We start from the raw sequence: 144,179 nt of genomic DNA, 5'->3' as shown, positions 1-144,179 counted from the left end.
CCCCAGAAGTGGATTTCTGCACCATCTATCTTAGTTTACTCATTTTCTGTAAACCTAGGTTACTAGTTTAGTATTTAAACAACTTTTAGAGATTTATTTTGCAACTCATGACATTTTAGATCTGAACTTTGTACTCTTTGACGGCATGAGTCTCTGAACTCCAATGTTGGGGGTGAGGAGCTCTGCTGTGTTTCGATGAATTAATGCAACTATTTCTATTTTTTATTCAAACACGCTTGTTTCTATCTAAGATGTTTATTCGCACTTCAATATGATGGATGTGATGATCCGTGACACTCATCGTCATCCTCAACCTATGAACACGTGCCTGACAACCACCTCCATTCTACCTTCAATTGAATGAATATCTCTTGGATTCCTTAATCAAAATCTTCGTGGTATAAGCTAGAATCCATTGGCAGCATTCTTGAGAATCCAGAAAGTCTAAACCTTGTCTGTGGTATTCCGAGTAGGATTCAGGGATTAAATGACTGTGACGAGCTTCAAACTCACAAGGGTTGGACGTAGTGACAGACGCAAAAGGATCAATGGATCCTATTCCAGCATGAGTGGAAACCGACAGATGATTAGTCGTGCGGTGACAGCGCACCTGGACCTTTTTCACTGAGAGGACGAATGGTAGCCATTGACAATGGTGATCCACCAACACACAGCTTGCCATAGGAGGAACCTTGCGTGCGTGAAGAAGAAGACAAGGAGAAAGCAGAGATTCAGAAGACAAAGCATCTCCAAAACTCCAACATATTCTCCATTACTGCAGAGCAAGTATTTAATCCATGCTCTTTTATTCTTCGCAATTCATACTGATAATTATAATTGATTTCCTGACTAATATTTACAAGATGACAATAGATTGCTTCAAACCAACAATTTCCGTGGGATCGACCCTTACTCACGTAAGGTATTACTTGGACGACCCAGTGCACTTGCTGGTTAGTAGTACGAGTTGTGAAAAGTGTGATTCACAATTCGTGCACCAGTTAACCTTTACTAAACAAAGAAAGGTCAAGTGGACTAATCAATTTGATCTTTAGGTCCTAGTCAATTCCTAAGGAAAGACTAGAGTTATTGGAATTCGATTCAATTAGCAAAAATAACAATTATCAATCACGATGAGTTTGATAACTCAAGAGTCTCCAATAAATCAATTAAAGCAGAGAATATGAAGAGCTAAATCATAAATTTGAAATACCTCAATTGCATTAATAAAAGAAAATCAATCTAAACATAAAGAGTTCATAAGCCAATTTGGCAACATAATTAATTAAATGAGAGCATTAAAGTATCTGAAAGTAAAAGAGAAATATAAAGTAAAAGAAATATTGAACCTGATAAAGAGTTGAAATCCTAAATCCTTTAAGATGAATCCTAATCCTAAAACCTAAGAGAGAGGAGAGAACCTCTCTCTAAAACTACATCTAAGTCATGAAAAGTGAATAATCGAAGGCCCTCTCTGAATGGATGTATTCTCCCACTTTATAACCTCTAATCTGTGCTTTCTGTACTTGGATCTGGGCCAAAAAGGGTTTCAGAAATCGCTGGGAGCGTTTTTTGCAGTTTCTGGTGCGTGGCGTCTGTCACGCATTCGCGTGGGTCACGCGGTCGCGTCATCTGGGAGTTTTCCTTGTCACGCGTTCACTTCGGTCACGCGTACGCGTCATCTACGTTCTGCTCAAGGCGCGCGTCTGCGTCAGTCACGCATTCGCGTCGCTGCCCTTTCGCGCTGGGCATGCGGCCGCGTCGTCCATGCGTTCGCGTCGCTGCCAGTTCCTTCAAAAACTCTATTTGTGCTTTGCTCCCATTTTTGTATGTTTCCTTTCCATCCTTTAAATCATTCCTGCCTTAAGGGATCTGAAAATATTCAACACACAAATCATGGCATCGAATGGTAATAAAGATAATTAAAATAATTATTTTTAAAGCATAGAAAACATGTTTTTCACATACATCACATAATAAGGAAGGGAAAGTAAAACCATGCAATTTTACATGAATAAATGAGTGAAGGGTTGGATAAATCACTTAAATTGAGCACAAAATATATCATAAAATATAGGTTTATTAACCTCCCCACACTTAAACAATAGCATGTCCTCATGCTAAATCCAAGATAAAGAGTAAGGTAAGGTTAAAGTGGTGGAATCTCATGCAATGCAATCTATTCTAAATGTAACTACCTAAATGAATCATGCAATTTTAATTATTATTCACTTGTATATAAAGCTTACATGTAGTTAAATTAATTCATATCCTCAAGGAATCATATATGCATAGTCAAACCTTAGATAATGTTAAAGCACTTTTACAATTGAGATGGGTAAAAATATTTCACAAACTTGCAAGACATTTAATAATTTAGGCAGAGATATATGGTGATGAGCTATTGAACCCTCACTGGATTTTGTGTTTACTCTCTAGTCACTCAGTGTTTATTGGGTTAATCACTCTATTCTTTTTCTATCCTTACTTTTTATAACTTTGTTCTTCATCTAACCAATCAACAATTATAGAATACAGACATACAAAAATCATGAGGTCTTATTCAAGGTTGTAATGGGGCCAGAATAAAGGTAAGGGTATACGTATAAGGCTAAGTGAGCTAATAAGTGAATCCTTAATTAGTCTAAGATCTCACCTAACATACATACTTTATATAATTTTAAAGTTCCTTAACCTAATTGCTCAAATTTTTCCACTTTGTATTGCAAACTCATGCATTAAATTTAATTTTGTCCCATGTGCATTGATTCTCTTTATTTTGTAATCGGGAAATTTTTGTATATTCCCTTATTTAAATAATGAAAATGTAAATAAATAACTATATATATATATATATATATATATATATATATATATATATATATATATATTTTAATGCACATGGTAGTTCAATTGTTTTGATTTCACATGAGCATGCTTCCCAAACTTTTGTTTTTGGAATAACTTATTCTTTTTAAATTCCTACTTTGTTTTTATCATCCTATGTTCCCATAAAATTCCCCACACTTAAACTATACACAATTTCTATCTTAAGCTAACCAAGGATTCAACTTGGGATAATTATTTTGTTTTTCTGCTTAAGGCTAGTAATGTGGTTTATAGAGCAAGAGGGAATTAAAAAGCTCAAGGGGGCGAACAAGGGTGATGTAAAAGGTAGGCTTAATTTGGGATAAGTGAGGAAAAATTCAAATGATGGCCTCAATCATCTCTTGGTATGTATCTATATTCTATAGTTGGACATATAGATTAAAACAAAGTAAAGAAAATCAAAATGAAAAAGAAGGGTAAAACACACAGGAATGAAATTTATGGTTTGAATGTAACCATACAATTAAGCTCAAAACTCAGGCTGTGTGTTCTCCAGCTCAAAAATCATATATCAGTTATACATGTCATCCAAGTAGAAATTAAGAGTTCCCATTATTCTCAATGTAAATTTTAGGGTGGCCCTTAAAATCTTAGTGTTGTTCCTTGATGAAATGTTGTTAACTAACTAACATGTAATGCTATATATACAAGGTGTGTGGATTGTTTTAATTTACTAAAGTTTCTGGTTTACTCCTTTTATTTCCAATTAAACCAAACTATCATATTCTAAAAGGGTAAACTATACTAATTAATCCACATATTCTATAACTAATAAGTTTATAATTGCAAACTAAACTAAATGGCTAAAGATATCAACTAAAGTGCAAAATGCGGAAAATAGGGTAGAAATACAGCAAAAGAACAATGTATAAGTACTGAAAATAAAGATAAAAATACAGAAAAATAAACAAAATAAGATAAAAGAGTCTGTAGTGGTTCACCCAAAAGATACGCCATAGATGGCGACCTCCCCACACTTAAAATATAGCATTGTCCTCGATGCTCACTCAAGCTGGGTGTGAAGGAGTGTCATCACTAGAAGGATGGGCTGCTGGTGTCTCTGTGGTGGCCTGAAGATCTATAGACTGGATGAGGATAGGAGGATCTGTCTACTGCAGTGGAGGTGCTGACTGGAGAGGGATCTCTGGGTCTACGGCCTGAATCTGATGTGGCTCCTCCTGATGTGGTGTAGCCTGCTCCGGTCCTGCCTGCTCAGCCTCTCTCTATGCATGTGTCTCATCCTCATGCTCGTCCGCCTCCTCCTCAGATGGCTCTGATGGTGTATCAGGCTCGAAGGGGATGTCACCGCCAGATCGGATCATCAACTTGAGGTGATCATAGCGTCGCTTGTTGCGACGCTCGGATCTCTCATATCGCTGCCAGTTGCGGCGCTCCATCTGGTCCAGCTCCTAAATAAGCGGTACACGAGGTGGTAAATGGGCTCTAAGGCAGGTGGAGGTGCAGTGGGTGGGGCTGGTGCAGTAGTGGAAGAAGAACGGGCAGCTGAAGTTGTGGCTGCCTTACCAGAAGCGGTAAGGAATGGAGGTATGTGGCCTAAAGCCTGAAACTTCCTGCTGTGAGGAATGATCTTCTTGCAGTCCACAGTAGGTAGCTTCTCATTGGCAAGCTCCCAAGGCACGTCAGCTCGACGGCCGAGCTGCGTAATCAGATATGGGAAAGGGAGAGTGCCTCTGACATGGACCCTGGCCATGTAATACTAGATGAATCATGGAAGATACAGGTATTTACCCTCCATCACACACCAGAGGAGGGTGATCATAGCAGCAGGCAGCTCTGTATCATGAGTGCTCGGCATAACAAAGTTGCTCAGGATCTGGTGCCAGAGCCGAGCCTCATCATTTAGATACATCAGCTTGATTCCCTTAGGCATTGTTGTGTTCTTTCCCATGACCCATGGGACAGTAGGATCAAGGGCTATCCTCTGCTTGACAGCATCCCAGTCAAATCGCATAAAGCGCATGTCCTCTTCAGCCTTTTGGTAACCGTCAGGCTGATCTGACTTAGGCTGAAGCTGCAGAATATCCTCAATGGCTTCCTCAGTGACCAGTATCTGTTTCCCTCTGAGGTGCACTATATCCAGGGAAGTCTTGAAATAGTTGCAGTAAAACTCTCTTACCCAGGAAGCATTGACCTCTGTCAGGTTTCTCTCCAAGAAGAACCAGCCTCTATGTTTTATCTGATCGGAGGTGTACTGCTGTAGTTCTTCTGGAATTTTCAGAGTTCTCTCCAGGTACAGGTTTCTGGAGGTGGCAAACACTGGATACTTCAGCTCACAATATCTGTTTGCAAATTTTACCAAATCTGTGGCAGTGAGGAGCTGGTCAGCCTTCTCCTACGGGGTAAAGTGCTTTTCCTGCCAGGAGTCATCATGCATAATGTCCAGGATAAACATAGAGGATTCACCTCTTTTCCTTTTACCAGTGGTGGCTTTGCCTTTTCCTTTGCGCTGAGGGTCAGACATCCTGAAAAGCAAAAATTCCAGGATATAAATGAAGAACAAAGTAGGAAAACAAGTAGGCAAATAGAATAATAGCAATATAAGCACATAGTGGCAAAAGAGCAGTAAAATGAGTTAAATAAATGTACATTTTGGATTGTTTCGGAGTTAAAAATCTAAGATGAGAAATCACATTCCAAAATATATTATAAGCAGAATACCTGTTAATTAGGAGAAACAATAATCATGCCATGAGTTAAAAAGTTGAAGGAGTTAGTTAAAAAGCAAAGGGAGAAGTTAGAAAGTTAAAAGTGGTTAAAAGCAAAAAAGAGGTTAGAAAGTGGAAAGCAGTGAGTTAGGAGAAAGAAAGTTAAAGTAAGTGGCATGATAAATGTTTCCTAGGTAACAAGAAATTCACAAATTTAAAGACTAAGCAACTCATAATCAAGCAAGGATATCAAGTTGATGATGATTCACATAGATATAGAAATAGCAAAAATTGAAATTGAATAATTAAAAGTGCAATTTATGAACCAGGAAATTGAAAGAAAAAAGAATTTTGGCCCGTGCATTCATGAATTGGTTTGGTTGTAGTTAAGTAGTGCAGAATTGAAAATGCCAAAACCAATTCCTGAATGTAAAAATGAAATAATTTGCAAAGAATTGGGCAGCATTCCGGCTAAAATTGGATGTTCTCGAGTAATAAACAGCAAGGAAACAGTTCATATAAGGTAAAATAATGCTGCAAATACACATAAGTAATTTGAACATGAAAGAGTGGTGTGTGCTTGGGCTGAGCATTGAGCTTTACACGTGTAGAGGCTTCTCTTGGAGTTGAACGCCAGTTTGTAACCTGTTTCTGGTGTTTAACTCCACTTTGCAACCTGTTTCTGGCGTTTAACTCCAGAATGCAACATGGAACTGGCGTTGAATGCCAGTTTGTGTCATCTAAACTCGAGCAAAGTATGGACTATTATATATTGCTGGAAAGCACTGGATGTCTACTTTCTAACACAATTGAGAGCGCACCATTTGGAGTTTTGTAGCTCTAAAAAATCCAATTTGAGTGCAGGGAGGTCAGAATCCAACAGCATCTACAATCCTTCTTCAACCTCTGAATCTGATTTTTACTCGAGTCCCTCAATTTCAGCCAGAAATTACCTGAAATCATAGAAAAATACACAAACTCATAGTAAAGTCCAGAAATATGAATTTTATTTAAAAACTAATAAAAATATACTAAAAACTAACTAAATCATACTAAAAACTATGTAAAAACAATGCCAAAAAGCGTATAAATTATCCGCTCATCACAACACCAAACTTAAATTGTTGCTTGTCCCCAAGCAACTGAAAATCAAATAGGATAAAAAGAAGAGAATATACTATAAATTTCAAAATATCAATGAAACTTAGCTCCAATCAGATGAGCGGGAATTGTAGCTTTTTGCCTCTTGAATAGTTTTGGCATCTCACTTTATCCCTTGAAGTTCAGAATGATTGGCATCTATAAGAACTTAGAGTTCGGATAGTGTTATTGATTCTCCTAGTTCAGTATGTTGATTCTTGAACACAGCTACTCTATGAGTCTTGGCCGTGGCCCTAAGCACTTTGTTTTCCAGTATTACCACCGGATACATAAATGCCACAGACATATAACTGGGTGAACCTTTTCAGATTGTGACTCAGCTTTGCTAAAGTCCCCAATTAGAGGTGTCCAGGGTTCTTAAGCACACTCTTTTTTTTGCTTTGGACCTTGACTTTAACCGCTCAGTCTTAAGTTCTCACTTGACACCTTCACGCCACAAGCACATGGTTAGGGACAGCTTGGTTTAGCCACTTAGGCCATGATTTTATTCCTTTAGGCCCTCCTATCCACTGATGCTCAAAGCCTTGGATCCTTTTTATTTACCCTTGCCTTTTGGTTTTAAGGGCTATTGGCTTTTTTCTCTTGCCTTTTGGTTTAAAGAGCTTTTGGCTTTTTCTGCTTGCTTTTTCTTTTTCTTTCTTTTTTTTTGCCATTTTTCTTTTCTCTTTTTTTCTGCAAGCTTTTGTATTCACTGCTTTTTCTTGCTTCAAGAATCATTTTTATGATTTTTCAGATTATCAAATAACATGTCTCCTTTTTCATCATTCTTTCAAGAGCCAACATATTTAACATTCATAAACAACAATTTCAAAAGACATATGCACTGTTCAAGCATTCATTCAAAAAATAAAAAGTATTGTCACCACATTAAAATAATTAAACTAGTTTCAAGGATGAATTCGAAACCATGTACTTCTTATTCTTTTCTTTTTAGAACATTTTTTTATTTAAGAGAGGTGATGGATTCATATTCATAACTTTAAGGCATAGACACTTAAACACTAATGATCATGTAATGAAGACATAAACATAAAGCATAGTAAACAAAAAACAGAAAAATAAATAGACAAGGAGATTAAGGAATGAGTCCACCTTAGTGAGGGTGGCGTCTTCCTCTTCTTGAAGAACCAATGGTGCTTTTGAGCTCCTCTATGTCTCTTCCTTACCTTTGTTGCTCCTCCTTCATAGCTCTTTGATCTTCTCTAATCTCATGAAGGATGATGGAGTGCTCTTGGTGTTCCACCCTTAGTTGTCCCATGTTGGAACTTAATTCTCCTAGGGAGGTGTTGATTTGCTCCCAATAGTTTTGTGGAGGAAGGTGCATCCCTTGAGGCATCTCAGGGATTTCATGGTGGGGAATTTCCTCATGCTCTTGTTGAGGTCCATGATCTCTTATTTGCTCCATCCTTTTCTTAGTGATGGGTTTGTCCTCTTCAATGAGGATGTCTCCCTCTATGTCAATTCCTGCCAAATTGCAGAGGTGGCATATGAGGTGAGGAAAGGCTAACCTTGCCCAAGTGGAGGACTTGTCAGCCACCTTGTAAAGTTCTTGAGGTATAATCTCATGAACTTCCACCTCCTCTCTAATCAAGATACTATGGATCATGATGGCCCGGTCTATAGTAACTTCAGACCAGTTACTAGTAGGAATGATTGAGCGTTGAATGAACTCTAGCCATCCCCTAGCCACTGGTTTGAGGTCATGCCTTCTTAATTGAACCGGCTTGCCTCTTGAGTCAATTTTCCATTGAGCTCCTTCCTCACATATGTCTATGAGAACTTGGTCCAACCTTTGATCAAAGTTGACCCTTCTTGTGTAGGGGCGTGCGTTCTCTTCCATCATTGGCAAGTTGAACGCCAGGCTTACATTTTCCGGACTGAAGTCTAAGTATTTCCCCCGAACCATGGTAAGCCAATGCTTTGGATTCGGGTTCACACTTTGATCATGGTTCCTAGTGATCCATGCGTTTGCATAGAACTCTTGAACCATTAAGATCCCGACTTGTTGAATGGGGTTGGTGAGAACTTCCCATCCTCTTCTTCGGATCTCATGTCGGATCTCCGGATACTCATTCTTTTTGAGCTTGAAAGGAACCTCAGGGATCACTTTCTTCTTGGCCATAACTTCATAGAAGTGGTCTTGATGGACCTTTGAGATGAATCTCTCCATCTTCCATGACTCAGAAGTGGAAGCAATTGCCTTCCCTTTCCTCTTTCTAGAGGTTTCTCTGGCCTTAGGTGCCATAAATAGTTATGAAAAAACAAAAAGCTATGCTTGTACCACACCAAACTTAAAATGTTTGCTCGTCCCCAAGTAAAAGAAGAAAGAAAGTAGTAAAAGAAGAAAAAAAATGGAGGAGAGGGAGAGATATATTTGGCCAAGGAGAAGAAGAGAGGTTGTGTTGTGTGAAAATGAAGAAGGAATGAGGGGTTTATATAGGAGTGAGGGTGGGTGTAGGGTTCGGCCATTAGGGTTGGGTTTGGGAGGGAAATTAGTTTGAATTTTGAAGGTAGGTAGGGTTTATGGGGAAGAGAGGATGGATGTGAGTGGTGAAGAGGTAATGGAAAAGAGTGATTGAGGTGATTGGTGAAGGGTATTTGGGGAAGAGAGTTATGAAAAGGTGTGAAGAGGAGAGAAGAAAATGTGGGGATCATGTGGGGTCCACAGATCCTGTGGGGTCCTGTGGGGTCCACAGATCAAGTGGGATCAAGGACTTAGTATCCCTGCTCCAATTAGGCGTGTAAAATGCCCTTGCTGTGCAATCCTGGCGTTTAACGCCAGATTGCTACTTGTTTCTGGCGTTAAACGCCCAAATGTAGCCTGTTTCTGGCGTTTAACGCCAGGCAGATGCTTGTTTCAGGCGTTTAAACGCCAGACTGCTCTCCTCTAGGGTGTGCTATTTTTAATGCTATTTTTCATTCTGTTTTTGATTTTTCAGTAGTTTTTGTGACTCCACATGATCATCAACCTAATAAAACATGAAATAACAAAAAGAAAATAAAATAGATATGATTAAATAACATTGGGTTGCCTCCCAACAAGCGCTTCTTTAACGTCAATAGCTTGACAATGAGCTCTCATGGAGTCTCACATATGTTCAGAGCATTGTTGGAACCTCCCAACACCAAACTTAGAGTTTGAATGTGGGGGTTCAACACCAAACTTAGAGTTTGACTGTGGGGGCTTTGGTTGACTCTGCAGTGAGAGAAGCTTTTCATGCTTCCTCTCCATGGTTACAGAAGGAGATCCTTGAGTTTCAAACACAAGGTTGTCCTCATTTAGTTGGAGGACCAACTCTCCTCTGTCCACATCAATCACAGCTCTTGCTGTGGCTAGGAAGGGTCTTCCAAGGATGATGGATTCATCCTCATCCTTCCCAGTGTCTAGGATTATGAAATCAACAGGGATGTAAAGATCTTCAACCTTTACTAACACGTCCTCTACTTATCCATAAGCCTGTTTTCTTGAGTTGTCTTCCATCTCTAATGAGATTTTGGCAGCTTGCACCTCAAAGATCCCAAGTTTCTCCATTACAGAGAGTGGCATTAAGTTTATTCCTGACCCCAGGTCACACAGAGCCTTCTCAAAGGTCATGGTGCCTATGGTACAGGGTATTAAGAATTTGCCTGGATCCTGTTTCTTTTGAGGTAATTTCTGCCTATCCAATGCATTTAGTTCATTAGTGAGCAAGGGAGGTTCATCTTCCCAAGACTCATTACCAAATAATTTGGCATTCAGCTTCATGATTGCACCAAGGTATTTAGCAACTTGCTCTTCAGTAATGTCTTCATCCTCTTCAGAGGAAGAATACTCATCAGAGCTCATGAAGGGCAGAAGGAGGTGCAATGGAATCTTTATGGTCTCTAGATGAGCCTCAGATTCCTTTGGTTCCTCAAAGGGAAACTCCTTATTTGTCACTGGACGTCCCAGGAGGTCTTCTTTACTAGGATTCACGTCCTCCTCTTCCCTTGTAGGTTCGGCCATGATGGTTAAATCAATGGCTTTGCACTCTTTCTTTGGATTTTCTTCTGTATATTGCTTGGGAGAGTACTAGGAGGAGTTTCAGTGATTCTTTTACTCAGCTGGCCCACTTGTGCCTCCAAATTTCTAATGGAGGACCTTGTTTCATTCATGAAACTTACAGTGGCCTTAGATAGATCAGAGAATATATTTGCTAAGCTAGATGGATTCTACTCAGAAGTCTCTGTCTGTTGCTGAGTGGATGATGGAAAAGGCTTGCTATTGCTAAACCTGTTTCTTCCACCATTATTAAAGCCTTGTTGAGGCTTTTGTTGATCCTTCCATGAGAAATTTGGGTGATTTTTCCATGAGGGGTTATAGGTGTTCCCATAAGGTTCACCCATATAATTTACCTCTGCTATTGCAGGGTTCTCAGGATCATAAGCTTCTTATTCAGAAGATGCCTCTTGAGTACTGTTGGATGCAGCTTGCATTCCATTCAGACTCTGAGAAATCATATTGACTTGCTGAGTCAATATTTTATTCTGGGCCAATATGGCATTCAGAGTATCAATTTCAAGAACTCCCTTCTTCTGAGGCGTCCCATTACTCACAGGATTCCTCTCAGAAGTGTACATGAACTGGTTATTAGCAACCATGTCAATGAGTTCTTGAGCTTCTGCAGGCGTTTTCTTTAGGTGAATGGATCCACCTGTAGAAGTATCCAATGACATCTTAGCTAATTCAGATAGACCATCATAGAATATATCCAGGATGGTCCATTCTGAAAGCATGTCAGAAGGACACTTTTTGGTCAGTTCCTTGTATCTCTCCCAAGCTTCATAGAGGGATTCATCTTCCTTTTGTCTGAAGGTTTGAACATCCACTCTAAGCTTGCTAAGCTTTTGAGGAGGAAAGAACTTGGCTAAGAAAGCCGTGACCAGCTTATCCCAAGAGTTCAGGCTATCCTTAGGTTGAGAGTCCAACCATATTCTAGCTCTGTCTCTTACAGCAAACGGGAAAAGCATAAGCCTGTAGACCTCGGGATCAACCCCATTAGTCTTAACAGTATCATAGATCTGCAAGAATTCAGTTAAGAACTGAAAAGGATCTTCGGATGGAAGTCCATAAAACTTGCAGTTCTGTTGCATCAGAGAAACTAATTGAGGTTTCAGCTCAAAATTGTTTGCTCCAATGGCAGGGATTGAGATGCTTCTTCCATGTAAATTGGAATTTGGTGCAGTAAAGTCACCAAGCATCTTCTTTTCACCTCCACCATTGTTATTGGTTTCGGCCATGTCTCCTTCTTTTTCGAATATTTCAGTAAAGTCCTTTTCAGAGTGTTGTGTTTTAGTTTTCCTTAGCTTCCTCTTCAGAGTCCTTTCAGGTTCTGGATCAGCTTCAACAAGAATGTTCTTATCCTTATTCCTGCTCATATGAAAAAGAAGAAAACAGAAAAGAAGAGGAATCCTCTATGTCACAGTATAGAGATTCCTTTATGTGAGTAGAAGAAGAGGAGAATAGAAGAAGGAGAAGAGAAAAATTTGAAAATTAATTAAAATAAAATAAAAATATTTTTGTTTTTATTTTAAATATTAATTAGAATTCGAAAATTAAAAAGAGAAATAAAATTAAATTAAAATTTAAAACAATTAGTTAATTAAAAAGAATTTTGAAAAAGGGGGAAGGAGTTTTCGAAAATTGGAGAGAGAAAAGTGGTTAGGGGGTTTTGAAAAAGATATGATTGAAATAGAAAACTTTTAAAATCAAACAAAAATTCAAGTAGTTAATTGAAAAAGATTTGAAAATCAATTTTGAAAAGATAAGAAGTTAGAAAAAGATTTTGAAATTAAAATTGAAAAAGATATGATTGAAAGATATTTTGAAAAAGATTTGATTTTTGAAAAAGATTTTGAAATTAGCAATAAAAAAGATATGATTGAAAATTATTTTGAAAAGGATATGATTGAGAAGATATGATTGCAATTTGTTAAAAAAAGATATGATTGAAAAGATATGATTGAAGAAGAAATTAAAAAGATTTGATTTTGAAAATTAAAGTTGATCACTTGACTAACAAGAAACTAAAATATATGATTTTAAAATTCAAAGATTGAACCTTTCTTAATAGGCAAGTAACAACTTGAAAAATTTTTGAATTAAAACATTAAATGTGAGCAAGATTTTCGAAAATATGAAGTAAGAATGAGAAAAAGATTTTGAAAATTAATTTTAAAAAATTTTCGAAAATATATATAAAAAATTGAAAAAGATTTGATTTTTGAAAAAGATTTGAAAAGGGTAGAATTTTTAAATTGAAATTTTGACTTGATTAGCAAGAAACAACCAAATTTTAAAACTTTTGACTAAATCAAACCAAAATTTCGAAATTTATGAGAAGAAAGAGGGAAAGATATTTTTTTATTTTTAAATTTTTAATGATGAAAGAGAAAAACACAAAATTGACACAAAACATAGAAATTATGAATCAAAACAACTAATGCATGCAAGAACACTTTGAATGTCAAGATGAACACCAAGAACACTTTAAAGATCAAGATGAACATCAAGACTTATTTTGAAAATTTTTAAGAAAAGAAAAATATGCAAGACACCAAACTTAGAAATTTTCAAACTTTAGACACTAACAAATTGAAAATGCATATGAAAAACAAGAAAAGACATAGAACATAAAATTGCAAAGATCAAACAAAGAAGATCATTAAGAACAACTTGAAGATCATGAGGAATACATGCATGAGTTTTTGAAATTTTTAAGAAAAATTAAAAAGATGCAATTGACACCAAACTTAAAAATTGACACTAGACTCGAACAAGAAACATCAAATTTTTTTTTTTATGATTTTATTAAAATTTTTTTATTATTATTATTATTTTTTTGAAAATTATTTTGGGAAGAACGAAAAAGAAGAAAGATTTTTTGTATTTTTCGAAAATAAGAAATAAAAAGCTTAAAAATAACATAAAATTACCTAATCTGAGCAACAAGATGAATCGTCAGTTGTCCAAACTCGAACAATCCCCGGCAACGGCGCCAAAAACTTGGTGCGCAGAAATCGTGACGGTTCCATTCCTTGGTAACGGTGCTAAAAACTCAATACGCACGTTCATGATCTTAGTTCTTTGTCACAACTTCGCACAACTAACCAGCAAGTGCACTGGGTCGTCCAAGTAATAAACCTTACGTGAGTAAGGGTCGATCCCACGGAGATTGTCGGCTTGAAGCAAGCTATGGTCACCTTGTAAATCTCAGTCAGGCAGATTCAATTGATTATGGAGATTTAGTAATTAAAAGATAAATAAAATATAAAATAAAGATAGTGATACTTATGTAATTCATTGGTGAGAATTTCAGATAAGCATATAGAGATACGTTCGTTCCTCCTGAACCTCTGCTTTCCTATTGTCTTCATCCAATCATTCATACTCCTTTCTAAGGCAAGCTGTATGTTAGGCATCACCGTTGTTAATGGCTACATCCTATCCTCTCAGTGAAAATGGTCCAATGCGCTGTCACTGCATGGCTAATCATCTGTAGGTTCTCGATCATACTGGAATAGGATCCATTGATCCTTTTGCGTCTGTCATTGCGCCCAGCACTCGCGAGTTTGAAGCTTGTCGCAGCCATCCCTTCTCAAATCCTACTCGGAATACCACAGACAAGGTTTAGACTTTCCGGATCTTAAGAATGGCCGTCCATGGATTCTAACTTATACCACGAAGATTCTGATTAAGGAATCCCAGAGATACTCATTCAATCTAAGGTAGAACAGAAGTGGTTATCAGGCACGTGTTCATAGGTTGGGAATGATGATGACTGTCACTATCATCACATTCATATTGAAGTGCGAAAGAATATCTTAGAATCAGAATAAGCTTGAATTGAATAGAAAAATGATAGTACTTTGTATTAATTCATGAAGAACAACAGAGCTCCACACATTAATCTATGGTGTGTAGAAACTCTACCGTTGAAAATACATAAGTGATAATGGAGTTCATTGGTCTCGGCCCCAGAGGAGAACCAGAGTCACCAAGACTAAAATGATCCGAAGATGCAAATACAATAGTAAAAAGTCCTATTTATGCTAAACTAGTTACTAGGGTTTACAGAAATGAGTAAATGATGCAGAAATCCACTTCTGGGGCCCACTTGGTGTGTGCTTGGGTTGAGCATTGAGCTTTACACGTGTAGAGGCTTCTCTTGGAGTTGAACGCCAGTTTGTAACCTGTTTCTGGCGTTTAACTCCACTTTGCAACCTATTTCTGGCATTTAACTCCAGAATGCAACATGGAACTGGTGTTGAACGCCAGTTTTCGTCGTCTAAACTTGGGAAAAGTATGGACTATTATATATTTCTGGAAAGACCTGGATGTCTACTTTCCAACGCAATTGAGAGCGCGCCATGTGGAGTTTTGTAGCTCCAGAAAATCCACTTTGAGTGCAGGGAGGTCAGAATCCAGCAGCATCTGCAGTCCTTCTTCAACCTCTGAATCTGATTTTTACTCAAGTCCCTCAATTTCAGCCAGAAATGACCTGAAATCATAGAAAAACACACAAAATCATAGTAAAGTCCAGAAATGTGAATTTTATTTAAAAACTAATAAAAATATACTAAAAACTAACTAAATCATACTAAAAACTATGTAAAAACAATGCCAAAAAGCGTATAAATTATCCGCTCATCAAAGAGCAGTGTAACAGCAGCATGAAACAGTAAGGAACAGTATATGAACAGTATTAACATCACAGCAACATTAGAATTGCAAAATTTATAAAACAAGTAGCAAGAACAGCGCAATTATCAGGCCTAAATCCACTAACCACATCCTAGCTACCTAACCACCTAGAATCCACTACAAACATGCATCTCTAACTAGCCTAATTTTAAACATAAACTGAAAAATATGCAACTAACTACGAATGAAAGAAAAGTGGCATACGGTGGAACCTGATATGCGTATGAACTAAGGTAGGGATTAGAGAGATGGCGGTGGTGAAATGGCGGTGTTGGGAGGGGGCACGGCGGCGCGGTGGTGGAACAGGGAGGCTGGCGCGGTGATGGGCGGCTGTTCGCGGTGGCATGGGGGTTTCGGGTAGGGTTAACTGTGGAGGGGGTGGTTTAAGAAGAATGGGGGTGAGGGTGGTGGTGGTGGGAGGCGACGCTGGTGGCAGGGCGGTCGTGGCTGGCCGCGATGGGGAGGGGCAGTGGCGGAGTGGGGGAAAGAAGAGAGAGAAGAAGGGGGAGGGGAGAAGGAAGAAGGAGAGAGGGTGGTCGTCGCGGTGGGTCTGGGTGGTTGTGGGTGGTGTGGCGGTCGGAGGTGGTTAGAGCAGAGAGGGAGCAGAGGGGGGGTTGGGGGGAAGAGAATGGGGGCACGATGGGGTAGGGTTTCACGTGACTGGGGGTTAGTGGATTTGAGTCCACGCGATCGCGTGGCTAGGGTGAAATGGGGTTGACGCGGTCGCGTGGCTGACGCGATCGCATGGAATGGGTAAAAGATGAAGGACGCGGTCGCGTGAGGTACGCGACGGCGTCGCTAAAAATTGTGCTAAACGCACAATTCCAGCGTCGCTTCAGTGCAACTCTCTGTCTCCATTTAGGGTGCCATGCTATCCACGCGACGCGGATGCGTCGCTTACGCTTTCGCGTGGGATGGGTGTTTTGCAAGTGACGCGTTCCCGTGATGGACGCGAACGCGTGAGTCATTTTGTGCTAAACGCACACCAGCCACACGATTCCAGCCCAGATTTCTGGGCGTTGGATTTTTACGCCAATTTCTAGATCACACGTTCGTGTGATTGACGCGGACGCATGGGAGGTGTTTTTTGCAACTGACGCGAACGCTTTAGCGACGCGATCGCGTCGCGCGCTTTTTTTTTTTAATGCAATTATGCAATTATGTAGTATGCAATGCTAATGCAAATGCTACGAATATTATCCAGGTGCAATAAAAATAAAACAATATAAAAATAAACAAAACGAAATGAAACTGAAACAGGAACGATCATACCATAGTGGGTTGTCTCCCACCTAGCACTTTTAGTTAAAGTCCTTAAGTTGGACATTTGATGAGCTTCCTGTTATGGTGGCTTATGCTTAAATTCATCCAGAAATCTCCACTAATGTTTGGAATGACAACAGCCTCCGGGGTCCCAAACTAGGCATGTAAAGCTTTTGAGCAGCTTCAAACAGATTCTCAGGCTCCTGGGGTGACGAATATCAGAATAGATTCCAGGATCCCAAACTTCGCTTTTAAATCCGCCTTTGTCTCGACCTATATTTTTCCATCCAGGCGGTTTAGAAATTGTGTTCTCACCAAGATGACCAAACGTCTTCCGAGACCCATTCAATTGAACTTGGTACCAATCCGTGCACTTTGAATTGAAGCGTGGAATCTTATTGAATCTTGCACACCAGCTCTGAGTACGAGCCATTTCCCTCTTACTCTTAAAGCCGCAGAGAGCTCTAAGCTGGCCATCTGTTTCAAGCAAACCATATTCAAGTGGAAAAGTAAAGATAAAGGTTAAGGATTGGACCCACTTAAAGCTTGTGTTAGGTGGTAATGGCCTTGGGATAGGTGTTTCCAGTGGTTCTGTACGTTCTACTCCCTTGTATTCTTCTGTGAATTCCTCTACTTCTTTGCAAAATTTTTCAACTGCAACTGCGTCCTGATCAAAGTCTTCTATGTCTTCCTCGTCACTTAAGTCATACGTTGGAGGTTGAGAGAAATCTACCTCGACATCATCTTCGTATTCACTTGGATAAGGTTCTTCAGGCTCTAGGAATTCAGTTGCGGATGTGAGTTTGTGATTAGGAGAGCTTGATGCATGATCATCACTGCCTATGGAATCAACTTCTTGGTCTGTTCCGTCCAATTTCTCACAAGGTATATGCTTTGGAGGTTGTGCACTGTCCTCTTTGGCATCAATTTCTAACTTCTCAGCAGAATCCTTTATAGCTCTCGATTCCTATGGAGGTTCAGCATCTCCTAAATCTTCAACCACTTCTTCCTCTACAACTATCATGGCTTCCTCTACTTGTTCCAATACAAAGCCATGCTCTTCATTGTCCACCGGAGTTTCTAGTATTTTCTTCATGCTACGCTCTTCTTTTGATTCTCCACATGCAGCCATGGGAGTATTTTGAGTGCTCAGATGTCGAGAAGCTATTATATTTACTACCTCAGTTAAGGCAGTAGTGAGTTCCCGTACGCCCTTTTGCATCCTCGCTTGCCCTTGAAGAAGAACACGAAGTTTGTCATTCATTGGAGGTTGGGGTGGGTGATGCATGGAAAATTTGTCTCGTAACAAATTTCCTTCGGTAAGTGTACCGAATTTTGTCGTCAAGTAAAAACTCACAATAGAGTGAGGTCGAATCCCACAGAGATTGATTGATCAAGCAACTTTAATTAGAGGAATGTTCTAGTTGAGCGAATCAGAATTTGAGTTAAGAATTGCAGAAAATAAAATGGCGGGAAAGTAAATAACAGAAAAAGTAAATGCTACAAATAAAGAGCTGAAAGTAAATGACGGAAAGTAAATTGCAGAATTGTAAATGGGAATGGGGTAACTGCTCATAAAAGTAAATGACAGAAACTAAAGAGAATGGGTAAGATCAGAAATGGGGAGTTCATTGGGCTCAGGAGATGTTGCATTCTCCGGATCAATTTCATTTTCATCTCTTCCTCAATCAATGCATTCATTGATCTCCTTGGCAATCTTAAGTGATCGAGTTACAATTCCTTGTAATTCAATCTCTCAAATCCTGATCAATAGCCAATTCCTTGGTCAATTGCTCATGAGAAGAGATGAAGTATGGTCACTGATTATACCACATGCATTTCCCAAATCAAGTATTGAGAGAATTATAGTCACATATCCATCCAAACCCAATTTGGTCCAGCATGAGAAAGCATTTCTAGCATGATCTCTTCCTTCCTCTTTCAAGGTTCAGAAGAGATCCAAGTTTGAATAGCTTCTTTTCCAAGATAACTATCCAATTGGATGAAGATCGAAAGCTTTCAAGTAAAATCAAGAAAACAGATAGAAGAAGAATAATGAAAACTAGTATTGATCCATCAAATTACAACAGAGCTCCCTAACCCAATGAAAGGGGTTTAGTTGTTCATAGCTCTGGAAAATAAAAGCAAAGATGGAGAATAGATTATGAAAACAAAACTAGAAGTGCAGAGAATGGCAAAATACAGAGAGTAGTTTTCCCCCAATTTCCAATCTCCTTCAATCAATTCAAAGCTACTCCTATATATACTACTCTTCTGATCTTCTAGTTGGCTCCTCAAGTCTTGGGTATGGGCCTTTGGATCTTGAGTTTGAAGCAGTTATCTTCTTCATTGGGCTTAGCTTTACTTGCAGAGAGAAAGTGTGAAGTGGGCAGGGACTTTAGCTCAGGACGTTAGTGGTGTTAACGTTAAGTGAAATTGTGGGTTCGAGAACGTTAGTGACAATCACCTTTTTCACTAACATTCCTGACCCAAGTTAGAGCCATGTTAACCTCAATGTTAGTGGCATAAACATTGCCACTAACGTTGCCTCTTGGTCCTTCGCACACGTTATTGGGACTTACCTTTCCCAATAACGTTGAGAAGCCTCCCCCTTTCTTACGTTAGAGTCCATATTAACTTAGTTAACGTGGCTCTTAATGTTAACTTGCCAACCTTCAAGAACGTTAGTGACACTTACCTTTGTCACTAACGTTCCAATGTGCCCCTATCTCCCACGTTAGAGTCCACGTTAACTAGGTTAACGTGGCCTCTAACGTAGCAATGCTAGCCATCTCCAACGTTAGTGACAAAGGTGAATGTTACTAACGTTGGCTCATCATCTCTCTTCTTCACGTTAGCTTCCATATTAACTAAGTTAACGTGGGAGTTAATGTGGCTCATTGTGGCTTGTGTGGTTCATTCCGACGTTAGTGACAAAGTTAGGTGTTTGTCACTAATGTTGGCGATCATATACTTTCTCCACGTTGGCTTCCACGTTAACGTGGCTTGTGGAGGCTTGGCCAACGTTAGTGACAAAGTTAAATGTCACTAACGTTGGCTTCTCTTTTGCTTCTTAACGTTAGAAGCCACCTTAACTAAGTTAACGTGGCCACTTATGAGCTTGGCCCAACGTTAGTGACAAAGGTAAGTGTCACTAACGTTGGCTCCATTTTCTTTCCTCCACGTTAGAGTTCACGTTAACTTAGTTAACGTGACTCTTAACGTGGGCTATGATGGCTTTGAGGACGTTATTGGCGATTACTTTTCTCATTAACTTTGCAATCTAGCTCCCATTCCTACGTTAGAAGTCACGTTAGTGAGACTAACGTGGCTGCTAACGTGGTTCTTCCTTGCTTCCTTTGTCCTGAAATCAAGCAATAAAGTGCATCAAAGTTCTAGTCCAAGTCATGGGAAATGCAACATCCAATTTGTCATTAATTTCATGCAAAATCCTCATGAAATCATGTAAAGTGCACAATGTATGCTTGAATCAAGATGTAAGTGAATATCTACCCAAAACTAGCTTATTTTCTAAGAAAATGCATGAAACTTCCTTAAAAATAGTAAAGAAAAGGTCAGTAAAACTGGCCAAAATGCCCTAGCATCAGTGGGTATGAGGGTTCATTGGTTGGGGAAGAGGGTTCAAAATGAGAATGTGGAAGTTCTTGGGAGTAATTGGATTGGAATTATGGTGGGTAACGGTCATACGATGGTGAATGGTGAAAAGGAGCTTGTGAGTGTGGTGGTTCAAAGCTACGCTGAGAGGATGGTCTATAAGCACAAGGTGGGGCTTGTTGGTAATTACAAGGGGTCCACCATATCTATCAGCTTGGTATGCATTGTAGAGTGGTCCTTGCCCATGATATCTTGGAGGGTGTTGTTGCCTAAAGGGTTGATCAGGGCCTCTTGGCTCCATCCATCTTTGATTGCTTAGACCTTGATGCATATTCCTGTTGTAGCTTCCACTCCTTTCAACAATTTTAGAACCAAACTCAAAGCGAGAGGGGTGAGAATTCATAGTAGCTAATAGGAATAAAATAAAAACAAAAACAAATAAACAAATAAAAGAAAAATATTTACAATAACCAATAATAAGGCACACGTTTGCAGTTCCCCGGCAATGGTGCCATTTTTGAAGAACGAATGATTGACGGTTTAGAATTCAGAATAAATTCTCGTTGCAAGTATAGTTTCTAAACCAAGCAATCATCCTTTCTTACAAACGTTTTGGTTGTCACAAGTAACAAACCCCTTTAAAATTGATAACCGAAGTATTTAAACCTCGGGTCGTCTTCTCAAGGAACTGCAGGGATGTGTTCTTATTATTGGTTATGAGTTTTGTAAATTGGGGGTTTTGAAAGTAAGAAACAAGTAATTTAAATGACAAGTAAAATAAATAAATAACTGTAAAATAAACTCTTGTCAAGGTATGAGAACTGGAATTCCTATCCTAGTTATCCTTATCAATGGTGATGATAATTGGGTTTTAATCCCACTTAGTTAACCTTTACTAAACAAAGGAAGGTCAAGTGGACTAATCAATTTGATCCTCAGGTCCTAGTCAATTCCTAAGGAAAGACTAGAGTTATTGGAATTCGATTCAATTAGCAAAAATAAGAATTATCAATCACGATGAGTTTGATAACTCAAGAGTCTCCAATTAATCAATTAAAGCCGAGAATATGAAGAGCTAAATCATAAATCTGAAATACCTCAATTGCATTAATAAAAGAAAATCAATCTAAACATAAAGAGTTCATAAGCCAATTTGGCAACATAAGTAATTAAATGAGAGCATTAAAGTATCTGAAAGTAAAAGAGAAATATAAAGTAAAAGAAATATTGAACCTGATAAAGAGTTGAAATCCTAAATCCTTTAAGAGGAATCCTAATCCTAAAATCTAAGAGAGAGGAGAGAACCTCTCTCTAAAACTACATCTAAATCATGAAAAGTGAATAATCGAAGGCCCTCTCTAAATGGATGCATTCCCCCACTTTATAACCTCTAATCTGTGCTTTCTGTACTTGGATCTGGGCCAAAAAGGGTTTCAGAAATTGCTGGGAGCGTTTTCTGCAGTTTTTGGTGCGTGGCGTCTGTCACGCGTCCACGTGGGTCACGCGGTCGCGTCATCTGGGAGTTTTCCTTGTCACGCGTTCGCTTCGGTCACGCGTACGCATTATCTGCGTTCTGCTCAAGGCGTGCGTCCGCGTCAGTCACGCGTTTGCGTCGCTGCCTTTTTGGCAGTAGTGAGTTCCCGTACGCCCTTTTGCATCCTCGCTTGCCCTTGAAGAAAAACACAAAGTTTGTCATTCATTGGAGGTTGGGGTGGGTATGAGGGTTCATTGGTTGGGGAAGAGGGTTCAAAATGAGAATGTGGTGGTTCTTGGGAGTAATTGGATTGGAATTATGGTGGGTAAGGGTCATACGGTGGTGAATGGTGAAAAGGAGCTTGTGAGTGTGGTGGTTCAAAGCTACGCTGAGAGGATGGTCTATAAGCACAGGGTGGGGCTTGTTGGTAATTACAAGGGGTCCACCATATCTATCAGCTTGGTATGCATTGTAGAGTAGTCCTTGCCCAATATATCTTGGAGGGTGTTGTTGCCTAAAGGGTTGATCAAGGCCTCTTGGCTCCATCCATCTTTGATTGCTTAGACCTTGATGCATATTCCTGTTGTAGCTTCCACTCCTTTCAACAATTTTAGAACCAAACTCAAAGCGAGAGGGGTGAGAATTCATAGTAGCTAATAGGAATAAAAGAAAAACAAAAAAAAAATAAACAAATAAAAGAAAAATATTTACAATAACCAATAATAAGGCACACGTTTGTAGTTTTCCAGCAACGGTGCCATTTTTGAAGAACGAATGATTGACGTTTAGAATTCAGAATAAATTCTCATTGCAAGTATAGTTTCTAAACCAAGCAATCATCCTTTCTTACAAACGTTTTGGTTGTCACAAGTAACAAACCCCTTTAAAATTGATAACCGAAGTATTTAAACCTCGGGTCGTCTTCTCAAGGAACTGCAGGGAGGTGTTCTTATTATTGGTTATGAGTTTTGTAAATTGGGGGTTTTGAAAGTAAGAAACAAGTAATTTAAATGACAAGTAAAATAAATAAATAACTGTAAAATAAACTCTTGTCAAGGTATGAGAACTGGAATTCCTATCCTAGTTATCCTTATCAATGGTGATGATAATTGGGTTTTAATCCCACTTAGTTAACCTTTACTAAACAAAGGAAGGTCAAGTGGACTAATCAATTTGATCCTCTGGTCCTAGTCAATTCCTAAGGAAAGACTAGAGTTATTGGAATTCGATTTAATTAGCAAAAATAAGAATTATCAATCACGATGAGTTTGATAACTCAAGAGTCTCCAATTAATCAATTAAAGCCGAGAATATGAAGAGCTAAATCATAAATCTGAAATACCTCAATTGCATTAATAAAAGAAAATCAATCTAAACATAAAGAGTTCATAAGCCAATTTGGCAACATAAGTAATTAAATGAGAGCATTAAAGTATCTGAAAGTAAAAGAGAAATATAAAGTAAAAGAAATATTGAACCTGATAAAGAGTTGAAATCCTAAATCCTTTAAGAGGAATCCTAATCCTAAAACCTAAGAGAGAGGAGAGAACCTCTCTCTAAAACTACATCTAAATCATGAAAAGTGAATAATCGAAGGCCCTCTCTGAATGGATGCATTCCCCCACTTTATAACCTCTAATCTGTGCTTTCTGTACTTGGATCTAGGCCAAAATGGGTTTCAAAAATCGCTGGGAGCGTTTTCTGCAGTTTCTGGTGGTGGCGTCTATCACGCGTCCGCGTGGGTCACGCGGTCGCGTCATCTGGGAGTTTTCCTTGTCACGCGTTCGCTTCGGTCACGCGTACGCATCATCTGCGTTCTGCTCAAGGCGTGCGTCCGCGTCAGTCACGCGTTTGCGTCGCTGCCCTTTCGCGCTGGGCATGCGGCCGTGTCGTCCATGCGTTCGCGTCGCTGCCAGTTCTTTCAAAAACTCTATTTGTGCTTTGCTCCCATTTTTGTATGTTTCCTTTCCATCCTTTAAATCATTCCTTCCTTAAGGGATCTGAAAATACTCAACACACAAATCACGGCATCGAATGGTAATAAAGATAATTAAAATAATTATTTTTAAAGCATAGGAAACATGTTTTTCACATACATCACATAATAAGGAAGGAAAAGTAAAACCATGCAATTTCACATGAATAAATGGGTGAAGGTTGAATAAATCACTTAAATTGAGCACAAAATATATCATAAAATATGGGTTTATCACCCAGCATCCAAAATGGGCGCCCAACTCCTGCACTCCAAGCCTGGCGCCCAACTCCAAGAAGTGGCGTCCAGCGCCACCAACTCCAAATGTGTTGGGCGCTCAACACCCAATCCCAGAGCTCGGCTCTGAGTAAAATTTCAACTCCTAGTGACACAGAATTTCTCAAAGCCCAGTGCCAATCTATGGAGCTCGGCGCCAAGATCATAATTCACTCTCAAGAAGCTCTAAAATCAACCCAAGATTCAAGATTTAATTGATTAATTAGCATTAACTTCTAGAAAGATAAGAAGATTTAGTTGTTAGAATTTAGTTTAGATTAGATTTAAATTATTATTTTGAATTTGAAAAAGTTGTTATCTTACTCTTCAGTGATAGGAAGATAAAATTAGTTTTTGAATTCCAATTAATTAGGGAGTTAGAATATAAATAAGAGAACAAGGTTCACATAAATTATCTTGGAATCTACAGATCAAGGAACTCTTTAGTTTTAGGTTGTTTTAGTTTCTACTATTAGTAACTAAACCTTCTCTGTTAGATGTTAGGAGTTCTGTTTGATTTTATGGATTAGTAATGCAAGTGTTTTCTTTATTTTGATTCATGATTTTCTATTTTTTCAAGATTGAGTCTCGTTCTTCATCTTTAATGGTTAAAAATATTGGAAAATATTCCAATTCTGTCTTGAATTCTATTATTTCTTTGGAAAATTAATATCAGAATTAGCTTGAAACTCTTTCTCATAATTTTCAACTTGACTAGGAATAGTATTGTAAAAGTTGTGTAGCTTTAAATCGAAATTGTGCTTAACCTCTTCTATTAATTAGTTGACTAAGGAATTGGCGACTAATTAAGTTAAGAGAAATTTGATTGCCAAGGAATTGGAATTCAATTATAAATGATTTGCTGTAAAAAGATTTTTTCATGCGTCAAAGTAGGAAAATACAAGTATTATTTTTTCTAAGAATTAAACACCTCCGAAACCTTTAACATTCCATTTCCTAATTACTTCTCCAAAGTTTCTAAGCTTTTTCTCACTCACAATCAACAATCTTTTTCACTGTTCTTTGCTTCTACTACTACTTCAAGATCTACAACCCTCTTGCCAAGATTTGATTGATCTAATTAGATATTCAATTAGACGTTACTTGATTCAATCTGTTAATCTTCGTGGGAACGATCACTACAAAATTAAAATTTAATTTTGGGAGTATTTTAGTGGAGGTTTCTAAAACCCTCTACCATACATTTTATTTATGAAAATTTAAAAAACCTCCACTAATAATTAATATAGAATTAAAATACAAAATTCTCCCCCCCAAAACACTTCTTATTTTCACAAAGATAAGAGTGGTTAGCGGACGAGAGAACGTCCATAAAATCCTAAATTCTCTACCGCCATTTTCGCCGCGTTCCCTCTGCCGTTTTCGCCACCGGCGCGCCATTACAATTGCCATGGCCGTTGCAGTAGAGAGCTTCTGGATTGAGCCACCTATTTTATCAATGCGTTTTCATATCTGTCTCTCTATATTGTCGTTCCTGTCACTGTTGCCACTGTAGTTTCCGCAGCCGTTGCCGCCACAGTTTCAGCCGTCGATGCCACTGTAGTTGTCGTGGTACAACACGTTTTCAGATCTGTTCACTCCTGAGCTTCTTCTTCAATGCCGCTTCCTCTCACTCCAATTTCTCCTTTGAACTGTCGATGGTACTTCTTTTTCTTCTTTTTCCATATTAATTTGCTGATATTTCTTCTTTGTTAACAATAAATTTCTTCTTTGTCTCTCCTCCTCAGTTTTGTTGCAACTTTTTCACTGGTAACCCCTCTTGTTCTATATTTTTTATTGTTTTTTATTTGTGTTGATAAGGAGTATTGGAAATGAGGCAGGGAAGACATGATAATTGATCATTGAAGCTATTTTGTTTCACGCCAGTAGATTTTAAGTTTTGGCAAAATAATTCTGTCTATCTCTCTCTCTCTCTCTCTAATTTGATGGAAGCAGCTAGGGTTTCTCTTACTTGCATCTCAATTTAGTAGCATCGGCATCCAATAATCTTGCTTGAAATTCGTTACGGAGGTAACACCATATTAGATTTTCCCGATTTTCCTGATTATTCGGTTGCAAACAAAAAGGAGAACATTTGTTACTTGTCTTAATAACTCTACTGTTTAGAATTCAGCTCCGATCCTCAATTTGATTCGATTACTTCTAAGGATTATTTGATTCGTTTGAATTTGAGATTGCTATGTGTGTGCTAGTGCGGTTGCTTATTCGTAGTTCTTATCTGATGTTTAATCGGTTTTGAGGGAGGGGGGCTTTATGTGTTTCATACATTTTTTTATTAGTTGTGTTCTGATTTTGGGGATTTTTTGGATGTCGTTGTTTTTGTAGGGATCTCCTGGGATTGAAGATAGTGGCAAGTCTGAGGCACATTTGACTTCGGCTGCTGCTTTTGTGGGGGGTGGAATTTAGGATGCTTGTGATGATGCTTGCAGCATTTGTCTTGAAGCCTTCTGTGATAGTGATCCTTCCACCATATGACCCTAATTTTTTTTATCACGTGTTCATTTCTTGGATGACTAAAGTGAGATAGAATCAAAACTATACAATAATAAATTGATAGATTTGAAACCACTGCAGATTTGCTAGCAGAGGTGTGTAGAAGAGAGATAGAAGCAAACATTAAACCTGATCCAGACATCGATGTTTATATGAAAGTAAGAATAGTATTAAAACTATACTAACTAATACACCTATTATTTTAAAGCTTCAAATAATTCACAATTATTACTGTAAATGTTTGAACTTGTATGTGTCTTTCTGTATCTTATGATTCTCAGGCCAGAGCAGCTGGAGGCCACAAAGCGAATATTATAACAAGTATGTCATGCTTAAAACTACCTGACACTAATACTAAAAGGCAAAAAAATTTAAATAATCCCTTCACTTGAAAAGATGAAAATCCTTTAAACCTATGTTATGGGCCTAAGTGTTTACTTGTTTGAACTTTGAAGCAGACTTATAAATCGGCATTGATGAAAGCAATAGGTGAAACCACTAAAAAATTAGGTTTTTAAGACATGGTTTAGGAAATGACACTATAGCATCATCTGATCTATAATTCTATATAACCGACTCCGCTTTAGTATTCTCGATTATTATTTTGGAAACATTTAATTGTATTCGCTTTTCAGAGTTCATGTGTAGCTGCTCTAAATTTTCAAAAGGGAATACACGGTACTGGCAGTTGGCACCATCAGTTTTTGGGTTAATTTGAGCTGCATTGTTATATAGAATATAACAGATTAAGAATATTCATACACTCAACACATAATTATGTCATTACAATTAAGAATATAACAAATTCGATCTTCTTGATTCTTCAAGTTATCATCATTTCATTGGCATTGTATTTTTAGGTTTTGGGACTTGAGATCTGTGCAGATACTTTTGTGGGAAATGCAATGTTAAGAGGTATCTCTGGTGGACAAAGAAAACGTGTTACAATAGGTAACAATTTTACTGTCTAATAATATTTAATTTAATTTCTATATTGTTATGTAATGTGACAAGCATTTGTTATCTAATTAAAATAACTCACACGGTTGAAAAATATATAGCGGAGATGTTGGTTGATTCAGCCGAGCTCTTTTCTACTAATAATAAAATAAAGAAGGATGTGGGAGAATAGGGTGAGATTAGAGGCAAGGATGCAATGATTGAGGAGGAATGGGGGAGGTTGAGGGCTAAAGGAGTGATTTTATTTGTGGGAGGAGTTTGGTAGGAAGAAACTTCTACTTTACAGGCAGAATTTTTGTAGCGGTTGACTTAGATGTGAGATACTCATCCAAAGTATTAACCGATTCCTCTAATATTTTTCATGCATTATCACCACAACCAACGGTAATAGCCAAAAGACCTACAAAAGAATTAGATTAAATATTAATCAAATGAAACGTAATATATCAAGCATATGTGAGTTAATCAAGTCCTTTGTAGATGCATTTTTGGATCTTTTTTTATTGAAGCAAGACAAGAATGTAATAAGGTAGTAAATCTAAAAAAAGGAAAGCACTTCAAGATTATGGTAACTCATAACTATCATAGTTTGATAGATCAATAAATATGAGTAATGTATATCATCTCATTATTTGACAAGAATCATCTCTGACATTAATACCTCAAATAGCAATCATCATTGTTAGAGAAATAACAAATACAAAAGAAGATAAATCACATAAATAGGAATAATAGACATGCTTTTAGAAAAAGTCAACAAGATAGCATAGTAGTGCAAGCATAAGTGCTAGGAGTGATTTAATTTTATTTTCAAGTTTTAGATAATGAATGTTAAAATTAATTATTAGTAGAAAATTAAAATCGTTCAGATGAAAATAATAATTAAAAAACTTTTTTTATTTATGGAATCCTAGTTACAATCACTCTACTCCCTGGCCCGAAGTGAATTAGTTCAAGAAAATCTCTTAGAAGCTTTGGAGTATTCATATTATCTAGCACAAGGAGAACCTTCTTCTTACTTAGCCTTCTCATGGTGGAGGAATTTGTCCTGTTTGCACCAGTTATATGATGATTTTCTTCCCCTAATAAATATTTTGTTTTATGGTTTTGCTTTTGTATAGGGGATCTCTTATCCCCCATTTTATTTTATCATGTTCCTCATCGTAATGAAATTGTTTTTTATCAAAAAATAAAAATAAAAATAAATGTAACTTGCAAGTGAATCTGAGCCTGTAAAGATGTTTGAGAGAACTGCCAATTTGGCCAACAACCAGATAATTAATTACTGATGCAATCCTATAGAAATATGGTTGGTCTTGATTGTCATTGCTCCTGGTTCACCAGTATATTTCTGATGCCTACTGTATTAGATTATTAGGTCAGGTGGAATACAGTTCAACTATGACATAGTTTTCTTTAGCTCATATTTTCTTGTCTTTATATGTATTGTTGTTGGGATTATTTGTGTATAGTTGTACCTCAATTATTTGTGCTTGCTATTGTTTTATCATAGAGGCCACAATTGGTGAAGGGAAACATGCAACTTTACTCCGTGGATCAGCAACGTAGTCAGGCTCTTGAAGCTCATGCTGCATCCTTTGCTCAATTTAAGGTGAGATTTGATATGATTATGCGCTTCTACACTTATTTATTGATCACCTGAATAATTGCATACTTTGACTACTATGTGTTGGATGAAATTTAATTTTTCTTTTGGACAGGTTTTTGGAAATGATAATCCTTCTGTTTTGATATCTTTTGCCTCAAAGACACTTAATGCTAGTCAAATTATATTGAAGCTACATGTTATTGAGCTGGATGCACAGTCAGGTCTACATATTTTGGCCTCTCACACCTGTCTCCTATGTTTTTATTCTATGGCAGCATGGGTGTTACACAAACGTGTCTTGTAGTACCAAGTTACTTGTCCTCTCCTGATTTTTCATGTAATTACATGATATTGGAATATTTTTATTTTGAGACTTTTATGTAATTAGATGATATTGAAATATTATAGTTGTTATTTTATTTTACTTTTTAAAGAAAAACAATAATAGTTATGTAGAACAATACCATATGTAATTATGTTTGGAACTATTGACATTGAGAATTTTTTTATACAGAGTTATGTCTTATTTTGAGGAATTATTTTGTAAAATATTTAGTTTTTAATGAAAGGAGAATATGTAAATGAGATGAGATTAATAAGTGATTTGAAATTAAAAATAAATAAATAATTATAAGGTTTGTGGAGGTTTGAAAATGTCACAAAATAGTTAATTTTTGTTAAATTAAAAAATCAATTTGTGGGGGTTTTAAACTGTCACAAAAGTGATTTAAAACCGTCACAAAAGTCTAATATAAAACTCCCACTAAACACACATAAAATCTCCACTGAATAGATTGTGGAGGTTTTTAAAAACCTCCACAAAAGACCTCGTGGCACCTCAAATTTTGGGGGTTTTAGAAACCCCACAAACTATTTGGTAGGGGTTATAAACCTCCACAAATAAGAGAAAAAATTGCCACAAATAAACAAAAATCTTGTAATGGATATCTACTCACCGTGGTATTATTTGAAACAATTTGGTGCACTTGCCAATATATAAGCGTATCAATTTTTGACTCATCAATAATATTTCATCCAATGACTATATACTATATAATTTTTGTAAGAAATAATGGCTTTCTAAAAAAAATAAAATTGTAGGATTACTTAACTTAATATAATTTTTTTCATGTGAAAATGTCACTTAAATATATATGCTTAACTTTTTAAGTCTTTAATTTCTAATCTTTCATGTTTTATGGATCTTTTCTAACATAATATATACCGTCGAATTTTATACTGATCTCTAGAACTGTTGAAGTGACATTATATTCTCACACACACTGCAACGCTAGCTAGCTAGTTATTAATCTGATCTATAACATATGAAAGAAAAATCACTATGAATAACGTTTTATTCTTCATATTGTTCACGTTGTATTAATACGACTTATACAAATGATTTCATGATTACTAAACTATAAAATTGGCCACTAACCCCATTATGGAACCCGACAATCCCACTTAAGGAGGTATATATTAATTAATACACTACAAGAGAAGTGGATATTAACGGTGATTTTGCGTTTTAAACTGTCGCAAAATAAAATAACAGCGGTTTAACAACCGTTCTCTTTTAGAGTGCGGAGATTAGTTTTTTCGACAATTTTCAGTAACCGCTGGTATAACCACTGCTAATTAGGGTTGTTGAGTTTGCGACAGTATATAATCGCAGCTATTTCAGTGAGTGGATTTAAAAAATAAATTGCGGCGGTTATAAAATTGCTGCAAATTTATGTGCGTTTTAAAAAAATATTGCGACGACTTTGAACTGCCACAATTTCATACACTAGCTTAAAAAAAGACTAACTAATTACAATAGTTTATACCATTTTTCTTTACTATAACCTATTTTCTTTACATTATGTTTATTAAACTTTAGATATTAACATAAAAAAACATAAATTAAACAATATTAAACTTGTAGATAATTTCAAAATGTTAACTAAAAAATACTTATTTATAAAATCAAAAAACATGATACTCGAGTGCACGTGCACACACACACAGAGAGACAGGCATGGGGAGAACAAAATTAAGGTGGTAAAAATAAGCACCTTAAAAAAATCCTAAATATTGAAGCTCATTGAGAGTCATCACTAATAAAAAATAAACCATGGGACATATTTCATTTAGATCCTTGTGCATGTCTTTGCGTCCATTTTGGTCATTGTTGAGAGTTTCCATGAGAAGGGGTGGAACATACTATACTGTTCCATTCTCTTCAAAATCCTGGTAGTGTGAGAGAATGATGGTATCAATTGACATCTTAACAACTCCGAATAAAAGCGTTGCGACAATGTACCCAAGAACCCAGCAAACCTACATTGCACAGAATCTAAAATGAGGTTTGAATAAATGAAGTTGAAAACTTATTTTCTTGGACCTGAAAACTATGTTTTCGTAACTGAAAGTTGAATCATCATATCTAATACTTAGTTTTAAATAATAATTCATCTTCACGCCATACTCATTTAATTATATATCATAGAAAACATACCAAAACAGGCGAGAGTTTATGTGCAGCTCTTACATGTGTGTATCCAACATGAGGAATGCAAAAATAACACTTGAGAGAATGACACATAGTTTTCCTAGGAACAAAATAATATCGCCAATCACATTCACATGTCCGATCCGTAGGATGGTATTCATAATCAATTATGTTGCAATATTATAGGATCTGAAGAAACTTTCACCTGTTATAGGAATATACATTTGTGAAGCAAATACTCAATTAGTTAAATGCAGGGATAGAAAGAGAAAGACATATAAATGAAAAAAGTAATAATATATTATGTATTAAGAAATGCAACAAAGATTGGAATGTGATTGAGCCTCTCCAAACTTGTAGATGAAAAAGAGTACTAATGCATGCATAAACATTTTCTTTATGGGAGAGAAACAAAACTTACGATTATGAATGCATTTCAATTCACTGATTTGTTGATCCTTCTAATACACCTTAGAAAAATTGAGAAAATCTGTATGTAGCCTTACAAATCCAGTTGTCGGGCTTATAACTGGATACTTTTAGTTTGCGATGCATAGATTCAAGCAAAAACCAGATCGACTCTACAAATGATACAGTCAGATAGCCAAGAGCCACAAAACCAAGATTATAACACCCTACCACACAAAGCTTTATGCTTAAGCCGAAAACAGAGGTGGTGTGGTATTACGACCTCTAAAGTATAATAATAATAATAATAATAATAATAATAATAATAATAATAATAATAATAATAATAATAATAATAATAATAATAATAATAATAATAATAATAATAATAATAATAATAATTGAATGAATGTAAAATTCGAGGAGCCTTGAAGGAAAACTTAAGCAACAAGTTGTAAAAAGAAAAGCACATCGCTCGCGTAAATAGTTACTTGAACAGGAAGAAAATAAGGATATATATACACACACATAGAGCAGAGTATCCAAAATACAGAATATTAAGCTCCAGGCTCGACATGCGAAGCCAAGGTCGGCTGGAGAATATCATATATACATATATACAACCCAATATCCCAAAATACATAGACATACGCTTAGTTCTCCACAAAAGTCTCTAAGAAGATCAGATTTAAAACATAAACACGGAGAATCATCTAGATACACACACACACACACACACACACACACACACACACACACACACACACGTAGAAAAATATCTAAAGTTCAGCATCCCAACTTTGCTTGCAAACAGAACTCCTGACGTCTAGCGAGGTGCCTCTTGACCTGCATCTGAAAACCCTAAATATACGTATGGAATGAGAATTAGGAGTTTTCAGCATGGTAATGGTGCCAACATACATAATATATATAAGGTTCCGGGAAAGCTAGAGGCGATCCTAGAACTCCGACACTCAGATTTAAAACTTAGCATTATAAGTTAAACCAGAAACAAGGTGAACTATCTAAGGTACGTAGATTCTAATCCAATTATAACTTAACCCCTCAATTTTCACTCTCCTCCAACCCCCTATACCCCGGTGGAACAAATCCCGTCCCTCCTCTGCCACAAGGGATCTCTCAGTTGCATAGACATATAATACAGACAAAGAAAACACAGATAGATTTCAGTTATAGCAAACAAAACATATAGCAGTTAAGCATAGATTATCAAGTAGGCAATCCCAAGTAATGCAAACAAAAACAAAACAGACAAATGCATATGATGTATGCTTGTCCTATGGCTGATGAGTCTCATTTGTCGGTTATATAGCCAAACCCGGTCCGGTAGCTAACCCTGGACAGTCCCTTCGTGCGTGCATCCCCAAGAGTCTATGCATAGCTTTTACAATCAATCATCAAATTCATCTTATTGGGGGAATTTTCGGGGAGTTAAAGTGCCGGGCCACATCTTGCAACATAGGGTCAACAGAGTATTGAATCTCGACCAGGAGCGAATGGCAGCTAGCCATTGCATCTACCCAAGAAAACTCGTATCTCAGATAAAAGAAGTGCAATAAGCCACATATTCATTCAGATTCGATTAATCATTATCATTACGGCCGTTATTCATCACATAATCAATGTTCCAACACTTCTCATAATAAATCACCACTTCACAATCTTTCTTCACTACCAAGTTACCACCCTTCATATGTTCACCCCCTTCCACTATAGTAAGAACTACATTTTTAGACTGTAGAATGTAACTATAGATGTTTAGAAATTAGAAAATAGGTTGAAATCACAAAAATTCACTTTCCTTTAAAAACAGGGGTTCCGCGTATCTATGCCATGTTTCGCGTACGTGGGGATGTCATTTGCCCAACTCGCGTATGCGATCCATATTCGCGTACGCGAGCCCCTTGGACAGAGGAGATGACTCGCGTCGCGTGGCACTTGCCCGCACACGCGAGATGTCTGGACAGAGCTGAACATCCACGTCGCATGTGTGTTCGCGTACGCATGTCCTCTGTAGATGTTAAAAAAGCTGCTAAGTCCTGCAGAATTCACTTTTATACACCAAATTTTTTACGGGAATAACTTTTTTGTTAAAAATCATTTTTAGTCCATTCTTCGAACGGCATGAACTTCACGGACACAATTTTCATTTAAAATATATTCAGATACGTTTAAGGGTCCGGAAGTAGAGTTATGGCCCGCCAAAGTTTGGTCAAAAATCAAATTTTCATAAAATTTACCAAACCTCCATTTTTACCAATAACCTTATTCAACCCAAAGTTTCACACTTTATACAACATCATATAAGACCAAAACATCTTCATATCCATTCAAACTCTCCTACAATATACCAATACTCCATTATATCAATCTCATTCTAACAATTCACATTTCAAGCAACATAACTCGTATATATATATATATGCATCAACATTACAATTCATAAATCTTCATCCTCATCAATCATTATCACAAGCTTATAACAAACTCATATTTCACCAAAACTACCAACATTACCAATTTCACAACATTCAACCTATCCTACGGTCAACTAGCCAAAGTTTTTACGTTACATTATATATTATCTACGAGAAACCAAAACTATACCTTGGCCGATTTCTCCCTAATGTCGAAGCACCTCAAACTCCTCCATTCCACTAATGCCCAAGGTTCCAAACACACGCCAAACAGAAAATCCAGCCTCCAAAGTCCACAATCAAGATTTCTCACCACCAGTTTTGGTTCCAACACTTGTAATCTAGTCTAATACCAAATAATATTACACAAAAATTAACTTAGGGTTCATAGTTATAAATGATTCACAAGAGTTAGAGACTTTTCACTTTACCGATGGAAATTGGGACAAGACTTGGCAAGCCCACTAAGTTAGCTTGATCCTAAACACCAAAATCAACAAAATATCAACACCATTGTTCAAGATTTTTTAAATTGAGAGAGATGAGTAGCTGGGTGAGAAATTGAGATTTACCTACCAAATTGTTTGGTGGGTTTTGTAGGGGTCGACGTTGTGATTGCGTGGCCACAAACGGTGCGGCGATCGGAACTCTGAATTGAAAGTTATGTGAAATTGAGATTTTTGGTAAGGGTTTTGAATGTTCTTCTTTCTCTCCCTTGGTGTTTTCAGCGTGAATTTCATTTGATGGAGAAGGAAAGAACTGAAACTCTTAAGTAGTGATGAAGTGGGTCGAGCCTTGGCCATGTGTAGGTCCGGTTCAACCGGTTCCATCTCTTTGGCCAAATTTTGGGCCAAAACCTTAAAAATTAGTGTCAAAACTCATATTTTAATTATTTCTACTTCATCAAACTAAAAAAAAATTAATTTTCTAATTATTTTAAATAATAATTAATTTATTAGTTAGTTAATTACTAATTATGTAGGGTTTACAAAGATTGTAACGCATAAGCCACTTCATGGAGGAAATGACTGAAAGAAGAAGGATTTCTTGCTACACCAAGAAAGATAAATTATTTTTAAGTAACATAAAACACACTACACAACTCAAATCTTCCATTTGATCACATATACACAACATAATACACTAGTTCAATCAATAGAGCAAAAATTTTTTTACCGAAAAAGGAAAAACACTAAAAATAAAAGGGAAAAAGAAAAAACTCACCCAAAGCGGCAATTCGAAAACAATGAGCCATTACAAATAGCAGGAGAACTACTCTTTTCTCTTTCAAGTATAGCTTTCAATACTTTTCAAATAGCACAAAACCAAGGTCCAAAAGCGAACAAGCACCATCAAATATTTCTGAGTAATCATATATTTCTAAATAAACTCTTTCATCATATACAATAAGAGTATATTACTATATCCCTTACATTCAATCAAATGATTTAATTAACATCGTCATCGTCATCAAAATATTCATCTTCACTGTCATCAATACCATTTTGAGAAATTTTGAAAAGAAAAGAAGTGGAAAAAACAAATGAAAAATAAAAAAAATTCAATGTGCTTCTAATGCTTACGGAATCAAAATAAGCACAAAAATACCGCATGTTTAATAGATATTAAAAAGAAAAAAGTCTTTAGCACCCAAAATCTCATATAGAAAAACAAGGACTTTATCATCTTCATCTAACTCTTCAAAATCAGCATTTAAATCAAGTGGCAAATTCAGGATATATAATCTATTGAAAATATAAAATATGGAGAGAAAAATTACTGCTCAAATCATCTTTGATTGCTTTAAGTTGTTAATTGAAATGTAACTTTCGGTGTTCAATCAATTGACAAATCCAAGAATCCAAATAAAAAGGTAAATAAGAAAACCAAGACCCGAATAAAGAAAAAAAAAAGAAGAAGGAGAAGAACCTAAGATGGTGGTGGTGGCGACGGGGCTAGCAGCAACAGAGGTGACTGTGGCAAGAAACTTGTGTAGCTGCAGCAAATTCGAACCACAAATAGAGCAAATTTGGTAGAAGAAAGGAAGTAAGGGAGCACCGCTTCGGGGTCAGGGCTAGCAGAAGTAGCGCCAATCGAAGCTCATGGAGTAAGGGTTAGTGTCAACAAGATTTGAGGGGCTCATGGAGCGCATTTATGCTTGTAATCTCTTCATGTATTTGGAAAATTCTCGGTCTAGTGAACAATTCAACTTTTTCCCTATAGCTAAAGTAGGAAAAAAAATATTAGTAAGAATATATTCATAGAACATTGTGAAGGACAGTGAAGGAACAGAAATTTTGTACAACTGGTTCTACCATGTGAGAAGAAAAAGCGGTGGAAAACTGCCAACTTTTAATTAAGATGGAGTGACAACAACGATGACAATGTCACAATGAGTGATGATGGTGATGGCACAATGAAAGGAACTGGATTGTAAGGGTTTGTGGGAGAAAGAAAATTTGCGAGAGAAAGACGAAAATACGAATTAGAGTGTTCGAGAGAAGTACCAATAGGTAGAAGGAGACGAATAGACACGTGCCAAATTATATTTATCTTTTAGTGATGGTTATCAACAAATATGTCACCGCTAATCAAATCGTCACAATCATTTCTATTTGGTGGTGGTTATGCAAATTAAAGCTAAATGACCGCCGCAGTCCTCTGTCTCTGTTGTAGTGATATAATATTTTTTTTTCTTTCTTTTGTTGTTGCGTTCGTATAAACGTTAAAATAATAATGTTCAAGAAGCAAGTCAAATAAGAGACAAGAGAAAATTAAACATATACTCATTCATATGCTGCACGTGCTTTGGACTTTTGAAAATAACATACAGTTCTAATAACCTAATGTGAAAGTAATAGTACAAATTTGGACTATGATGAGCGGATAATTTATACGCTTTTTGGCATTGTTTTTACATAGTTTTCAGTATGATTTAGTTAGTTTTTAGTATATTTTTATTAGTTTTTAAATAAAAATTACATTTCTGGACTTTACTATGAGTTTGTGTGTTTTTCTGTTATTTCAGGTATTTTCTGGCTGAAATTGAGGGACCTGAGCAAAAATCTGATTCAGAGGCTGAAAAAGGACTGCAGATGCTGTTGGATTCTGACCTTCCTGCACTCAAAGTAGATTTTTTGGAGCTACAAGAGTCCAAATGGCGCGCTCTCAATTGCGTTGAAAAGTAGACATCCAGGGCTTTCCAGAAATATATAATAGTTTATACTTTGCCCGATTTTAGATGGCACAAACTGGCGTTCAACGCCAGTTCTCTGCCCTATTCTGGCGTTAAATGCCAGAAACAGGTTGCAAGTTGGAGTTAAACGCCCAAAACAGGTTACAACCTGGCGTTTAACTCCAGAAACAGCCTAGGTACGTGTAAAGCTTAAGTCTCAGTCCCAGCACACACCAAGTGGGCCCCGGAAGTGGATTTCTGCACTATCTATCATAGTTTACTCATTTTCTGTAAACCTAGGTTACTAGTTTAGTATTTAAACAACTTTTAGAGATTTATTCTGGACCTCATGACATTTTCACGTTTTACATTGTATCTCTACAGCATGAGTCTCTAAACCCCATGATTGGGGGTGAGGAGCTCTGCTGTGTCTCGATGAATTAATGCAATTACTTCTGTTTTCTATTCAATCATGCTTGTTTCTATTCTAAGATATTCGCTTGTACTTAACCGTGATGAATGTGATGATCCGTGACACTCATCATCATTCTCAACTTATGAACGCGTGCCTGACAACCACTTCCGTTCTACCTTAGATTGAGTGTGTATCTCTTAGCCTTTTGGTTCATGATCAGAATCTTCGTGGTATAGGCTAGGATTATTGGCGGCCATTTCTGAGATTCGAAAATTCTAAACCTTGTCTGTGGTATTCCGAGTAGGATCTGGGATGGGATGACTGTGACGAGCTTCAAACTCACAAGTGCTGGGCGTAGTGACAGACGCAAAAGGATCAATGGATCCTATTCCAACATGAGTGAGAACCGACAGATGATTAGCCGTGCGGTGACAGCGCATTTGGGCCATTTTCACTGAGAGGACGGATGGTAACCATTGACAACGGTGATCCACCAACATACAGCTTGCCATGGGAGGAGACCTGCGTGCGTGAAGAAGAAGACAGTAGGAAAGCAGAGATTCAGAAGACAGAGCATCTCCAAAACCTCAATCTGTTCTCCATAACTGCATAACAAGTACTATTTAATTTATGCTTTTTACTCCTCATAAATATAATCACTCTTATCATTGATTTTCTGACTAAGAATTACAAAATAACCATAGCTTGCTTCAAGCTGACAATCTCCGTGGGATCGACCCTTACTCACGTAAGGTATTACTTGGACGACCCAGTGCACTTGCTGGTTAGTAGTACGAGTTGTGAAAAGTGTGATTTACAATTCGTGCACCAGACTACAAGTCTCCAACATAATTTGATTTCAATGATATTTCAAAATATTATTAATTATTAAAAAAGTGTTATTAAAACTCTTCCTTTTTCTTTTCAAAATCACTTGTATCTTCTTTTATTCAATGCAAATCATGTTCGAATTAAATAAGACTATTTAAACAGTAAAATTCAAGAATTTTGGTTAAACTAGCACACTTAGTTGAACTATTTGTTTATTGTGTTATAAAATTATGTTTTTTAGTTTTTTTTTTTATTAAAGATAGGGAGAATCAGAACCGCAATCTTTTAGGTGAGTATAAAAAAATTATGCCATTTGAATTATAATTTATTAATTTATTTTCTTTCTTTTTTAGTTTAAATTGATAAAATAGAGTATATGAATTATTATATCTTTAATATATTAATTATTAAATAATATAGTAATAAAGAAATGATACAGATGATCGAATTAGAGGCACTACATAAAACATATTAGTGATATAGGTTAGTCAATTAGTTATTCTATTGATATATTAATTAGAGAGTTTGTTATTGATATATTAAAGATAATAAGTAATAACCAACTTGAGTTGGTCGGGTGGTCAGCTCAAATCACTCGTCCGCTTAAGCAAGTGTGTCGGGGGTTCGAATCCCACCTTATGTATGCAGCAACCCATTGGCCAGCGACAGACCCTTAAATGGAGCTCCGATCCACGACGAATTAGTTCTTGGCCTGTCGGGTTGGGGGATACCGTGGGCAACCAAAAATAAAAAGATAATAAGTAATAAATTCTAGTTAAATTGAGTTGATTTAGTGGCACAAAGAGACAGAAAAGGAAGGACTTCTATTGGAATTCCCATCTAATTTCTCATAAAAGTAGGACAAAAAAAAACTGGATTTCGCTTTTTTGGATTGATGATTCCCTTACCCTTACTCCTATGAGAGTGATGGTTCCCTTTCTTTCTTATACCGAGGTTAAGGGTTCGGTAGAGTCACTTTCACCCCGAAACTAATCCCGAGCAAATTATTAGTCTACAATAAATTCTTAGATATAAGTCATATTCATGACAAATTATATTTTAACTCGTCCGGCTTAGAGATATTACGAGAAACAAAAAGGTAACAAACTAACTAATAATATATATCCCAATAGAGGAACTTATTAATAACCCATATCACTCACTAATAAAACCAAAACATGGTCTGTGGTTACAGGTCCATCTAATGCAAAGGTTATTGGATGTAGATGGATATTTACCATCACGAAACATCCAAAGGTTTGGTAATGTTTTGTTTAAATTAATGATATAATTTAAATGCGAAGAAGACGTGCAAGTATTATGGTGTTGCTATCACGAAAGATTTTATATTAGTCCTCCCTTATTGCAAGGAGGAGGAATATTCGGTGGATATGAATATGTAAAGTGGCGATGGGAACGTAGGCAACGAAGAAATGGGGGAAAAGGACCACGCAACACAACTGGATTAGCTGCATTTGGCGGTTATTGTTTGCCTAATCATACACTCATCATTCTTTCTGCCCACTCTACTAACACTACTTGATAATTACAATGATAAATGACTGCTTATCGCTCCTTAGCAGATAAAAAAGAAAAGAAAAAAAAGATGGTTCTCCTTGATATGGAATTTATTTTCCTATACATACATTTAGGAATTTATATTTTAATTTTAGAGTAATATTCTAAATTAAATTTTAAAAAAATTTTAGTCAATTATTTTAATTCTCAATAGATTTTAATCACTAAATCAGTCTTCAAACTTCTATTTAATAAAATATACCAGTCTTTATGTTAAATTATTCGTCTAAATAAAAGGTCTAATTTTATAATTTAAAAATTTTTTAAGGACTAATATTTTTTTTAATTAAATAAATGATAGAGATTGATTTGTCTAATTTTTTATTAAAGTTTGACATAAGAATTAAGATGTTTAACAAAATAAAAAATTAATTTAATGATTAAAATTTATTCAGAATTAAAATCTCTTGCTTTGGTATATTTACTACTCTTGTATAACTGTATAAGCAAAGAGCACCTTGGTCGGTTTTTAACTTTTATAGACCTACAAATGATTGTGCCCTATAATTGGAATGGGCTCATTTTGAAGTATGGAGATGGTCAGATGGGGCCACTTCCACCCTATGAAAACAAGAAAAAGAATTGGGCTACTGCACTTCATTTTACTGGTGGAAAATCGATTTGATTGGGCTGATATCAAATATTAAAGGATAAAATATATTTTTTATTTTAAAATTTGTACAATTTTAAAAATATTTTTATATTTTATTTTACTTTAATTTTGTTTTTTAAATTTTTGATTTTGCATTAAATATCTATGACAACTAAGGATGCATTTTATTTGTGTTTTTATTTTCTGTTTTGAATTTTAATGTTTCCTGTTTTTTAGATTTTAATAAAAAAAAGTGAAAACAAAAGGTAAAAACAGAAAATAAGATTTTATTGTTTTCACTTTTTTTTACAATCCAAAAAAATAGAAAATACTCAAAATAAAAATGCATTTTAAATTTTAAAAAATTTTAAGACCAATTCAGCAATAATGCATGATAATTATGTCTGATTTACTTGTGTTGAAGATTGTTCTTATAAAATTGTTGCTAAATTTGTCTTAAATTTTTTAAAAATTACTTGTCAAGAATATATTTAATACAAATAAAAAATTTTGGGATAAAATTAAAACAAAATAAAATTTAGGGTTATTTTTAAAATTTTTAGCAAATTTTAAGGACAAAAAATATACTTTTTTTTAATTAAATTATTTTTAAAATATTTAATTCTTTTTTTGAATATTTAATTAAATTCTTTTTAAGAACTTGCTTTTTTGAAAAAATTAATTGTTCCTCACTTCAATAAAAAAAATAACTTTTTGTTAAATATTTAATTAAATTTATTGGCTACATGTCAAATTAAGTGATTTTTAATTGAAAAAGAAAAAGAATTATATAATTGGTATCCTTGGGGAATATAATAATCTTTTATGTCACTAGTTGTAGTTTTACACACACAAAATTTCTTTAGTATTATTGTATTTATCGAATCCAAACAAATTAAAATAATAACTATTAAAGAGTACTTCTACAATTATAAATATGAAAAATTTTTCTACTTCTATTAGTACTTTCCCTTGTACTTGTGATAATGAAGAAATAATTATTTCAAGGTTTTAGTAATAACTGAAATTTATTAAATTATGTATAGATAAAGTTATTCAAGTAAAAAAGTTTAATAGATATTATTTATTTAAAGTAAAAATCTCTACTAACATTTACTATTATAAAATCCATAAAATATGACCTAAAGAAGTTTGGAGGACAAGGTTTGAATATTGACACAGTCGAAATATTTGGTAACCAAAGAAAATCAACCAAAAACAGTCATAACTTGTTTTGTTTAGCATTCATTAATTGTTACGACAATTAACGAATGTTAAATAAAACAAATTTTGGCTGTTTTTTTTTGTCTCTCTAGCATTAATAAGGAAAATAAAGTAAATTTGTGACTAGTATTAAATGAACAAATAATAAAAAAAGACACAAAACATTATTCAAATAATTTTTTTCTGGTTGTCCTGATAACACGATCATTGTTAGTTGTCCATCAAGATCCTCAAAGGTAATAGGTAAGCAAACGCTTGAATCTGTCACACACTTTGATGCAATTAACTTATTAGCTTTGCCAACGAGATGTATGTCATCCCAAAACAGATATTGATCCCTCCTTGGGCATGGTTCAGCAAATGAAACACAATATATTCCGGTCTCATTTACTTCACAACAGGGATCTCTTGCATTTGTCAGATCTAAAACAAAATAAAAAATACATTAAAACACTAGAGCCCAGAGGAAAGAAAAATTTTATTTGTTATTATTTTATGTGTGGTGTTTGTTGCTGGTAGCTTAGGATATAAATAAAGAGATCAAAAAACATAAAAATTATATCTCTTCTATAAATAATTTTAGTGTTTACATTTTGCATTTTAGAATGACAAATAATCAAAGATAACTTTAAAGGTTCACTACTATTTTTATTAATATTAGCTAATATTTTAAGTTATTAATACTGTATTTTTATACTATCAGGATTTAAAAGTTTAAGATTTAAAGTTTAACTAATTTCATATTTTTTAACATATAACAATATCTTTGTTAAAAATAGTAAATTTTTTTGGCACATTGTTGATAATTAATATGTACTATCTTACATTTCTATCTTTAATTACAAATACCAAACGCTACTATTTTAAGTTGCATTTAGCAATTATCTGAAAAGAATGTATTATTAGTGGCTATCTAGTTCTGTCTTGAGACTATTAGCAATGGAAAATTTAGTGTACGAAAATGGCTTACCATATTTGAAAGGGTTTTCGGCCATATCATAAATAACCCTAAAAGTTTTGGCAATAATGAATCTTGTCCCCGGAAGCTTGGATGCCAATGCCACAAGCTCATAGTAAAGCTTGCCATTGAATACAGCAATCATGCTATTTAATTCCTCAGAACATTCTTCACTTTCACCAAGTTTTTGACGCACCACTGGGTAACATCCAACGGGACCAATTTCAAACACAATCATATACCTTGCTCCTAATTCGTATAGATCCTGCATCAGATAACGGTGGTCAACAATAATCGATCACTTCTACGATAGGAAAAATGATAATGTCACTCTTCAGATAATTATTTTGTATTATATGTTTGCATAAATTTGTAGAAAAAAGAAGTGACATTATCATTTCTCTGTAACAGTTATTAGAAGTATAAATAATATTTTTGTTTAATTAATTAATACTTGAATGTAGGTGCGGAGTTGTGTCATGAGAAGATTGCTGAATTCGTCTCTAATGGATTGTGAAGCTTCGTGATTGTGTTTGCTTGCAGCACCATAAACAAAATTGTCCAAAAAGTCACGAGCACCAATAGAAATTGCAAATATAGAGTTTGCCAAGTGTTGAGAGATTCTATGTGTAGAGTTGCCAAAGCGGTGTGGCAAGTGTTCTTTAACGGCGTGACCAAACAATTCAATTTGCCTTGTCATACTGATAGTATAATTCTACATACACAACACAATTGTAGCATAGCACACTACCCATTAATTATCAAAAATCCATTAAAAAGGGGTTTTTGTTAAGTTTGAGTTTCAAATGTTTCTTCTAATTAAGTTTTAAATATTCTTATTTCTAAGAGTCTCAGATATTCATTTTCTTGTGTTGGATGTTAGCTGCAGTGTTAACTGCGCAATGTTGGTTTTCAAAACCTTTTGTTTTTTAAATGATTGTTGTATAAAAATTAAAAAAGAAATCCAAAATTTTCATGTGTATTTATATGCATCTTTTGGACATAAATAAGACAACTTAATTAAATGAGAAATTGACAGTAAATATGGTAAAAGTTCTCACACTATTAGATCCTGTTGTAGGAAGAATGCCAGCAGGCCCAGATGCATAACCATATCCCGCTGGATTGAATGCATATTGTTTGAAATCAACAACCCAATATGGAAGAGTCGATGTTAAGTTAAGGAACATAGCTGCATCATAAATGCCACGAATTAAATTGTTAAACAATGTTGCAGCTATATCAATGAGATTTACCGAATCAAAAAAATAAATAAATAGAGATTTCGTTAATTATTTCTCACCAATTTCATCTGCAACTGTACGACCATTTGTGTATCTACCGCTGAATCCATCAGAGTCAACGCCATAAGGGGGTGCAATGGATTCAGTGCCAGATCCACAATCAACCGTGGAGTCTCCAAATACATATTGAGCATCTAAGCCGTGAGCAATTGATAAAAGGTTATCAACCTCAGCTTCACAACAATAATAATAATAATTAACTACGAAGATTAAAAAACAATAGAGAAATGTGGTGTGCATAAAGAAATAATAGTGATAAACAATAAGTTGTTCTCCTTGTTTATCTCTGTTTTCCAAGTTTTCTCGGTGGTGAAAATAGATCCCAAATGTTTCATCGTTATTGAATAACCACAAAAATAAGTGTGAGATTTACCATTTAATTTGTTGATGAGTTTTAAGAGATGTAAATTTAGAAATTAGACAACTCATCATCATTTATTATATAGAAGTTGTCACTAGATAACTAAAAATAAAGGAACGGTCTGCATATTTTTTTTTTGAAAGTAGAGCTCAACACATGAAGTGGAGCATAGTCAAAACTGATAAATAAAGACAAACATCAAGGGAGTAGTAACTTATATCTCTATGTTATCTCCGGCATTGCCATCAACAACTAAAGAGATTCGCACCTACCCACTTGTTGTAGTTCGGAGAGTACATGTTAATAATCTCCTCCACTCCTTTTCCTTTGTTCTGGAATAGTCTTCTATTTCTTTCCAACCACAAATTTCAGATAATCGCGCAAAAGCTGACTATCCATACTTTACGTTCCGCCTTTTTAGCTGAAACCTCTGTCCAACTTAGGAAATGCTCCTTCAACAAACTCGGACAAGACCATAATCTACTAGCATATGATAGTCATGCACACCAAACCTGCCAAGAAAAATTACAGGCTAGAAGCAAGTGATGACCAGACTCCACACAGTTATTGCATGGTACACATAAAGTATCTTGTTGGTTAATGACCCCGAGTCGACTCAGTCTCTCTTTCGTACTGATTCTGCCAGTCAATGCAAACCAAACAAACACCTCCACTCTTGCTATCTATACATATTTCCCATGATCTGACTTTAAAACTTTGGATTATACTACTGTGCTGAAAGTATGTGGCATGGTGAAGGAGTAGCGCGTATTTATGTTGCTTTCAAATTCCCTAACAATTCTTTCGTCATAGCAGATTGTGCCCAGATGATGATGTATGCGGACAATTGATTAGATGATAGTAATCTTGCGTTAATGATGATGATTATCTTCTTGAGCATTTTTTGAGGCCAGCAAATATTTGGTATCACATTGAGGTTTATTTTGTTTTTGATTGTATTGTTGAACAAAAATGAAGTGACTATAACGTATCACATTAAAGTCTTTTTTTGTTGTATGCTTTTTGGCCCATAAAATATGTTTCTGGATATATAAATTAAATTGGGCCATAAAAAAATGCTATTATAGTAATAACAAACAATAAAAATAATCAAGTTGAGTTAGTTTAGTAGTAAATTTTATAAAATTTCGTAAATTAATAAATTAATTAATTATGAGCCAAAGAAATTATGGAAATTAAATTTTAAAATTTGAAGAGGTGAAAATATTTAAAATACAAATTTTAATACTAATTTTAAAGGTTTTGGCTTAAAATTGGGCCAAAGAACTAAATCGGTTGGACCGGGTCCATATTGAGCCCAATGCGCAACATATAAAACCCAAGAAAGTGACTCTTTCCATTGAGTGATTTTGATGATTTTGGTGGTTTAGATGCAATCTAGCATTGGATAATTATTGGGTTTACCCCAATCATCAATGGATAAGGTAAGGAAACTCTAAAACCTTATGGGTTATCCAATTTTGTGAATTCTAGGTTAATTGTGGTGAATTATATGGATTCGATGGAATTTGTGTGGGATTGGAGTTGAATTGGCAAATTGGAGCGATTGGAATCAAGCTTTGGCAGCGGGGCTTGTTGGAATTGATTTGAAATTTTGGAAGCTTGAATTGTGCATTTTGAGCTTAGGGAGGAATCGACCAAGGTATGATTTTGGTTTCTCGTAGTTAATATATAATGTTCCATAAAAACTTAGGCTAGTGGCCATAAGATAGGTTGAAATTGTATGTAATGATTGATTGTGATTATGAGGATAATGTGAATAACTAAGAGATTCGAAATACTATGAGAATGGTTATGAGATTGAGATGTGCTTGCCTGAGTAGTATGTAAGGGTCGGGCCTTGTCCTACTTGCTCCAGATTAATGTTTGAGATAACTGGGCAGTAGCATCAGTAGTGGTTTGTCTCACTTGTTCCGGGTTAGTGATTGAGGTGCCTGGGTAGTAGCAGCAGTACTGGTTTAATCTACCTGCTCTGGGTTGAGTTTGTAAACACCCACTTGGGTAGTAGTAGCAGTAGTGATTTATTCCACTTGCTCTGGGTTAAGCAGGTTGTAGCAAGGGGTTGTGACTTAAACCTACTTATTTCGCGATGGGGTGTTTCTGTCCAAGGTTAGCTAAAGATTAGAGCCATCAGGTACAATGACATCCTCTGCCTTCGTACGTACCTGAACTCTATAATCTCCACCTTCAACTCATATTAGGGCTTGTTTTGGTGGGTTTTTAAGAAAAGATTTTTTTATTTTTTTAAAGATCTTATAAAAAAAATAAAAGTAACTTTAAGTTTGGATATCTCATGTAAAAAAAAAAAATTTATCTATCAATTATATTTGGGTATAATAATATAAAAGTATTTTTTTATTTATTTATTATGTGAAACATATTTTTTAAAGAAAAAAGATATTTAAAAAAAAGATATAAATTATAAGTTCTCAAAAAAAGATATATTTTTTTATTTTTGTAGTACTTTTATCTTTACTACTAGAAAATTTTCAAACACGCTAAAAAATAAAAAAGATTTTTTTATTAAAAAAGATCTTTTTCTATTAACTTAATGACACCCAAACAAGCACTAGAAAGATTGTATCGGTGAATATAGAAATGAACTGAAGAAGAAGAAGAGAGAAAAACTGAAACAGAGGATGAAGAGTGTTCCAAGGGTTACCTGAAACTGTAGGTCGATCTCGGACGAGATCTTCTGTACTGGTCGGAGATGACGTGTCCGGCTAGTGGGTGGCGGCCGGAGCTGTCGTGTCCGACTTGTTGGACTGGCTACACTGCTGATCCTTTGTCACCGGAGGGTGGTGGTACCTGCAAGAGACTCCGATGCTTAAGTTAGCATGGGTATTAAACAGGTTTTAGTAGAATCAGAGTATGAGTTATACCTGGGTGCTCCAGTATATTTATAGAGGTGTAGAGTGACCTTCTTAGATAAGATAAGTTAGTTATCTTATCTTATCTTATCTTATCTTTGAGTGAGGTCATCTTATCTTCTGGGGAATCGCCTTTATCTTTCTAGGCTTTGACTGCCTTTAGATTGGGCTGTGTCCTTTCGTCTGGGCCTGCTTGGGCCTCTTACGGCAATTTGGCCGAGCTCTTTGTGAAGAGGTCGGGCATTGGCCGAGCTCTTTGAGAAGAGGTCGGATAGTCTGACCTGAAGAGGTCGGTCGGCTTGTCGCTAAACATCCCGGGTCAAACAGCTTGACCCAGGGTATGAACAGTGCCCCTGCTTGAGTTCGATCTTTCCGTGAGGTTGTGCTTTTCAGAGCTTCGATCTCTTTAGAAGTCGTGCTCAAGCATCTGTCTGGCTTGTTTCTTCATTGCTTTGCAATCTTTTGCAGATTTTCTAGAGGTTTGGTACTTCACAGTCTAGCCTCTTTTGAGTAGTAGTGTGGGTTTTCTTCTCTTGCCTTCTGGATCGCGCCTTGCTTTAAGTTTGTGTTGACAACCCTCTGCTTTGGCGAAGTTATCCCTGTGGCTTGATATCTGGACTTTTAGTGACTTGTCCAATGATTTTTTAGTGTTCTTTATATAGAACCTTTTCTAGTCTTGGATGACGTTTGTAGTCTTGTTTGAGATTGTGCCTTCTTTGAGTGGAGTTGTATCCCTTTTAGCTAAGCACATTTGAGCCTTAAGTTGTTTCTCAACCTTTTGGCTTGTTCTATTTTGAGATTGTACTTGCGCCTCTTCTTAGCTGACGTCGTCCTGTACGACTTTGCCCCTGCTTGAGTTCGGACCTTTCCGTGAGATCGTGCTTTCGGAGCTTTGATCTCTTTGGGGAAGTCGTGCTCAAGCATCCTGACTTTGGTCGATCTTAAGTAGTTTCTCCTTGTGCGAGTTTGGTATTGCCCCTTTTTAGTTTGTTGAGAGGTCTTTTGGGGCTAATTTGTCCGACAACTTTTTAGTGTTCTTTGGTAGAATCTTTTTAGTTGGTCTGAACAATTTTGATAGCCTTGTCGTGGAGCCGTGGCTTTTTGGGCAAAGCTATGTCCCTTTTAGCGCACGTTTTTCGTTGGTCCGATTTCTCTTGTCGATCCTTCTTTAGCTTTCGTTGGTCCGACTTCTCTTGTCGGTCCAAGTTGTAGCTTTTGTTGGTCCGACTTCTTCCTGTCGGTCCAAGCTGTAGCTTTTGTTGGTCTGACTTCTTCTTGTCGGTCCAAGCTGTAGCTTTCGTTTTTCTGACTTCTTCTTGTCGGTCCAAGCTGTAGCTTTCGTTGGTCCGACTTCTTCTTATCGGCCTCTTCTAAGTTATTTCTTAGTAATCCTCTTTCTTGGACCTTTGTCAGGTCTCTTTCAGGGATTACTTTTATAACTTGTTTGTAGGAGGCCGACTTCTTTACGTCGTCCTCTTCTAAGTTATTTTTGTAATCCTCTTTCTTGGACCTTTTTCAGGTCTCTTTCAGGGATTACTTTGTAGGAGACCGACTTCTTTATGTCGATCTCTTCTAAGTTATTTTGTAATCCTCTTTTTTGGACCTTTGTCAGATCTCTTTCAGGGATTACTTTTATAACTTGTCAGTTATAGGAGACCGACTTCTTTATGTCGATCTCTTCTAAGTTATTTTTGTAATCCTCTTTCTTAGACCTTTGTCAGGTCTTTTTCAGCGATTACTTTTATAACTTGTCTTTGTAGGAGACCAACTTTGTTAGGTCGATCTCTTCTAAGTTATAGCAATTCCTCTTTTATAGGGTTGGCCAGACCTCTTTCCAGGGATTTGCTGATAACTTGGGTTGACTTGGTCCGACTTCTCAACGTCGGCCAGTCTTTAAGTTATTATTTTAGCAATCCATAAGACCTCGTCGGGTTCTTTTTTCGGATCACTTTCGATAACTTCTTGCATTATTCTGTGTTCATCTTTGCCGATTTGTAGAAGGTGATTTCTGTTTTAGTCGACCTTTGGATGAATCGCGTTTTCATCTTTATTGGTCTTCTATTGTGATCGTGTAGTGAATCTGTTTTTCACTTTTTGCCGATCTGTTGCTTTATAATCGGGCGATGAATTCTGCTTTCACTTTTTTGCCGACCTTGTCGAAATCGGGCGATGAATTCTGGTTTCATCTTTGCCGACTTTTATCGTGATCGGGCGGTGAATTTGGTTTTCACCCCGCCGACCTTGTCGTGATCCAGCAGTAAAATTTGCATTTCAGATTAATGCGTCTTGGTATAGCAGTGAATTTTGTTTTCACTTTGTCAACCTTTGTCGAAATCAAATGATGAATTCGGTTTTCATCGTGGTCGGGCGGTGAAGTTGGTTTTCACCTTGCCGACTTGTCGCTTTGTAATCAGACGATGAGTTTGGTTTTCATCTTGCCGACTTTGTCGTGATCGGGTGGTGAATTTGGTGTTTCACCTTGCCGACCTGCCGTAGTCGGGCGTCTTGGTAGGAAACTTTTTAGGGAATCTGCAATCTTCTAAACAATAAAATGAAGATAAGAGTGTGTACATGTTAGTACTTACCTTTCTAGGTCGGGCAATCTTTTTGGATCTCGGCCTGGCGCCCTTTTTAGATATGCCATGACCTTGGTAGCTATTGCCCCTCGAGGTTGGACACTTTGTAGCAACCTTTCCCAATTCTTCTGAACAATTTGGTATGGTCCTTTCCAGTTGGCTGCTAGCTTCTCTTCTCCTGACCAACCTATTTTGATGTCATTTCGGATTAGAATGAGATCGTTGTTGCTAGATTTCCTTCCGATTGTATCTTGAGGCCATTTGACGTTTTAACGCCTCTTCCTTGATCCGAGCTCTTTCTCGGGTTTCTGGAAGTAGGTCGAGTTCTTCCTTTTGAAGTTGGGAGTTGGCCTCTTCACTGTAGTGGATCACTCTGGGCGATCCTTCTTTGACCTCCACTGGGATCATTGCCTCCATTTCGTAAGCTAATCGGAAGGGTGATTCCTTTGTAGTGGAGTATGGAGTTGTCCGATATGTCCATGGGACTTGTGGGAGCTTTTCTGGTGGGGCTATAGGGAAGTTGGCATGCTTTTGATGTAAAGCTTTGACTTTGTATTTGGGTTTTTTCTATGAAGAACTTTGGTTCTTTCTGCAAAAAGTTTGCATCTTTGATCGTTTGTTATGACTTTTCTTTTGTCGCTCACCTTTGAGAAGAATGTGTGCTTTGCTTAGGGTTTGGTCGCTGTTCCTGTTTCTTTTCATCATTGCCTGACTCCTTTTGTACAAAAGTTCTAGCTTTTGTTTTGACCTTTTGAGAGGTGTTCGGACTGTTTGGGTATAGATTGTCGACTTCTTTTCTCTGTGTTCTTGCCCTGATGTTGCCTCCAAAGGGTGCCCCTGGACTTTCGTGTGAGTCCTGGGGTTTCTCTTTTACTGCCACGTCTGTCACTTGATGTTCTGCTATTATTGTCCGAGTTGTTTCCTTATTTGCCCGAGTTGTTTGGTAGTAATCCCATAGTCGACCTATGTCTTTGAGATGTCTACTAAGATCCCGGACAGCATGTCTGATTAGCTGGATTTCATAGTTTTAATGTGTGTTACTGTGGCTGACCCTGAGTACATCCCTTATACCGCCTTCGAGATTGACTTGTTGTGGTCTTGTAATGTAGCCTGGATGAGGCTTCTGTTATTGTCCCCTGGTTTGGTGTTGGCTAGTTTTGAAAATGCATCAGCTCGGACATTCTATGTGTCGGACTTCCTTTTTCCCGATTTTATCCGAGCTATTGGTGCTGGCTGGTTTTGAAAATACATCAGCTCGGACATTCTATGTGTCAGACTTCATTTTCCCCGATTTGTCCGAGCTGTTTTCTATTTTTGTCCAGGGTCCCCTGAATTGTCCGAGATGTTCTCTGGTTTTGTCCAGGGTCCCCCGAATTATCCGAGCTGTCATCTGTAGGATTCTTCCAGCTAAGTTTATTTTCTGTAGGATGCCTTTTATGGGCTGGTTGGTCCGAACTCTGATAGTGTGAGCTTGAAAGTATGGGTGGAGTCGTTGAGAGGTGAGTACGAGGGCGTAGGTGAACTTTTTCTATCTTTTGATAGTTTAGTTCGGCCCCTTGTAGAGCTTTGCTGATGAAGTAGATGGGTTGTTGCCCACTTTCGTCTTCTCTGACTAGTGCTGAGGCTATTGCCCGACTTCCTATTGCGAGGTATAATATGAGTTCTTCACTTTCCCGGGGTCTGGTGAGAATGGATGGTTGCCCCAAGAATTTTTGAAATCTCGGAAGGCTTGTTCGCATTTCGTTGTCCTTTTCAAACCTCTCTCCCTTCCTTAATATACCTCTTTGAGGTGTCTTTTGCAAGATGATTTGGAGATCGAACCTCCTGTGAATCCTCCATTTATCATATGAACACGTCTCTTAGGGAGGTGAGGTAGACGTTCAAACTCGTCCGACCTCTTTGGTGTGAGGTGGATCTTCAACTCGTCCGACCTCTTTGTTGTGAGGTGGACCTTCAACTCGTCCGACCTCTTTGGTGTGAGGTGGACCTTCAACTCGTCCGGCCTCTTTGTTGTGAGGTGGACTTTCAGCTCGTCCGACCTCTTTGTTGTGAGGTGGACCTTCAACTCGTCCGACCTCTTTGGTGTGAGGTGGACTTTCAACTCGTCCGACCTCTTTGTTGTGAGGTGGACCTTCAACTCGTCCGATCTCTTTGGTGTGAGGTGGACCTTCAACTCGTCCGACCTCTTTGTAGTGATTGGGCGAGGTGGTGTGATCTTCTCAGTGTTGCATATTTCTCGGTAAACACCCACAAGAGACACCCGAAGAAGGGTGTAATTGTGGTGTTTTCTAGGCTTCTCACCGGGTTGATATTATTTTTCTTGGATTCTTTATCCTTGTCCCGTGGTGGGTTAGGAGAATCCAGTTTTTGAGCTGTCTCCCTATCGGGAGTTCTCCTCCATATTGATATAGTTTTCCGCCCTTTCTTGAACCTCGTTTAGAGATGTTGGGTACTTCTTGGATATTGAGTGGCGGAAGGTTCCTTCTCTTAGGCCATTGATGAGTCCTATGATGGCCACTTCTATTGGGAGACTTTGTATGTCAAGGCATGCTTTGTTGAATCTTTCCATGTAGCTGCAGAGACTTTTCCGATCTCCTTACTTGATAGACTTGGGGCGTGCTTGGCTTTGTCTTTTTGGATGGAGAATCTGGCCAGGAATTTCTTGGCTAGGTTGTTAAAGCTTGAGATGGACTTAGGAGGTAAGTTGTCGAACCATCTAATTGCTGTCTTCGTGAGAGTTGTTGGAAAAGCTTTGCAGCGAACAGCGTCTGAGGCCTCCGTGAGATACATCCTGCTTCTGAAATTGCTAAGATGATGGCTTGGATCTGATGTGCCGTCGTACGGGGTCATGTCGGGAGCTTTGAAGTCCTTGGGAATTTTAGTTTTCATGATTTTCCTAGTGAATGGATCTTGATCTTTGCGTGAGTTGTCCTCAGGGGTGGTCCGGGTAGCCTTTGCTTTGAGATCGGCTTCAAGTTGTAGGAGTTTATCTTCTAACTCTCGACGTCGCCTTACCTCTCTTTGTAGATCCTTGCCAACTTCTCGTTGATGCTGGCTTTCTTTTTCAAGTTGCTTTAGGCGATCTTGAAGCGCTTCTATTACTCCCGGATTTGATGAGTTTTTGTCTCCATTAGATTCCGGAGTATCTTTTGGTGTAGCGTCCGTATTTTTGTGCGGCATTCTGTTCTCTAGATTTGAATCATGGTCGTTGTCATGGTCGTCCGCCATGGTGATGGGATGACTTCCAGGTCCCCGGAAACGGCGCCAATGTTTCAAGGGTTACCTGAAACTGTAGGTCGATCTCGGACGAGATCTTCTGTACTGGTCGGAGATGACGTGTCCGGCTGGTGGGTGGTGGCCGGAGCTGTCGTGTCCGACTTGTTGGACTGGCTGCACTGCTGATCCTTTGTCACCGGAGGGTGGTGGTACCTGCAAGAGACTCCGATGCTTAAGTTAGCATGGGTATTAAACAGGTTTTAGTAGAATCAGAGTATGAGTTATACCTGGGTGCTCCAGTTATTTATAGAGGTGTAGAGTGACCTTCTTAGATAAGATAAGTTAGTTATCATATCTTATCTTATCTTATCTTATCTTTGAGTGAGGTCATCTTATCTTCTGGGGAACCGCCTTTATCTTTCTAGGCTTTGACTGCCTTTAGATTGGGTTGTGTCCCTTCGTCTGGGCCTGCTTGGGCCTCTTACGGCGATTTGGCCGAGCTCTTTGTGAAGAGGTCGGGCATTGGCCGAGCTCTTTGAGAAGAGGTCGGATAGTCTGACCTGAAGAGGTCGGTCGGCTTGTCGCTAAACATCCCGGGTCGAACAGCTTGACCCAGGGTATGAACAGTAGGGTGTTACATTATGGTATCAGAGTAGTTCTTTCTTGTAAAGCCTGAGGGATGGACTGACTATGCTTCTGAGTATACTCTGGGTGTGTATATGATGAGCGCATAATTTATATCCTTTTGGCATTATTTTTACTTAGTTTTTAGTATGTTTTAGTTACTTTTTATTATATTTTTATTAGTTTTTATGCAAAAATCACATTTCTAGACTTTACTATGAGTTTGTGTATTTTTCTGTGATTACAGGTATTTTCTGGCTGAAATTGAAGGAACTGAGCAAAAATCTGATTCAGAGGCTGAAAAAGGACTGCAGATGCTGTTAGATTCTGACCCTCCTGCAATCAAAGTGGATTTTCTGGAGCTATAGAAGCTCAATTGGCGCACTCTTAATTGCGTTGGGAAGTAGACATCCTGGGCTTTCCAGCAATATATAATAGTTTATACTTTGCTCGAGACTTGATGGCCCAAACTGGCGTCCAAAGCCAGCCTAAAACATCTTGGCGTAAAACGCCCAAACTGGCACCAGAATTGGAGTTAAACGCCCAAACTGGCACCAAAGCTGGCGTTTAACTCCAGGAACAGCCTATGCTCGTGTAAAGCTCAATGCTCAACCCAAGCACACACCAAGTGGACCCCGGAAGTGGATTTCTACACTATCTGCACTTAGTTACTCATTTTCTGTAAACCTAAGTTACTAATTTAGTATAAATAGCACTTTTTACTATTGTATTCACATCTTTTGGAACATCTTTTGATCACTTTGATCTTTTGAGACCATTGTTCATGTTTGGGGACTGGCCTCACGGCCATGCCTAGACCTTTTTCACTTATGTATTTTCTACGGTGGAGTTTCTACACCCCATAGATTAAGGTGTGGAGCTCTGCTGTTCTTCATGAATTAATGCAAGTACTATTGTTTTTATTTCAATTCACGCCTACTTCTTCTCCAAGATATACTCTTGTACTTAATTCAGTTAAGTCAGAATGAAGGGGTGACCCGTGACAATCACCCAATCTTCGTTACTCTCCCTGGCAATGGCGCCAATAACTGGTGCACAATACCATGGTCCAAGCATAACTTCACAACTTCGCACAACTAACCAGCAAGTGCACTGGGTCGTCCAAGTAATAAAACCTTACGTGAGTAAGGGTCAATCCCACGGAGATTGTTGGTATGAAGCAAGCTATGGCCACCTTGTAAATCTCAGTCAGGCAGATATCAAATGGTTATGGAGTTTTCGAATTATAATAAATAAATAGAAAATAAAGATAGAAATACTTATGTAATTCATTGGTGAGAATTTCAGATAAGCGTATAGAGATGCCTTCGTTCTTCTGAACTTCTGCTTTCCTCCTGTCTTCATCCAATCAGTCCTACTCCTTTCCATGGCAAGCTTTATGTAAGGGCATCACCGTTGTCAATGGCTACATCCCATCCTCTCTGTGAAAATGGTCTAAATGCTCTGTCACGGCATGGCTAATCATCTGGAGGTTCTCGATCATACTGGAATAGGATTTACTATCCTTTTGCATCTGTCACTACGCCCAGCACTCGCGAGTTTGAAGTTCGTCACAGCCATCCCTTCCCAGATCCTACTCGGAATACCACAGACAAGGTTTAGACTTTCCAGATCTCAGGAATGGCCATCCATGGGTTCTAACTTATACCACGAAGATACTAATAACTCGGACTCGGTCCCCTGTATTAGATATCTAAGAGATACTCATTCTAGCTTGGTTGCATGTAGAACGGAAGTGTTTGTCAGGCACGTGTTCATAAGTGAGAATGATGATGAGCGTCACATAATCATCACATTCATCATGTTCTTGGGTGCGAATGGATATCTTAGAAGCAGAATAAGTTGAATTGAATAGAAAACAGTAGTACTTTGCATTAATTCATGAGGAACAGCAGAGCTCCACACCTTAATCTATGGAGTGTAGAAACTCTACCGTTGAAAATACATAAGTGAAAGGTTCAGGCATGGCCGAGAGGCCAGCCCCCAAAATGTGATCACAGGATCAAAAATACAATCCAGGATGTCTAATACAATAGTAAAAAGTCCTATTTATACTAAACTAGCTACTAGAGTTTACAGAAGTAAGTAATTGATGCATAAATCCACTTCCGGGGCCCACTTGGTGTGTGCTTGGGCTGAGCTTTGGCTTTCCACGTGCAGAGGCTTCTTTTGGAGTTGAACGCCAGTTTGTAACGTGTTTTTGGCGTTCAACTCTGGTTTGTGACGTGTTTCTGGCGTTTAACTCCAGACTGCAGCGTAGAACTGTCGTTCAACGCCCTTTTGCATCATCTAAACTCAGCCAAAGTATAGACTATTATATATTTCTGGAAAGCCCTGGATGTCTACTTTCTAACGCAATTAGAAGCGCGCCATTTTGAGTTCTGTAGCTTCAGAAAATCCACTTTGAGTTCAGGGAGGTCAGAATCCAACAGCATCAGCAGTCATTCTTCAACCTCTGAATTTGATTTTTGCTCAAGTCCCTCAATTTCAGCCAGAAAATACCTGAAATCACAGAAAAACACACAAAATCATAGTAAAGTCCAAAAATGTAAATTTAACATAAAAACTAATAAAAACATCCCTAAAAGTAACTAGATCCTACTAAAAACATACTAAAAACAATGCCAAAAAGCGTATAAATTATCCGCTCATCAGCCATGCGGTAGCTGTACCTGGTATTTTTTATCTGAGACGAGAAATTTGACAGTTGATTAGTCGTGCAGAAATCGTAGAGGACCATTTTCACTGAGAGGATCTTACAGCTTGCCATGGAAAGGAGCACGCTTGGTTGGAAGAAGGCAGTAGGAAAGCAGAGGTTTAGAAGCAACAAAGCATCTCCAGACGCTTATCTGAAATTCCCACCAATGAATTACATAGGTAACTTTATTTTATTTTATGTTTTATTTATATTTTAATTATCAAAACCTCATAACCATTTGAATCTGCCTGACTGAGATTTACAAGATGACCATAGCTTGCTTCAAGCCGACAATCTCCGTGGGATCGACCCTTACTCACGTAAGTTTTATTACTTGGACGACCCAGTGCACTTGCTGGTTAGTTGTACGGAGTTGTGAAAAGTTTGAATCACGATTTCATGCACCAAGTTTTTGGCGCCGTTACCGGGACTTGTTCGAGTTTGGACAACTGACGGTTCATCTTGTTGCTTAGATTAGGTAACCTTTATTTTCTTTTCAAAAAGTTTTTAAAAATCATTCAAAAAATTTTTTTTTCTTTTTCGTTTTCAAAATTTATTTTCAAAAAAAATGCAAAAAAATTAATAAAATCATAAAACCAAAAAATTTTATGTTTCTTGTTTGAGTCTAGTGTCAAATTTTAAGTTTGGTGTCAATTATATTCTTTTAATTTTCTTAAAATTTTCGAAAATTCATGCATTGTGTTCTTCTTTGATCTTCAAGTTGTTCTTGATGATTTTCTTTGTTTAATCTTGTGATTTTCTTGTTTTGTGTTTTTTGTTGTTTTTCATATGCATTTTTGAATTCATAGTGTCTAAACATTAAAAATTTCTAAGTTTGGTGTCTTGCATGTCTTTCTTTTCTTAAAAATTTTCAAAAATATGTTCTTGATATTCATCATGATCATCAAAGTGTTTTTGGTGTTCATCTTGACATTCAAAGTGTTCTTGTATGCATTGGTTGTTTTAATCTTAAATTTTATGTCTTGTGTCATTTTGTTGTTTTTCTCTTTCTTCATTAATTCAAAAAAATCAAAAATAATATCTTTCCCTTATTTTACTCATAACTTTCGAAATTTTGAGTTGATTTGGTCAAAAATTTTTAAAATTTAGTTGTTTCTTGTTAGTCAAGTCAAAATTTTAATTTAAAAACTTTATCTTTTCAAATCTTTTTTCAAAAATCAAATCTTTTTCATTTTTCTTTCATAGTTTTCGAAAATCTCAAAATTAATTTTCAAAATCTTTTTCTTATTTTTATTTCATAATTTTTGAAATTAATGCTAACAATTAATGTTTTGATTCAAAAATTTTTAAGTTGTTACTTGCCTATTAAGAAAGGATCAATCTTTAAATTTTAGAATCATATCTTTTAGTTTCTTATTAGTCAAGTAATCAACTTTAATTTAAAAAAAAATCAAATCTTTTTAATTTCCTTTTCAAATCTTTTTCAAAAGAGATTTCAATCGTATCTTTTTCAAAACTTAATTTCAAATTTTTTTCTAACTTATCTTTTCAAAATTGATTTTCAAATCTTTTTCAATTAACTACTTGACTTTTTGTTTTAATTTTAAAAGTTTACTATTTTTTATCTTTTTCAAAATCACCTAACTACTTTTCTCTCTCTAATTTTCGCAAACCACTAACAACTTTTTCAAAATTCTTTTTAATTAACTAATTGTTTTAAATTTTAATTTAATTTTATTTCTTTTAATAAATTCGAATTCTAACTAATAATTAAAATAAAAATAAAAATATTTTTCTTTTCTTTTAAATTAAAATTCTTTCCACCTCAAAAGTTGAGCAAGCTTAGAGTGGAAGTCCAAAACTTCAGACAGAAGGAAGGTGAATCCCTCTATGAAGTTTGGAAAAGATACAAGCAATTGATCAGAAGGTGTCCTTCTGACATGCTTTCAGAATGGAGCATCCTATGTATATTCTATGATGGTCTGTCTGAATTGTCCAAGATGTCATTGGACCACTCTGCTGGTAGATCTCTTCATTTGAAGAAGATGCCTGCAGAAGCCCAGGAACTCATTGAAATAGTTGCAAATAACCAGTTCATGTATACTTCTGAAAGAAATCCTGTGAATAATGGGACAATTCAGAAAAAAGGAGTTCTTGAGATTGATACTCTGAATATAATATTGGCTCAGAATAAAATATTAACTCAGCAAGTCAATATGATTTCTCAGAGTCTGACTGGAATGCAAGTTGCATTCGGCAGTACTAAAGAAGCTTCCTCTGAAGAAGAAGCTTATAACCCTGAGAATCCTGCAATGGAAGAGGTGAATTACATGGGAGAATCCTATGGAAACACTTACAATCCTTCATGGAGAAATCATCCAAATTTCTCATGGAAGGATCAATAGAAGCCTCAACAAGGCTTCAATAATAATAATGGTGGGAGAATTCGGTTTGACAATAGCAAACCTTTTCCATCATCATCTTAGCAACAGATAGAGAATTCTAGGCAGAGCCTCTCTGACTTAGCAACCATAGTCTCTTATCTAACTAAAACCACTCATAGTTTCATGACTGAAACAAGGTCCTCCATTAGAAACTTGGAGGCACAAGTGGGTCAGCTGAGTAAAAGAGCTACTAAAATCCCTCATAGTACTCTCCCAAGCAATACAGAAGAGAATCCAAAAAGAGAGTGCAAGGCCATCAACACGTCCAACATGGCTGAACCTGTAGAGGAGGGAAAGGCAGTGATTTCTACTGAGGAAGACCTCAATGGACGTCTACTGGCCACTAAGGAGTTCTCTATTAAGGAACCAAAGGAATCTAAGGCTCATACTGAGACCATAGAGATTCCACTGAACTTACTGTTGCCATTCATGAGCTTTGATGAGTATTCTTCCTCTGAAGAGGATGAAGATATTACTGAAGAGCAAGTTGCTCAGTATCTAGGAGCAATCATGAAGCTGAATACCAAGTTATTTGGTAATGAGACTTGGGAGGATGAACCTCCATTGCTCATCAATGAACTAAATACCTTGGTTCAATAGAAATTACCTCAGAAGAAACCGGATCCCGAAAAGTTCTTAATACCTTGCATCATAGGCACCATGACCTTTAAGAAGGCTCTGTGTGACCTTGGTTCAAGTATAAACCTCATGCCACTCTCTGTAATGGAGAAACTGGGGATCTTTGAGGTACAAGCTGCAAGAATCTCACTAGAGATGGCAGACAGTTCAAGAAAACAGGCTTATGGACTTGTAGAGGATGTCTTAGTGAAGGTTGAAGGCTATTACATCCCTGCTGACTTCATAATCCTAGACACTGGGAAGGATGAGGATGAATCCATTATCCTTGGAAGACCCTTCCTAGCCACAGTAAGAGATGTGATTGATGTGGACAGAGGAGAGTTAGTCCTTCAATTGAATGAGGACTACCTTGTGTTTAAGGCTCAAGGATCTTCTTCTGTAACCATGGAGAGGAAGCATGAAAAGCTTCTCTCAATACAGAGTCAAACAGAGCCCCCACACTCAACTTCTAAGTTTGGTGTTGGGAGGCCATTATCAAGCTCTGAGTCTCTGTGAAGCTCTCTAAGAGCTCACTGTCAAGCTATTGACATTAAAGAAGCACTTGTTGGGAGGCAACCCAATGTTATTTAATTATATTTATTTATATTCCATTGTCATTTTATATTTTCTTTAGGTTGATGATCATGTGAAGTCATAAAAATAAATGCAGAATTAAAGCAAAATGAAAAATAGTATAAAAAATAGCACACCCTGGAGGACAGACTTACTGTCGTTTAAAAGCCAGTAAGGATAGCAGAATGGGCGTTTAACGCCCAGTCTGGCAGCATTCTGGGCGTTAAACGTCAGAATGGGTAGCACTCTGGGTGTTTAACACTAGAAAGGGGGTGTCTGGCGTCTGGCTGGCATTAAATGCCAGAAATGGCAGACAGACTGGCGTTTAACGCCAGAAAAGGGAGTCTAGCTGGCGTTTAACGCCAGAAAGGGGCAGTAGACTGGCATTTAACACCAGGAAAGGTAGCAGAGCTGGCGTTTAACACCAAAATTGGCACACAGAGGATGTTTGAACGCCAGATTGGTGCAGGGAGTAGAATTCCTTGACACCTCAGGATCTGTGGACCCCATAGGATCCCCACCTACCCCACCTCTTCTTCTCTCCTCTTCACACCTTTCCATAATACTCTTCTCCAAATACCCTAGACCAATCCCATCAATAACTCTTCCCCAAATACCCTGCACCTATCAAATCGTACCCTCTTCCCCATATCCTCTTCACCACTCACATTCATCCATCATAAACCCCACCTTCTTCACCATTCAAATTCAAACTATTTCCCTCCCAAACCCACCCATTCTCACACAGATCCCCTCTCCCTCCTACCCTATAAATACCCCTCCTCACTATTTCAACTTTCACACATCACAAACACTTCTTCCCCCCTTGGCCGAACCACTCACCTCCCTCCATCTCCTCCATTTCTTCTTCTTCTACTCTTTTCTTTCTTCTTTTGCTCGAGGACGAGTAAACCTTTTACGTTTGGTGTGGAAAAAGCCCTGCTTTTTTTTATTTTTCCATAACCATCAATGGCACCTAAGGCCGGAGAAACCTCTAGAAAGAGGATAGGGAAGGCAATTGCTTCCACCTCCGAGTCATGGGAGATGGAGAGATTCATCTCAAAGGTCCATCAAGACCACTTCTATGGAGTTGTGGCCAAGAAAAAAGTGATTCCCGAAGTCTCTTTCAAGCTTAAAAAGGGTGAATATCCGGAGATCCGATATGAGATTCAAAGAAGAGGTTGGAAAGCTCTCACCAACCCAATCCAACAAGTCGAAATCTTAATGGTTCTAGAGTTCTGTGCCAATGCATGGATCACTAAGAACCATGATCAAAGTATGAACCCAAACCCAAAGAATTGGCTCACAATGGTTCGGGGGAATTACTTGGATTTCAGTCCGAAAAATGTGAGGTTAGCATTTAACTTGCCAATGATGCAAGGAGATCCTCACCCTTTCACTAGAAGGGTCAACTTTGATCAAAAGTTGGACCAAGTCCTTAGGGACATTTGTGTGGAAGGAGCTCAATGGAAGAGAGACTCAAGAGGCAAGCCGGTTCAACTAAGAAGGCTTGACGTCAAGCCTGTGGCTAGGGGATGGTTGGAGTTCATCCAATGCTCTATCATTCCTACTAGCAACCAGTTTGAAGTTACAATAGACCGGGCTATCATGATCCATAGTATCATGATTGGAGAGGAAGTAGAAGTTCATGAGATCATATCCCTAGAACTCTACAAGGTGGCAGACAAACTCTCTACCTTGGCAAGGTTAGCCTTCCCTCATCTCATCTGTACCCTATACAATTCAGCTGGAATTGTCATAGAGGAAGACATCCTCATTGAAGGAGACAAGCCCATCACTAAGAAGAAGATGGAGCAAATAAGAGAGCCCACTCATGGACCTCAACAAGAGCATGAGGAAGTTCCTCATCAAGAAATCCCTGAGATACCTCAAGGGATGCACTTTCCTCCACAAAACTATTGGGAGCAAATCAACACCTCCTTAGGAGAATTGAGTTCCAACATGGGGTAGCTAAGGATGGAGCACCAAGAGCACTCTATTATCCTCAATGAAATCAGAGAGCCATGAGGGAGGAGCAACAAAGGCAAGGAAGAGATATAGAGGAGCTCAAGCACTCCATAAGATCTTCAAGAGGAAGAACTAGCCACCATCACTAAGGTGGACCTGTTCTTTAATTTCCTTGTTCTTATTTTTCTATTTTTCGAATTATATGCTTTATGTTTTGTCTATGTTTGTGTCTTTATTACATGATCATTAGTGTCTAGTGTCTATGTCTTAAAGCTATGAATGTCCTATGAATCCTTCACCTTTCTTAAATGAAAAATATTTTTAATTGCAAAAGAACAAGAGGTACATGGATTTTGAATTTTATCTTGAAATTAGCTTAACTATTTTGATATGGTGGCAATACTTTTTGTTTTCTGAATGAATGCTTGAACAGTGCATATTTTTGAATTTGTTGTTTATGAATGTTAAAATTGTTGGCTCTTGAAAAAATAATGAAAAAGGAGAAATGTTATTGATAATCTAAAAAATCATAAAATTGATTCTTGAAGCAAGAAAAAGCAGTGAAAAGCTTGCAGGAAAAAAAGAGAGAGAGAAAGAAAAAGAAAAAGCAAGCAGAAAAAGCCAATAGCCCTTTAAACCAAAAGGCAAGGGTAAAAAGGATCCAAGGCTTTGAGCATTAATGGATAAAAGGGCCCAAAGGAATAAAATCCTGGCCTAAGCGACTAAACCAAGCTGTCCCTAACCATGTGCTTGTGGCATGAAGGTGTCAAGTGAAAAGCTTGAGACTGAGCGGTTAAAGTCGTAGTCCAAAGCAAAAAGAGTGTGCTTAAGAGCTCTGGGCACCTCTAACTGGGGACTTTAGCAAAGATGAGTCACAATCTGAAAAGGTTCACCCAGTTATGTGTCTGTGGCTGATAAACCCAAATTTTATGATTCATTTTGTGCTCAATTAAGTATTTTTATTAATTCTTCACCCATTTATTCATATGAATTGCATGGTTTTTACTTTTCCTTCCTTATTTTATGACATATGTGAAAACATGTTTCCTATGCTTTAAAAATACTAAATTTAATTATCCTTCATTACTATTTGATGCCGTGATTTGTGTGTTAAGTATTTTCAGGTCTCATAGGGCAGGAATGGATTAAAGAACAAAAAGGAAACATACAAAAATGGAAGGAAAGCAAAAAAAAATGGAGTTTTGAAGAAAAGGGCAGCGACGCGAACGCATGGATGACGCGGACGCGTGCCTAGCGTGAAATGGCACTGACGCGAACGCATGAACGACGCGGACGCGTACCTTAAGCAGAACACAATTGACGCGGACGCGTGACTGATGCATACGCGTGACCAAGGAAAACTCCAAACTACGCGAATGCATGACCTACGCGCACGCGTGACGGACGCCTGAAAGATGCAGAAGATTGATGGTTTATAGGTTATAAAAACTCTCGTTGTGAGTATAGTTACTAAACCAAGCAATCAACCTTCCTTACAAACGTGTTGGGTGTCACAAGTAACAAACCCCTTAAAAATTGTTAACCGAGTATTCAAACCTCGGGTCGTCTTCTCAAGGAACTGCGAGGAAGTATGTTCTTATTATTGGCTATAAAGGTTGTAATCGGGGTTTAGAAGGTGAGAAGCAAGTAATTTAAATGACGAGTGAATTAAATGGCAAGTAAGAATAAATAATAACTGTAAAACAACTTTTGGCAAGATAAGGGAAATTAGAAGTCCAACTTAGTTATCCTTCTCAACAATAATGAAAGTTGTATCTTAATTCCACTTGGTCAACCTTTACCAGAGCAAAGGAAAGTTAAGGGACTAATTAAATTGACCTTTGAATCCTAATTATTTCCTAAGAAAAGGTTGGGATTAATTAAGTTCAACTCAATTAGCAAGGTAACGATTATCAATTATGTTGAGTTTAATAACTGTTGAGTTACTGAATTCTTAACCAAAACCAAAAGGGGAAAAAGTAAATTACTAAAATAATAAAAGAGTCCTTAGATGGGAAGCAATGGCAGCTTAAATCAAGAGAACAATCATAAACTGAAAATACCTCAAATTATCATTAATTCAATTAGAAATCTGTAACATGGAATAATTCTCAGATCAATTTATAATAATAATCAATTCAAATGTTGGAATAAATAAATAGAAGTAATACTAAAAGAACATTAAACCTGGATCCAGAGTTACTCTTAAAACAAGAAGAAAACCTAAATCCTAAAAGAGAGAGAGAGAAGATCTCCCTCTCAACTAAATCTAAATCATTGAAAGGTGAAAATATGCGAGCTCTCTTTGAATGGAAGCATTCCCACACTTTATAACCTCTGGTCTATGCTGTCTGTACTTGGATCTGGGCCAAAAAGGGCTTCAGAATTCGCTGGGGGCATATTCTGTAACTTCTGGTGCGTGGCCTCTGTCACGCGTCCGCGTGGGTCACGCGGTCGCGTCATTTGGAGCTTTTCCTTGCCACACGGTCGCGTCAGTCATGCGACCGCGTCATATGTATTCTGCTTAAGGCGCGCGGTCGCGTCAGTCATGCGGCCGCGTCGCTGCTGATTCGTGCTTGGCACGCGATCGCGTCATCCATGCGATTGCGCGGACACCAGTTTCTTTAAAGCTCCGTTTTGCTTCTTCCTTCCATTCTAGTATGTTTCCTTTTTCATCCTTTAAGTCATTCTGCCTTTAGAAAATCTGACACTACTCAACACACTAATCACGGCATCGAATGGAAATAAAGGTAATTAAAATAATTAATTTTTAAAGCTTAGAAAACATGTTTTTCATTATATGACATAATGAGGAAGGGAAAGTAAAACTATGCAATTAATGTGAATAAGTAGGTGAAGAGGTGAATAAATCACTCTAATTAAGCACAAAAGAACTCATGAAATATGGGTTTATCAACCTCCCCACACTTAAACACTAGCATGTCCTCATGCTAAATCCAAGGTAAATAATTAAGGTTAAAGTGATGGAATGTTATGAAATGCAACCTATGCCAAATGCATCTACCTAACACTACAAAAAATTTTGGTAAAAATGGCGGTTTTTTTTGGTATTTACGGCGGTTTGAACCGCCATTATTACCAATAATGGCGGTTTCATAAAGCGACGTAATTCTAGGCGCCATTATGGTTATTACGGCGGTTTTCTGAAAACCGCCACAATTCCCTGGGTTAAAACGGCGGTTTTTGAATAGGTTAAAACGGCGGTTCAAACCGCCGTTATTTCCAGGGTTAAAATGGTGGTTTTTGGATAGGTTAAAATGGCGGTTACCCTGACAGAGTGACATTTTGGTTGGTTAAAACGGTGGTTCAAACCGCCATTATTTCCAGGGTTAAAATGGCAGTTTTTGGATAGGTTAAAACGACAGTTTGAACCGCCATTATTACCCTGACAGAGTGGCGTTTTGGTTGGTTAAAACGGCATTTTTGAACCGCCATTTTTACCCTGACAGTAGCATTTTGATTGGTTAAAATGGCATTTTTGAACCGCCGTTTTACCCTGACAGTGACATTTTTTATCGTTTAAAAAAATAATTTTTACCGTCATTTTTATCGCGTTAAATAAATAATTATGATTAAAATTTCACAATAGCAAAAAATCATAATCCATAAATGAAATATTATATAAGTCATAAACAAAATATTAATATAATATATAATTTTTTATTATTGAAAATCAAAAGTAATAACTCTTATACAAAACCTTGTCTTACTAAACTTACCAAAATATAAGCATTGCAATAAACACTAATCAGTCAAATCTACCATCCAATTTCCTAAACTATATTAATATCTAATAATGTATTTAAACCATCTAATAAGTGTTGTTTTTACTACTTAGAATATGAACATACAAGACAAGTAGCTTAGCTAAGTGATGATGAATAAGATTTGAAGACCAAAAGTTTCCTCCTTTAACAACCCTGCCTTAGTTTCTTGGTCTCTTGTGTGAGTTTCATCCCAGAGACTTGCTCCAACACTCCAATTTTATTATCCAAACTCATCTCTCACAAACCAATGATATCACAACGAGGCAGATTAGCAAGGACATCAATAGTGCCTGTAAACTGGTTGTTCTGCAGATACCTGCACAAATATAAACAAGTCAACTTGGAATATAATCAATATGTTAACAGGAGGAGGAAGTCTCACAATGAAGAGAAGGCAGAAAGCTTCATGAAGTTAACATTCAATCCTTGCTGGAACTGATTGTGAGCAAGATTCCTATGTTCTCAAAAACAATAAAAAAAGTTACTCCAATAGCTCATGGAGCTGGTTGAAAGACTGGACTACACTTTCAGAGTTCAATCATGCAAGAGAAAAAAATTACAACAGTAAAATACCTACCTCAACCCTTTTTTTCTCCATAAATAATATTGATGGAAGGGAGATTGTATAGTCTTCTCTCATGATCCTTCTCCCTCTGTTTCCTTCACTCTTCTTCAACAGCCTTCTCTTTGGCAGCCTGAATTATGATATCAATATATAAACATAAAAAATATTTAATGTATTTTAATCATAATGGAAGCGCTGGTTTTGGCTCCACCTCTTGAGCAAGGCGTTCTTGCCCACGTCTTACTCTTCTATCCAAGTCCATTACCTGTAATTATAAAAATTGAAATTATTCATTAACATATAGAAGAGAATAAACTTAATTGACTGTCAGAAAACATGTAGGTAGCTTACCAATTTCTCATAGAACTGAGCAAGGTTAGCTTTAAATTTGGGTACGAATGATTCCAAACTTAAGTGTGTGACTATACTACTCATTATAAATATTATATTTATTTATTTTAAGGATATAATAATAAAAATAATTGTGGCACGCACAAGATACAAAATTATACAGGTAAGAAATTTATCATGACATGAATTAGGAACTTGTTATAATATAATGCATTTTTATTATTCTAGCAACCTTAACTAAAATTATAGGGCAGGCTATGATCATCATTTCCAAAATCGATCATCCATATTCCTGGACTCGATCAAATATCAATATGGGTAAGTAATTGTTGATCATTAAACTAATAATAAAGAAAGGCAAATTCATTAGGTTTACTAATAATAAGAATCAAACTGAACAATTTAATTATGATTTCCTAAATTAATGTTACTTAAGAATACAATCTTTATTTTAGGAGCCCTAATTAAAGCCCTCCCACCCTAATTAAGAGAGTAGTGTCCTGGAAGGCTTTGAAGAATTTGGTAGTTGCAATAAAGCTGGAGAGTGAAGATTCTCTCCTTTTTGGATTTGATTGTTCTTACTACACACATATATTCCATGATCTACATGAATATGATAAGTAGGGTGGACTACTTTCTTATTATGATTATTGGATTTATGTATATATACAACCATTGGTTACCATATCACGTTTGCTTAATATTCGCTTCAAGTGATTCATAGATCTGCCATTACACAATAATTACTAATGCCAAAATAATTCTTGGTAAGACACATGATGCAAAGAGGGTAAAAAACCAGAATTAAAACTTACTTCTTTAATTTCTCCATATAATCCAAAAATATGCTTAAGTTCGTCATTTGAAACAGATGAATCAAGACCAGATATCATCACACCACCATGACCAAATATCCTTTTCTGGAGCATTGTCTAAAATATCATCAAGTAAAGATAAAACTATAAGCAAAGCAAAAGAACTTGGAACACAAAGAAACTGACAAGGGAAGAATATAGCAATAACTACCTTTGGAATTGAATAATGTATGTCAAGCTATTGAGATCTCAACTTATCAAAAAGCTTCTTGAGACCAAGTAGAAGATAAACAAATTCACCAGCTAACATAAGCAAAAATTAAGAATAAGTCAAAAATCTATAAATAACAGAACATATGCAAATAAGAGGTAAGATCATAAATTCATAATCATTCAGTAAACTAATGATTATTAACTCTACTTGATTGCCGTAAGATGAAGCACAATCGATATGTCCGTATCCAACCTGACATGTCAAACACAATAATTATAATCAAAATTAATAATCATCCACCTCTAGGGTTAGCTCTTCTACTTATAATACAATAATCAAAACTGTAAAATTGTAATGGTTTAACAAAACTATAAAAATAGAAAAAATGTGAGTGTACCTTGATAGCAGTGGTAGCTGCTTTGGCCAAGGCTCCAGGATTTTCAGCCTGAAAAGTTCCTAATCCAACAGAAGGTATCTTGGCACCTGTGTTCAGCTTGAAGAATCTAATTTCCTCCGCCATAATTTCTTTAATTAATTAATTAATTAAATAATTCTCTTCAACGATCACTTGCATAATCGCTTTGGTGTTTAGTTATTCGTAAGGTAATCATCAATTAATTGCGTAATCTAATTTGTTTTGTTTGCTTAAAGAAGAGGCAAGGCAGAAAATTTAATTACCTTCTCCAAAAGATAAGCTATCCTGTTGCCTAGAAGTTACTGAAATTAATCTTATCTGTACTAAATGAACCTTGTAAAGTTAAATTATTTGACCTTGTAATAGAGCTTGAATTCGATAAACGTACCATCTCTACTATTTTGTACCAAGATGCTTAATAATTCTTCTGTTTCTCAACTGATGAGCAGTATACAGTTAAAGGGTCAAACACAATCGCAACTTCATTATGAATGAACATTAGAAACCAATAATATTACTTTACATGCATTAAAACATTATCCCTATAGAGATGCGAACCAAATAAAAAGGGAGAAAATTAGCACAACATTTGGAGCAATGAAGGAAAGAAAGGAAGCAAAGATTATAACTCTGAAAGAGTAGCTTCATATGAAAGTTCCCTTTCTATACTCAAGGCTAATTCTCTCTTGACATATGCATTTGACCCACCCTGATCATTTCGTCTGAGTCTACCATGACTTTACCTTCGTCCATTTTGTACAGTTCCACTGGTTCTGCGCTGCGAAGACGAATTCTTGGATGCGGCTAGCTCTGCAGCTAGTCTTTCATTATGATTCATGAGTTTGGAAACTTCTTCTGACAATGCCTTGAGCTCAACAGCAGCAGCTGAAGCTAGTCCTTTAGCATATGAACTCTCTTCTGTTAGTTCTTTCACCTTCTGTTTCAGCTCTTCTATCTCTACAGAAAATCAGCAGGAATGAGGACTTGACTATAAAAAAATATCTTAAATATGTTCATGCACCATGACAGAATTGAAATGTTCATGCACCATCAATTGCCAATTGAAATGTCTATGCTACATAATAAGGGCACTGTTGTCTCACATGATTAGCAGCATTGCAATTAGAAAATCAATTGGATTAATGACATACTCTGTTTTTGTTTAAGTTGGAAAATACTACAACAAAGTTTACTTTAAGGACTAAATTTAGGGTTTTTATTTTCCCCTCACATGTTCCACTAAAGACCTGCTCAGTGCTAGCATTCATTTGAACCCTATCTGGAGTCTGGACTTTCTGTTTAATGCGAATGATATGTATGGATCTATTAGAAAGACGTAAATAATTCTCACCTCAAGTTCGAAAGATTTCTCATTTAGCTGTGCCATCAACTTAGAAACAGTCTTCTGCATTAAAAAAAATATATTAAGCTGGACTGCTAACAAGTCAGAGGAATTCCCCTTAAAGTCTAAATGTTGTGCAGATAAACTGAATTTTCAATAACAACGAACTATCAGAACTTTCACTTGTGTTTCAATATTTCTACCATGAAGATCTTTATAATAACTTGATGTATTTTTCATGTATATATAGAAGGAAAGACAACTGAGTGAAGACTGAAGTAGTCTAGTCAGTTTGGAGTCCCTATAAGGTATCTGACTAGGTTTATCTTCGGTTAATTTTGAAATGACTTGTGTTCAACAAAGATAATTACACTTTAATACAGGTACAAACATACGTTTGTAGATAACAACGCATACAAAAGGCTTTAAACAATGCATGCAATGGTGCTTTAAATAGATAGGCTGGTCTTTAGGACAGCCAGGCCATCCAACCCATTTGACAGTACAAAATAAACCAAATAGAAATTTCCTGGTAGTTAGAACAGACATCTCTGCTAATTAGAACAGAGAGACAATATGATATAGTCTTGGGCCAGCAACAAAGTCGCAGGGCCTTTACTTCTACTTCAGCCTACCATGTACCATTTCCCTCCCCAAACTAGGATTAGAGTTGTTAGGAACCCCTAAAGAATCAGCCCATTATATAGAGCCAAATTATCAGAGGCAGCAGTTACCTGCCAGTTGCTTCTCCAACTTTGATAACCCCTTTGATCTGAAATCCAGATAAGCAATTGACACAACAGGTAATTATAATTATAATTATCAAATTAGCTCAATTAAATTTCACTAACCTTATAACTGAATCTGTCTTTTCTTTTGGCTTTCTCATTTAAGAGTGCTTCCACATCCTCTCTTGTGAACTCTATTATGCTAGATAAAACAGACTTTGCTAGATCTTTTGGAGAAATGATCTGATAATTTACAGAATCCTTCATTCTATTTTTTGAAACCCTGCAATGATACAAGAACATATAAATTATTTGTCAAACAATTGATGTACTATACAATGCAAACATTAGTTGAAACCTAGAATAAAATCAAGAACAAGTTACAACCCTTTTCCTACATGTAGCGGCTAAATCAACATGTATATGATATGTATATTTTAAAGTTTGCATTTAACCTTGTTCAGCATTTTCTGCTTACCTGCTACACTGTTCTACAACTTCAAATTTCATTAAGTTTACATTCATAAACCTAGTTTAGTTTATTATTCATTAAGTTATACGTGAGTTACCATCAAGAATCCTAACACTTTAATGTTACAAATGGATGAAAACCTTAAGGTCTTATATAGATCTAAGAGAAATACCAGACCTAAGAGGAAACTAACAGCCAAAACAAAATTCAAACACAAACAGCAACAGAAATGAGACCTTATACTAAAAAAATCAATAAATCAATCACTTTCGACAGAAATAAATTCAAAAACTAAGAAGAAAATAATATCAGAAACAAAAAATAAAATCCCTAATAGAAACGGAACATAAATGAGACCTTTGGAAGAGTGAGGGACAGCAGCAAAGGCACCAAGCAGAGAAATAGAGGAACGTCAGCGGCGGCAGAGCAGCGGAACACAAATTGCTGTTGATCTTGCTGCGCAAATGGCGGAATCGATTTCTCCACTCGCGATGAATCCTCGCAAACAGTCTTAAAAGAGAGACTTATCACAGAGAAGGAAATTAAAGGAAAGGAAAGGAAGGAAAAAAGGAAGGAAAGGAAGCTGACTTAGATCGTCGCAGAGGAAGGAAAGGAAGATGTTGACGATTTTGGTGGAGAAGACACAGAGGTTGATAAGGAGAAGAAGCTGGAGGAGACGTCACCGGAGGAGATCGCCGTTGTAGGAGATCGACGCCGGATGAGATGTCACCGGAGAAGATCGTCGGAGAACGCAAGAAGATCGGAGATCGTTGCACAGGCCAGGAGCAACAGCGTGACACGTGTGGTGTTTCGACTTTCAAGTTTCTACTAAGGGTTTCTGGAATGTATGGATTACTAATTCTGGTTTTATACCACGTGATAACTGCGGTTCAAAACCGCCATAATTACAAAAAAAGCCAAAAATCCAAAAATCAATTACGGTAGAAGTAGAAAACGCCAGAATATCAAAATATTATGGCGGTTCTTCAAAGTCGCCATAATATAAATGCCATTTTAACCTCTTTTTTTGTAGTGTAATGAGTCATGCAATTCTAACTCATCCACTCATATATAAAGTTTACATGTAGCTAAGTGAATTCACATTCTCAAGGAGTTGTGTGTATATATATAGCCAACCCTTAAATAATAAAGCACTTTAGCAAATGAGATGGGAAAGAAAACATTGTACAAACTTGCAAAACAATTAGTAAATTTTAAGCACAGATATATGTTGGTGAGTTATTGAACCCTCACTGGATTTTGTGTTTACTCTCTAGTCACTCAGTGTTTATTGAGTTTATTCACTCTATTTTTCTTTTTATTCTTAATTTCTACAACTTTGTTTTTCATCTAACCAATCAACAATTATAGAATATAGTCATACCAAAAAGTCATGAGGTCTTAATTAAGGTTGTAATGGGCCAAGGTAAAGGTAAGGATTTATGTATAGGGTTAAGTGAGCTAATAAGCGAATCCCTAATTAGACTAAGATCTCACCTAACATACACATCTAGTAAAATAAAATTTCTTTACCTAATTTTCCATAATTTCCCACTTATTGTTACATGCTCATGTTTCACTTTTTATTTTATTTTTTTATTCCATGTGCATTGTTTTCATTGGGGAATTTCCTTTTTGTATTCCCTTTTATTTAGATGCTGAAAAATAACTTTTTTTTTAATGCACATGATGATTAAATCACTTAGATTTTCTCATGAGCATGCTTCCCAAATTTTATTTTATTCCTTTTTACTTTTTCTACCCTTTTGTTTCTATTACCCATGTTCCCAAAAGGTTTCCCACATTTAACTCTATTTATAATTTTCTATCTTAAGCTAACTAAGGATTTACTTGGGGTTTTCCTTTGTTTTTCTGCTTAAGGCTAGTAATTTGGCTAAATAGAATAAAGGGGTTTTAAAAAGGCTCAAGGGGGTTAACAAGGGTGATGTAAAAGGTAGGCTGATTTGGGGTGAGTGAGCTAAAATCAAATAATGGCCTCAATCATTCTCCTGGTATGTATCTATTATATATTCTATAATTGGACATATAGATTAAAGCAAAGTAAAGAACATCAGAATAAAAAGAAATGTGACACACAGAAATAAAATTATGGTTTGAATGCAACCATACAATTTAAGCTCAAGACTCACAGGCTGTGTGTTCTCTAACTCAAGCATCATATATCATTCATATATTGTATGCAGGTTTAGTTAAAAATTCCCATTATTCTCTTGAAAAAAATTATTTAGGGTAGCTTTTAAAGTTTTAATGTTTCTCCTTGATGAAATGTTGTCAACTAACATGTAATGCTATATATACAAGGTGTGGGTTGTTTTGATTCTGTTAAAGTTTCTAGTTTACTTCCTTTTTATATTTTTCTATTTAAACTATACTATCTTATGTTAAAAAGGGTAAACTATACTAATTAATCTACTAATAAATCAGAATTGCAAACTAAACTAAACAACTAAAATAAACTAAATGGCTAAAGTATGAACTAAAGATGCAAAATGCAGCACATAGAGTAAAATACACAAGTAGCAATGTATAAGTACTCAGAAAATAACAATAAAAAAAAATACAGAAAAATATCCAAAATAAAAGAAAAAGTATGTAGTGGTTCACCAAAATAAACGCCAGAGATGGCGACCTCCCCACACTTAAAATGAAGCATCGTCCTCGATGCCCAATCAAGACTGGTGTGAAGGAGTGTCATCAATGGTAGGGATGGTAGCTGGGGTCTCCGTGGCGGTGGTGGGCTGAGGGTCTGGCTGCTGTGGAGGTGGTACGGACTGGAGCGGGATCTCCAAATCTGCAGCCTCTATCTGGGGCATATCCTCCTGATGCGGGGCAGCCTGCTCTGTGGCTGCCTGCTGATGAGTCTCCGCCTGGGAATGAGGCTCCTCCTCGTGCTCATCCTCCTCCTCGTGCTCATCCTCTGATGGCTCTGAAGGGGTGTCGGGCTCGGAGGGGATGTCGGCGCCCTGTCTGATCATTAGCTTCTGATGAGAATAGCGTCGCCTGCTGCGGCGCTCTAATATCTCATACCGGCGCCTGTTACGATGCTCCATCTGATCAAGCTGGCGGAATAGACGGTGCACGAGGTGATAGACCGGCTCAGAGGCGGGTGGAGGTGCAGTGGTGGCAGCAGAGGCAGCTGGGGCAGCTGTGGATGAAGAGGGTCCAGCAGACAGAGGGGCTGTCTCATCAGTAGCAGTGACAGGTGGTGGTCTGTAGCCCAAAGCAAGGAAGTTCTTGCTGTGCGGGATGATCTTCCTGCAGTCCGCTGCTGGTGGTCTCTCATCGGCATCCTCCCAAGGCACATCAGCCTGACGGCCTAGCCGTGTAACCAGGTAAGGAAAGGGGAGGGTGCCTCATATGTGGGCCCTGGCCATATAATGCCGGATAAAATGAGGTAAGTATATGTCCTTACCCTCCAGCACACACCAAAGGAGGGTGATCATGGTAGCCGGGATCTCCGTCTCGTGAGTACTTGGCATCACAAAATTACTCAAGATCTGATGCCATAGCCGAGCCTCATCGTTCAAGTACACTCTCTTGATTCCTCTAGGCATAGTGGTATTCTGACCCATCTCCCAAGGAACAGCAGGGTCGAGAGCTATCCTGCCTTTACGGCATCCCAGTCAAACTGCATCTGGCCCATGTCCTCTACAGCCTGTGCAAAACCATCTGGCTGATCGGACTTGGCTAGGAGCTGAAGAATGGTCTCTATGGATTCCTCTGTGACCAGAATTTGCTTTCCCCTCAGGTTCACTGCATCAAGGATAGTAAGGTAGTAGTTGCAATAGAATTTCCTGACCCAAGATGCATTAACCTCTGTCAGTGGTCTCTCCAGAAAGAACCAGCCCCTTTGCTTGATTTGCTCAGTAGTGTACTGCTGGAGGGCCTCTGGAATCTTCAAGGTACGTTCTAGGTATAGATTTCTGGAGTTTTTAAAAGCTGGGTACTTCAGTTCACAGTACCGGTTTGCAAATTTTATAGGATCATCTACAGGGAGCAGCTGGTTAGCTTTCTCCTGCAGTATGAAGTTCTTCTCTCGCCATGATGAATCGTGCATTAGAGCAATGATGGACTGGGAGGAATCTCCTCTTTTGTGCTTGCCAGTGGCTTTGCCTTTACCTTTCCTCTGTGAGGTAGACATCCTGAAAAACAGAAAATCAGGAATGGATAAAAAATAGGAAAGCAAATAGGCAATTAAACAAAGGAAACTCAAAGCGGTAAGGGAGAAATAGAATAAGGAAAATGAGTAATTGAAATGTGATTGAATGAATGTTAAATGGAAAGAAAATAAGCAATATGCCATGGTTAGAAAATTAGAGGAAAGTGAAAATAATCAGAAAAGAGACCAAAAGGGTTAGTATGGTTAGGATTTGAAAAAGAAATTAGTAAATTAAAATCAGTGAGTTAGGAAGGTAAGTGGCATAGAAAAATTCCATATAACAAGGATTCACAGGTAAGAATAGAAGTACTCATAATTGAACAAGCAGTTTATGAAGGAGGAAATCAAAAAGGATGAGAAGATCTACCATAGCATTCATGTAGTGGTTTGGGTAAAGCAGAGTAAAACAAATTTCAGAAATGCCAAACCAAAACATGAATGAAAACAAAATTAAGAAATTTGGGCAGCATTCCGGCTAAAATTGGATTGTCCCAGAAAATAAACAACAATTTAATCAGTTCATATGAATTAAAAAATCAAGCTGCATGTACATAGATATAAAATAAACATAAAAACTCAATGTAAACAGCAGCAACATACAAGAAAGCAGCATATGAATCATGATTATAGCAGCAACAGATTTGCACATAGGATAAAACAGAAGTAAGAACAGTGCAAGTAAACAGACCTAGATCCACTAACCACAGCCTAAGCTACCTAACAACCTAAAAATCCACTACAACATGCAAGTCTAACTGGTGCACGAATTGTGAATCACACTTTTCACAACTCATACCACTAACCAGCAAGTGCACTGGGTCGTCCAAGTAATACCTTACGTGAGTAAGGGTCGAATCCCACAGAGATTGTTGGATTGAAGCAATCTATGATTATTTTGTAAATCTTAGTCAAGAAGTCAATTATGTTTATCAGTTGAATTGTAAATAAACAATAGAGCATGGATTAAAGGTTACTTGTTATGCAGTAATGGAGAATATGTTGGAGTTTTGGAGATGCTTTGTCTTCTGAATCTCTGCTTTCCTCTGTCTTCTTGTTCACGCACGCACGTCCTCCTATGGCAAGCTGTGTGTTGGTGGATCACCGTTGTCAATGGCTACCTTCCATCCTTCCAGTGAAAACTATGCTCACGCGCTCTGTCACAGCACGACTAATCACCGATTGGTTCTCGATCCGGTTGGAATAGGATTTACTATCCTTTTGCGTCTGTCACTAACGCCCAGCCTTCAGGAGTTTGAAGCTTATCACAGTCATTCAATCCTTGAATCCTACTTGGAATACCACAGACAAGGTTTAGACTTTCCGGATTCTCATGAATGCCGCCATCAGTTCTAGCTTATACCACGGAGATTCTGATTAAGGAATCTAAGAGATACTCATTCAATCGGATATAGAACAGAGGTGGTTGTCAGGCACACGTTCGTGGTTTGAGGAGGGTGATGAATGTCACAGATCATCACCTTTATCACAGTTAAGCGCGAATGAACATCTTAGCTAGGAACAAGCGTGTTTGAATGGAAAACAGAAATACTTGCATTAATTCATCGAGACACAGCAGAGCTCCTCACCCCCAACAATGGGGTTTAGAGACTCATGCCGTCAGAGAATACAAAGTTTAGATCTAAAAATGTCATGAGATACAAAATAAGTCTCTAAAAGTTGTTTAAATACTAAACTAGTAACCTAGGGTTACAAAATATGAGTGGACTATGATGGATGATGCAGAGATCCACTTCTGGGGCCCACTTGGTGTGCTGGGGCTCACTTGGTGTGTGCTGGGGCTGAGACTTAAGCAATTCACGTGCAGAGGCCATTTGTGGAGTTGAACGCCAGTTTTTGTGCCAGTTTGGGCGTTCAACTCCAGTTTTTGATCCTTTTCTGGCGCTGGACGCCAGAATTGGGCAGAGGACTGGCGTTGAACACCAGTTTACATCGTCTATTCTTGTGCAAAGTATGGACTATTATATATTGCTGGAAAGCCCTGGATGTATACTTTCCAAAGCAATTGGAAGCACGCCATTTCGAGTTCTGTAGCTCCAGAAAATCCACTTTGAGTGCAGGGAGGTCAGAATCCAACAGCATCGGCAGTCCTTTTTCAGCCTGAATCAGATTTTTGCTCAGCTCCTTCAATTTCAGCCAGAAAAATACCTAAAATTACAGAAAAACACACAACTCATAGTAAAGTCCAGAAATATGATTTTTTCCTAAAAACTACTGGAAATAAACTAGAAACTAACTAAAACATACTCAAAACTATATGAAATTAACCCCAAAAAGCGTATAAAATATCCGCTCATCACAACACCAAACTTAAACTGTTGCTTGTCCTCAAGCAACTAGACAAATAAAATAGAAGACTAGTAGGTTGAGAAGCAATAATATCTCAGAGTTTTTGATTGAAGCTTAGATCCCAATTAGATGAGCGGGACTAGTAGCTTTTTGCTTCTGAACAGTTTTGGCATCTCACTTTATCCATTGAAGCTCAGAGTGATTGGCATCTTATAGGAACTCAGAATTCAGATAGTGTTATTGATTCTCTTAGTTCAGTGTGATGATTCTTGAACACAGCTTCTTTATGAGTCTTGGCCGTGGCCCTAAGCACTTTGTTTTCCAGTATTACTACCGGATACATAAATGCCACAGACACATAAATGGGTGAACCTTTTCAGATTGTGACTCAGCTTTGCTAAAGTCCCCAATTAGAGGTGTCCAGAGTTCTTAAGCACATTCTTCTTTTTTTTGCTTTGGACCTTGACTTTAACCGCTCAGTCTCAAGTTTTCACTTGACACCTGCACGCCACAAGCACATGGTTAGGGACAGCTTGGTTTAGCCGCTTAGACCAGGATTTTAGTCCTTTAGGTCCTCCTATCCACTGATGCTCAAAGCCTTGGGATCCTTTTTATTTGCCCTTGCCTTTTGGTTTTAAGAGCTTTTGGCTTTTTCTGCTTGCTTCTTCTCTTTTTTTTTTTTTTTTTTCTGCAAGCTTTGTTCTTTGCTGCTTTTTCTTGCTTCAAGAATCATTTTTATGATTTTTCAGATTATCAATAACATGTCTCATGTTCATCAGTCTTTCAAGAGCCAACATATTTAACAGTCTTAAACAACAAATTCAAAAGATATATGCACTGTTCAAGCATTCATTCAGAAGACAGAAAGCATTGCCACCACATTTAACCAATTAGAATTTCTTTTATTAAACTCTAAATTTTATTGCTTCTTATTCAAAAGATCTACTATTTTATTCATGTTTAATGATGATGAGAAAAATAAACTATAGCTTAATTGGAGATAAAATCAAATAGATACTAATTACTATTATATGACTTCTAAGGTAAACTTTTTATAAGGACACTGTCACAGAGTTAAGGCAAAAATTGGAAATTAACAACCTTTATTCTGGGGGTATGGGGGTTCCTCTGATCCTTGGGATGCTTGGTATTACAGAAGACTTTTGGCGCTTCAGTTCCCTTAAGTCACGTCCCTGTTCCTCTTGTTCTTTAAACATATGGGTCAGCATTTGACTGTGTTCCTTCTGTTGTTTTATTATTTGCTCCAGAGCTTCCTGTATCTTGGTGACAGACGTCTCAAGATATTCCCAGTATTCTGCTTGAGGAATCTCTGGGAGGAATTCCTGTGCTCTCTTCTTGATAGGATCCTCCTGTGCTTGTTGTCTCTCCATTGATGCTTTGGTGATTGACTTTTCAATTAGGATATATTCAGTTATTCCCATCTTGACTCCAGCGTCCTTGCAGAGCAGAGAAATCACGCTTGGATAAGCCAACCTGGCCTCTCTTGAATTTTTATTAGCTATCTTGTAGAGTTCAGTGGAAATCAGCTGATGAACCTCCACTTCCTTCCCCGTCATGATGCAATGAATCATCACTGCTCTTTTAACTGTGACTTCAGAACGGTTGCTGGTGGGCAACAGAGAACGCCCAATGAAGTCCAGCCATCCTCTAGCAACTGGTTTGAGATCCTCTCTCTTGAGTTGATTTGGGACGCCCTTTGTGTTGGTGGTCTGACAAACCCCAATTTGAGGATTTATCTTGTGATGATTTCAGGGGTTTTATCAATGATTCCACACACTTTCCATATGAAAATACAAGATTTTGCATTCCTTCCCTAGTTTTGCCTCATGAATGAAAACATGCTTGTTTTGCACTAAAATAGATACATTTCTAATCTTCTCTTGATGCCATTCGATGCCGTGACTTGTGTGTTAAGTGGTTTCAGGATATAGAATAGGAATGGACCGAAAGAGAGAAGGAAGACGGGTACAAAGGAAGGAAGCATGAGGATTAAGCTTTGAAGGTTTCCGCATGGGCGCGTGCGCGCACCTGGCGCGCCTGCACGGATAGAGCAACGCGAAGCCAAAGCCAAGAGCCGGCTTGAGAAGCGGCTAAGCCAGGAACTAATCTTCACGGGCGCGTACGCGTACATCACGCGTCCGCGCACATTACAAGACGTCTCAACGGTGCGCGCGCGTGCCTTGCGCGTGCGCGCCGATTTGCGAATATGATTTTTTTAAGAAGTCACGTGACTTAGGCGTGGAGGCAGTTAAGGATTCCACTCTTGGAGAAACACCTTGGCGGGAAAAACTTAAGAAGACCAAAGGAACAAGGGTTAAGGACACTTTTAGTTCATTTCTTCTAGATCTAGATATTTTCCTTTTTTTTTTGGAAAGAAGAGAGAGTTAGTTACACTTTTTGGGAGAAGAAGAGGGAGATTCCAAGCTTCACTAGGGTTCATCCTCTTCTAATTTCTGAATTTTCAATGACTTTTTGGTGAGATCCATTACAATTCTCACTCCACTTTGTTCATGTCATAGATTTCCTTCTCCAATTTCAAATAGTAGATACAATTGATCAATTCTCATAGATCTAGAATTCAACTTTGTAATTTTGGATTTCATCTCTATTTTGGATTTTTCATTGCTACTCTTTGAGACTTGTTGTTAGATCTTTGTGTTGCAATACTTTCAATTCAACCTTTCTTCTCATTTTACTATGACTTTCCTTCTTGCTCATCACATGTTTGATAAAATGACAACACTAGTTATGGAGTAGAATTTTCACACTTGGCATAGGGTTTGGTCCTTGGAAGAAGTTGAATAGTTGTATCAATAGTTGATTTAGAATTAGGGATTGCTAGTTGGCTTGGAGTGCACTAAAGCTAGATTCCCATAAGGTGAAGCTAGGACTTGTGACTCAAGTTGATTATTTGACTTTCCTCTATACCTAGGGGATAACTAAATGAAGCAAAGCCTAATTGTATCAACATTGAAAGGACTATAAGGATAGAATTTCCAATGCCAACCCTAAGCCAAGTCTTTTGATAATTGATTGTTTGTTTCTCATTACTTGCTAAAACCTACAAAGGATTCCAACAAGGCTTACTAAATAAATAAGATGCATACTTTGGCAATTCCAAGGGAGAACGACTCGGGAGACTAGTACTCTCGGATATAGATTGTAGATTTGTTTGATGAAGGATTTTGCGTCGGTTTAGACTATACTACGATTGATCATTTGATAATTTCTATACCGGCAAAAATTTATTCATCAAAATGGCGCCGTTGCCGGGGAATTTGCTTAGTGTGCCATGTTATTGTTTTGGATTAAGTGTGTATATATGTACATAGTGCACTTCATTGTAAATTGCTCAATTGATTAACTTCTCATCGTTACAATGAATTCCATTTCCCCTTCATTGCATGACGCGTTCACAACCGAATCCGAGCTTAGCCCCTTTTGATCCGGAAATAGAACGAACTTTGTTTCATATTAGACAAGCTCGGAGGCGGCTAAGATTTGGAAAGGGTGAAGAGGTTTTCACCACCTCAACCACCTTACTACAAGTGAACATTGAACCGTCACTCAAAGAAGGCATTAATCATACTCCCATCAATCTAACTAACAATTCTTCTTTTGTTTTAGGTACTAATACCATGGACGCTCCAAGGAGAGTTACTATCAAGGAAGCGGGTGCACCGGATTATGTCCTTCAACCCCTTCATGTAACTCACCCCAATTTGAATGCGAACTTTGAATTGAAGACCGCTTTGATCAATCTCCTACCCAAGTTTCACGGACTTCCCGCACAAGACCCTATTCGACATCTCAAGGACTTTCATCGCATATGCTCAACTACTAGACGGGAAGGTTCCGATGAAGTTGCTATATGGTTGTTTGCTTTCCCTTTCTCTCTTGAGGACAAGGCCAAAGAATGGTTCTACACTCTCTCTAGTGAAGTTACCTCCGATTGGGACCTACTTAGAAGGGGATTCTTGGATAAATTCTTGCCCCCGGAAAAGATGGATAGACTAAGGAAAGAAATGTCTTGTATTGTGCAAGGTGAGACGGAACCACTATATGAGTATTGGGAACGGTTTCGCAAACTACTAGATGCGTGCCCTAATCACATGCTCGACACTCAAGTATTGCTTGGATACATATGTCAAGGGATGCGAGAGCAAGATAGAACCCTCTTGGACACTTCTAGCAATGGTTCTTTGTCCAAATATAAAACCGCGGAGGAGGCATGGCAACTTATTATTGACTTAGCCGAATCCAATCAACATATGAGGCGAAGAGTCAACCGTCCAAGGACCGTGAACGAGGTATCAACTAGTAGTGAAGCCACCGCTCTAGCTCAATCCTTGAATGAGATGACATCCGTCTTGAGGCAACTCCAATTGAATCAACAACAACCACAACAACCTCAATCATATCAACAACAACCTCCACCATCTCAACAACACAACCAACAACAATTGGTCCCTCAAAGAGTATGTGGTATTTGCTCTTGCTACTCTCACTACACGGATGAGTGCCCAAACCTTCAAGAAGACAACACTTTGGCGGCCACCCATAATTTCTATGACCGCCCCAATCAAGGGTACTACCAAGGAGGTAATCCTAACCAAGGGCACCCTTATCAAGGAGGAGGCTACAACCAAGGAAGTGGACACAATAATCAAAATTGGAAAGACAATCATCAACAAGGGAATAGGGATAACAACAACAATGGAGGAGGTCAAAGATGGAACAACAACTCGCAAAATTTCTCACAAAACCGACCATACAACTTACAAAATCAACCATACAATCAACAAAATCCACAAAGAAACTACCAAACATATCAACCACCACATCAAAGACCACCACCCAACCAATCACAAGCTCCTCAACTCACATATGCAACCACCCCCTCCAACCAAGACGAAACACTCCGGACCATCATCCAAGGCCAAAAGGAATTACAAAACACACTTGCTTCCGGCCTCACCGGCCTCACCTCTACACTACAAGCTCTTCTTGCACGTATGGACACACCATCGACCCCCACTCCTCAACCCCCAATCCAAAGTGCCATTCCCTCTCAACCTCAACCAAATCCAAAAGGGGGCATCAATGCCATCACCCTTAGATCCGGTACACAACTAAAAGAGAAGGAAGCAAGGGATCCAAGTCCTATCACAACCGCCCAAGGGGAAGAGAGAATAGATATAGAAGAGGTAGTGGAAGAGGAGACACCACAAGCCATAGTTGAAGATGAAGCCCAACCAACAAGGGAGACAACCAAGGCCAAAAGAACCTTGGAAGAAGAAATTGCTCAACCACTTCCATTTCCAACGCTTGCAAAGAAAGCAAAAAAGCGCATAGAACTCGACCCCAAAATGGTAGAAATGTTCAAGAAAGTTGAGGTAACCATCCCCCTCTTCGATGCCATCCATCAAGTTCCTAGATACGCTAAATTCCTCAAAGATTTATGCATAAACAAGGATAGAATTCTTGAATTGGAAACCATCCCATTGGGGAGTTCTATTTCCGCTTTGATGGGAACATTACCGGAGAAGTGTGATGACCCGGGCCCTTGTATGGTCACTTGCACCATCAATGGAGTTCAATTTAGAGATTGTATGTGTGACCTCGGAGCATGTGTTAGCATCATGCCGCTCTCCGTTTATCGGGTATTGAACTTGCCCCCACTAAAAAGGTCGACGGCAAGATTTGTCCTAGCGGATAAAAGCATAATAACCGTAGCGGGTGTTGCGGAAGATGTATTGGTGAATATAAAGGGGTTGGTGTTTCCGATTGACTTCTATGTCCTTGAAATGCCGTCAAGCGAAACCGAGAGAGCATCCTCTATCCTACTTGGAAGGCCCTTCTTGAGAACTTCTAGATTTAAACTTGATGCTTACTCGGGGAACTACTCATTTGAAATTGATGGAAGAATTGTAAGCTTTAGCCTAGAGGAAGCAATGAAGCATCCACCGGAGAACCATTCTCTATTTCGGTGTGACCCAATCGATAACATAGTAGCCGAAGTGCATCTTGCAAGATTAGATGAGAAGTACATGGTCAAAGAGGCAAATGAAGAGTCAAGCGAACTAAATACCACACATCATACAAGCCATCCGGAAACTCAAACTTCAAGAACGGCAATCTTGGACGCTTGCCATGCTTCCGAAGGAGGTGGTCACTATGGGCCCCAAAGAACGGCAAGAAAAATCCTTGATTGCGGATTTTGGTGGCCAACTCTTCTCAAAGATGCTTCTCTCTATTGCAAATCTTGTCCCCAATGTATTAGGTTTGGAGATATTTCCAAGAAGGACGAAATTCCCCAACAAAATATGCTTTTTTGCGAAATCTTTGACGTATGGGGAATCGACTTCATGGGACCATTTCCAAACTCCAATGGTTTTCTCTACATCTTGTTAGCCGTCGATTATGTGTCAAAATGGGTTGAGGCAATCCCCACCCGAACGGATGACGCTAATGTTGTGTATTCTTTTGTGAGGAACAACATCATTTGTCGCTTTGGTGCCCCAAGAGCAATCATAAGTGACCAAGGATCCCACTTTTGCAACAAAAGAATAGACGGCCTCATGAGAAAATATGGCATCATCCACAAAGTCGCCACGGCTTACCACCCTCAGACAAACGGCCAAGCCGAAGTCTCTAACCGGGAAATCAAGCATGTATTGGAAAGGATTGTAAAGCCGAATAGGAAAGATTGGAGCATTAAACTCTCCGATGCATTGTGGGCCTATCGAACGGCTTACAAGACACCCATTGGCATGAGCCCCTTCCGGCTTGTATATGGCAAAGCATGTCACCTACCGGTAGAGATCGAACATAAAGCTTATTGGGCCGTAAAGGAGTGTAATATGAGCTTGGGTGGGGCCGGAGTAGAGAGAAAGCTTCAATTGGCTGAATTAGAATGTATGAGATTGGAAGCTTACGACAACTCCAGACTTTATAAGGAAAAGTTGAAAGCCATCCATGACAAGGACATTAGGAGAAGAGAATTCCGACCCGGTGACCTAGCCCTTCTCTACAATTCAAGGTTGAGACTACTACCCGGAAAGCTTAGATCAAGGTGGGATGGGCCCTACCAAGTGGAGAAAGTAGAACCTTATGGAGTCTATCACTTGCGCCACCCATCAAGCCCGGACATCTTCAAGGTAAACGGGCACCGTCTCAAATTGTATCATGGTGAGCAAAGAAAGAACGCCAAGGAATTTGAAGTGTTCCTCTTGAGGGATGCAACTCTTGAATAAACACCATAAGCTGCTGAAAGTCCAACTTAAGGACATTAAACAAAAGTGCTAGGTGGGAGACACCCCACCATGGTAAGATCTTCCTTTGAGACTTGTACATAGACACTTGACTTCATGTTTGTTAGCTAGATTTTAATGACAACTCCCCTTCATTTGTTGACTTCATTTGCTATAGTGCTTAAGTGGCTGTATGGAAAGGGGGGTTTGAAATGTTGAAAATGGTGTAACCACTTGCAAATTTAGAAAAAAAAAAAAACCCACCCTTCTGCGCGTGCGCGCACATGGCGCGTCCGCGCACATGAGCGAAATCCGCCAATCGCCGCGCAAGCGCATGGCGCGCGTCCGCGCCGATTGCTTTGCTGCCCCCCTAGTACATTCTACAGAGGGTTAAGCCTCTCTCAAGCCTACACTAAGCCACCAGCCCAACACCTTTGCCGCGTGCGCGCACCTGGCGCGCACGCGTCCATCCAAAGCAAGCACGGAATGCGCGCGCGCGCCACAGCCGCGCACGCGCCCTTTCACTCTGCACTCCTCTCTGGGCCATTTCACAGAGAGTTGAGCCCCCTCCAGGCCCCTCTCATGCCTGGGGCACAACCACGAGGATGCGCGCGCGCACTGTGCGCGCGCGCGCCAAAACACGCTGAAGCCATCTCTGGTACTTCTTCCAGAGAGTTCGGCCACCCCTATGCCTCTCCTGTGCCCCCAGCCCAAGCGCATGGGCGCGCACGCGACCTGCGCGCGCGCGCGCCCCTAGCCCACCTCGCTCCCTGCGCGAGCGCGCACCGCGCGCGCACGCGCCGGTGATCGACGCCGTAAAAATAAAAGGGACACATTCACCCGTTCATTCTCATTCCACCTCTCTTCTTTTTTTTCCATATCTTTCTACATCTCACAAGGTATTATACTAGGCCCCCTCTTAGTCCATTAATCTCTCATTTAATTGCACCATCTTTTAGGTAGCTTCCTTCTTCTTTTTCTTCTCTCCTCCCTCTTTCTCTAGTTCCTCCCTTGGGATGTCTTTGCTCCCTCTTCTCTCTCAATCCAATTCTTCATGTGCATTTGGGTCTCAAACTAACTTACATGCATAGATGAATGGTGTTACTTACTTTTCTTGCACTCAATATGCATTACATTCATTAATAATGGATTGTGGAAAGTTACATTGCTCTCATTTTCACATAATCATACACTACTTGAGGGATGCACACCAAGTGTTCGATGAAAGGCACACTTGAATTTTAGACTTATTGTGACTACCTTGCCTCTCAACCAAGCACTTTTGAGTGCATCCCCACTTTCCACAAACCATTCATCCCCATTTTCTTAGCTTGCCTTCCACTTATGGTCCCTAAGGGTATGTGCCTCTCATGCCTCTTCCTTGCATGCTTAAACTACCCTTGCACCACATGAAAATTATTTGCCTTGCTCTTCACACATTATCCTAGTTACATGTTGTAGCTGTCATGTAACAAAGATACCCATATTCTATGGCATAACTTTCATTACATAGAGCTCATGTACCTCCATTTCTTTGGGTTTGATATTTTCCTTTCTTGCTTCTACAGGATGGTCATCAAAAAGGACAACGGGAAAGGCCCCAAGAAGCCGGCTTCCAATAAAGCGCGCCGAGAACTAACGGCCAAGCCCCTCCTGAAGAAGATTAAGGGCCCCATTGACGTTCTAGAGAAGGACAACCCTCCTAAGGATTCAAACAAGTTTCCCAACCGTTACTGCGAACTTGTTTACTCCAGAATGATTGAAAGGAATTACCATCCGGAACCCCTCTTAGTCTTACCGGCTCACCTCAGTCCGATTGTGATGCCACATATTGACCGGAGGCATTGGAGATTCCTCTTGAGGCAACCAACGGAGGCCAATCTCTCATAGGTGGTGGAATTCTACTCCAACTTCCACTCACCTCATCTCACATCAATATTTGTGCGCCGAAAACAAGTGTCGGTCACAGTGGAAGCCATCCGAGAAGTCCTTGGGATTGCACCGTCAACGGATGCATATGACGCTTACCAAGACGTCTTGGCTACATGCGTTGACCGCGCATTCGATTGGAGCGCGATCCTCCGCGTCATTGCTTTACCCGATGCATATTGGATTCGGGGGACCATAAAGCGAAGACCCAAGGGTTTAGATGTCCGCCACCTCACTCAAGAAGCCACGGCATGGGCCCAAATTCTAGCTCACTACGTGCTCCCAAGCACACATGGGTCATCCATCACCGCCGAGCTTGCCTTATTGATATGGTGCATCTTGACCGAGAAACCGGTCAATGTTCCGCATGCCATCCGCCAATCCATGGGGCGCATTCATGCCAAGGGAAATCTACCATTCCCCGCTTTAGTGACGGCATTAGTTGCGAAAGCCGGCGTCAACCGGGAGACTAAAGATAGGCGAACCTCAATACCGGTCGATGGTGATATCATTCCGACCAAGAGATGCCTCAAGCCTCCGGAAGTCACCAAGGACATTGAACTGCCCACACCAACTGGCCACGCTACCACTTCATCTACATCACAAAAATCGGCCGTCCAACGCCTTGAAGACCATCACAACAAATTAGACCGTTATGAGAGGCGCAACCAACGCCGCTATGCTCATGTGAAGCGGCTTCTAAGCATAATCACCCCACCTATGGAGGAACCCGATATCTCCACCTCCACCGCAACTTCAAGCGGTGATAGCAATGGCATTGGAGATGTGGCACACTCGGAGCTCAATCAACCACTGCGCCTAACCTCTAGCACGGAGGACCGTGCTAAGTTTTAAGTGTGGGGAGGTCGGCCGACCGATCTCCGTAGGTAACATCTAAATAAATCTGAATAAATTAGGATAGGTTGCATGATTAGGTTTTAGTTAGCACCATTCGCATGATAAGTCCGCTTGGTTGGAACAATGAAATTCTCTCTTAGGAAAACCAACACTTTGGGGCAACCATGGCATTGCAAAATTTTAAATGCTTTGATGCCAAAGTTGCATGAAGAATTATATTTTGGAACATGGTTTGAGCTAAGAACACAAGCTTGTGAGATTTGAGCCTAATGGTGTGGTTACGTCTTATAACCACTTATTTTTCCTTCTTGTGTGCATTATTCTCCTTCTATGATTGTGATCTTTGATTTGTTTGACTCTTTATGTCCATTATTTGGTGTATTCATGCATTTATATGATTGAGGCCATCATTCCATTAGCTCACTCACCCAAACGGCCTTACCTTCTATCTTCCTTTGTTAGCCAAATTTGAGCCTACGATTAACCCACTTTGTTCTTAATTTAGCACATTACAAGCCTTAAAGCGGAAAACAATAAAAATCCTTATTTGGATCTTTGATTAGCTTAGGCTAGTGTGTGTGAGTATCATTCAAGTGTGGGAACCTTGGGACATTGGGTGAATAAAAGGGTATTTTGTATTATTATCGAGAATATTGGGAATTGGGTACATACTCATGAATTGATCAAATGTAAAACCTTATGCATTGACGCTCTTGTATATAGAAAAAAAATGAGAAAAACAAAAGAACAAAAGAAAAAGAAGAACAATATGGAAAAGAAAAGAAAAAAAAATAGAAAAAGAGAAAAAAAAAGGGGAAGAAAAAAAATAATAAAAAGGGGACAAAATGCCCCAAAGTGAAGCTCGAGAGGAATCAATGCATAAGTATTGTGAAACGAAAAGAAAATGCATGAGTATACGGAAAAATGAGGAATGGGTAGTTAGGTTAGTACTTAATTGTATAGGTCATTATATAGGTTAGGTGGGAAAAGTTTAAGTTAATCAAAGATTCAAATCCTAAGTCCACTAGCCATATATGACCCTGCCTTGACCCTAGCCCCATTACAACCTAAGGAAAAGACCTCATGATAATTGTATGCATGCATTGAATAATTGTTGATTGTTAGATGAAAAACAATTCTTGGAAAGCATGATTAAGGGAGAATTGAGAGAATAAACCCCAAACACCGAGTGAGTAGAGTGCAAGCACTTCCGACGAGGGTTCGATGCTCAATCCTTTGATTCCCGGCTCTCGCGAGCATTCCTCATGCAAGATTGCACATATTGCATTTGATGCTTAGAAAGTGGCAAGTCCTATGCTTTGACCACCATCATGTCCCATGTGCTCGCATATGTCCTAAGAAGGCTAATTTGTTCCCAACCAAGTGGATAGTAGCACTAGTCATAGTTGCATGCATATAAGTAGGTTACACTTCATGAGTCTTATACTTTTGCGATCCCTCGGTCTTCTGTGTTTCTTTGTATTTCTCTAAGCATGAGGACATGCTAGAATCTAAGTGTGGGGAGGTTGACAAACCCCAATTTGAGGATTTATCTTGTGATAATTTCAGGGGTTTTATCAATGATTCCACACACTTTCCATATGAAAATACAAGATTTTGCATTCCTTCCCTAGTTTTGCCTCATGAATGAAAACATGCTTGTTTTGCACTAAAATAGATACATTTCTAATCTTCTCTTGATGCCATTCGATGCCGTGACTTGTGTGTTAAGTGGTTTCAGGATATAGAATAGGAATGGACCGAAAGAGAGAAGGAAGACGGGTACAAAGGAAGGAAGCATGAGGATTAAGCTTTGAAGGTTTCCGCATGGGCGCGTGCGCGCACCTGGCGCGCCCGCGCGGATAGAGCAACGCGAAGCCAAAGCCAAGAGCCGGCTTGAGAAGCGGCTAAGCCAGGAACTAATCTTCACGGGCGCATACGCGTACATCACGCGTCCGCGCACATTACAAGACGTCTCAACGGCGCGCGCGCGTGCCTTGCGCGTGCGCGCCGATTTGTGAATATGATTTTTTTAAGAAGTCACGTGACTTAGGCGTGGAGGCAGTTAAGGATTCCACTCTTGGAGAAACACCTTGGCGGGAAAAGCTTAAGAAGACCAAAGGAACAAGGGTTAAGGACACTTTTAGTTCATTTCTTCTAGATCTAGATATTTTCCTTTTTTTTTTGGAAAGAAGAGAGAGTTAGTTACACTTTTTGGGAGAAGAAGAGGGAGATTCCAAGCTTCACTAGGGTTCATCCTCTTCTAATTTCTGAATTTTCAATGACTTTTTGGTGAGATCCATTACAATTCTCACTCCACTTTGTTCATGTCATAGATTTCCTTCTCCAATTTCAAATAGTAGATACAATTGATCAATTCTCATAGATCTAGAATTCAACTTTGTAATTTTGGATTTCATCTCTATTTTGGATTTTTCATTGCTACTCTTTGAGACTTGTTGTTAGATCTTTGTGTTGCAATACTTTCAATTCAACCTTTCTTCTCATTTTACTATGACTTTCCTTCTTGCTCATCACATGTTTGATAAAATGACAACACTAGTTATGGAGTAGAATTTTCACACTTGGCATAGGGTTTGGTCCTTGGAAGAAGTTGAATAGTTGTATCAATAGTTGATTTAGAATTAGGGATTGCTAGTTGGCTTGGAGTGCACTAAAGCTAGATTCCCATAAGGTGAAGCTAGGACTTGTGACTCAAGTTGATTATTTGACTTTCCTCTATACCTAGGGGATAACTAAATGAAGCAAAGCCTAATTGTATCAACATTGAAAGGACTATAAGGATAGAATTTCCAATGCCAACCCTAAGCCAAGTCTTTTGATAATTGATTGTTTGTTTCTCATTACTTGCTAAAACCTACAAAGGATTCCAACAAGGCTTACTAAATAAATAAGATGCATACTTTGGCAATTCCAAGGGAGAACGACTCGGGAGACTAGTACTCTCGGATATAGATTGTAGATTTGTTTGATGAAGGATTTTGCGTCGGTTTAGACTATACTACGATTGATCATTTGATAATTTCTATACCGGCAAAAATTTATTCATCATGGTCCACCTGGCTCCAGGGATACATATGTCCTCTAGGATCTTATCCAAGCCAATGTCTACTCTCATCATCCTCCTGTTGAAGGAGTCTGGATCATCCTTTAGCTGAGGTAGCTTTAATATCTCTCTGATCTTGTCAGGGGTGGTATGAACAATCTTTCCCCTGACCATGGTCCGAAATTCGTAGCAGGCTGTTCCAGATAGTCTTTGCTTGTCAGTCTACCACATATTAGCATAGAACTCCTGGACCATGTTCCTTCCTACTTTCGTTTCAGGATTAGCTAGGACTTCCCAGTTCCTGATTCGAATTTGCTCCTGGATCTCCGGATATTCGTCTTCTTTCAGATCGAATCTAACTTCCGGGATTACTGATCTCAGACCCATTACTTTAAGATAATGGTCTGAATGTTCTTTAGATAAGAACTTCCCTTGATTCCAAAGTGGTTTTGGAACGCTCTCTTTCTTGCCTCTTGGATTGGATTGTTTTCCTTTGGGAGCCATGATCTTAGTGATCTCGGAAAAACACACCAAACTTAGAAGTTTGCTTGTCCTCAAGCAAAAGAAAAGAAAGGCGAGGGATAGAAGGAGATCGAGGTGCACTTGTTGATGGAGGAGGGGGGAGGCCGAACCCAATTTTAAAGGGGTGGGGGGTGGGTTTTCGAAAAATTGGAAGACATAAGATAAAAAGATTGAGTTGAAAAAGATAAGATAGAAGATAGAGTTTAATTTTGAAAAGATATGATAGATTTTTGAAAAAGATAACTCTGAATTTTGAAAAAGATAATATGGATATTTGAAAAAGATATGGATTAGTTGAAAGAATTTTGAGTGAAAAAGATAGATTTGTTTTCAGAAAAGATTTTGAAAAGAGTTGGATTGAATTTGGAAAGATGGATTTTTAGAAATTAAGGATTTTAGAAATCAGGGTTCTTGATATGTTCATGTAAAAATCATTCATTGAAGCATAAAATTTGAAATTAAAATGGAAATACGTGTGGGATAACTGGATTTGGCTCCTCCCTATCTTCCTGGCGTTTGAACGCCCAAACACTGCTTGTTTTGGGCGTTCAACGCCCAAATGCTGATCTCCTGGGCGTTCAGCGTCCAGTTGCTGCCATTACTGGCGTTCAACGCCCATTGGGTGCCTGTTTCTGGCGTTGAACGCCCAATTGCTGTCTTTACTGGCGTTCAGCGCCCAATGGATGCCCATTTTGGGCGCTGAACGCCCAAAATGCCTCTTTACTGGCGTTTTCTTGCCATTGAGCTCCCTATTTCTGTTTTGTGTGCATATTCCTTCTGTAACCCTGTAAACTTATACAAATGATTCTATACCTTAGTGTCAGTGAACTTTATATAAACAAATAAAAATAAAAATAGGGCAAAAATGCTTAGAGGATTGATGCCCCATGGCTGGGTTGCCCCAGCAAGCGCTTCTTTATTGTCTTTAGCTGGACCTCGCTGAGCTTTTAATCTAGCTTCAGCCTTGAGCATTCTTGCTCAATGTTGCCTTCAAGATAATGCTTGATTCTCTGCCCATTGACAATGAACTTCTTATCAGAATCAATATCTTGAAGCTCCACATAACCATATGGTGACACGCTTGTAATCACGTATGGTCCCCTCCACCGGGATTTCAGTTTCCCGGGGAATAGCCTGAGTCTAGAGTTAAACAACAGGACCTTCTGTCCTGGTTCAAAGATTCTAGATGACAGCTTTCTGTCATGCCATTTTTTTTATTTTCTTTATAAAGCTTGGCATTTTCGAAAGCTGTGAATCTGAATTCCTCTAGCTCATTTAGCTGGAGCAATCGTTTTTCTCCTGCTAATTTGGCATCAAAGTTTAGGAACCTGGTTGCCCAATAGGCTTTATGTTCCAGTTCCACGGGCAGGTGACATGCCTTACCATACACAAGTTGGTATGGAGAGGTCCCTATAGGGGTCTTGAATGCTGTTCTGTAAGCCCACGGAGCATCATCCAAGCTCCGTGCCCAATCCTTTCTACGGGTACTTACTGTCCGTTCCAGGATTCTCTTTAATTCTCTATTAGAGACTTCAGCTTGCCCATTGGTTTGTGGATGATATGGAGTGGCTATCTTGTGGCGAATTCCATACCGAACCATGGCAAAGTAAAGCTGTTTATTGCAGAAGTGAGTGCCCCCATCACTGATTAGTACTCTAGGGACACCAAACCTGCTAAAGATATGTTTCTGGAGGAACTTCAGCACTGTTTTAGTATCATTATTGGGTGTGGCAATAGCCTCAACCCATTTTGATACATAGTCAACTGCCACCAGAATATAAGTGTTTGAGTATGATGGTGGGAAAGGTCCCATGAAGTCAATTCCCCATACATCAAACAACTCTATTTCCAAGATTCCTTGTTGAGGCATGGCGTAACCATGAGGCAGATTACCAGCTCTTTGGCAACTGTCACAATTACGTACAAACTCTCGGGAATCTTTATAGAGTGTGGGCCAATAGAAGCCACATTGGAGGACCTTGGTGGCTGTTCGCTCACCTCCGAAATGGCCTCCATATTGAGATCCATGGCAATGCCATAGGATTCTCTGTGCTTCCTCGCTGGGGACACACCTACGGATAATTCTGTCTGCACATCTCTTAAAGAGATAGGGCTCATCCCACAAGTAGTACTTTGCATCAGTAACTAATTTCTTCTTTTGTATTCTATTGTACTCCTTGGGTATGAACCTTGCAGCTTTATAGTTTGCAATATCGGCAAACCATGGTGCTTCCTGAATGGCAAATAGATGCTCATCAGGGAACGTCTCAGAGATCTCAAGAGAAGGGAGGGACGTCCCATCCACTGGCTCTATCCGGGACAGATGATCAGCCACTTGGTTTTCTGTCCCTTTTCTGTCTCTTATTTCTATATCAAACTCTTGCAGAAGCAATACCCATCTGATGAGCCTGGGTTTTGAATCCTGCTTTGTGAGTAGATATTTAAGAGCAGCATGGTCAGTATACACAATCACTTTTGATCCTACTAAGTATGATCTGAACTTGTCAATGGCATAAACCACTGCAAGTAGTTCTTTTTCTGTGGTTGTGTAATTTTTCTGGGCATCATTTAGAACGCGACTGGCATAATAAATGACATGCAGAAGCTTGTCATGCCTCTGTCCCAATACTGCACCAATGGCATGATCACTGGCATCACACATTAGCTCAAATGGTAATCTCCAGTCTGGTGCAGAAATGACTGGTGCTGTGACCAGCTTAGCTTTCAGCGTTTCAAACGCCTGCAGGCACTTTGTGTCAAACACAAATGGCGTGTCAGCAGCTAGCAGATTGCTTAGAGGTTTTGCGATTTTTGAAAAATCCTTTATAAACCTCCTATAGAATCCTGCATGCCCCAGAAAGCTTCTGATTGCCTTAACATTGGCAGGTGGTGGTAATTTTTCAATTACCTCTATTTTTGTTTGATCCACCTCTATTCCCTTGTTTGAGATTTTATGCCCAAGAACAATTCCTTCAGTCACCATGAAGTGACACTTTTCCCAGTTTAAAACTAGGTTGGTTTCTTGGCATCTTTTCAGAACAAGTTTCAGGTGATCAAGACAGGAGCTGAATGAGTCTCCATATACTGAGAAGTCATCCATGAAGACTTCCAGAAATTTTTCCACCATATCAGAGAAAATAGAGAGCATGCATCTCTGGAAGGTTGCAGGCGCATTACATAGCCCAAATGGCATCCTTCTATAAGCAAACACTCCGGATGGACATGTGAATGCTGTTTTCTCTTGATCCTGGGGATCTACTGCAATCTGGTTATAGCCTGAGTAGCCATTCAAAAAGCAGTAGTACTCATGACCTGCTAGTCTTTCTAGCATCTGGTCTATGAATGGTAAAGGAAAATGATAATTTCTGGTGGCTGTATTGAGCCTTCTGTAGTCAATACACATGCGCCATCCTGTGACTGTTCTTGTAGGAATCAGTTCATTTTTTTCATTATGAATCACTGTCATGCCTCCCTTTTTTGGGACAACTTGGACAGGGCTCACCCAGGGGCTATCAGAAATGGGATAAATAATCCCAGCCTCTAGTAGTTTGGTGACCTCTTTCTGCACCACTTCCTTCATGGCTGGATTTAGCCATCTCTGTGGTTGAACCACTGGTCTGGCATTATCCTCCAATAGGATTTTGTGCATGCATCTAGCTGGGCTTATGCCCTTAAGGTCACCTATGGACCACCCAAGAGCTGTCTTGTGTGTCCTTAGCACTTGAATAAGTGCTTCCTCTTCTTGTGAATTTAAAGCAGAGCTTATGATCACTGGAAAAGTGTCACCTTCACCCAGAAATGCATATTTCAAGGATGGTAGTAGTGGCTTGAGTTCGAGTTTAGGAGGTTTTTCCTCTTTCAGAAGAAAGTTCAGAGGCTCTTTCATGTCCCCTGAATCCTCCAAATCAGGCTGAATATCTTTAAAGATGTCTTCCAACTCTGATTCGAACTCTCAGCCATGTTGATCTCTTCTACCAAAGAGTCAATAAGATCAACTTTCATGCAGTCTGTTGATGTGTCTGGATGCTACATGGCTTTGACAGCGTTCAACTTGAACTCATCATTATTGACTCTCAGGGTTATTTCCCCCTGTTGGACGTCAATGAGGGATCGTCCAGTTGCTAGGAAGGGTCTTCCTAGAATGAGAGTAGCACTCTTGTGCTCCTCCATTTCCAGCACAACAAAGTCAGTGGGAAAAGCGAATGGCCCAACTCTGACAATCATGTCCTCAATCACGCCTGATGGGTATTTAGTGGAACCATCAGCAAGTTGGAGACATATCCGGGTTGGTTTAACTTCTTCAGTTAAGCCAAGCTTCCTGATAGTGGATGCAGGTATCAGGTTGATGCTTGCCCCAAGATCGCATAAAGCTGTCTTGGTGCAATCACCTTCTAATATGCATGGTATCAGAAAACTCCCAGGGTCTTTAAGCTTTTCAGGAAAGCTTTTCAGAATGACTGCACTGCATTCTTCAGTGAGGAGAACTCTTTCTGTTTCTCTCCACTCCTTTTTATGACTCAAGATTTCTTTCATGAACTTGGCATAAGAAGGTATTTGCTCAAGTGCCTCTGCAAATGGAATCTTTATTTCAAGAGTCCTTAGATAATCTGCAAAGCGAGCAAATTGCTTATCCTGCTCCTCTTTCCGGAGTTTTTGAGGATAAGGTATCTTGGCTTTATATTCCTCAACCTTAGTGGTTAAAGAAGCCTTTTTAGAGGGGTTGTTATCAGCACTTGTGTGAGTCTGATCCCTCACTGGCAATTGAGTGCCAGAGTCAGAAGCTGGAGTGACGTTAGACGCCAGCTCACTGTCTGTTCCTGGCGCCTGAACGCCAGAAATGTGCCCATTTTGGGCGTTCAACACTGGATTCTGCCCCATTTGGGCGTTCAACGCCAGATTCTTGCCCATTTCTGGCGTTGAACACCAATTCTGCCTTGTTTCAGGCGCTGAACGCCAGTTTTGGGCATGGTCTGGGCGTTCAGCGCCAGCCTTCCACCCATTTTCTGGCGTTTTAGTGCCAGAATTATTTTTCCCTGGGCTCTTACTGTCCTCAGGTGAATTTTTGGTGGGTCGCTCATTTCTTGAATTTTTGATGCCTTGAGGTGGGGTATTTAGTGTTTTCCCACTCCTCAATTGAACTGCTTGGCATTCTTCTGCTATTTGCCTTGATAGCTGCTGCTTTGTTTGCTTAAACTGTTCGTCCATATGTATATTAGCTATCCTTGTCTCCTGTAGCCTGTCCTTGAATTCAGCTAACTGCTTTGTTAGAAAATCCAATTGCTGATTGAATTCAGCAGCTTGTTTTACAGTACTGAATTCAGCAGTTACTGTTTTAACCTCTTCATTCATGGAAGGGTTGCTGCTTAGATACAGATGCTGATTCCTGGCAACTGTATCGATGAGCTCTTGAGCCTCTTCAATTGTCTTTCTCATATGGATAGATCCACCAGCTGAGTAATCTAGAGACATCTGAGCTCCTTCTGCAAGCCCATAGTAGAAGATGTCTAGCTGAACCCACTCTGAAAACATTTCAGAGGGGCATTTTCGTAGCATCTCTTTGTATCTCTCCCAGGCATCATAAAGAGATTCATTATCTCCTTGTTTAAAGCCTTGGATGTCCAGCCTTAGCTGTGTCATCCTTTTTGGAGGAAAATATTGATTCAGGAATCTTTCTGTCAGCTGTTTCCATGTTCTTATACTGGCCTTAGGTTGGTTATTTAACCACCTCTTAGCTTGATCTTTTACAGCAAATGGAAACAGTAATAGTCTGTAGACATCCTGATCTATTTCCTTATCATGTACTGTGTCAGCAATTTGTAGAAATTGTGCCAGAAACTCTGTAGGTTCTTCCTGTGGAAGACCGGAATACTGGCAACTTTGCTGCACCATGATGATGAGTTGAGGATTCAACTCAAAGCTACTAACTCCAATGGAAGGTATGCATATGCTACTCCCATATGAAGCAGTAGAGGGGTTAGAATATGACCCCAGAGTCCTCCTGGACTGTTCATTTCCACTTATGTCCATGATGGACAAAAGGGATATAACTTGGATTGATTTACCTTTTTAATTATTTTATTTTATAGAAAGAGGACACTTAACCAAAAATAAAAATAATCAAAAATTATGGTTTTCGAAAAAAAATTGAGGAGAGAGAAAGTGTTTAGGAAGTTTTGAAAAGGGTATGATGATTTTTAAATTTTTTTTTTTATATAATTTTCGAAAATTTGTTTTTAAAATAGAGAGAAAAGATATTTTTGAATTTAAAGAGGAGAGAGAAAAACAATAAGACAGCACAAGATTTAAAATTTTTAGATCTAATGCTCCCAATTTTCGAAAATTTTGGAGGGAAAACACCAAGGAACACCAAACTTAAAAATTTTAAAATCAAGTCACAAGGAAAACTCAAGAACACGAAGAAAGAACACCAAACTTAAAATTTTTAGAAAACCAAGCCAAAATTTTCGAAAACCAAAGGGAAATCAACAAGAAAACACCAAACTTAAAGTTTGGCACAGGATTTAATAAAAAAAATTATTTTTGAAAAAGATTTTAAAAATATGATAGCCAATTACCATGAACATAAGCACCACGTTCTAACTAATTGAGCTATAAATTTAAAGTGTTTTAACAGGGGATAAATAATAAAAGACTCTAAACTAAAAAGAAAAATTTTTCCTAATCTAAGCAACAAAATAATCCGTCAGTTGTTCAAACACGAACAATCCCCGGCAACGGCGCCAAAAACTTGGTGCACGAATTGTGAATCACACTTTTCACAACTCGTACCACTAACCAGCAAGTGCACTGGGTCGTCCAAGTAATACCTTACGTGAGTAAGGGTCGAATCCCACAGAGATTGTTGGATTGAAGCAATCTATGATTATTTTGTAAATCTTAGTCAGGAAGTCAATTATGTTTATCAGTTGAATTGTAAATAAACAATAGAGCATGGATTAAAGGTTACTTGTTATGCAGTAATGGAGAATATGTTGGAGTTTTGGAGATGCTTTGTCTTCTGAATCTCTGCTTTCCTCTGTCTTCTTGTTCACGCACGCACGTCCTCCTATGGCAAGCTGTGTGTTGGTGGATCACCGTTGTCAATGGCTACCTTCCATCCTTCCAGTGAAAACTATGCTCACGCGCTCTGTCACAGCACGGCTAATCACCGATTGGTTCTCGATCCGGTTGGAATAGGATTTACTATCCTTTTGCGTCTGTCACTAACGCCCAGCCTTCAGGAGTTTGAAGCTCGTCACAGTCATTCAATCCTTGAATCCTACTCGGAATACCACAGACAAGGTTTAGACTTTCCGGATTCTCATGAATGCCGCCATCAGTTCTAGCTTATACCACGGAGATTCTGATTAAGGAATCTAAGAGATACTCATTCAATCGGATATAGAACAGAGGTGGTTGTCAGGCACACGTTCGTGGTTTGAGGAGGGTGATGAATGTCACAGATCATCACCTTTATCACAGTTAAGCGCGAATGAACATCTTAGCTAGGAACAAGCGTGTTTGAATGGAAAACAGAAATACTTGCATTAATTCATCGAGACACAGCAGAGCTCCTCACCCCCCAACAATGGGGTTTAGAGACTCATGCCGTCAGAGAATACAAAGTTTAGATCTAAAAATGTCATGAGATACAAAATAAGTCTCTAAAAGTTGTTTAAATACTAAACTAGTAACCTAGGGTTACAAAATATGAGTGGACTATGATGGATGATGCAGAGATCCACTTCTGGGGCCCACTTGGTGTGCTGGGGCCCACTTGGTGTGTGCTGGGGCTGAGACTTAAGCAACTCACGTGCAGAGGCCATTTGTGGAGTTGAACGCCAGTTTTTGTGCCAGTTTGGGCGTTCAACTCCAGTTTTTTATCCTTTTCTGGCGCTGGACGCCAGAATTGGGCAGAGGACTGGCGTTGAACGCCAGTTTACGTCGTCTATTATTGTGCAAAGTATGGACTATTATATATTTCTGGAAAGCCCTGGATGTCTACTTTCCAACGCAATTGGAAGCACGCCATTTCGAGTTCTGTAGCTCCAGAAAATCCACTTTGAGTGCAGGGAGGTCAGAATTCAACAGCATCGGCAGTCCTTTTTCAGCCTGAATCAGATTTTTGCTCAGCTCCTTCAATTTCAGCCAGAAAAATACCTGAAATTACAGAAAAACACACAACTCATAGTAAAGTCCAGAAATATGAATTTTTCCTAAAAACTACTGGAAATAAACTAGAAACTAACTAAAACATACTCAAAACTATATGAAATTAACCCCAAAAAGCGTATAAAATATCCGCTCATCACTAACTATCCTAATTATGAACATAAACAGAATAAAAAAAATACAGAAAAGTTACGAACAGATAAAAAAATGGTTGCGTGTTGCGGAACCTGGTAAGCGGAAGGGGTGGAACAGGGAAGAAGGTGGCTGCGGTGACGTCCGGTGCGGTGGTGGTGCACGGCGACGCGGTGGTGGTGGCGGAGGGGGTTGGTGGCGGATAAAGGGTTTAGGTTAAGTGTTGGAGGAAGAGGATAGGGTGGGAGGTGGGGGTTGGTGTTGTTGGCTGAAGGGGTGGGGCGCGGTGGATGGCCGGCGGTGGTGGGCGTTGGTGGCGGCGAGCAGCGGTGGAAAGGGGAGGAGAGAGGAAGAAGGAAGAAGAGAGAAGGGGAGGGGTGGTACGGCGGCAGTGGCGGGTCGGCGGCAATGTCTGGGTGATGGTGCGGTGGCGGCTGGAAGGTGGTGGGTGGTGGTTGGAGGGAGAGGAGGCAGAGAAGGGGAAGAGGGTTGGGGGTGAGGGCTGCGCGACTGATAGGGTTCGCGGGCTGGGGGGTTATATTTTCGAATCCACGCGGCTGCGTGGGGCACGCGGTCACGTGGTTGGGACGAGAATGGGAGTGATGCGATCGCGTGGGGTGCGCGATCGCATGAGAGGGGGAAAGAAGGGTGACGCGATCGCATGGGTCGCGCGATCGCGTCGCTGGAAGTCGTGCTAAACGCACGACTCCAGCGCCGTTTTAGCGCAACTCTCTGTCTCCTTTTGGGGCGATGTGCAATCCATGCGACGCGATCGCGTCGCGCACGCGGTCGCGTGGGATTGGTATTGGGTAAGTGACGCGATCGCATGGGGCATGCGATCGCGTAGGCCAATTTGTGCGAAACGCACAAGGGCCGCACGATTCCAGCCCAACTTTCTGTTCGTTGGATCCTTACGCCGATATATATATCACGCGGCCGCGTGGAACACGCGGTCGCATGGGTGGTGTTTTTCGCGATATGACACGATCGCATGGGGCATGCGGTCGCGTCGTGCAACCTTTTTTTTTTATATGCATGAAAAATGCAGAATGCAATGACTATCATGAATGCTTATGCATGATTCCAGGTTTAATAAATTAAAATAAAAAAGGAAAAATGAAAGCAATTAACAAGAAATAAGTTGAAAAAGAGGCGACCATACCATGGTGGGTTGTCTCCCACCTAACACTTTTAGTTAAAGTCCTTAAGTTGGACATTGGAAGAGTATCCTGTTATGGTGGCTTGTGTTTAAATTCGTCCAAAAATCTCCACCAGTGCTTGGAATGCCAATAGCCTCCGGGGTCCCAAACTAGGCATGTAAAGCTTTTGCGCAGCTTTAAACAGATATCCAGTCTCCCGGGATGACGAATGTCAGAACATAATCCATGATCCCAAGCTGTGTTTTTAGATCCACCTTCATTTTGATTTGTAAGTTTCCATTCGGGTGGGTTAAAGAGTAGAATCTCACCGTGGCGACCAAATGTTCTCCGTGATCCATGCAATTGAGCACGATACCAATCCGTGTACTTCGAGGTGAAGCGTGAAACCTTATTGAACCTGGTGCACCAGCTCTGAATACGAGCCATTTCCCTCTTACTCTTAAAGCCGTAGAGAGCTCTAAGCTGGCCATCTGTTTCAAGCAAACCATATTCAAGTGAATAAGTAAAATTATAAGTTAAGGATTGTACCCACTTGAAGCTTGTATTGGGTGGCAATGGCCTTGGGATAGGTGTTTTTGGTGGTTCTGCAAGTTCCGTTTCCTTGTGCTCTTCTGTGAATTCTTCCACTTTCTTGCAAAGATCTTCGATTGTATCTGTATTCTGGTCAAAGTCTTCTGCGTCTTCCTCATCACTTGAGTCATAGATTGGAGGTTGAGAGAAGTCTACCTCCGCATCATCTTCATATTCACTTGGGGAAGATTCTTTGATCTCAGAGAATTCACTTGCGGATGCAAGTTCATCACTAGGAGCACTAGACTTGTGACTATCATCATCAAGGAAATTTGCTTCTTGTATTATTCCGTCTGATTCCTTGTAAATGACTTGCCTTGGGATTGTACTGTATCCTCCTTAGCATCAATTGTGGTATCTCGGACGGAGTTTTCCTCGATTCTGGATTCCCAGGGAAGTTCATCATCGCCTAGATCTTCAACCAACTCTTCTTCTTGAACAATGATAGCTTCTTCCACTTGTTCTAGTACGAATTCATTCTCTGTCTTGTCCACTGGAGTCTCTAGTATTTCTTTCATGCTACGCTCTTCATTGGGCTGTCCACATGGAGCTGTGGTTGATCCTTGTATATTTGAGCGCCTAGTGGCCCATTGAATTAGTGCTTGCTCCAGTTGTTGAATGGTTGTTTGAAATTTAATCATTGTTTCTTTCAGGCGATCCTTTCCTTCGCGGTTTGCCAGACTTGGACATGATACAAAGGAAAGTGGTGATGATTGGGAACGATTGGATTGGTATTGGGGTAAGGAAGGATCATATGATGGCGAATGGTGAAGAGAAGCTTGTGAGTGTGGCGGTTCGAGGTTATGTTGAAAGGATGGTTCATATGCATGGGGTGGGGCTTGTTGGTAGTTACAAGGTTGTCCACCTTGTCTTACAGCTGGGTATTGATGCACGAAATTGTGATGTCCAGGCTCGAATAATCCCTGGCAACGTGAGCAACTTGGTGCGCGTAATCGTGATTACACACTCATAATTTGTCACAACTTCGATACAACTAACCAGCAAGTGCACTGGGTCGTCCAAGTAATACCTTACGTGAGTAAGGGTCGAATCCCACGGAGATTGTTGGTATGAAGCAAGCTATGGTCACCTTGTAAATCTCAGTTAGGTAGATATAAATGGATAATAGTGTTTTCGAATAATAAATAATAGAATAGGGATAGAGGTACTTATGTAAATCATTGGTAGGAATTTCAGATAAGCGAATAGAGATGCTTTTCGTTCCTCTGAACCTCTGCTTTCCTGCTATCTTCATCCAATCTGTCTTATTCCTTTCCATGGCTGGCTTTATGCAAGGGCATCACCGTTGTCAGTGGCTACATCCCCTCCTCTCAGTGAAAGATATGCTCACATGCTCTGTCACAGCACGGCCAATCATCTGTCGGTTCTCGATCATGCTGGAATAGGATTCACCCTCCTTTTGCGTCTGTCACTAACGCCCAGCACTCGCGAGTTTGAAGCTCGTCACAGTCATTCAGTCATTGAATCCTACTCAGAATACCACAGACAAGGTTTAGACTTTCCGGATTCTCTTGAATGCCGCCATCATTCTAGCTTACGCCACGAAGATTCCGGTTAGGAGATCTAAGAGATATTCATTCTAGCTTATTTCATGTAGAACGGAAGCGTTTGTCAGGCACGCGTTCATAAGGGAGAAGGATGATGAGCGTCACACATAATCATCACCTTCATCATGTTCTTGGGTGCGAATGGATATCTTAGAAGCGAAATAAGAAGAATTGAATAGAAAACAGTAGTACTTTGTATTAATCTTTGAGGAACAGCAGAGCTCCACACCTTAATCTATGGAGTGTAGAAACTCTACCGTTGAAAATACATAAGTGAAAGGTCCAGGCATGGCCGAGATGGCCAGCCCCCTAAACGAGATCAATAGTCTCCTAAGATGAACAATGGATTAAAACTGAGACCAAAGATGTCAAATACAATAGTAAGAGGTCCTATTTATAATAAACTAGTCACTAGGGTTTACATGAGTAAGTAATTAATGCATAAATCCACTTTCGGGGCCCACTTGGTATGTGCTTGGGCTGGGCTTTAAGTGTTGCACGTGCAGAGGTCATTTGTGGAGTTGAACGCCAGTTTTTGTGCCAGTTTGGGCGTTCAACTCTGGTTTTGGATCCTTTTCTGGCGCTGGACGCCAGATTTGGGCAGAAGGCTGGTGTTGAACGCCAGTTTACGTCGTCAATTATTGGCCAAAGTATGGACTATTATATATTGCTGGAAAGCCCTGGATGTCTACTTTCCAACGCAATTGGAAGCGCGCCATTTCGAGTTCTGTAGCTCCAGAAAATCCACTTTGAGTGCAGGGAGGTCAGAATCCAACAGCATCAGCAGTCCTTCTTCAACCTCTGAATCTGATTTTTGCTCAAGTCCCTCAATTTCAGCCAGAAAATACCTGAAATCACAGAAAAGCACACAAACTCATAGTAAAGTCCAGAAATGTGAATTTAACATAAAAACTAATGAAAACATCCCTAAAAGTAACTAGATCCTACTAAAAACATACTAAAAACAATGTCAAAAAGCGTATAAATTATCCGCTCATCAGGTATGCACGGTAGAATGGTCTTTGTCCAGGATATCTCGGAGGGTGTTTCCGCCAAAAGGGTTGATTAGATCCTCTTGGTTCCATCCATCCTTGATTGGTCTGACCTTGATGCACATTCCTGCTATAACTTCTATTTCCTTTAACAATATTAGAACCAAACTCAAAGCGAGAGGGGTGAGAGTTCATAGTAGCAAATAAAGAGAAAAAGGAAAAACAACAATAATTAAACAAGCAAAAAAAAATATTTACAATAACCAATAATAAGGCACACGTTAGTAGTTCCCTGGCAACGGCGCCATTTTTTGAAAGATGCAGAAGATTGATGGTTTAGAGGTTATAAAAACTCTCGTTGTGAGTATAGTTACTAAACCAAGCAATCAACCTTCCTTACAAACGTGTTGGGTGTCACAAGTAACAAACCCCTTAAAAATTGTTAACCGAGTATTCAAACCTCGGGTCGTCTTCTCAAGGAACTGCGAGGAAGTATGTTCTTATTATTGGCTATAAAGGTTGTAATCGGGGTTTAGAAGGTGAGAAGCAAGTAATTTAAATGACGAGTGAATTAAATGGCAAGTAAGAATAAATAATAACTGTAAAACAACTTTTGGCAAGATAAAGGAAATTAGAAGTCCAACTTAGTTATCCTTCTCAACAATAATGAAAGTTGTATCTTAATTCCACTTGGTCAACCTTTACCAGAGCAAAGGAAAGTTAAGGGACTAATTAAATTGACCTTTGAATCCTAATTATTTCCTAAGAAAAGGTTGGGATTAATTAAGTTCAACTCAATTAGCAAGGTAACGATTATCAATTATGTTGAGTTTAATAACTGTTGAGTTACTGAATTCTTAATCAAAACCAAAAGGGGAAAAAGTAAATTGCTGAAATAATAAAAGAGTCCTTAGATGGGAAGCAATGACAGCTTAAATCAAGAGAACAATCATAAACTGAAAATACCTCAAATTATCATTAATTCAATTAGAAATATGTAACATGGAATAATTCTCAGATCAATTTATAATAATAATCAATTCAAATGTTGGAATAAATAAATAGAAGTAATACTAAAAGAACATTAAACCTGGATCCAGAGTTACTCTTAAAACAAGAAGAAATCCTAAATCCTAAAAGAGAGAGAGAGAAGATCTCCCTCTCAACTAAATCTAAATCATTGAAAGGTGAAAATATGCGAGCTCTCTTTGAATGGAAGCATTCCCACACTTTATAACCTCTGGTCTATGCTGTCTGTACTTGGATCTGGGCCAAAAAGGGCTTCAGAATTCGCTGGGGGCGTATTCTGTAATTTCTGGTGCGTGGCCTCTGTCACGCGTCTGCGTGGGTCACGCGGTCGCGTCATTTGGAGCTTTTCCTTGCCACGCGGTCGCGTCAGTCATGCGACCGCGTCATATGTATTCTGCTTAAGGCGCGCGGTCGCGTCAGTCATGCGGCCGCGTCGCTGCTGATTCGTGCTTGGCACGCGATCGCGTCATCCATGCGATCGCGTGGACACCAGTTTCTTTAAAGCTCCGTTTTGCTTCTTCCTTCCATTCTAGTATGTTTCCTTTTTCATCCTCTAAGTCATTCTGCCTTTAGAAAATTTGACACTACTCAACACACTAATCACGACATCGAATGGAAATAAAGGTAATTAAAATAATTAATTTTTAAAGCTTAGAAAACATGTTTTTCATTATATGACATAATGAGGAAGGGAAAGTAAAACTATGTAATTAATGTGAATAAGTAGGTGAAGAGGTGAATAAATCACTCTAATTAAGCACAAAAGAACTCATGAAATATGGGTTTATCAACGCCACGTACAGGAATCTGCAAAAAATGCCCCAGCGATTTCTGGACCCTTTTTCGGCCCAGATCCAAGCCAGAAACACAGAATATAAGCTAGAGAATGGAGGAATCAAGAGAGATGTAATGAGAACATTCATAATTCACTATTTTAGGTTTTAGATGTAGCTTTTAGAGAGAGAGGCTCTCTCCTCTCTCTTAGGATTAGGATTTAAAATTTCTATTATGTTTAGACTACTTCTCTTTAATCACAGGTTCAATGTTCCTTTAATTTATTTTCTACTTTTATTTATTCTATTATTTTAATTGTTATTTATCTTGCCTAATTGACTTATGAACTTCCGTATGTTAGAATTGATATTTTTATTTAATATAATTTGAGGTATTTCAGACTTATGATTGCTTTCTTTAATTTATGTATCCAAATTATTTTCATTCGAGTAGATTTTCTTTCCTTTTGGTTTTAGTTGAGTAATTGGTGACACTTGAGTTATCAAACTCAGCAGTTGATTGGAAATTGGGATTGCTGATTGATTTGGATCCCTCTAAAGCTAGTCTTTCCATAGGAGTTGACTAGGACTTGAGGAATCAAGTTAATTAGTCCACTTGACTTTCCTTTATTTAGTAAGGGTTAACTAAGTGGGAGCAATAACAATTCTCATCACACCTGATAAGGATAACTAGGATAGGATTTCCAGTTCTCATACCTTGCCAAGAGATTTTCTAATTAATTATTAATTTAATTTTCTTGCCATTTAAATTACTTGTTCCTTATTTCAAAAAACCCAAAAACATCCCTTTTTCCATAACCAATGATAAATCATACTTCCCTGCAATTCCTTGAGAAGACGACCCGAGGTTTAAATACTTCGGTTATTAATTTTACTGGGTTTTGTTACTTGTGACAACTAAATTTTTGTACGAAAGGAATTTTTGTCGGTCTAGAAGCTATACTTACAACGGGAATTTATTTGTGAAAATTCTAGATCGCGCGAGAGTTTCATTCGTTCAGTGGCATTTATGTATCCGGTGATAATACTGGAAAACAAAATGCTTAGGGTCACGGCCAAGACTCATAAAGTAGTTGTGTTCAAGAATCAACATACTGAACTAGGAGAATCAATAACACTATCTGAATTTTGAGTTCCTATGGATGCCAATCATTCTGAACTTCAAAGGATAAAGTGAGATGCCAAAACTGTTCAGAAGCAAAAAGGCTACAAGTCCCGCTCATCTGATTGGAACTAAGTTCATTGATAAGTTTGGAATTTATTGTATTTTCTCTTCTTTTATCCTATCTTGTTTTTAGTTGCTTGGGGACAAGCAACAATTTAACTTTGGTGTTGTGATGAGCGGATAATTTATACCCTTTTTGGCATTGTTTTTACTTAGTTTTTAGTATGTTTTAGTTACTTTTTATTATATTTTTATTAGTTTTTATGCAAAAATCATATTTCTGGACTTTACTATGAGTTTGTGTATTTTTCTGTGATTTCAGGTATTTTCTGGCTGAAATTGAGGGATGGTGCACGAAATTACAATCACACTTTTGTAACTCTGCACAACTAACTAGCAAGTGCACTGGGTCGTCCAAGTAATACCTTACGTGAGTAAGGGTCGATCCCACGGAGATTTTCAGGTTGAAGCAAGCTATGGTTATCTTGTAACTCTTAGTCAGGATATCAATAATTCTCAGATTTAATTGTAAAAAGTAAAAGAACATGAAATAAATACTTGTTATGCAGTAATGAAGAACAAGTTGAGGCTTTGGAGATGCTTTGTCTTCTGAATCTCTGCTTTCCTACTATCTTCTTCTCCATGCACGCAAGGCTTCTTCCATGGCAAGCTTTAAGTTGGGCATCACCGTTGTCAATGGCTACTTCCTGTCCTCTCAGTGAAAATGTTCCAAATGCGCTGTCACCACACGGCTAATCATCTGTCGGTTCTCGATCATGTCGGAATAGGATCCATTGATCCTTTTGCGTCTGTCACTGTGCCCAACACTCGCGAGTTTGAAGCTCGTCACAGTCAACCCTTTCCAGATCCTACTCAGAATACCACAGACAAGGTTTAGACGTTCCGGATCTCAGGAATGGCCGCCAATAATTCTAGCTTATACCACGAAGACTCTGATCTGAATCATGAGGCTAAGAGATATGCATTCAGTCTAAGGTAGAACAGAGGTGGTTTTCAGGCACGCGTTCATAGATGAGAATGATGATGAGTGTCACGGATCATCACATTCATCAGGTTGAAGTGCGACTGAATATCTTAGAATAGAAGCAAGCGTGATAGAATGGAAAACAGTAGTAATTGCATTAATTCATGAAGAACAGCAGAGCTCCTCACCCCCAACAATGGGGTTTAGAGACTCATGCCGTAGAGAATACAATAAGAAACATGTAAAGTGTCATGAGGTGCAAGATGAATCACTAAAAGTAGTTTTTATAGTAAACTGGTGACCTAAGGTTACAGAAAATGAGTAAGCTAGGGTGTTTAGTGTAAAAATCCACTTCCGGGGCCCACTTGGTGTGTTCTTGGGCTGAGCATTGAAGCTTTCATGTGTAGAGACTTTTCTTGGAGTTAAACGCCAGCTTTTGTGCCAGTTTGGGCGTTTAACTCCAGCTTTTGTGCCAGTTCTAGAGTTAAACGCCAGAATTCTTGAGCTGACTTGGAACGCCTGTTTGGGCCATCAAATCTCAGGCAAAGTATGGACTATTATATATTTCTGGAAAGCCCAGAATGTCTACTTTCCAACTCAATTAAGAGAGCGCCAATTGGGCTTCTGTAGCTCCAGAAAATCTACTTCGAGTGCAGAGAGGTCAGAATCCAATAGCATCTGCAGTCCTTTTTCAGCCTCTGAATCAGATTTTTGCTCAGGTCCCTCAATTTCAGCCAGAAAATACCTGAAATCACAGAAAAACACACAAATTCATAGTAAATTCCAGAAAAGTGAATTTTAAATAAAAACTAATAAAAAATATAATAAAAACCAACTAATTTATACTAAAAATATACTAAAAACAATGCCAAAAAGCGTATAAATTATCCGCTCATTACAACACCAAACTTAAATTGTTGCTTGTCCCCAAGCAACTAAAAATTAAATAGGATAAAAAGAAGAGAATATACAGTAAATTCCAAAAACATCTATGAAGATCAGTCTTAATTAGATGAGCGGGGCTATTAGCTTTTTGCTTTTGAACAGTTTTGGCATCTCACTTTTTTCTTTGAAGTTCAAAACGATTGGCATCTATAAGAACTCAGAATTCAGATAGTGTTATTGATTCTCCTAGTATAGTATGTTGATTCTTGAACACAGTTACTTTATGAGTCTTGGCCGTGACCCTAAGCATTTTGTTTTCCAATATTACCACCGGATACATAAATCCCACAGACACATAACTGGGTGAACCTTTTCAGATTGTGACTCAGCTTTACTAGAGTCCCCAATTAGAGGTGTCCAGAGCTCTTAAGCATACTCTTTTTGCTTTGGACCACGACTTTAACCGCTCAGTCTCAATTTTTCACTTGACACCTTCACGCCACAAGCACATGGTTAGGGACAGCTTGGTTTTGCCGCTTAGGCCAGGATTTTATTCCTGAGGGCCCTCCTATCCACTGATGTTCAAAGCCTTGGATCCTTTTTATTACCCTTGCCTTTTGGTTTAAAGGGCTATTGGCTTCTTCTGCTTGCTTTTTCTTTCTTTTTCTCTTTTTTTCGCATATCATCCTCTTTTTTTTTTCTATTCACTGCTTTTTCTTGCTTCAAGAATCAATTTTTTTATTTTTCAGATTATCAATAACATTTCTTCTTTTCCATCATTCTTTCAAGAGCCAACAATTTTAACATTCATAAACAACAAATTCAAACATATGCACTGTTCAAGCATTCATTCAGAAAACAAGAGTATTGCCACCACATCAAAATAATTAAACTGTTTTAAAATTTGAAATTCATGTACTTCTTTTTCTTTTTCAATTAAAAACACTTTTTATTTAAGAAAGGTGATGGATTCATAGGACATTCATAGCTTTAAGACATAAACTTTAAATTTTATTAATCATGGAATGACAATAAGACTCAAAAATAAATATAAGAGCAAACCAATAATAATAGAAAACAGAAAATAAAAAAACAGAAAAATAAATGACTCTTAAAATAGACTCTTAATAATAAAGGTTATCATAGAGTTAGGACTCAACAACCTTGATTTTGAGAAGTGGATGCTCCCTCAATCTGTGGGGTGCTTGGTCCTTCAAGGGAGAGCTTCTGGCGCTTCAGCTCTTGTAGCTCACGCCCCTGCTTCTCCTGTTCCTTTAGCAGTTTGTAGAGCATGCAGTTTTGATTCTGCTGTTCTTCCTTAAGTTGTTCCATAGCTTCTTGCAGCTTGGTAACAGATGCTTCTAGGCGGGTCCAGTAGTCAATTTCAGGAATTTCTGGGAGGAACTCCTGCGCCCTCATTTTTATGGAGTTGTCTTGAACTTGTCCTTCCATTGACTTCTTGGTGATTGGGTGTTCGATTGGGATGAATTCATCTACTTCCATCCTTACCCCAGCATCTTTACATAGCAGAGAAATTAAGCTTGGGTAGGCCAGTTTGGCTTCAGTGGAGTTCTTGTTTACAATTGTGTAAATATCACAAGAAATCAGATGATGAATCTCCACTTCTTTTCCAAGCATAATACAATGAATCATCACTGCTCTTTTGACAGTGACCTCAGACCGGTTGCTAGTGGGCAATATAGAATGCCCAATGAAGTCCAGCCAGCCTCTTGCAACTGGTTTGAGATCTCCCCTCTTGAGTTGGTTTGAGACACCTTTTGAATTGTTTATCCACTTAGTTCCAAGGAGGCATATGTCCTCTAGAACTTGATCCAACCCCTTATCTACTCTCACCATTCTCCTATTAAAGGATTCTGGATCATCTTATAGTTGAGGCAGTTTGAAGACCTCTCTTATTTTGTCCAGATGGAAGTAAATAAGCCTCCCTCTGACCATGGTTCGGTAGGTATGAAAGGCGGTTCCAGTTATTCTCTGCTTATCTGTTAGCCACAGATTTGAGTAGAATTCCTGAACCATGTTTCTTCCAACCTTTGTTTCAGGATTAGCTAGAATTTCCCATCTTCTGTTTCGAATTTGCTCTTGGATCTCCGGATATTCATCTTCTTTCAGATTGAATTTAACTTCCGGGATCACTGACCTCAGACCCATTATTTTGTGGTAATGGTCTACATGTTCTTTGGTTAGGAACCTCTCTTGATTCCAAAGACTCTTTGGAGTATTCTCTTTCTTGCCTCTTGATTTGGTTTATTTTCCCTTAGGTGCCATGATCTTGATGAGTTTTAGCTCAGTGATCACGGAAAAACACACCAAACTTAGAGGTTTGCTTGCCCTCAAGCAAAAGAAAGGAAAGGGGAGAGAGAGGAGAAGAGGCAAATTTGAATGGTGGAGAGGATGGGATGGCCGAATGTATATTTATAGGAGGAGGGGAGGGATTTCGAAAAATTTGAAAGAGATATGACATAGAGATATGATTGATGGAAGAAAATAAAATCATGATATGAAAAAGATGAGATTTGTAATTGAAAAAGATATAAAGATGTTAAATCTGAAAATTTGGTTATGCATCTAAGAATTAAGAGATGATATGATGAGTTGAAAAAGATTTGGAAAGAAATTAAGAAGATAATTGAGTTTTTGAAGAAGATTTGGGAAGGATTTGAAAGAAAATTGAAAAGAGATTTAGAAAATGTTTGAATTTTTGAAAATTGAGGGTAAATGATGAAAGTTTGAAACATGTTTATGCAGAAAAGTATAAATCAAAACATGAAAATTTGAAAAAATTTGAAGTTGGAAACAAAATCTCCTCCCTCTTCCTTTCTGGCGTTAAACGCCCAGAATGGTATCCATTCTGGCGTTTAATGCCCAATTGTTGGCCATTATGGGCGTTTAACGCCCAGCCAGGTACCCTGGCTGGCGTTAAACGCCAGAAACCCCTTTATCACTTGGCGTTTGCTGAACGCCTAGGATGCTGCAATTCTGGCATTAAACGCCCAAAATGGCACCTTTACTGGCGTTAAACGCCTAGAATGGTACCTATTCTGGCGTTTAACGCCCAAAATGCCCTTTACTGGCGTTTTCTTGTCAGCAAGCTTCTTTTCTCTGCTTTTTGCACTGAATCCTTCTGTAACTCTGTGAATTCCTTCAGTTTTGGTGATTAACCTTTGAAGAAAAATGTATATCAAACTTCTACAAGTATTAATTAAAACAAATAACTTGCTAATGGCTGGGTTGCCTCCCAGCAAGCGCTTCTTTATTGTCTTTAGCTGGACCTTTACTGAGCTTCATTCAAGCCTCAGTTTTGAGCATTCTTGCTCAAAATTGCTTTCAAGATAATGTTTGATTCTCTGTCCATTAACAATGAACTTTTTGTCAGAATCAATATCTTGAAACTCAACATAACCATATGGTGACACTCCTGTGATCACATATGGTCCCCTCCACCGGGATTTTAATTTCCCGGGGAATAATCTGAGCCTAGAGTTGAATAGCAGAACTTTTTGTCCTGGCTCAAAGACTCTGGATGACAATTTCTTGTCATGCCACTTTTTTGCTTTTTCCTTATAAATTTTTGCATTTTCAAAAGCATTGAGTCTGAACTCCTCTAGCTCATTTAGCTGGAGCAATCTTTTATCACCAGCTAACTTAGCATCCATGTTTAGGAATCTGGTTGCCTAGTAGGCTTTATGTTCCAGTTCCACGGGCAAATGACAGGCCTTGCCATACACAAGCTGGTATGGAGAGGTTCCTATAGGAGTCTTGAATGCTGTTCTGTATGCCCACAGAGCATCATCCAAGCTCTTTGCCCAATCCTTTCTACGGGCAATTACAGTCCGTTCCAGGATTCTCTTTAGTTTTCTGTTAGAGACTTCAGCCTGCCCATTTGTCTGTGGATGATACGGAGTTGCTACCTTGTGGCTAATTCCATATCGAACCATAGCAGAGTAAAGCTGTTTATTGCAGAAATGGGTACCCCCATCACTGATTAGTACTCTGGGAACACCAAATCTGCTGAAAATATATTTCTGAAAGAACTTCAGCACAGTCTTGGTATCATTAGTGGGTGTGGCAATTGCCTCCACCCATTTAGATACGTAGTCTACTGCCACCAGAATGTAAGTGTTTGAGTATGATGGTGGGAAAGGACCCATGAAATCAATACCCCATACATCAAATAATTCAATCTCTAAGATCCCTTGTTGAGGCATGGCATAACCATGAGGCAAGTTACCAGCTCTTTGGCAACTGTCACAGTTACGCACAAACTCTTGGGCATCTCTATAGAGAGTAGGCCAATAGAAGCCACATTGGAGGACTTTAGTGGTTGTTCGCTCACTTCTGAAATGTCCTCCATACTGTGATCCATGGCAATGCCACAGGATCTTCTGTGCCTCCTCTCTAGGGACGCATCTGCGGATCATTCCATCTGCGCATCTCTTAAAGAGATATGGTTCATCCCATAAGTAGTACTTTGCATCAGAAATTAGTTTTTTCTATTGCACCCTGCTGTACTCCTGGGGTATGAACCTCACAGCTTTATAATTTGCAATGTCTGTAAACCATGGTGCTTCCTGAATGGCAAAGAGTTTCTCATCCAGAAAGGTTTCAGAGATCTCAGTAGAAGGGAGGGACGCCCCAACTACTGGTTCTATCCGGGACAGGTGATCAGCTACCTGGTTCTCTGTCCCTTTTCTGTCTCTTATTTCTATATCAAACTCTTACAGAAGCAACACCCATCTTATGAGCCTGGGTTTTGAATCCTGCTTTATGAGTAGATATTTAAGAGCAGCATGGTCAGTGTACACAATCACTTTTGATCCTACTAAATAGGATCTAAATTTGTCAATGGCATAAACCACTGCAAGTAACTCCTTTTCTGTGGTTGTGTAGTTCTTCTATGCGTCATTTAGAACACGACTGGCATAGTAAATGACATGCAAAAGCTTGTTGTGCCTTTGTCCCAACACTGCACCAATGGCATGGTCACTGGCATCACACATTAATTCGAATGGTAATGTCCAGTCAGGTGTAGAGATGACTGGTGCTATGACCAGCTTGGCTTTCAGGGTCTCAAACGCCTGCAGACACTCTGTGTCAAACACAAATGGTGTGTCAGCAGCTAGCAGGTTGCTTAGAGGTTTTGTAATTTTTGAAAAATCCTTTATGAACCCCCTATAGAATCCTGCATGCCCCAGAAAGCTTCTGATTGCCTTAACATTGGCAGGTGGTGGTAATTTCTCAATTACCTCTACCTTGGCTTGATCCACCTCTATTCCCTTGCTTGAAATTTTGTGCTCAAGGACAATTCCTTCAGTCACCATAAAGTGACATTTTTCCCAGTTTAAGACCAGGTTAGTCTCTTGGCACCTTTTCAAGAGAAGTGCTAGATGATCAAGACAGGAGCTGAATGAGTCTCCAAATACTGAGAAGTCATCCATGAAGACTTCCAGGAACTTCTCTACCATATCAGAGAAGATAGAGAGCATGCACCTCTGAAAGGTTGCAGGTGCATTGCACAGACCAAAAGGCATTCTTCTGTAAGCAAATACTCCAGATGGATATGTGAATGCTGTTTTCTCTTGGTCTTGAGGATCCACTGCAATTTGGTTGTAGCCTAAATAGCCATCCAAAAAGTAGTAGTATTCATGGCTTGCTAGTCTCTCTAGCATCTGGTCTATGAATGGTAAAGGAAAATGATCATTTTTTGTGGTTGTATTGAGCCTTCTGTAGTCAATACACATACGCCACCCTGTAACTGTTCTTGTGGGAACAAGTTCATTCTTTTCATTATGAACCACTGTCATGCCTCCTGGTACGCGGAATCGTGATTACACTTTAATTATGTAAAATTCATCGCTCTTTCTTTCCCTGGTAATGGTGCCAAAAACATGATGCCAAGACCATGGTTCACAACTCCGTGTAACTAACCAGCAAGTGCACTGGGTCGTCCAAGTAATACCTTACGTGAGTAAGGGTCGAATCCCACGGAGATTGTTGGTATGAAGCAAGCTATGGTCACCTTGCAAATCTCAGTCAGGCAGATATAAATTGATAATGGTGTTTTCGAATAATAATTAATAGAATAGGGATAGAGATACTTATGTAAATCATTGGTAGGAATTTCAGATAAGCGAATGGAGATGCTTTTCGTTCCTCTGAACCTCTGCTTTCCTGCTATCTTCATCCAATCAGTCTTACTCCTTTCCATGGCTGGCTTTATGCAAGGGCATCACCATTGTCAGTGGCTACATCCCCTCCTCTCAGTGAATAATATGCTCACGCACCCTGTCACGGCATGGCTATTCATCTGTCGGTTCTCGATCATGCTGGAATAGGATTCACCCTCCTTTTGCGTCTGTCACTAACGCCCAGCACTCGCGAGTTTGAAGCTCGTCACAGTCATTCAATCATTGAATCCTACTCGAAATACCACAGACAAGGTTTAGACTTTCTGGATTCTCTTGAATGCCACCATCATTCTAGCTTGCGCCACGAAGATTCTGGTTGGAGATCTAAGAGATATTCATTCTAGCTTATTTCATGTAGAACGGAAGTGTTTGTCAGGCACGTGTTCATAGGGGAGAATGGTGATGAGAGTCACACATAATCATCACCTTCATCATGTTCTTGGGTGCGAATGGATATCTTAGAAGCGAAATAAGATGAATTGAATAGAAAACAGTAGTACTTTGCATTAACCTTTGAGGAACACAGCAGAGCTCCACACCTTAATCTATGGAGTGTAGAAACTCTACCGTTAAAATTACATAAGTGAAAGGTCCAGGCATGGCCGAGATGGCCAGCCCCTCTGATCTAAGAACCATGCGTCCAAAGATTGTTTACACTGATCAAAGATGGTTCAAAAGATATCTAATACAATAGTAAAAGGTCCTATTTATAATAAACTAGCTACTAGGGTTTACATGAGTAAGTAATTGATGCATAAATCCACTTCCGGGGCCCACTTGGTGTGTGCTTGGGCTGGGCTTGAGTGTTGCACGTGTAGAGGTCCTTCCTGGAGTTGAACGCCAGGTTTTGATCCATTTCTGGCGTTCAACTCTGGTTTTGGATCCTTTTCTGGCGCTGGACGCCAGAATTGGGCAGAGAGCTGGCGTTGAACGCCAGTTTATGTCGTCTATTCTTGGCCAAAGTATGGACTATTATATATTGCTGGAAAGCCCTGGATGTCTACTTTCCAACGAAATTGAAAGCGCGCCATTTCGAGTTCTGTAGCTCCAGAAAATCCACTTTGAGTGCAAGGAGGTCAGAATCCAACAGCATCAGCAGTCCTTCTTCAACCTCTGAATCTGATTTCTGCTCAAGTCCCTCAATTTCAGCCAGAAAATACCTGAAATCACAGAAAAACACACAAACTCATAGTAAAGTCCAGAAATGTGAATTTAACATAAAAACTAATGAAAATATCCCTAAAAGTAACTAGATCCTACTAAAAACATACTAAAAATAATGCCAAAAAGCGTATAAATTATCCGCTCATCACAACACCAAACTTAAATTGTTGCTTGTCCCCAAGCAACTGAAAATCAATTAGGATAAAAAGAAGAGAATATACTATAAATTCCAAACTATCAATGAAACATAGCTTCAATCATATGAGCGGGACTTATAGCTTTTTGCCTCTTGAATAGTTTTGGCATCTCACTCCATCCATTGAGGTTCAGAATGCTTGGCATCTATAGGAACTCAGAGTTCAGATAGTGTTATTGATTTTCCAAGTTCAGTATGATGATTCTTGAACACAGCTATTTTATGAGTCTTGGCCGTGGCCCTAAGCACTTTGTTTTCCAGTATTACCACCGGGTACATAAATGCCACAGACACATAATTGGGTGAACCTTTTCAGATTGTGACTCAGCTTTGCTAAAGTCCCCAATTAGAGGTGTCCAGGGTTCTTAAGCACACTCTTTTTTTTTGCTTTGGACCTTGACTTTAACCGCTCAGTCTCAAGTTTTCACTTGACACCTTCACGCCACAAGCACATGGTTAGGGACAGCTTGGTTTAGCCGCTTAGACCAGGATTTTATTCCTTTTAGGCCCTCCTATCCACTGATGCTCAAAGCCTTGGGATCCTTTTTATTGCCCTTGCCTTTTGGTTTTAAGGGTTATTGGCTTTTTGCTCTTGCCTCTTGGTTTTAAGAGCTTTTGGCTTTTTCTGCTTGCTTTTTCTTTTTCTTTCTATTTTTTTCGCCTATTTTTTTTTCTGCAAGCTTTGTTCTTTGCTGCTTTTTCTTGCTTCAAGAATCATTTTTATGATTTTTCAGATTATCAAATAACATGTCTCCTAGTCATCATTCTTTCAAGAGCCAACATATTTAACATTCTTAAACAACAACTTCAAAAGACATATGCACTGTTCAAGCATGCATTCAGAAAACAAGAAGCATTGTCACCACATCAATATAATTAAGCTAAGTTCAAGGATAAATTCGAAACTCATGTACTTCTTGTTCTTTTTGAATTAAAACATTTTTTTCATTTAAGAGAGGTGATGGATTCATAGGACATTTATAACTTTAAGACATAGTTACTAACTACTAATGATCATGTAATGAAGACACAAACATAGATAAGCACATAACATAGAAAACGAAAAACAGAAGAAATAAGAACAAGGAATGAATCCACCTTAGTGATGGTGGCGTTTCCTTCTTGAGGAACCAATGATGTCCTTGAGCTCTTCTATGTCTCTTCCTTGTCTTTGTTGCTCCTCCCTCATTGCTTTTTGATCTTCTCTTATTTCATGAAGCATGATGGAGTGCTCTTGATGTTCCACCCTTAGTTGTCCCATATTGGAACTCAATTCTCCTAGGGAGGTGTTGATTTGCTCCCAATAATTTTGTGGAGGAAAGTGCATTTGAGACATCTCAGGGATCTTCATGGAAATGAGCTTCTTGCGCCTCTTGAGCTCCATGACTGGGCTCTCTTGCCTGCTCCATCTTTTTCTTAGTGATGGGCTTGTCCTCTTTAATGAGGATATCTCCCTCTATGTCAATCTCAGCCGAATTGCATAGGTGGCAAATGAGGTGAGGAAAGGCTAACCTTGCCATAGTGGAGGGTTTGTCAGCCACCTTGTAGAGTTCTTGAGGTATAATCTCATGAACTTCCACCTCTTCTCCAATCATGATGCTATGGATCATGATGGCCCGGTCTATAGTAACTTCAGACCGGTTGCTAGTGGGAATGATTGAGCATTGAATGAACTCCAACCATCCTCTAGCTACAGGCTTGAGGTCCAATCTTCTTAGTTGAACCGGCTTGCCTTTAGAGTCAACCTTCCATTGAGCTCCTTCTACACATATGTCCATGAGGACTTGGTCCAACCTTTGATCAAAGTTGACTCTCCTTGTGTAGGGGCGTGCGTTCTCTTCCATGTTTGGCAAGTTGAACGCCAACCTCACATTTTCCGGACTAAAATCTAAGTATTTCCCCCGAACCATTGTAACATAGTTCTTTGGATCCGGGTTCTTACTTTGATCATGGTTCTTGGTGATCCATACATTGGCATAGAACTCTTGAACCATTAGGATGCCGACTTGTTGGATGGGATTTGTTAGAACTTCCCAACCTCTTCTTTGAATTTCATGTCGGATCTCCGGATACTCATTTCTTTTGAGTTTGAAAGGGACCTCGAGGATCACCTTCTTCTTGGCCACAACATCATAGAAGTGGTCTTGATGGGCTTTGGAGATGAACCTTTCCATCTCCCATGACTCGGAGGTGGAAGCTTTTATCTTCCCTTTCCCCTTTCTAGAGGATTCTCCGGTCTTAGGTGCCATCAATGGTAATGGAAAAACAAAAAGCTTATGCTTTTACCACACCAAACTTAGAATATTGCTCGCCCTCGAGCAATAAACAAAAGAATAGAAGAAGAAGAAGAAGAAGAAATATGGAGAGGGAGATGTGGTTTCGGCCAAGAGGAGTGTAGAGGGATGTGTTGTGTGAATTTGATGAAGAATGGAGGTCTTTATATAGGGAAGGGAGGGGGGAAGGTTTCGGCCATATGGGTGGGTTTGGGTGGGAAATTGGTTTTGAATTTTTGAAGGTAGGTGGAGTTTATGAGGTAGGTTTATGGGGAAGAGTGGATGGATGTGAGTGGAGGTAGGTGGGAATCCTGTGGGGTCCACAGATTCTGAGTGGGTCCTGTGGGGTCCACAGATCCTGAGGTGTTCAAGGATTTACATCCCTGCACCCATTAGGCATGTAAAAATGCCTTTGCACACAACTCTGGGCGTTCAGCGCCAGGTTGGTGGCCATTTTGGGCGTTCAACGCCCATTTGTGTGCCATTTCTGGCGTTGAACGCCAGAACCATGCCTGTTCTGGCATTCAGCGCCCAGAAGCTGCCCATTTTGGGCGTTCAGCGCCAGCACCATGCTCTGTTCTGGCGCTGAACGCCAGACAGATGCTCCTCCAGGGTGTGATTTTTCTTCTGCTGTTTTTGATTCCGTTTTCAATTTTTATATTTATTTTGTGACTCCACATGATCATGAACCTACAAAGACATATAACTAAGGAAAATATAGTTAGCTAAATAAAAATTGGGTTGCCTCCCAACAAGCGCTTCTTTAATGTCAATAGCTTGACAGTGGGCTCTCATGGAGCCTCACAGATGTGCAGAGCTTTGTTGAGACTCTCCAACACCAAACTTAGAGTTTGGATATGGGAGTTCAACACCAAACTTAGAGTTTGGTTGTGGCCTCCCAACACCAAACTTAGAGTTTGACTGTGGGGGCTCTGGTTGACTCTACTTTGAGAGAAGCTTTTCATGCTTCCTTTCCATGGTTGCAGAGGGAGATCCTTGAGTTTTAAACACAAGGGAGTCCTCATTCCATTGAAGGACTATTTCACCTCTGTCAACATCAATCACAGCTCTTGCTGTGGCCAGGAAAGGTCTTCCTAGGATGATGGATTCATCCCCTTCCTTTCCAGTATCCAGGACTATGAAATCAGCAGGGATGTAAAGGCCTTTAACCTTTACTAACACGTCCTCCACCTGTCCATAAGCCTGTTTTCTTGAACTGTCTGCCATCTCTAATGAGATTTTAGCAGCTTGCACCCCATAGATTCCCAGTTTCTCTATTACAGAGAGGGGCATGAGGTTTATTCCTGAACCAAGGTCACACAGAGCCTTAAAGATCATGGTGCCTATGGTACAGGGTATTATGAACTTTCCAGGATCCTGTCTTTTCTGAGGCAAAGTCAGTTGATCCAGATCACTTAGTTCATTGATGAACAAGGGAGGTTCAACTTCCCAAGTATCAATGCCAAATAATTTGGCATTCAGCTTCATGATTGCACCAAGAAACTTGGCAGTTTGCTCTTCAGTAACATCCTCATTCTCTTCAGAAGAGGAATACTCATCAGAGCTCATGAAGGGCATAAGGAGGTTCAATAGAATCTCTATGGTCTCTAGATGAGCCTCAGAGTCCTTTGGTTCCTCAGAGGGAAGCTCCTTATTGGTCACTGGACGTCCCAGGAGGTCTTCCTCCTTGGGATTCATGTCCTCCTCTCCCTCATTGGGTTCGGCCATTTTGCTTATGTCAATGGCCTTGCACTCTCCTTTTGGATTCTCTTCTGTATTGCTAGGGAGAGTACTGGGAGGGATTTCAGTGATCCTTTTACTCAGCTGGCCCACTTGTGCTTCCAAATTTCTAATGAAAGACCTTGTTTCATTCATGAAACTCACAGTGGCCTTGGACAGATCAGAGACTAAGTTTGCCAAATTAGGAGTATTTTGTTCAGAGTTCTCTGTCTGTTGCTGAGTGGATGATGGAAAAGGTTTATTATTGTTAAACCTGTTTCTTCCACCATTATTAAAGCCTTGTTGAGGCTTTTGATCCTTCCATGAGAAGTTTGGATGATTTCTCCATGATGAGTTATAGGTGTTTCCATAAGGTTCACCTAAGTAATTCACCTCTGCTATTGCAGGGTTCTCAGGATCATAAGCTTCTTCTTCATAAGAAGCCTCTTGAGTACTGTTGGATGCAGCTTGCATTCCATGCAGACTCTGAGAGATCATATTGACTTGCTGAGTCAATATTTTATTCTGAGCCAATATGGCATTCAGAGTATCAACTTCAAGAACTCCCTTCTTCATAGGCGTCCCATTACTCACAGGATTCCTTTCAGAAGTGTACATGAACTGGTTATTAGCAACCATGTCAATGAGTTCTTGAGCTTCTGCAGGCGTTTTCTTTAGGTGAATGGATCCACCTGCAGAAGTGTCCAGTGACATCTTTGATAGCTCAGATAAACCATCATAGAATATATCCAGGATGGTCCATTCTGAAAGCATGTCAGAAGGACACTTTTTGGTCAACTGTTTGTATCTTTCCCAAGCTTCATAGAGGGATTCACCTTCTTTCTGTCTGAAGGTTTGAACATCAGCTCTAAGCTTGCTCAGCTTTTGAGGAGGAAAGTACTTGGCTAAGAAAGTCGTGACCAGCTTATCCCAAGAGTTCAGGCTGTCTTTGGGTTGAGAATCCAACCATAATCTAGCTCTGTCTCTTACAGCAAAAGGGAAAAGCATGAGCCTGTAGACTTCAGGATCTACTCCATTAGTCTTAACAGTATCACATATCTGCAAGAATTCAGTTAAGAACTGAAAAGGATCTTCAGATGGAAGTCCATGAAACTTGCAGTTCTGCTGCATCAGAGAAACTAATTGAGGTTTCAGCTCAAAGTTGTTTGCTCCAATGGCAGGAATGGAGATGCTTCTTCCATGTAAATTGGAATTAGGTGCAGTAAAGTCACCAAGCATCTTCCTTACATTATTATTATTTTCGGCTGCCATCTCCTCTTCCTGTTCGAAAATTTCTGAAAGGTTATCTCTGGATTGTTGTATTTTAGCTTCTCTTAATTTTCTCTTCAGAGTCCTTTCAGGTTCTGGATCTGCTTCCACAAGAATGTTCTTATCCTTGCTCCTGCTCATATGACAAAGAAGAGGGCACAGAAAAATAATAATAATAATAGAGATTCTTTATACCACAGTATAGGGATCCCTGTGTGAGTAGAAGAAGAGGGGGAGACAAAGAATGTAATATAATGGAAGAAACACAACTGTAAGGATGGCAGAGATGTGAGATGAGATGTTAGTAGATGAATGAATAAATAGAATAAGATGGGAGAGGGAAAATTTTCGAAAAATATTTTTGAAAAAGAGTTAGTGATTTTTGAAAATGGTTTTTGAAAAATGTTAGTATTTTTTTCGAAAAATTTTAAAATCAAAAATAAAAATAATTAGTTAATAAAAAAGAAATTTTTGAAAAAGAGGGAAGATATTTTCGAAAATTAGAGAGAGAGAGAGAGTTAGTTAGGTATTTTTGAAAAAGTTAAGAAACAAATAAAAAGTTAGTTAGTTAGTTGGAACAAATTTTGAAAAGATAAGAAGTTAGGAAGTTAGAAAAGATATTTTGAAATCAAATTTTTTTGAAAAAGATAAGATAAGAAGATATTTTGAAAAGATATGATTGAAATTAGTTTTGAAAAAGATTTGATTTTTAAAATCACAATTAATGACTTGATTCACAAGAAATCATAAGATATGATTCTAGAACTTAAAGTTTGAATCTTTCTTAACAAGTAAGTAACAAACTTGAAATTTTTTGAATCAAAACATTAATTGATGATGTTATTTTCGAAAATATGATGTAAAATTAAGAAAAATATTTTTGAAAAATATTTTTGAAATTTTCGAAAATAACTAAGAATTTTTGAAAAAGATTTGATTTTTGAAAAAGATAAGATTTTCAAATTGAAAATTTGATTTGACTCATAAGAAACAACTTGATTTTAAAAATTTTTGAAAAAGTCAATCCAAATTTTTGAATTTGATGAGGGAAAAAGGGAAAGATATTTTTTTTATTTTTGAATTTTTATGATGAGAGAGAAAAACAACAAAAAGATGCAATGCATGAAATTTTTAGATCAAAACATGTGATGCATGCAAGAATGCTATGAATGTCAAGATGAACACCAAGAACACTATGAATGTCAAGATGAACATCAAGAACATATTTTTGAAAAATTTTTTATGCAAAGAAAATATGTAAGACACCAAACTTAGAAATCTTTCATCTTTAGACTCTAAGAAACGAAAAATGCACATGTAAAACAAGAAAAGACACAAAATATGAAAACATCAAGATCAAACAAGAAGACTTACCAAGAACAACTTGAAGATCATGAAGAACACTATGAATGCATGATATTTTCGAAAAATGCAAGATGCACATGCAATTGACACCAAACTTATGATATGACTCAAGACTCAAACAAGAAACAAAAAAATATTTTTGATTTTTATGATTTTCTATTTTTTTTTTTTTGGATTTTTTTCGAAAATTATATGAAAAAGAAAAACTAAGGATTCCAAAATTTTTAACATGAATTCCAGGAATCTTGCATTCTTAGTCTAAAGCTTCAGTCCAGGAATTAGACATGGCTCACTAGCCAGCCAAGCTTTCAATGAAAGCTCCGGTCCAAAACACTAGACATGGCCAATGGCCAGCCAAGCTTCAGCATGTAATTCAGACATGACATGCCTGACATACTCATTCCCAAAGGAATTAGACATGGCTTTACAGCCAGCCAGGCTTCAACATGCTTCATGAAACACTAGAATTCATTCTTAAAAATTTTGAATAAATTTTTGAAAACATTTTTATATTATTTTTTTTCGAAAACACAAGAAAAACTTTTTTGAAAGATTTTTTGAAAGAGTTTTGAAAACAAAACAAAAATAAAATTACCTAATCTGAGCAACAGGATGAACCGTCAGTTGTCCAAACTCAAACAATCCCCGGCAACGGCGCCAAAAACTTGGTACGCGGAATCGTGATTACACTTTAATTATGTAAAATTCATCGCTCTTTCTTTCCCTGGTAATGGCGCCAAAAACATGATGCCAAGACCATGGTTCACAACTCCGTGTAACTAACCAGCAAGTACACTGGGTCGTCCAAGTAATACCTTACGTGAGTAAGGGTCGAATCCCACGGAGATTGTTGGTATGAAGCAAGCTATGGTCACCTTGCAAATCTCAGTCAGGCGGATATAAATTGATAATGGTGTTTTCGAATAATAATTAATAGAATAGGGATAGAGATACTTATGTAAATCATTGGTAGGAATTTCAGATAAGTAAATGGAGATGCTTTTCGTTCCTCTGAACCTCTGCTTTCCTGCTATCTTCATCCAATCAGTCTTACTCCTTTCCATGGCTGGCTTTATGCAAGGGCATCACCGTTGTTAGTGGCTACATCCCCTCCTCTCAGTGAATAATATGCTCACGCACCCTGTCACGGCACGGCTATTCATCTGTCGGTTCTCGATCATGCTGGAATAGGATTCACCCTCCTTTTGCGTCTGTCACTAATGCCCAGCACTCGCGAGTTTGAAGCTCGTCACAGTCATTCAATCATTGAATCCTACTCGGAATACCACAGACAAGGTTTAGACTTTCCGGATTCTCTTGAATGCCACCATCATTCTAGCTTGCGCCACAAAGATTCTGGTTAGGAGATCTAAGAGATATTCATTCTAGCTTATTTCATGTAGAACGGAAGTGTTTGTCAGGCACGTGTTCATAGGGGAGAATGGTGATGAGCGTCACACATAATCATCACCTTCATCATGTTCTTGGGTGCGAATGGATATCTTAGAAGTGAAATAAGATGAATTGAATAGAAAATACTAGTACTTTGCATTAATCTTTGAGGAACAGCAGAGCTCCACACCTTAATCTATGGAGTGTAGAAACTCTACCGTTAAAATTACATAAGTGAAAGGTCCAGGCATGGCCGAGATGGCCAGCCCCTCTGATCTAAGAACCAGGCATCCAAAGATTGTTTACACTGATCAAAGATGGTTCAAAAGATATCTAATACAATAGTAAAAGGTCCTATTTATAATAAACTAGCTACTAGGGTTTACATGAGTAAGTAATTGATGCATAAATCCACTTCCGGGGCCCACTTGGTGTGTGCTTGGGCTGGGCTTGAGTGTTGCACGTGTAGAGGTCCTTCTTGGAGTTGAACGCCAGGTTTTGATCCATTTCTGGCGTTCAACTCTGGTTTTGGATCCTTTTCTGGCGCTGGACGCCAGAATTGGGCAGAGAGCTGGTGTTGAACGCCAGTTTACATCGTCTATTCTTGGCCAAAGTATGGACTATTATATATTGCTGGAAAGCCCTGGATGTCTAATGTCCAACGCAATTGGAAGCACGCCATTTAAAGTTTTGTAGCTCCAGAAAATCCACTTTGAGTGCAGAGAGGTCAGAATCCAACAGCATCAGCAGTCCTTCTTCAACCTCTGAATCTGATTTCTGCTCAAGTCCCTCAATTTCAGCCAGAAAATACCTGAAATCACAGAAAAACACACAAACTCATAGTAAAGTCCAGAAATGTGAATTTAACATAAAAACTAATGAAAACATCCCTAAAAGTAACTAGATCCTACTAAAAACATACTAAAAACAATGCCAAAAAGCGTATAAATTATCCGCTCATCACCTCCCTTCTTGGGAATATCTTGGACAGGGCTCACCCAGGGACTATCAGAAATAGGTTAAATAATCCCAGCCTCTAGTAACTTAGTGACCTCTTTCTGCACCACTTCCTTCATGGCTGGATTTAGCCACCTCTGTGGTTGAACCACTGGCTTGGCATCATCCTCCAATAGGATTTTGTGCATGCATCTTGCTAGGCTAATGCCCTTAAGGTCACTTATGGACCACCCAAGAGCTGTCTTGTGTGTCCTTAGCACTTGAATTAGTGCTTTCTCTTCCTGTGGATTTAAAGCAGAGCTTATGATCACTGGAAAAGTGTCACCCTCTCCCAGAAATGCATATTTCAGGGATGGTAGTAGTGGTTTGAGCTCTGGTTTAGGAGGTTTCTCCTCTTCCTGAGGGATTTTTAGAGGTTCTTTTATTTCCTCTGGTTCCTCCAAATCAGGCTGAATATCTTTAAAGATGTCCTCTAGCTCTGACTCAAGACTCTCAGTCATATTGATCTCTTCTACCAAAGAGTCAATAATATCAGTGCTCATGCAGTCATTTGCTGTGTCTGGATGCTGCATAGCTTTGACAACATTTAACTTGAACTCATCCTCATTGACTCTCAGGGTCACTTCCCCTTTTTGTACATCAATAAGAATCCGTCCAGTTGTTAGGAAAGGTCTTCCTAGAATGAGAGTTACACTCTTGTGCTCTTCCATTTACAGCACTACAAAGTCAGTGGGAAAGGCAAATGGCCCAACCTTGACAATCATGTCCTCAATGATGCCTGATGGATATTTAATGGAGCCATCAGCAAGTTGAAGACATATCCGGGTTGGTTTGACTTCTTCAGTCAACCCAAGCTTTCTGATAGTGGATGCAGGTATTAGGTTGATACTTGCTCCAAGGTCACATAGAGCTGTCTTGGTGCAAGCACCCTCTAGTGTACATGGTATCATAAAGCTTCCTGGATCTTGAAGCTTTTCTGGTAAGCTTTTTAGAATGACTGCACTGCATTCTTCAGTGAGAAACACTCTTTTAGTTTCTCTCCAATCCTTCTTATGACTTAAGATCTCTTTTATGAACTTAGCATAAGAGGGTATTTGCTCAAGTGCCTCTGCAAACAGGATCTTTATTTCAAGAGTCCTGAGATAGTCTACAAAGCGGGCAAATTGTTTATCCTGTTCCACTTGGTGGAGCTTCTGAGGATAAGGCATCTTGGCTTTATATTCTTCAACCTTAGTTGCTGCAGGTTTATTTCCTACAGAAGTGGTTGGAGAAGCCTTCTTAGAGGGGTTACTATCAGCACTTGCAGGTGTCTGATTCCTCATTGGCGTTTGAACGCCAGGATTGGGTGCTGGATGGGCATTTAACGCCAGCTTCCCACCCTTTTTCTGGCGTTTGAACACCAGAGTTGTTCCTCTCTGGGCTCCTGATGTCCTCAGAGGGATCTTGGGTAGTGGCTTGGTCATCCTCTGTCATTTGTTCCTTTCTTGACTTTTTGCTATTTTGAGCTGAGTTATTCAATGTCTTCCCGCTCCTTAGTTGGACAACTTGGCATTCTTCTGTTATCTGTTTAGATAGCTGCTGTCTTGTCTGATTCAATTGTGCTTCTATATTCTTGTTAGCATTTTTAGTGTCTTGGAGCATCTCTTTGAATTCTGCTAATTGTTTTGTCATAAGGAGTAATTGCTGATTGAGTTCAACAATCTGTTCTTGAGGATTAGGATCAGAAGTTACTGACATAGCCTCTTCTTTTATGGAGGACTCACTGTTTAAGTACAGATGTTGATTTCTAGCAACTGTATCTATGAGTTCTTGAGCCTCTTCAATTGTTTTTCTCATGTGTATAGATCCACCAGCTAAGTGGTCTAGAGACATCTGAGCTTTTTCTGTAAGTCCATAGTAGAAGATGTCTAACTGTACCCACTCTGAAAACATTTCAGAGGGACATTTTCTTAGCATCCCTCTGTATCTTTCCCAGGCATTATAAAGAGATTCATGATCCTCTTGTTTAAAGCCTTGGATGTCCAGCCTTAGCTGTGTCATCCTTTTTAGAGGGTAAAATTGATTCAGAAATTTGTCTGTTAATTGTCTCCATGTTTTTATACTTGCTGTGGGTTGGTTATTTAACCACCTCTTAGCTTGATCTTTTACAACAAATGGAAACAATAATAATCTGTAGACATCTTGATCCACTTATTTATCACGTACTGTGTCAGTAATTTGTAAGAACTGTGCCAGAAACTTAGTAGGTTCTTCTTGTGGAAGACCGAAATACTGGAAATTTTGCTGCACCATGATAATGAGTTGAGGATTTAGCTCAAAGCTGCTTGCTTTTATGGGAGGTATACAGATGCTACTCCCATATGCAGCTGTAATGGGGTTAGCATATGACCCCAGAGTCCTTCTGGACTGTTCATTTCCACTTATGTCCATGATGGAGAAAAGGGAATCGATATGAATTGCAATTATATATTTATTATATTTTTTTAATTAAAAGTAACCAAAAATAATAAGTAAAATAAATGGAAAATAAAATAAAATTTCGAAAACAAAAAGAAAATAAAATAAAAGCAAATTGAAAACTAAATTAATTAATTAATTAAAAAGATTTTGAAATTAGCAATCAAAAAGATATGATTGAAAATTATTTTGAAAAAGATATGATTTAGAAGATATGATTGCAATTAAAAAAAAGATATGATTGAAAAAATTAAAAAGATTTGATTTTTGAAAAAGATTTGAAAAGATCAATTTTTGAAATTAGAATTTTGACTTGACTAAAAAAATATATGATTTTGAAAATCTTTGACTAAATTAATGCAAAATTTCGAAATTTATGAGTAAAATAAGGAAATGATATTTTTTTATTTTTGAATTTTAATGCGGAAAGAGAAAAACAACAAAATGACACTAAACTTAGAAATTTTAGATCAAAACACAGAGAACAAACAAGAAAACTTTGAATGTCAAGATGAACACCAAGAACACTTTGAAGATCAAGATGAACACCAAGAACAAATTTTTGAAAAATTTTTAAGTAAATAAAAGCACAAAAACACACCAAACTTAAAATTTTTAGAGAATCAAACACAAATTTTCGAAAAATTAAAGGAAAACACAAAGAAGACACCAAACTTAGAATTTTTTAAGAATCAAGAAAGAACTAAGGACATGCAATTTCGAAAAATTAAAAGAAAATAAAAACATGCAATTGACACCAAACTTAAAATATGAAATTAAACTCAAATAAAAGACTCTAAACCAACAAAAATAAAATATTCCTAATCTAAGCAACAAGATAAACCGTCAGTTGTCCAAACTCGAACAATCCCCGGCAACGGCATCAAAAACTTGGTGCATGAAATTACAATCACACTTTTGCAACTCCGCACAACTAACCAGCAAGTGCACTGGGTCGTCCAAGTAATACCTTACGTGAGTAAGGGTCGATCCCACGGAGATTGTTGGCTTGAAGTAAGCTATGGTTATCTTGTAACTCTTAGTCAGGATATCAATAATTCTCAGATTTAATTGTAAAAAGTAAAAGAACATGAAATAAATACTTGTTATGCAGTAATGAAGAACAGGTTGAGGCTTTGGAGATGCTTTGTCTTCTGAATCTCTGCTTTCCTACTATCTTCTTCTTCATGCACGCAAGGCTCCTTCCATGGCAAGCTTTAAGTTGGGCATCACCGTTGTCAATGGCTACTTCCCATCCTCTCAGTGAAAATGTTCCAAATGCGCTGTCACCGCACGGCTAATCATCTGTCAGTTCTCGATCATGTCAAAATAGGATCCATTGATCCTTTTGCGTCTGTCACTACGCCCAACACTCGCGAGTTTGAAGCTCATCACAGTCATCCCTTCCCAGATCCTACTCAGAATACCACAGACAAGGTTTAGAAATTCCAGATCTCAGGAATGGCCGCCAATAATTCTAGCTTATACCACGAAGACTCTGATCTGAATCATGAGGCTAAGAGATATGCATTCAATCTAAGGTAGAACAGAGGTGGTTGTCAGGCACGCATTCATAGATGAGAATGATGATGAGTGTCACGGATCATCACATTCATCAGGTTGAAGTGCGAATGAATATCTTAGAATAGAAGCAAGCGTGATAGAATGGAAAACAGTAGTAATTGCATTAATTCATGAAGAACAGCAGAGCTCCTCACCCCCAACAATGGGGTTTAGAGACTCATGCCGTAGAGAATACAATAGGAAACGTGTAAAGTGTCATGAGGTGCAAGATGAATCACTCAAAGTAGTTTTTATAGTAAACTGGTGACCTAGGGTTACAGAAAATGAGTAAGCTAGGGTGTTTAGTGTAAAAATCCACTTTCGGGGCCCACTTGGTGTGTTCTTGGGCTGAGCATTGAAGCTTTCATGTGTAGAGACTTTTCTTGGAGTTAAACGCTAGCTTTTGTGCCAGTTTGGGCGTTTAACTCCAGCTTTTGTGCCAGTTCTGGAGTTAAACGCCAGAATTCTTGAGCTGACTTGGAACGCCTATTTGGGCCATCAAATCTCGGACAAAGTATGGACTATTATATATTGCTGGAAAGCCCAGGATGTCTACTTTCCAACGCAATTGAGAGCGTGCCAATTGGGCTTCTGTAGCTCCAGAGAATCCACTTCAAGTGCAGGGAGGTTAGAATCCAACAGCATCTGCAGTCCTTTTTCAGCCTCTGAATCAGATTTTTGCTCAGGTCCCTCAATTTCTGCCAGAAAATACCTGAAATCACAAAAAAATACACAAACTCATAGTAAAGTCCAGAAAAGTGAATTTTAAATAAAAACTAATAAAAAATATAATAAAAACCAACTAATTTATACTAAAAACATTCTAAAAATAGTGCCAAAAAGCGTATAAATTATCCGCTCATCAAGGGACCTGAGCAAAAATCTGATTCAGAGGCTGAAAAAGGACTGCAGATGCTGTTGGATTCTGACCCTCCTGTACTCGAAGTGGATTTTCTAGAGCTAAAGAAGCTCAATTGGCGCACTCTCAATTGTGTTGGAAAGTAGACATCCTAGGCTTTCCAGTAATATATAATAGTCCATACTTTGCTCGAGGCTTGATGGCCCAAACTGACGTCCAAAGCCAGCCTAAAACATCTTAGCGTAAAACGCCCAAACTGGCACTAGAATTAGAGTTAAACTCCCAAACTGGCACCAAAGCTGGCGTTTAACTCCAGGAACAGCCTATGCACGTGTAAAGCTCAATGCTCATCCCAAGCACACACCAACTAGGCCCCGGAAGTAGATTTCTGCACTATCTGCACTTAGTTACTCATTTTCTGTAAACCTAAGTTACTAGTTTAGTATAAATAGCACTTTTTACTATTGTATTCACAACTTTTGGAACATCTTTTGATCACTTTGATCTTTTGAGACTATTGTTCACATTTGGGGGCTGGCCTCACGGCCATGCCTAGACCTTTTTTACTTATGTTTTTTCTACGGTGGAGTTTCTACACCCCATAGATTAAGGTGTGGAGCTCTACTGTTCTTCATGAAATAATGCAAGTACTATTATTTTTCTTTCAATTCACACCTACTTCTTCTCCAAGATATACTCTCGTACTTAATTCAGTTAACTTAGAATGAAGGGGTGACCCGTGACAATCACCCAATCTTCTTTACTCGCTTAACCAAGATCCGCGTGCCTGACAATCACAAAGCGGTCTATATGATGTTCAATGTAGTCATTGGACGACAGCCGGAGTATATTCTCTTGGATATCTGATACACGGACCGAGTTCGTGAGATTAGTATCTTCGTGGTATAGGCTAGAATTATTGGCAGCATTCTTGGGATCCGGAAAGTCTAAACATTATCTGTGGTATTTCGAGTAGGATCTGAGAAGGGATGACTGTGACGAGCTTCAAACCTGCAAATGTTGGGCGCAGTGACAGTGTACAAAAAGATCAATGGATTCTATTCTGACGCTAGTGGGAACCGACAGATGATTAGCCATGCGGTAGCTGTACCTGGTATTTTTCATCTGAGACGAGAAATCTGACAGTTGATTAGCCGTGCAAAAACCGTAGAGGACCATTTTCACTGAGAGGATCTTACAGCTTGCCATAGAAAGGAGCACGCATGGTTGGAAGAAGGCAGTAGGAAAGCAGAGGTTCAGAAGCAACAAAGCATCTCCAGATGCTTATCTGAAATTTCCACCAATGAATTACATAAGTAACTTTATTTTATTTTATGTTTTATTTATATTTTAATTATCAAAACCTCATAACTATTTGAATCCACCTGACTGAGATTTACAAGATGACCATAGCTTGCTTCAAGCCGACAATCTCCATGGGATCGACCCTTACTCACGTAAGTTTTATTACTTGGACGACCCAGTGCACTTGCTGGTTAGTTGTGCGGAGTTGTGAAAAGTGTGAATCACAATTTCATGCACCAGTATACATACTATTTAGGATGTCTGTTTGACATATATAGCATAAAGGTTCATGAGCATACTTTTGGAGATTCGAAGCACTAGACTTGAGATATTAAGATTGATCACCTTAATATCAATTGTTCGGTATAGACAAGACCTGAAGGGCATCTTGTGGAAGCGAGTGAGGTGATACGGTTGACTATAGGGCTGCTACTGTGCAGGCTATTACTGACGGGTTGAGACAACAAGCTAAAAACGGTGATAGCAGCGGAAATGGACTTGGTGGTGGTGATGACCAAGGGATTTGAACTTGTGCAGCTGGAGAAAGGTCAATGGCCTTTAGTTTTTGAGGTGAAAAGATTCAACAACATGTTTTGGTGGAAGCGAGTACAGATTTGAGTTCATCGAGGTTTATAATCAGAGTGGTGCTGTGGAAACGCGATAATTTTGGTGGCTCTAGAATTGTAGTGACGTGAGAAAGGAGTTTTACGATATGAGATTGTTTTGAGAATTGATGAAGAAGCGAGGAAATAGAAGTGGGTGTATGTGAGTTTAGGTTGGAATATTGACTCATATTAGGAGATTGGGAAAATGATTAGTGTTTAAGATAGTTGAGAAGGATTAGAGATTGATTTGACTTAGATAGAACCCTTGAAGGAAAAGGGAGTTGGTAGTCATTGAGAAAGAGTTAGACGAAGCTAAGAGCGAAATAAACGGGTATAACTTAGGCTTGAATTTGGTTTAAGTTTAAGATCATGTATATGAGAATGAAGAATATCAAATAGGTATTTGAATTAACATTGGAGAATAGTAGAGTGAATAGTGGGAGATCGGTTGATTTTGAGAGAACATATATAAAGATTAGAAAGCAAATTTTGAGGGTAAAATTTTTTATTAGGTGGGTAGGATGTAAACCCCGGGTAATTAGTAACTAATTAGCCAATAAATTAATTATTATTTAAGAAATTAGAAAGTTAAAATTTATAGTTTAATGGGTAGAAATAATTAAAATATGAATTTTGGCACTAATTTTAAAAGTTTTGGCCCAAGATTAAGCCAAACGGACTAAAAACGCTAATGGGTTGGACCGGACCCAAGTTGGGCCCAAGCCCAACATACATATAGACATTTAAGTGGCCAATTCAGCCACTTTCAGCACAAGAAGGCTGAAGCAACGTGATTGAGAGGAAGAGAGGTAAGGATTTCACCAAATCACTATTCATCTTTATCTTATATTGCTCATAAATTAAGCTACGGAGCTCCGATTGACGAGCCATTTACAGCCACACGTTTGGCTTGGAATTATCTACAAAACCCACTAAACAATTTGGTAAGGAATTTGATTTCTCTGGTCCAGTTCTCTCTTCCCAACAGCTTCAAAAATTTGGCTATAGTTATTAAGTAATTTTTGTGATTTTGGATGTTTAGGTACAATCTAGCACTTGATTGCTATTGAGTGTTGTCCCAATCAACATTGGGTAAGGTGAGCATATTCAAATCCCTTGTGGTTTTGTGTATATATGAAATCCTAGGTTTGATTTATGAAATTTTGTGTATTTGCTAGCTTAAATTAGTTGTGTGAAGTGTATTGGTGAATTGGTTGCTTGGTGATACGTGAGCATCTTATACCATTTTTCATGTTGTTTTTATAGTATTTTTAGTTAGATTTTATTAAGTTTTATTATGTTTTAGTGCAAAAATTTATCTTTAGATGATACATTGAGTTTTTGTGTTATTTTTATGATTTTAGGCGAATATGGCAGAGTCTTGTGCAAAGACGAAGAAAGGATAGCAGATGTTGTCAATCATGACCTCCTTGCATTCCAAAGAGCATAAATTGAGCTACTGAGGTCCAATTGGAGCGGTCTCAACGGCGTTAAAAAACTAACTTCCAAAGCTTTCCAACTATATATGATAGTCTATACTTCTCTTCCAGAATCACTGCCAAAGCTGGCGCTAACTTGGCGTTTAGCGCCCAAGAAGGAGTAGCTCCTAGTGTTGAATGCCAAAACTGGTGTTCAACGCCAACCAGGGAGCAAGAACCAGCAAGCTCATCTCCCCTATGGGCTTTCAACGCCCATAATTGAATTTGAACTCCAGCATCAGCCCAAACACTCACCAAGTGGGCCCCAAGTGGATTTTAGCACTCCTTAACTTATCTTATCCTTGTAACTTTTAAATTTAAATTAATATCTTTTAGGTTTAGCTTTTACTATTTAAAGAGGAGATCACTTAGATTCAGGATACACTACTTCAGATCTTCTTTATTTTTCACTCTATTTTCTCTGTAAAGTATGTGTAACTAAACCTCCTAGTTAAGGTTAAGAGCTCTGCTTATTTCTATGGATTAATATTATTACTCTTCTATTTTAATCAATGTTTGATTTTATTCTAAGGTGTTGTTTTTGTTCTTAATCTTATGAATCCGGGGTGGAACGATAGTATGACCCCTTATTCTACATGAGAACTTGTGATTCTCGACAAAGCTATCTCGCTTGGGCTACAGCTTGAAAACACTCCTCCTAAACTGTGAACTACCTGGACTAATTTGGATATGTGACATAAAATCCGGTTAGCTTTGGGTAATTGAGGTTTTGTGGTGCTAAACTAGATTTCTGAACTCCACCCTCTAATTTGAAAGAATTGACCTTGTATGTGGCATTTTAGTAAGATTTGGGGAGATTAACTCGCTAAGACATTAGGCTTTAATCACTTATGGTTTACCATGGAATGAATCATTTATTGTTAAAATAGTTAGTAAGAAGTATCAATCCAGAAAGATAAACATCTCCGAGACCTTAATTGTTTTCTCATTATTGTTTTACACCGATTCTTTACTGCTTTCTTTATTATCTTGTTTTATGCATTCTAAACAACAACCCTCTTTTCTGTTTGCCTGACTAAGTCTTGCAAGATAACTATTGCTTGCTCAATCTAATAATCCTTATGGGATCGACCCTCACTCACCTGAGGTATTACTTAGACGACCTGGTGCACTTGCCGGTGAAGTTTTTGGTGCCATTGTCGGGGATTGTTCGTGATTGACAACTACCAGTTGTTTTGTTGCTTAGATTAGGTACTTTTACTAGTTTTTCATTTAATTATTTTTCCTTTTTAATTTTTGAACCTTCTTTTGTTCACTCTTTTAAAATTTTTCGAAAATTCATCTTAGTCATCTTTTTCTCTTTTTCGAATTTTGTTTCAAATTTTAACTTTGGTGTCTTTTTAGTGTTTTTCTTTTCTTTTTAAATTTTCAAAAAAAAACTTAACTTTTCTTTTTTGGTTGCGGGTTTTGGTGTTTTGGCCTTTAACGAGGAATCGGCCAAGGTATGGTTTTGGTTTCTCGTAGATAATATATAATATTGCGTGAAAACTTAGGCTAGTTGACCGTAGGATAAGTTGAATTATGTGTATGATTGGTGTTGTTTGAGTATTAGAAGTAAGTGTTAAATTGATATGAATTATGATTGAAAATTGTGGTTTATGGTTGTCTTGGTGAAGTTGATCAAAGGTGATGTTGTACTTGTTGCACCAAATTAATGAAAGGTGAATGGAAATAATTGTGAAGTGGTTCGAAATTGTTGTAAAAGTGGATATTGATTATTTGATTGTAGAATTGTTGAGTTTGTTATAGGACTGGTGTTGATGAATGTTATTGATGGTGAAAGATTGAGGGTTGGTTGAGTAATATATATGTATATGTGATTATCAAATAATGAATGTGTTTGGCATTGAAAATTGTTGAGTATAATGGTAAGTTTATATGTTGAGTTAATGTGAATGTTAGTTGAAAAAATCAGTGGGTGGTGTTTGATGAATTATGATGTTGCTTAAAATATTTTTTATTAGGTTTTGGTTGATTTTTGGTTTGGAAAACTTGAGGATTGAGTTTTTGGTGAAACTTGATTTTTAACCAATTTCGGCGGTCCATAACTTGAGCCTCGAATTTTGGATTTGAATAAAATTTATTTCAAATTAAAGATAATTTCAAAAGCTTTAAAAACGGTATAAAATTTGAGGAAATCGAAGTTTTGTAGAGAAAGTTATGAACACCGGAAGTTAGGGGTATAAAATATAATTTTAATAACTTAGCAGCTTTTGAGGGAAAAAAAGGAGTCGCGTACCCGAGCACCTGCATGCGACGTGGGGAAGCATTTCTGTTTTCATGACTCACGTACGTGATAAACCCCATTTGTAGGGTTTATCTTAAGCTTGGTTTAAGGGATTTATGACCTTTTGCCCACATTTATTTAATAAAATAGCATGGTTTCATGATTGTCTCCCAATTTATGCTTATGTGTAAAAACATGCTTTCTAGGTCCTTAAGTGTTGATTTTAATTCACCTTTGATTCTACTAGATGCCTTGATTTGTTTGTTAAGTGACTTCAGGTTGAGAAGGCTAGGAATGGATCAAAGGGGAGAAGAGGAAAGCATGCAAAGTGGAGAACACATGAAAAACCAAAGATTTGGATATCTTCATCCATGCGCACGCGCACTGTATGCGCACGCGTGGATCGCGAAAACTTCAAGGGATGCGCACGCGTGCTGTACGCGTACGCGTTAGTGGCCGCACATAATTTTTAATAGAAAACGTGCCCAGCAATTTCTAGGAGCTGTGGGGCCCAGTTTACAACCAACTTTGGCGCTAAAATGCATATAAGGACCAAGGATTAAAGGGGAATCATCATCATACACATCATAATTCACATTAGAATTAGTTTAGAAGTAGTTTTAGAGAGAGAAGCTCTCGCTTCTCTTTAGGATTAGGATTAGGATTAGGTTTAGATCTAGATCTACTTCTTCTTCTTCTCTCTTAATTTTCCTCTTTCATCCTTAATTGTTCTCTTATAGTTGTAGCATTTACTTCTCTTGTAATTCCTTTGTATTGCTAGTTGTAGCTTATGAACTTTCTTTTGTAGATCTACATTTCTTCTTCAATGCAATTGGTAAGTTCTTTGTTGTTTCATAATTGTTTTGCCTTTCTATTGTTAATATCTTGCTTTTGTAGTTGTAGATTCCTTCAATTCTTGCAATTAATAATGTTTGCCTTTATTGCCCTCTATGTGTTTGTTAAAATGCTCCTTTTAGTTGTGAGTTAGATTTTTATTCCTCTTAGCTTGGGAAGGTAACTTAGGAACTCTTGAGTTACTAATGTCCAAGTAATTGATGATTGGGAGCCATTAACTCTAGGTCTCACTAATTGAATTGGTGGAGAGCTAGGACTTATGGACTTGGATTGATATAGCTCATTTGACTTTCCTTTACCTAGTTAAAGGATGACTTAATGGGATTGACCCTTGCCAAGACCTTTGTAGCTATTAGTTTACTTCCTTGTCATTTATCTTTCATGTCTCTTATCTCAAAAACCCCAAAACATACTCCATAACAAATAGTAAGAACACTTTGTTGTAATTCCTAGGGAGAACAACCCAAGGTTTAAATACTTCAGTTTATAGATTTTAAGGGTTTGTACTTGTGACAACCAAATTTTTGTATGAAAGGATTATCGATTGGTTTAGAAACTATACTTGCAACGAGATCTCATTACAGAAATTCTATACCATCAAAAATTCGTTCATCAAAATGGCGCCGTTGTCGGGAAATTGTAATGGTGTTGTGTTATTGGTTATTGTATATATGTGAATATTGTGAAGATGTTTGCCTTTTGCTTGTTTGTTAGCTTTTTGTAGTTGTAGGACTTTGTTTTCTTTATTTGTTATTAGGTTTTATTTTCTCTTGCTATCATGAATTCTCATTTTGGCTATGAGTTAGGTTATCAACATGTTGTAGGAAATGAGGACTATAATGAGGATGTGTATCAAGGATAGGACAATCAAAGGTGGGAGGAGCCATATGCATATGATCAATCTTCATGGCAACAACCTCCACCAATAGACTATGAACAAGAGCCATTCCATGATGCATATCAATCCAATGGCTATGGTGAATCTGCTTGTGACTTTCAAGAACCACCATCATATGCCTACGAGTCATATTCTCAACATGAACCTCAACCATACTCACAAGCCCCCTATCACCAAGCCCCTCCATACGACCCCAATCCATATCCACCATACCAACCGCCTTTTGAACTATATGAGCCATACATGGAACCATCATTTCAATATCAATACTCCCAAGAACCACCTCAGTATACACCACCATACCCTTACCAAGAAGAACCACCTTTTCCTATTATGAACCCTTTCTCCAAGACAATGAACCCTCTTATCCACTCCAATCCCCAATGGATGAAATCCTTAGCCTTATACTTCAAGGGCAAGGAGAAATACAAACGGAGACACTAGAATTTGTGGCTACCTTGACCAAGGTGGTAAGCATTTTAGCCTCCCAATGCTTGAGCACTCAAAGCACTCCCATGATCACGTGTGGAGAATTAATCGAAAATCATAGCATGAAAGAGAGATTGGAAACTCCGGTGGAACATGAGGGATGTTATTTGGTATTAGAGCAATTGGAGGAGCCTATGATCATTGAAGAAGAGGAAGAAGTAGTTGAAGACCTAGGAGATGCAGAACCTCCATGGGAAGCTAAAATCATAGGGAATCTCTCCAAGACGATTAAATTTGATGTTGAGGAGGAGAGTGCACAACCTTCAAGACAATTGTTGAATGAAGACTTGGAAGAAATTGAGCAAAAATTGAGTTCCCTTGGAGATGAAGATCATGCATCCAACCTTCTTGGTGGTGAATCCTTTGAATTTGAAGAACCTTCTCCCAATGAGATGGAAAATAATGTGAAGGTAGACTTCTCTCAACCTCCTATTTATGATTTGAGTGATGGAGAAGAGTTAGATGAGATTAATGAACAAGGGATTGAAGTTGAAGTAGTTTGTGAAAAGGTGGAGTGGTGCACAAAATTGTGATCTCTGGTAATGGCTCCAAAAACTTGGTGCTCTAATCTCAATTCATAATTTGTCACAACTTCGATACAACTAACCAGCAAGTGCACTGGGTCGTCCAAGTAATAAACCTTACGTGAGTAAGGGTCGATCCCACGGAGATTGTTGGTATGAAGCAAGCTATGGTCACCTTGTAAATCTCAGTCAGGCGGATAATAATTGATTATGGAGTTTTCGAAAATAATATTAATTAAACAGAAAATAGGGATAGAAACACTTATGTAAGTCATTGGTGAGAATTTCAGATAAGCCTATAGAGATGCTTTCGTTCCTCCGAACCTCTGCTTTCCTGCTGTCTTCATCCAATCAGTCTTACTCCTTTCCATGGCTGGCTTTATGTAAGGGCATCACCGTTGTCAATGGTTACATCCCCTCCTCTTGTGAAAATGGTCCAAATGCTCTGTCACAGCACGGCTAATCATCTGAGGTTTCCGATCATGCTGGAATAGGATTCACCCTCCTTTTGCGTCTGTCACTACGCCCAGCAATCACGAGTTTGAAGCTCGTCACAGTCATTCAATCCCAGAATCCTACTCGGAATACCACAGACAAGGTTTAGACTTTTCGGATTCTCATGAATGCCGCCATCAATCTAGCTTACACCACGAAGATTCTGATTAAGAGATCTAAGAGATACTCATTCAATCTAAGGTAGAACGGAAGTGGTTGTCAGGCACGCATTCATAGGGAATGATGATGATTGTCACATTCATCACATTCAGGTTGAAGTGCGAATGAATATCTTAGAAGCGAAATAAGATGAATTGAATAGAAAAACAGTAGTACTTTGCATTAATCTTTGAGGAACAGCAGAGCTCCACACCTTAATCTATGGAGTGCAGAAACTCTACCGTTGAGAATACATAAGTGATAATGGAGTTCATTGGTCTCGGCCCCAGAGGGGAACCGGAGTAACCAAGACTACGAATACAATGATAAAAAGTTCTATTTATAATAAACTAGTCACTAGGATTTACAGAAGTAAGTAATTGATGCATAAATCCACTTCCGGGGCCCACTTGGTGTGTGCTTGGGCTGATCTTGAAGTCTACACGTGGAGAGGTCATTCTTGGAGTTGAACGCCAGCTTTTGTGCCAGTTTGGGCGTTGAACTCCACTTTGCAACTTGTTTCTGGCGCTGGATGCCAGAATTGGGCAGAGATCTGGCGTTGAACGCCAGTTTGCGTCGTCTAAACTTAGACAAAGTATGGACTATTATATATTGCTGGAAAGCCCTGGATGTCTACTTTCTAATGCAATTGGAAGCGCGCCATTTTGAGTTCTGTAGCTCCAGAAAATCAATTTTGAGTGCAGGGAGGTCAGAATCCAACAGCATCAGCAGTCCTTCTTCAACCTCTGAATCTGATTTTTGCTCAAGTCCCTCAATTTCAGCCAGAAAATACCTGAATTCACAGAAAAACATACAAACTCATAGTAAAGTCCAGAAATATGAATTTAACATAAAAAATAATGAAAACATCCCTAAAAGTAACTAGATCCTACTAAAAACATACTAAAAACAATGCCAAAAAGCGTATAAATTATCCGCTCATCACAACACCAAACTTAAATTGTTGCTTATCCCCAAGCAACTAAAAATCAAATAGGATAAAAAGAAGAGAATATACTGTAAATTCCAAACTATCAATGAAACATAGCTCCAATCAAATGAGCGGGACTTATAGCTTTTTGCCTCTTGAATAGTTTTGGCATCTCACTTTATCCATTGAGGTTCAGAATGATTGGCATCTAGAGGAACTCAGAGTTCAGATAGTGTTATTGATTCTCCTAGTTTAGTATGATGATTCTTGAACACAGCTTCTTTATGAGTCTTGGCCGTGGCCCTAAGCACTTTGTTTTCCAGTATTACCACCGGATACATAAATGCCACAGACACATAATTGGGTGAACCTTTTCAGATTGTGACTCAGCTTTGCTAAAGTCCTCAATTAGAGGTGTCCAGGGTTCTTAAGCACACTCTTTTTTTGCTTTGGACCTTGACTTTAACCGCTCAGTCTCAAGTTTTCACTTGACACCTACACGCCACAAGCACATGGTTAGGGACAGCTTGGTTTAGCCGCTTAGGCCAGAATTTTATTCCTTTAGGCCCTCCTATCCACTGATGCTCAAAGCCTTGGGATCCTTTTTATTTACCCTTGCCTTTTGGTTTTAAGGGTTATTGGCTTTTTGCTCTTGCCTCTTGGTTTTAAGAGCTTTTGGCTTTTTCTGCTTGCTTTTTCTTTTTCTTTCTAATTTTTTTTCGCCTATTTTTTTTTCTGCAAGCTTTGTTCTTTGCTGCTTTTTCTTGCTTCAAGAATCATTTTTATGATTTTTCAGATTATCAAATAACATGTCTCCTTGTCATCATTCTTTCAAGAGCTAACATATTTAACATTCTTAAACAACAACTTCAAAAGACATATGCACTGTTCAAGCATTCATTCAGAAAACAAGAAGCATTGTCACCACATCAATATAATTAAACTAAGTTCAAGGATAAATTCGAAACTCATGTACTTCTTGTTCTTTTAAATTAAAACATTTTTCATTTAAGAGAGGTGATGGATTCATAGGACATTCATAACTTTAAGACATAGTTACTAACTACTAATGATCATGTAATGAAGACACAAACATGGATAAGCACTTAACATAGAAAACGAAAAACAGAGAAAGTAAGAACAAGGAATGAGTCCACCTTAGTGATGGGTGCGTTTCTTTCTTGAGGAACCAATGATGTCCTTGAGCTCTTCTATGTCTCTTCCTTGTCTTTGTTGCTCCTCCCTCATTGCTTTTTGATCTTCTCTAATTTCATGAAGGATGATGGAGTGTTCATGATGTTCCACCCTTAATTGTCCCATGTTGGAACTTAATTCTCCTAGGAAGGTGTTAATTTGCTCCCAAAAATTCTGTGGAGGCAAGTGCATCCCTTGATGTATCTCAGGGATTTCTTGATGATGAGCTTCTTCATGTGCCTGTTGAGATTCATGAATGTGCTCTCTTGTTTACTCCATCCTTTTCTTAGTGATGGGCTTGTGAGATGAATCTTTCCATCTCCCATGGCTCAGAGGTGGAAGCATTTGTCTTCCCTTTCCTCTTTCTTGAGGTTTCTCTGGCCTTAGGTGCCATTAATGGTAATGGAAAAACAAAAAGCTTATGCTTTTACTACACCAAACTTAGAATATTGCTCGCCCTCGAGCAAGAGAAGAAAGAATAGATGAAGAAGAAGAAGATATGGAGGAGATAGAGGGATGTGTGTATGGATGTGAGTGGTGAATGGAAAACAGAAGGGATGACCATGAATGGAGAGAGAGAGAGAGGGTGAGGTGGGTGGGGATCCTGTGAGATTCACAGATCCTGAGATGATCCTGTGGGGTCCATAGATCCTGAGATGATCCTGTGGGGTCCACAGATCCTGAGGTGTTCAAGGAATTACAACCTTGCACCAAATTAGGCATGTAAAATGCCCTTGCACACAACTCTGGGCGTTTAGCGCCAGGTTGGTGCCCATTTTGGGCGTTCAACGCCCATTTGTTGCCCATTTCTGGCGTTGAACGCCAGAACCATGCTTGTTTTGGGCGTTCAGCGCCAGCTCTTCTCCAGGGTGCAATTTTGGCGTTCAGCGCCCAGATGCTGCCCATTTTGGGCATTCAGCGCCCAGGTACTGCCCATTTTGGGCGTTCAGCACCAGAACCATGCTCTGTTCTGGCGTTGAACGCCAGACAGGTGCTTCCTCCAGGGTGTGATTTTTGTTCCGCAGTTTTTGATTCTGTTTATAAATTTTTCGTTTATTTTGTGACTTCACATAATCATGAATCTAAGAAAACATGAAAAACAAAAATAAAATTAGATAAATAAACATTGGGTTGCCTCCCAACAAGCGCTTCTTTAATGTCAATAGCTTGATAGTGGGCTCTCATGGAGCCTCACAGATGTTCAGAGCTTTGTTAAGACTTCCCAACACCAAACTTAGAGTTTGGGTATGGGAGTTCAACACCAAACTTAGAGTTTGGTTGTGGCCTCCCAACACCAAACTGAGAGTTTGACTGTGGGGGCTCTGGTTGACTCTGTAGTGAGAGAAGCTTTTCATGCTTCCTTTCCACGGTTGCAGAGAGAGATCCTTGAGTTTTAAACACAAGGTTATCCTCATTTAGTTGAAGGATTAATTCCCCTCTGTCCACATCAATCACAGCTCTTGCTGTGGCTAGGAAGGGTCTTCCAAGGATGATGGATTCATCCTCTTCCTTTCCAGTATCCAGGACTATGAAATCAGCAGGGATGTAAAGGCCTTCAACCTTTACTAACACGTCCTCTACTTGTCCATAAGCCTATTTTCTTGAATTGTCTGCCATCTCTAATGAGATTTTAGCAGCTTGCACCCCATAGATTCCCAGTTTCTCTATTACAGAGAGGGGCATGAGGTTTATTCCTGAACCAAGGTCACACAGAGCCTTAAAGATCATGGTGCCTATGGTACAAGGTATTATGAACTTTCCAGGATCCTGTCTCTTCTGAGGCAATGTCAGTTGATCCAGATCACTTAGTTCATTGGTGAACAAGGGAGGTTCATCTTCCCAAGTTTCAATACCAAATAATTTGGCATTTAGCTTCATGATTGCACCAAGGAACTTGGCAGCTTGCTCTTCAGTAACATCCTCATTCTCTTCAGAAGAGGAATACTCATCAGAGCTCATGAATGGCATAAGGAGGTTCAATGGAATCTCTATGGTTTCTAGATGAGTCTCAGATTCCTTAGGTTCCTCAGAGGGAAGCTCCTTATTGATCACTGGACGTCCCAGGAGGTCTTCCTCCTTGGGATTCACGTCCTTCTCCTCTCTTGTAGGTTCAGCCATGGTAATTAATTCAATGGCCTTGCACTCTCCTTTTGGATTCTCTTCTGTATTGCTTGGGAGAGTACTAGGAGGGATTTCAGTGATCCTTTTACTCAGCTGGCCCACTTGTGCTTCCAAATTTCTAATGGAAGACCTTGTTTCATTCATGAAACTCACAGTGGCCTTAGATAGATCAGAGACTAAATTTGCTAAGCTAGATGGATTCTGCTCAAAATTCTCTGTCTGTTGCTGAGTGGATGATGGAAAAGGCTTGCTATTGCTAAACCTATTTCTTCCACCATTATTAAAGCCTTGTTGAGGCTTTTGATCCTTCCATGAGAGATTTGGGTGATTTCTCCATGATGGATTGTAGGTGTTTCCATATGGTTCACCCATGTATTTTAACTCTGCTATTGCAGGGTTCTCAGGATCATAAGCTTCTTCCTCAGAAGATGCCTCTTGAGTACTGTTGGATGCAGCTTGCATTTCATTCAGACTCTGAGAAATCATATTGACTTGCTGAGTTAATATTTTATTCTGAGCCAATATGGCATTCAGAGTATCAATTTCAAGAACTCCCTTCTTCATAGGCGTCCCATTACTCACAGGATTCCTCTCAGAAGTGTACATAAACTGGTTATTAGCAACCATGTCAATGAGTTCTTGAGCTTCTACAGGCGTTTTCTTTAGGTGAATGGATCCACCTGTAG

At 38.6% G+C, this 144,179-nt stretch overlaps 2 protein-coding genes, 2 long non-coding RNA genes and 2 other non-coding genes across 8 annotated transcripts; 3 read left to right on the top strand and 3 right to left on the bottom strand.

The window, feature by feature from the left end:
- The first annotated feature begins 11,465 nt into the window (after positions 1-11,465).
- On the top strand, positions 11,466-11,573 carry LOC112782148 (small nucleolar RNA R71). Its single transcript, XR_003192885.1, has one exon. It is a non-coding gene; the product is annotated as a small nucleolar RNA R71 (small nucleolar RNA).
- Positions 11,574-25,882: 14,309 nt separating this feature from the next.
- On the top strand, positions 25,883-29,660 carry LOC112779441 (uncharacterized). Its single transcript, XR_003190714.3, has 7 exons — positions 25,883-26,072; positions 26,388-26,517; positions 26,637-26,713; positions 26,837-26,876; positions 27,416-27,506; positions 29,029-29,127; positions 29,237-29,660. It is a non-coding gene; the product is annotated as an uncharacterized lncRNA (long non-coding RNA).
- Positions 29,661-42,124: 12,464 nt separating this feature from the next.
- On the bottom strand, positions 42,125-45,156 carry LOC112775120 (GDSL esterase/lipase 7-like). The gene is made up of 5 exons (XM_025818591.3): positions 44,541-45,156; positions 44,299-44,429; positions 43,692-43,952; positions 43,250-43,502; positions 42,125-42,702 (listed from the first exon to the last, which is right to left on the bottom strand). Exons 1-5 carry the CDS (start codon positions 44,779-44,781, stop codon positions 42,374-42,376), a joined length of 1,215 nt encoding a protein of 404 aa, XP_025674376.1. The 5' UTR covers positions 44,782-45,156; the 3' UTR covers positions 42,125-42,373.
- Positions 45,157-66,153: 20,997 nt separating this feature from the next.
- LOC112775868 (uncharacterized) lies at positions 66,154-69,045 on the bottom strand. Of its 3 annotated transcripts, XR_003189733.3 has the most exons (9): positions 68,904-69,045; positions 68,623-68,708; positions 68,428-68,477; positions 68,223-68,314; positions 68,012-68,128; positions 67,057-67,110; positions 66,858-66,975; positions 66,663-66,734; positions 66,154-66,596 (listed from the first exon to the last, which is right to left on the bottom strand). It is a non-coding gene; the product is annotated as an uncharacterized lncRNA (long non-coding RNA). The 3 variants fall into 3 exon arrangements; XR_003189734.3 differs by lacking the exon at positions 68,904-69,045 and having other exon boundaries at positions 66,154-66,586; positions 68,623-68,770; XR_003189732.3 differs by lacking the exon at positions 68,904-69,045 and having other exon boundaries at positions 68,433-68,477; positions 68,623-68,770.
- A 51-nt stretch (positions 69,046-69,096) lies between these two features.
- Positions 69,097-137,881, bottom strand: LOC140182335 (uncharacterized). The gene is made up of 6 exons (XM_072228500.1): positions 137,704-137,881; positions 71,771-72,065; positions 71,540-71,692; positions 70,834-70,993; positions 69,992-70,045; positions 69,097-69,597 (listed from the first exon to the last, which is right to left on the bottom strand). The coding sequence occupies exons 1-6, from the start codon at positions 137,879-137,881 to the stop codon at positions 69,592-69,594; spliced, it is 846 nt and encodes a 281-aa protein (XP_072084601.1). The 3' UTR covers positions 69,097-69,591.
- On the top strand, positions 121,098-121,205 carry LOC112780748 (small nucleolar RNA R71). The gene has a single exon (XR_003191564.1). It is a non-coding gene; the product is annotated as a small nucleolar RNA R71 (small nucleolar RNA).
- Positions 137,882-144,179: the final 6,298 nt, after the last annotated feature.

This window comes from Arachis hypogaea, chromosome 19 (assembly GCF_003086295.3).
Source record: "Arachis hypogaea cultivar Tifrunner chromosome 19, arahy.Tifrunner.gnm2.J5K5, whole genome shotgun sequence".
Classification (NCBI taxonomy): Eukaryota; Viridiplantae; Streptophyta; class Magnoliopsida; order Fabales; family Fabaceae; genus Arachis; species Arachis hypogaea.
This window is presented reverse-complemented; position numbering and strand designations above follow the sequence as displayed.

Coding starts and splice junctions, on each gene's coding strand:
- LOC112775120 (XM_025818591.3), bottom strand. CDS start 44,781: ATGCACACCACATTTCTCTATTGTTTTTTAATCTTCGTAGTTAATTAT. Junction 44,430..44,540: donor TACAGTTGCAGATGAAATTG/GTGAGAAATAAT, acceptor TTTATGATGCAG/CTATGTTCCTTAACTTAACA. Junction 43,503..43,691: donor AACTCCGCACCTACATTCAA/GTATTAATTAAT, acceptor TATCTGATGCAG/GATCTATACGAATTAGGAGC.
- LOC140182335 (XM_072228500.1), bottom strand. CDS start 137,881: ATGGTGGTGTATACTGAGGTGGTTCTTGGGAGTATTGATATTGAAATG. Junction 72,066..137,703: donor TCATGTTGAGAATATGACTC/GTAGGCATATGA, acceptor TTTGAACCGCAG/TTATCACGTGGTATAAAACC. Junction 70,994..71,539: donor TGTCCCTCACTCTTCCAAAG/GTCTCATTTATG, acceptor GTATCATTGCAG/GGTTTCAAAAAATAGAATGA.